Raw genomic sequence first — 110645 nt, forward strand, 5'->3', positions numbered from 1 at the left:
CCAGCAGATGGCACATGGAATTTCTTTAACAACACCAGCACCTAAAGTCACTAACAAAATATCTACATATATAGACGTGTGTATGTTTATTTACACATGGCCCAGGCCAGCCCCACTGGTGTGAGCAAGAAAAAATGCAAAGGAACATCCCTAGCTTGCAAGCAAGTGTATTCTCTAAGCTTCTTGAGCAAATATTCAAAGGGGATACTCATCAGATAGTGAGTAAGATACATAAGATGTTAATAATAATGAGATGTAACATAATTCCTGCCTCAAAGTTAAGTAAATATACATATAGTAAAGTAGACAAGAATGTTGACAGGGAGTTGGACAGAAGATAGCACAAAAAAAGGTAAAGTTTACTGCTCTGTTCTTGTTGTGTGGGATGTCAGCAGGTTTACATTTTAGGATGATCAGAATGGGCACCAAGAAATTATCTGCTCTCTATTCCCCTCAAAGCAGATATATTCATCTGAGAATCTTGATAAGTGTTTGTTATCAAAGGCTCTCATCATTGAGATCCTGTACTTCTCCCTGTAATCTGTTCTAGTGCTTCCTTATCCTTTATGATTCAAATGCCTTGCTGCCATCTGAATGGCTAAACTGCCGCCTCTCTTGCGATTTTGGACCATTAAATCTTTCTTGCTGGAATAAACTGACAGACATAAGGGTTCTGGGCAGAGTAAGTGGAAATGAGGAGGCGTAGATGGCCTAGCCTCTAGTAATGTGTGCAGGGACAGAAGGATCTTCTAACACCATCTGCAAATTGATGGTGTTGCAGCACAGAAGGACAGCTCCAGCCTCTCAGAGCCTGCAGCTTGTGTCCTCTCCAGCTCTCCCGTCTAGTGGCCTTCAGCTGCTCTGCCACAATAGCTGCTCCAGGATAATCCTTGGAGCCTTCCATGGGGACAGTTGAGGGCTGGGCAGGGTCTGACAGCTCCTCTCTCTTGTGACTGAGTGTGCATCCTTAGGAATCCCAGCTCTGGGGAGTCACCCGGACAGGGAGAGGGTGCCCGTGTGCTGCTCACAGGAGAGGGCACAGAGGTGTGCATTTCAGCTCTTACTGGCCTTTTGTAGCCAGGTCGTAGGTTTTGAAGAAAACCAAGCCTATGAATGAGACGTGGAATTCTGTAAGATGAGAGTCCAGGTAGGGTTCAACATGCTTGCCATAGGTTCTGTCGAGGACAAGGTACATAATAATGTTTATTACTGTGTTGGAGCTTCAAGGGCAGCATTATGGCAGCAAAAAGCACATTGCTGTAGCAGAACCAGCAGCTGAGCAGAGGGGCTCGGTATGGGATTTGAGCTGCTTCAGTCCACTACTGTCCACAACAAAAACGTGTTTTGTCTAGGCCAGGCTTAAATGCTGGTGAAGCTTTGGGTTTCAAATCTGGACTTTAACATCACGCTGGGTTTAATTTGAACTTCTAATCAGAATTAGAAGACCAAGAGACTTTCTCAGTTGCTGCCTTTGCTAAATTAAGTAGGTCCCAAGTGGCAGCAGGTAAATACGAGGCAATAAGGAAAGGACAGTGGGTCTTTGTGGAGCTGTAACAGCGCAGGCACGGATTCCCATCGCGGTTAGGAAACAGGCTCCGCTCCGCTGCCCTTGTCGCGGATGCGCGGTGGCCCACGGAGCAGGGAACGCAGGGAGGAAGGTGGGCAGCCCCTTGCCGAGCGGCCACCAGCGCCCCGAGCCCCGCCGGCCCCGCTGTCCCTGAGGGTCCCCGCCGGCCCTGAGGGGCTCCGCTGTCTCTGAGGGTCCCCGCTGTCTCTGAGGGTCCCCGCGGGCCCTGAGGGTCCCCGCCGGCCCTGAGGGTCCCCGCTGTCCCTGAGGGTCCCCGCCGGCCCTAAGGGGCTCCGCTGTCTCTGAGGGTCCCCGCTGTCCCTGAGGGTCCCTGCTGTCTCTGAGGGTCCCCGCTGTCCCTGAGGGTCCCCGCGGGCCCTGAGGGTCCCTGCTGTCTCTGAGGGTCCCCGCTGTCCCTGAGGGTCCCCGCCGGCCCTGAGGGGCCCCGCCGGCCCTGAGGGGCCCCGCCGGCCCTGAGGGTCCCCGCTCTCCCCGCCGGCCCTGAGGGGTCCCACCGTCTCTGAGGGTCCCCGCCAGCCCTGAGGGTCCCCGCCGGCCCTGAGGGTCCCCGCTGTCTCTGAGGGTCCCCGCCAGCCCTGAGGGTCCCCGCTGTCTCTGAGGGTCCCCGCCGGCCCTGAGGGTCTCTGCTGTCCCTGAGGGTCCCCGCCGGCCCTGAGGGTCCCCGCTGTCCCTGAGGGTCCCCGCCGGCCCTGAGGGGCCCCGCCGGCCCTGAGGGTCCCCGCCGGCCCTGAGGGTCCCCGCTGTCTCTGAGGGTCTCCACTGTCTCTGAGGGCCCCCGCCGGCCCCGCCCCTCACGCCCCGCCCCGCCCCTCCCGGCGGGGGCGAGCCGCGGCCGCGCTCTCCCATTGGCCACGGCTCGTGCGGGGCCGCAGACGGCGGCGCTGATTGGCTGCGCGGCAGGGCGGGGCCGGGGGCGGCGGGGCCGGCGGGAGCGCGGCCGGCGCAGCCCAGCCCAGCCCGGCGCAGCCCGGCGCGGCCGCCGCAGGACGCGCAGCCCCACAGGACGCGCCGCCCGCACCTCCCGGTGAGCGCCCCGACCGCGCGGGGCCGCGCACGGCCCGCTGCCTTCACCGCCCGTCGCTCCCGCCCGGCAGCGGGACTCCCCGGGAGGCCCCCGTCTCTCGCCGCCTCCATCCCCGCAGGCGGCGGTGCCCGCGTTGCCGGGCCAGCCCCGCGTCCCCCGCCGCTCGCTGATGCCCTTCGGCCGGCTCCCCGGCCCGGCGCACTCTGCGGGGAGCGGGGCGGCGCCGGGCCGTGATCGCGGGCTTTCCGCTGGCGGGCGGGGGTGGCGGGGGCCGGTGCCGTGCTGCCCGCTCGGGGGCCCTGCCCTGCCCTGCCCTGCCCTGCACCCCGGCCCGTCCCCGCGGACCCTGCGCACCGCGGGGCGCAGGACGGCGCGTTGTTCCCCGCGTTCGGCCGCGCCGGAGGCGGCTTTGGGATGCTCCGTGCCTCGGCAGCTGGGCCCCGGCACGGACCTGCGGCCAGGAAAGGGCGGAAAAGGGAACGCGAGGGCACAAAACCCGTGAGAAAAGAGCTGCGTGCCGTGGGGACAGCGACACTGGCTGTGCGTGGAGGGCGCCCCTGCTTGAGGTGTTGCAGGCAGCTGAGTAATGGTGTCAGCGGAGGCCTGGTGCTGCACTTCAGCCGAGGTTCCGCTGGCCTTTTCAGCGTCCTGTTCTCCAGCTGGTGCCGGTGATGCACAACCCAAGCCAATACTTCATGCTTTGGTTTGATACATCTTTAGCATCACTTCCCTTACAGCGCTTAAAGTGGCACGGGGCTCTTCAGCCAGAGCTTTACCTCTGCCTCGCCTCTTGGCTTTTACCTCTGTGATTCTCCATCTCTGTTTATGAAATAAACAGAGAAGGAAATGGTATGTAAAGAAACTGAACTACTGTGGGAGATTTCCAAGTAATTTTGTAATCAGTAATGAATGTTCAGACTCGCAAATATTGGATTTTGCCCTGCAGTTCAAAGGCACAGTTGATGGGTATGGACTCTTAAAAGGGTCTTTGCTCTTACAGTTTGAAGCAAGGAATTTGGTAAAGGTTAAAAGCCAACTAGTATAGAAGGAAGGTAATAGTAGGATTACCTTCTGGAAACTCTGCAGTAAGGAAATTACCTATTGAAGCCTGTTATAATCTGGTTATTGTATTATAAATTGAATGGCAGTTTTGCAGTGCTTATTACATTGGTTTATTGTTGTAATTGTCTTTTCTGTAGTGTGAGTATTGGGCAAATTCTGTTTGGGAGGCAGTTTGTCTTCTCTGCCTGGAGTTACAAATGGAGACGTGGAGGTCAGTGGTTCAAATGCTGGATCTCAGCTCACCATACTGAAGCCCAGCATATGCAAAGAAGGATAATACCTGGATTTTATAGTGTTCTCATCCTCAGTGTTTAAAGCACTCCTCAAACATCACTGGTCTGACTGTACAGATACGGAAGCTGACAGAGATACAGGGAGAACAAGCTGTTATTGCAGGTTACATGCTGGGTAGCCCTGTGAGCTGGGAATCAGTGTTCAGGTTTTCTGTGCCTGCAGTCTGTGTGTGGCTCCTGCTGGACAATCCTGAGTGCAGAGGACAGTGATTCAGAGATCTGCAGATAAATGGAGACCTGAGTCAGTGCGTGTGCGGTGTGATTAGATGAGCTGACCTCTTGTAAAATACGTGTGGGGAAATGCAATAAAACTGTTCTATTAGTCTTTCATTAGGCCTTTAGTCTTCTGAAGGATGGTGGCCTCGGAGGCATACTGTACAGTGAGGTGTCTTGTGCATCCAGACACAAAGTAAACTCAAATAAGTGGATAAAATTGGATATTTATGCCCAGAGGCAGTAAGCAAGCACAGCATGCAAATAAACACCAAGCAAATCTGTAGGTGTCCTGCTGGCAGCTGGGCTGTCATTGGGCAAGGAGAACATCCTGATCTGGATTTTTTCAGAAGCAGGGAGGAATTCAGATTCTTGCCTGCCATGTGTATGTTCATTCAAACCAGCTCTTGCTGCCCCTGCCAGCAGCTTGGGGGGTCTCCAGGTGGTTCCCCTTGTCCTGTCTGTGTGGTGTGGTGCTTAACAGCCAAGTTTGAGAGCAGTTTATCCAATGCCTCGTGTCCTGTAGCTGCCTATGTGTGCAGGTGCAGCTGCACAGGCACCACTCCTGCCCTGGGAGTGCAGAGTCTTCCTCTGGGTTTGTGCTCTGGGTGTTGGGCCTGAATTAAAACAGCTCAGGTGATGTCATGATGTACCTCTGCCACTGCTCAGCCTCATAAATTCAGGGATTATTAGAGTACACGGCTGCCCTGTGGCCAGCTGGATCTGTTTCTTGGCTTCTGAGCTTTGTTTCATGAACTCTAGGATTGAGAGTCCATTCCAGAAACACTGTTAAAATTTTTTGTCTGTTTCAATTACAAATTAAATTCCCTTTCTTTCTTACCAGCGTGAAAACAGCTTGTGGAAGTGTGTCAGGAAAGAAGGCTGTTGAGTGGCAGTATGTGTCTGTGCTGTATGAACAGGGTAGCACTCACTGTTGTATCTCTGTTGTAAAGATACACCCCAGTTGTATCTTTAAATCTTGCTGGACTGGCTGTGTACCAGAAACTTTAAATCAAATGGGGACTCTTGGAACTTGGATGAATCTCCTTTGCTCTTGGCTTTGCCTTTGTCAGAAGGAGCAGGGAGGAGAAAGGAATAGATCTTGAGTAATTCTCAGATTTCACGTAAAACCTTTCTCATCATTGTTTTCAAATGCGTTTTTGTTCCTCCTTGTATGTTGCACCTTGTCTGTCTCTGTGCACAACTTTTGTTCAAGCAGGCTTTTCCAGCAGGGCCTGTTCTTCTTCTGCAGTTCTTTTTAAGCTCTTAAGAGTTTTTCAGGCATAGTGATAAGTCTGAATCAAATAGTGAGGTGTCTTATCCCATTTGAAAGAATAAGTGACATAAAAGAGCTGGGTTCTTTCAGAAGGAAGGCAGCTGGTGCTGATGTGTAGGGAGCTGTGAAAGTACAGGCAAGTAATGCAAAAAATGACACATCAGGAGCAGTGAAGCCTAAAGACCAAGAATCCACCACACAGATAATTATTACAGTGGGCTCATTGCCTGTGGAAGGATGGATATGCTTTAAAAGTTATGTAACAGATTTATCTTTCCAGAGGCTGAAAACACCCTATTCTTTTTACAGATGGATCTGCTTTCAAATTTCTCTTCTTTATGTACAGAAGAGGTTGCCTTAGGGGTCAGAGCTGCTACCAACCAAAAGGAGATAATTCTTCCAGCTACTGTTCTGTGGCTTGAAAACCACCTCAGTCCTCTCTTGGTTTTCTGAATGTTGTTGTTGGTTTTATCAGATCGTGGTCCTTTTGCCTGAAATGACAGCTGTGGTCCAGGAAAACGGAGAAAGTGATATTTTCTTAGCCATATGGTGTTTGTGCAAAAATAACAGTATTCTGGGGGTTTTCCAAAGCACGCAAAGTGTCTAAAACAGAGAATATTGTTGTAAACTATTTCTGTGGCTTTCAGGCTCTCTTTGGATCTGTGGGAGTCAGGTTCTGTACTGTATCCTTTTATTAGATTGCTTGTCTTTCCTTTCACAAAATATTTTGCTTTTCATTTTCCATATTTAGCCACTACTAGAAATCCAGCAGAAGAGTGAGGTAGGAATCTTGCTTGTGTGTTGCAGCTCTTGGCTGTGTGGAAGAAGCAGCTTGTCTCTCTTGCTGTCCAGTGGAGATACATCTACTTGCACCAAGGAGAATATTTTCGAAGGGTATGATGTTCTTTTTGAAAAGAACTCTCACTTTTTGAAGCATGAAATTTAGGTTCTCTTTTCCTATTTTTTTTTTCATTTGGAGTATTTTGAATTTTGTGTGTGACAGCTTCTACTGCCATAAGTTCTGTTGTGGAAATGAATGCATATCCTAGCAAGGCTGGACAGTCATGGAATTATTTTATGGCATCAGCAAGGAACTGGTCTCATTAAGTGCCTTTGTGAAGGGTTAGGGTTGGGCACCTGCAGTGTCCAGGACACAGGTCTGCCCTAGTGAAGAACTCCACTTCTATAAAATTATAAAGCTGTGCTGTCCTGTTTGATGTGAGAAAGCACCAAAGTCACTCAACTAAAAGTACTGCCTTTAGTAAGTGAATGCTGTCAGCTTGAGGAAATGTGAACTTAGTTTTCCACACTTAATTCCCCTTTGTAATGTCCTCTGCCATTATTTCAGCGAATTTCTCTCAGTTTTTATGCAGGAGATAAAGTATTTGTGTAGTGAGTGCTTGTATTGTATCAAACTCCTCCTTGGGGCTCTGGCTGAAGGGCAGTGCACGATGGAACTTCTCTGGCAAGGTGCAAGGCACTTTGAAGACAATAAAGCTTCAGACTTGGTGACTTTCCCTTTTAAGATATTGTGATTTTCCTGAAATGCAACTTGGCGTTGGCAGGGAGTGTTTACCTTCTTGTGACTCTTGGGAAACTTGGCAGTTTAAACACTAACATCTAGTTCAGCTGGTGTTTCTGGGAGATGTTCTGCAGCTTGCTGAAGAATTCCTGTAAAAAGTCAGTGTGTCTCAAATACACTCCAGGTGACAGGATGAAGTGCCAAATTTACCAGTTTAGCTGTGTAGCTGTAATGCTGAGTGTAGAAAAAACTTCTAAACCTATCTCCAGCTTTCCCTTATCTCAAACACTGGAAAATATTTCTAATTCCAGCAGGGATTTCCCTTACTGTCTCCAAACAAAGTTCAGTTTTAATTTTACAAATGAAATGACATTGCTTTGCAGCTGTTGTGCCCATATATAATTCTGTTTTGCTTAGGAATTTTTTAGCAATGGCCTCAGAATGCCTGAAGTGTGAAACCTGGTGAGTTAAAATACCTTGAAAATTGGCTAGATAATAGCAAAGGAATTGGGCAATCCTTACCTGGTACCTGCTGGAATACACTAATCCAATTTGACCTTGGCCAGCTTGGCTTGTGCCAGTGTGCCTTTTCCAAGGTGTGGGCAGCTGCTGGAACCCGTAAGAGGATGCCTGTTGTGGGAGTGCCCCCCTGAGATGTCTTCCCAAGCAGAAAGCTGTTCCTTTGCCTCAGGAGGGGGCTGCTGTTGTGGGAGAAACCTGGATGTGCTTCCTTTGGTTTATAGTGAATTTATATTCGGCACTGACTCCCTTGGGGTGCCTTTTGCTGGGTCAGTGGAGGGGTTTGGGTTCAGGTTCTCGTGTCAGTCTGCTCTCTGTTCCCCCCCTAGCTGTGTGGGCTGGGTTTGGGAGCATGGATGATCCTGGAATCAGGATCAGAGCTTCTCTCCTGCATTTCCTTTCATCTCTTATGCCATCTGCATGTCACTCATGTCACATGAGCACCAGATTTCTACTCCTGGAGCCTTTCAGCCTGCCCTCAGTGTCAGTGTGATGTGCTCTCCACTTCCACTGCTCTTCCCACACACCTTTGCAGCCCTTGTGTTTATGGTGTATCAGATCTGTTTTAAGAGCTCTTTGTCCTACCTGTCAGCTCTAGAAAGAGATGCTTGTGCCTAGAAGACCATTATATCCCTGCAGGAGGCACAGCAGAACATCCACTGTCCTGCTGGTGTGGAAAGAGAAGCTGGCAGGGGGAGAGGTGCTGCTCTGCCCATGGTGGCAGTGGACAGCCCAGCCTGGACTACACAGCTACCTGTGGGTGGAATGTTTACAGGAAACCTGGAAAAGTGTTACCCAAGAGTGTGGATTGCCAGCATGAGGTTTTCTTTCTAGTTGTTTGTTGGAGTATTGGGGTTTATTCAGGGCTTTTTTTTTTTCCACTCCCCTTGTAACCTTGGTTTCATCACTGGTTTCTCACAGAACAGAATAGTGAGTGTTGGGAAAACACATAAATTAGTGATGATGTTTTTGTGGTGTCCTATTTTTGATGTTTGGCTCAATTTTAAAGCATCCAGGTTCCATCAGTAAGCGTTGCACTGGGCAAAGCACAGGCCAGAGAGTTCCTCATGGAAGTTTCTTCCCCACTGCTGGCTGATTTCATGCTGCCTTTGTTGCCTGTAATCTTTATATAAAACCACCTCTTCTTCTTCTTTTTTCCTCCCAGCAAATGAACAATCCTACAGATTTATTTTTTTTTTCACAAGAGATAACCACCTTTTGCCCTTCCAGGTCTTTTCCTTTCTGAATGAGGCAGTGCAATAATACAGGCTTCAGAAGCCACTGAGGAAAACAGGAAAAGAAAATTAGTTTGCAGGGAAAGGAAAGAATAATATCCCTCATTGGTATTTGTAACTCATCAAGCTCAATTTTGATTAAAGACTCTGAACATCACCACAGCATGCCAATTTTGGCTTCCCCTTTTAGTGAAAGATGAAGTGTGAGGAAGTTCTTGGCAGCATCTCTTGACAACAAACACAACTGAAATCAACTCATATGTTCTAATTGGTCTGGCAGTACTGCAGAAATGTGCATAAGTAACATAAATATCGTGAAAATTAAGTATTTTAAACAAACTTGGTGTAACGTAATAGCAGTAATAGTTTCTGTTTGTGTTATGTTTTCTCCCAATTTGTCTGCCAGGTTCTTTCTGAAATAATGGGAACCAGCCATCTTGTTCTTCTCTGTTAACTCACTTCCACATCTGTCATGAATACACTTTTTTGCAAGGTTCTTGCTTCATATTGATGTTGTGATGTTCACAAAAAAAAAAAAAAATTAAGACACTGAGAGCAGGATGGAGGCAGTAAGTTTGTATTGAAGCATTTTTAAGAGCTCTCACTGTATTTATCTGATCATATAAATGATTGCCTCAGTGGGAATTGGAGAACATGACAGGTCAAAAAGCTGTTAGAAACCAAACCAAACTGCTCTGGACAGATTTCAGGCATAAGATGCTTTATGGCAACAGGCCAGAGGGTAATCCTGCCACGGGGTGCTGTGGCCATGCAAGCCATGACTTCTCCATCCTTAACAGCTTCATCACTTCAGCCAAAGCTGAGCACACACACACTGATGAGCCCCTGTGGCAGGTGTGAGGGATGGGATTTACCTGTATGGACCATGCTGCAGGTGTGAGGGATGGGATTTACCTGTATGGACTGAGCTGCAAGTGTGAGGGATGGGATTTACCTGTATGGACCATGCTGCAGGTGTGAGGGATGGGATTTACCTGTATGGACCATGCTGCAGGTGTGAGGGATGGGATTTACCTGTATGGACCATGCTGCAGGTGTGAGGGATGGGATTTACCTGTATGGACAGAGCTGCAGGTTTGAGGGATGGGATTTACCCTGTAAGGATCATACTGCAGGTGTGAGGGATGGGATTTACCTGTATGGACCATGCTGCAGGTGTGAGGGATGGGATTTACCTGTATGGACAGAGCTGCAAGTGTGAGGGATGGGATTTACCCTGTATGGACCATGCTGCAGGTGTGAGGGATGAGATTTACCTGTATGGATTGAGCTGCAGGTGTGAGGAATGGGATTTACCTGTATGGACCATGCTGCAGGTGTGAGGGATGAGATTTACCTGTATGGATTGAGCTGCAGGTGTGAGGGATGGGATTTACCTGTATGGACCATCCTGCAGGTGTGAGGGATGGGATTTACCTGTATGGACCATGCTGCAGGTGTGAGGGATGGGATTTACCTGTATGGACAGAGCTGCAGGTGTGAGGGATGGGATTTACCTGGTGTGAGCTGCCATTCACTGTCGTGTTCTCCCCTCTCAGCTCCAGTATAAAGCCAGCCTTGTTTTTTGCTCCACAGCTATTGCTGCAATGCAGCTTCCTGGGGAGAGAAATAGGATTACACAATCAGAGTGTGCTGCTGGAGGTAGGAAAGCAGAGGATGAGCTGGGCTCGGATGAACACCACATTCCTTGTTTGCAGGGTGGTTTTACCAGGTAATGGATCTACAGGGGAACAAATCTTTGTTCTGTGGTTTGGGCACTGGGTATTGGAAGGGGCTGCTGGAACATGATGCTTCTGCCTTGGCTGTTGTGAAAAGCAGCTGAAGCACAACACAGAAGGAGCTGGTTTAGTGTTACAAAGGGAGGGAGCAGAAGCAAGTGCAGATGATGACAATCAATGCTGGGGGCTGCATTCATGTTACAGGGCCTTTGACTGGGAAGGACTTTACTGACTGCAGCAGCAGTCTGTGCATTGCAGTAACTATCACTGAAAAAATCCTGTGCTTTTCTTCTTTCAATAATGAAATTCAAATGCCATTTCCATTTCCTCGTAGCTGTAACAGGAGACTGCTTGCCTAATTTCTTACCAGTAATTTATTTTTTCCTTTGTCCAAGAAAGTGATTGTAAAACACCTCTTGTTTCTGATGCAGGCTGTAGGGTTCCTGCTGTTTATTTATTCCTAAAATTGGACCAATACCTGATTGTGTATCAGTTTAGAATTCATTGTTTTGCTTCTCTGTAGGTTTTGGTGTAGTGGGACTTGCTCCAGTCAAAATAGGCAAAGGCCATGGGTTCCATGGGTAGGTGATGGTTCAACAAGAGTCAACCGTGGTGGCTCCTCAGGGTGGACTTCTTGTTTCTCACACTGCTTGGTTGTTTCCTTTCACTGGTGTGCTCTGAGCTGCACTTGTGACTCCACTGGACACTGAGAAGGGTTTGGTAATTTTTCTTCCCCAAATTAGGAATCACTCTGGTCTGGATGGGAACAGGCGGCAGGAAAGCTAGCTCAAAGTGAGGTTGTTCAGAAAAGAAGCTCAGAAGGTGCTACTGCCCTTCAAACCCAAGGCTGGTTGCATCATTTTGGGATGCAGCACTTGGCATAAAGTATCTTTTTTCCCTCAGAAAATATGCAGAGAGAACGAGTTTCCAGAGTGATCTGATAAGTGCTAGGAAATGGCTCACAGCTTCAGTTTTGTTGTTCCAAACGGAAAAGAGAGGAGAAAGAAGCTGTTTGTTATATCTGGTGGAAATCCACATGCAGCCTTGCATAACTGATCCCCTGCTCTGGCTGGGGAGCAGGATTAGCAGGCTTGCAGCCACGTTCCTCTCTTCTCTTGCGAAACTCCAACCTCTGAATATCTTTTATTTATTGTCACTAGTTAACAGCAAAGAGGGAAAAGGGGCAGCTTAAGGTGATACTGACACTGCCAAATCACATGATGTATATCTTCTGTGAAGAATTACAGGATTACTGGTAAATCCTGCAATTGCATCCTTTTGGTGAAACCCTGATTTTATGGAGGAGAAGGGAAAATTGCTGATTTTCATTGCCTGAAGTTCTGTGACAGTGCCCTCTTGAGAGAGGGTAAGTACCAGTAAGGGCAGGACTCTGAACCACTCCCTGTCCCATTGTGCTAATGCTGATTACTTTTATAAGCTACCCTTAGGACAATAAACATCTCCCATAAAAAGTTTTTGTTAAATAAATAAACCAGCTGTTTAATCTAACTACTGGCCATACTGGGGTAGTTATCCTGGGTTTGCTTGCCTCTGTTTAAGCAGCCTCTCTTAACATCACAGTTATACAAGGCATCCTTCATCAGTTTCTTGATTCCAGGCCCCTCTTCTCTTACCGCAGCGAGTAACCTGGACTTAAATTAGAACTTCTGTAAAGATTTGTCTTAAAGATTTGTCTTAAAGAACTTCTGTAAAGATTTGTCCAAATCCTTATGGAAGTTTTCTCAATACTGGTTAAGACTTCTTAACTGCCTAAACTGCATAAAATTTCCACTTGGATGTGCCAGACTGAAAAGCAGAGCCCAGTTTCTTGTGGCTGTCAGTGTTACCGTGAGAGCTGAGGATGTAGTAGAGATGCACCTCCATGAGCCTTCAGCAGTGAGTTCAGCCATTAGCACACTTAGTAAGGTCCAATTTATCTCCCCAAATTTGTGTTCAGGTATTTAATGCCTGTCTGATAATGCACCAGATTCATTAGCTTGGTTAAACAGGCAATGTATAAGGAGTAAATAAGCACAGTTCATGCAGCAGCCTTGTGGATTTTTCCCTAGTGGGTAACTTTCAGGTTTTGATCACAAGAGAGTCTTCCAGTTCCCCGTTTTTCTACCTTGCCTTTAATTCAGCAGAGTTCTTTGGCTCATTCCCAACTCTAGTTTTGTGAATGGGCCCAGTGAATTAAAAGGGACCACTCGAGAAACATATATCTTGCTGATTCAGATTGGCACTAGTTTCTTTCTCCATCTGGAGGCCAAAAATAATGTTCTAAACATAAGGGAACTTGATAACAGAGTCTTTTTAACATTGTGTACATATCTGTTTCCTGAACTGATTTGAAAACTCCCCAACTGCTGTTAAAGGAAATGGAAAACTCCTTTTCACCTATTGCCTGAATAAACAGGAAAGAACAGGACTTTGGAGTTGTAGAATTTCATAGTAATTTTGCTTAATTCCTATATCCCTTTCCTTTGGAATGTGAAGTTCTCATGTTTAATGGGAATTAAAGCAGTTGCCAGCTGAAGAACAGAAGGAGGTGATCCCCCTGTCCCTGGGTCAGTGTGAGTTCCAGCAGTTACTCATTAGTGAGTAGTGCAGGTGCAGTTCAGGTGTGCCCAGCACATGTACAACCTCTGACTTTTTCAAGCTCAACATCTGCCCTCCAAATGAAATCCCTGCAGTTGGTGGTATTGATTGTGCTGAATTCCACTCTGTTCATGAGCCTTTTAACTTTTTCATGAAAGAAAAACTGTCTCCATCCATGGAGTGTAAAATTATTGGATGTGCTAGGGTAGGAAGCAGCACTCTTTCCCACAAAGCTAAGCAATCCAAGTTGTCCCTTTTATTTTGTTTTGCCCTTCATAGTAATCCTCTTTGGCCAAATAAAATCCATATCCTACTGTCTGCAAATGGTTTGCTCAGATTTTTGTCATTACCTTGGGGTCAACATTTATATAGTCTTACTTTGTTTCCTTCCAACTGCATTGAAATACTTTTTAATATGTTTTAAGGTAAACCTAGTGATTACTGCTCACAGCACCTAAAAGTTGATATGATGCTCCAGTTTGTGCTATATTTCTAATCCAAATACAAACCCTTAAGAGAGGCATTGATTTCACACTTCATGCAGGTTTGGGGTCCTGAGATCCTGCTGTTGAGTCTTGTGGCCCCTCTGTTTTTTGAAGGAGGATTAAGATTTGGTGCTGAGTATCCTTCATGCTTTGCTCTCTGCTTTGTGATACTGATGGGTTTTGTTCCCGTTTCTTGCAGACGTGTATGACATTTAGGATTTTGACATCTTGTCTCTACCCTGGAGCTGCTATTTCTGAAAACTGAATTCTTCTCAAGTATTGTAGCTGTGTTTTTTTAAATGTTTTGTTTTTCTTTAAAAATGTGTAGTGGATACTTTCTAGGATGTGAGGCAGGGGTTAAGGAAGGTTGTAGAGTTGCTGCTGGAATTTGCCATCATTTGCAGTGAAATGCATTGGTAACACAGTAAACCTTCCAATATTTTCCATAAAAACAAAATATCTTTGTTTTTATGGAATATCCATGTGCTTCTACTTGGTGTTGTGGACCAGCCTGGCCAGAATCTGCTCCTCATTTTGCCTCATATCATCATCCTGTATTTCAGAAGGACTTTTGTACCATTGATACAGAGAAATATACTAACAGTTGGTTCTACTGGAGCTGGAGATTACTTTTTAACAGTGGAGGATTGTGTAATGAGTGAGTCTTCCCTTGACAACTGCAAATCAGAGCAGAATGTGAACTTAGTGCAGGTAGTTGGCCACATCCTTTCCAATGACAGACTGTTCAAATAGAATTCATTACCACTGTTCTCTTGATTAAATCAAATGCAAGTCCATGGGGTTTTTGTTACAGCTCCCACTTTAGTGAACTGCACATTTTTAACACATCTTAGATAATTTAGAACAGCAAGGATTTAGGCTGTACCCAGGAAGTGGCAGTTTGCTGTTAAGCCATTTGATGCAAGGGTTAAAGCCAAAGAAATCCACTACAAATAAAAGTCTACAACAGAACTGTTGTCTCTCTGCAGGGTGGGTTTCCAAGCAGTTGGACACGACATGGCTCAGCACCATGGGGCACAGTGGTGGCTGGAGTCTCTAGGTGATGTTGCCATATAACTTGTTAGCACTTTGCAGCACAAATTACTCCTCAATCCAGCATCATTTTGTTTAATGAGTTCTGCCTCACATCATCCACGGCAACACTCACCAGAGGCACAAGAGCCTCAGTCTTCCTTAGGAGCTGTAATCCTGATTGTTACTACGCTGAATAAGTGCAGTAATAAATCACTGCCACAATGAATTGGTCTTGGTTTCAGTGGTTTATACATGGTATGTCTAAGCACCTATAGCTTTTCTCTGTCCTTCCCCCTCTGCTTTGTGATGTGTACCTGCATTAACAATCTGTCTGAATAGGATTGTGGCACTTTCTCTGGTGGATTATCTGGCTAACAGGTTCAGTTTACAGCCACCAGTTTGTTCTGACGAGTGGTAACCAATACAGGCCAGTTTAAATGTGTTGTTTACAGTCTGTGTATGTAATTAAAAACAGATTTTAAATTATGAAGGTGAGAGATGAGGTCCAGTTCTTATTTTGGATCAAATCAGCTGCTCGTTATGGGATCTGTCTTACAAATAACTGCAGTCCGGGCCCATTTCTTGAGAGTTGCTCCCAGTACTCATCTGAGATCCCACGCTACAGTCTCCAGCAAAGGAGAAGGGAACTAGAACAGGATTAACCACATTGGATTCTCTTTCTTGTTGGTGTTAGTGCCATTTGGATTGGCAGTTTGTCTGGACACTGATCAAATTGTCCATTTTGTGTAGAAAAGCTCTGGAAAACAACATGATGACTTTAAACCTTGGATGTAAATGGGTTGTGTGGATGCTGGTGTGGCATCTGTTGGTGTGTAAATGACCTGGCCCAGGTAGTGTTACAAGGGAGACAGTGCAGAGTGTGTCTGCTCTATCTGGGTGACTTTGTCCCTCCCTGTTCCCGTGTTGGCACAGTGACCATCACAGGGACATTATCTGCTTCCTGTAAGCATTGCATCTTCCGTCTTTGTCCCTTGCTGCTGCTGTCTGTCCTTGTCTCTGCCTGCCTCAGGCCCTTCCTTGTGCCCCACTCTGCTCGTGCTGAGCCAGCAGCACAAGTCTGGGGCTCACTCTGGCTGCTCCCTCCTCTCCCCCCTTGCAGACAGGCTGGGACATCTCAGTCCAAACCCAGAGCTGAGGAGACATCCTGCCCGAGTGTTGCTGCCCACAGCTGGATCCTACAGAGGCTGAAGCAGGAGCCCAGCTCGGATCTGGTGCAGTGCAGCCCTGCCTGTTGGGGGTACAGCTCCCCCTCCTCTGCTCGAGCCCTTTTAATGCCCTGATTACCGAAGTGGGTAAATCACCACCTCGCTTGTAATAATTACAGATTTCCTCCGTGATTTTTCACTCGTCGGTTGCCACAGCAACCGTGCAGTGGCTGGGCCGAAACGCTGTCACAGGGATTTAAATCTGAAGCGGCTCAGCCTCTCCTCGTTCTGGCGCATCTTCCCTTTTGCCCCCCGGCACCATGGCAACCTGGTGATGGTAGCCCAGCCTCGGCCGTGGCACCCTGTGCTGCTTTTCCCTGCATCCCCGTGCCTGGAGGGGTGATGCTGGTGTTGTGTGGGTGTCCGCATCCCCCCATTCCTGTCAGGAGCGGTGTGCAGCGGGCGGTGCTGCTGGGATGCGTGCTGCCCGCCGTGCTGCCCGCACACCACCTGAAGGGAATGGACCAAACCAAGGTTATCTGGTGACAGTCACCCTCAGGATATTTGCAAACCAGAGTAAAAATAAGGGGTTTAGGCACAAAACCTGTTCTTCAACTTCCACAGTTGTTGGAAACTAAGGAGCCATTTCAAACCTTAACGCAGTCTGGCTCTGCGTCTCAGAATTTGTTTTCAGAGAGCTGCTGAGGAGGCTTTCGGATGAACTGGGACACCCACATTCCAGAGCCAGATGCTCTCAGGTTTGAGGCGACTCGGGTGTTCCTCTCTGCTGGCTTTGGCTGAGCACAGGCTGTAGCTGCCAGGAGCTTGTTCCATTAACCTTCATTAACTGGGGCATCCCCCCCTGGCTGGGCTGCGGGGCTGCAGCTCAGGGCTTCCTCTGGGTGATGCCTGTCCCCGCTGCGCCGCTGCTGCAAGGAGCTGGCAGCAATGGCATTCCTCAGCAGCAGCAGCCTGCACTGAAGGGAAGCAAGCAGTGAAGCAGGGAGCAGCACTTCCAACCCAGGAGCTGGCTGTGAGGAGCTTGGGAGCAGCACTTCCAACGGGAGTTTGCATCCGAGTCCTGTAAGTGCCTTTGCCGTGTGCCCGCGGGCGGTGGGGTGGGCACAGAGCCTGGCCACACTCCGTGTCCAAAGGGGAATTTGGGCATCCGTCTTTGAGCAGGTCTGTGTGTTGTTACATGCCGTGGATATACCAGGCTAGCTGCTCCTGGTTTGTTTTCTGGACCTCTTGTGCAGGAAATCTCCTGCGTGGCTCTGCTTTTCCGTGTCCTCAGCTGGAATGGGGGTCACCTTGAGAAACCACAGCTCTCACCCCGCTGAAGATGTTCTCCTTGGTTTGGTGCAGGCTGTCTCCAAATGAGCTATTTTATGCCTTATGGCACAGAAAAATAAACTGGGTTTTTATTTGATGCTGTTTATCTAGGTATTTTCCTGATCTCTGAGGAGGCAGCAGTAAGATGCTAGGAATACAATCTTACAAGGAATATAACTGAATTTCCTTAGAAATACCACTTGGTATTTTGCAATATTTTCATTTTTTCAAAACTACAAAATGCTTGTGGAGCAACAAATCTGAAATGCATGGCTGTGCCATAATTTGTTTAATCCATTGTGAGCTGGACTGTTTTGGTGTGGGAAATGTGTGGAAATGAACAGGCATGGTTTGGGTATGTTGTTGCCATCTGCATTTAAAATAATGGATTTAAAATATGCTTGAGAAGATGTTTAATATAGGCTTGAAGAGATGTTTTTATATGTACCTCACTGGTAAAGTTCACTGAAATATCAATGTGCAGGATTTTTCAGGGGGAACTACAAAGAAATTCCTAAAAAAATTTAGAATTTTTTAGCTAATGTAAGTTTAGTAGTGCATGTTTTTAATCAGCATTTATGTACCATTTTGCCATTTATGTAGGTATTGTTGGCTTTGCATCTGGAGCCTGCCCAATTTCTAGCAGATGCTTTTTCAATTCCATTTTTTCTTTTCTTGAAACAATGTACTTCTTTCACACAGAAGGTAGAGGCACATCTCATCCTACCTTAGCTGTGCCAATAGTTCTTGGATCAAAAAGGAGCTGCTCAGAAGTTTAGTGGGTCACCTGGATCTTAGTGAGCCACAATCACAGCATTCCTTATTCACTGGAATAGGGACCAGGAGTCTTTCCTTAGCCCAGTATTTTTTGGGAGAGGGTAAACAGAGACAAGGGCAGAAAGATTTTATTTTAAGAAGAAAGTAAATTATATATTCATATCCCACCACCAAACCTTGCGTAGAGGGCACCTGAGGAGAAGAACCTGGACACAAGAGTGTGGTGGGACTTTAGACTATAAATGAGTTTTAAAACTTGATGGAAGTTTTCGATGCGCCTGTTCTGGCTTCGCTGCTGGTTCAGCCCTGAGCTGAGTGCAGGTGCCATGAAGTAGGTAGGGATTGTTGTCCTGATGGATACTGGACACTGATTCCAAGCTGTAGGTGTGAGGTTTTCATCTTGTGCAGTGCAGCTTGGTTTGTGCTTTTGCTGCAGTGCTCACAGCAGACTGACTTGAATGCCAGCTGCATGTGGAGAGACGGAAGGGAGCTGTGCAAAAAAAAAAGCAGTTTATTATGCTTTTGTGTGCAGTATTTATTGTTATGTCAAGACTTGAAGGACAAAACCAGTCTCTCCATTTCTGTTCTTCTGAAGACTCACGGGACTGTCCAATGCTGTTGGTGTCAATAAATAAACAGGCAACCCTGAATAACCAGCACTTGAGCTTTACTTGTAACTATGACAACTGTGTCCTTGACAACTTAAGTACAATCATGGAGTTTTCAATTACATCTTGTTCTATACAAAGCCATTAAGATTATTAGAGGCATAAACAGCCTGTCAGCTTGTGAAGTAGTTTTTGACAAAATCCATGTAGGTGGCAGATCCACGTTTCCATGGGCAGGTCTGTTCCTGGAGTTCCTGGTGGGAATTGCCTTGGGGAGCTCTGCAGGCACAGGCTCACCAGAGAGACACACTTGGCTCTTTCTCAGCTGCTGCCCATGAGACTGGGCCAGATAAGTGCTGATCTTCAAATTGCTCAGGGCTGTGTTTTGGCTGTGTCCTGCAGACCCAGCATGTGTCTTTCGGAGTGTCCATGTCTGTCCTGACCCTGTGTGTGGGCTCCACGTTGTGGGGTGCTTGTAGCCACCTTCACTTCTGGAGTACAAGGCCTTGGCCTTGGGTTGGCCAGGTGGGGGATGAGAGTTTCCTTTTCTTTGCTGTGCCCTCTCATGACGATGCTGCCAGGTGCTGTTCTCCTCCAAGTGGAGGGTTCCAGCTCTGTTTTGTGCTGAGTTTGTAAAGACACTTAAAAAGTCTAATGCCAGCCTTTTATGAACACTAGATGTAAATTTTCTTGCAACTTCCTCTTAACAGGACTTTTCAATTCTATTCTACTTAATTTGAGATAACTTTAGCCTAGCTCTGACTGAATTTCTAAATTCTTGGCGTTACTCTTACAGACTTCTCCTGCAAATGCTGTTGTAAGCTAATTCAAATTTATTTCAAAACTACAGTCTGAGATAAAACCTCAGCTGAAGTAAAAGGACCTGTTGTGGTTCATTGTGTGAAACACACAAACAGGTTTTTATAAATGCATAATCTATACTAGACTCTTAACTCTGCACCTGGGACCAAGTGAACTGCAGTTAAATACATCAACATGCTGCCAGGCCTTTTTATTTGCATTGTTCTTTACTACATTTAAGTGCCTAAAGCAGCAAGTCAGGATTTCTAACATCACCCTGTGCTCTGGTAAACTCATTCAGATGTTCCCTGCTTTGATCTGCTGCATGTTGACCCCCCAAAGGAGAGTGAATTTGTGCATTTTCAAACAGTAAGTGCTGTGCTCCTTGGATCTTTTTATGCAGACACCATGATGACATTACATTTCCTGATTCTTCCTCAAATGCAGACTAAGGAAGGACATGATTATGTTGAACAGATGATAGCCTTGACTGTCTTCTACCTTGCCCATGCTTATATTTCTTTGTGAAATTGTGGGGTTGTTCCAGACTCTGGGACCTCCTTGAGCTGTTCATAAAATTAAAAACCTGAGCTAAATCACCTATGTCATTAAAGATGCTTGTTCATGAACACTACAAGCCAGGAGTAGTAGACTTTAACGAGTCCAGGATGGACCTGGGTCCTGCCTTACTTTTCAATATTGTCCTTTTTAGTCTCAGAAACCAGAGCTGACTTGGCTCCTCACTTTGCATTCTTTCTGCTGTTAAAAGGCAGTTGCAGAAAGAGCAGTGTTAAAGCATGCTGAGCTGTGAAACAGAGCCTTGGAGGGACTCCCCCTTGCAGCCTGTCTGTGCCAGCTCACCTGGGAGGTGCCAGGGCAGGCTGACTGTGGGAGAGAGGGTTGGCATTTGGGCACAGTGCTGCTGCTGTCAGCTCTGAGAGAGGGACAGGGCTCTGCAGCCTCTGCACCCACCAACAGCCCCTGTGCAGCTCAGCGTGTGAGCCTAGTGCTGGGTTCACATCCAAGCAAACGGGGCTAAGACATAGTTAGAGATGCTTGAAATTTCACAATTAGCACTTAGCATGACTATACCCTTGCTGTGCAGCCTAGAAAAGTCAAGCAAAGGAAAACAGTAAAAGGAGGAATGAATTTGCCTTTAGCTCCCTCCCTGCTCCCCAGCTCCCCAAATCACTTTTTGGAAGCCTTGTGAAATAATTGCCCAATGCAGCTTGTGCTGCTATTTTCTAAACTACTTTATTGTTCCTGGTTAAATGGGTTTGGAGCAGCTGAGGGACAGATGAATGTGCCCCCATGAATTTCAAGCAGGTTTCTGTGCCTTTGGCAGAGTTGCAAGAAAGAGATGCAAAATTGCAGTGCTGACTTCTCCTCCCATCCTTCTGGGTCTGAGTTTTCCCTTTACCTTTGCACCTCCCCAGGGGATGATTTCCAGGGCAGGTGAGCTGCAGCCTGGCACACGATGTCCTGCTGCATTAGCTTCTCTGCTAGGGAGTGAGATTGCTGCACAGACTCCTAGTTTTCCTACTTTCACTCGTTTATCTAGACCAAGCCTCCTCTCTCTAAAACTTTTTCCAGGTTTTCCCCCCAGAAATACAATTTTGTTTGCTCCTAGAAATAATACTTCTCTCTGTTCCCAGTAGGCTGCTGCTGCTGAATGACTTTTGTTGTTCCTAGTAACTAGTATAATCTGTCAGAAATTATCTCTTGGTACAGAAATTTAGCAGCTGCTGTTTTTTTAAAAATACTTCCAGTTTCACAGCATGCATTTTGAAAATCCACATATCTTTAAGTTTCATGTGTGATAAACTGGAGTGAGCATCCTCTTTGAAAATAAAAATAATTTTTCTTACTAGAAGAATGTGACTGTGACTTAAACACATGCAGTGACAAACACAGTTTATGTAATGCAGAATTACAGAGAAAATTATGCAGATGCCTTTGGAAAATTAAGGTACTGAGATTGACTTCAGAATAGCAGTTCTGTGGAGTCATCTGCATCCGTGGCCTGCTCCAGCTCAGACAGTTGCCCATATAGGAAAAATGTTTAGGGAAGATTTATGACTTTTTCTGGAAGGGTGTCACATCTTTGTGATCTGATGGTCCTTGCCATCCCCTTGCCTGTCAGATCTCTGTAATTAGTGGCTGTATTTTGCCTGGGTTTGGGGACTCTGTGTGTCCGCAGTGGCTCCGGAGCAGCAGCGGTGCTGGAGTGTGGCATCGCTGCAGCTCTGGCATGTGCAGGAGAGCTGATTTCTGCTGGATTGCAAACTCAGCTGCTGCTTGCAGTGCTGGATCAGGCTGGGCCCGTGGGAATCGATCAGGAGATGGGTTATGGAGGCAAAATTCAATTGGTTATTGTGATAACCGAATAATGCGTGCTTAGACCGAGATACCAATCCCATCAGCTATCTCCTGTGAGAGCCTCTGTGCATAATGGAGGTGGAAAGACGCTGGCTTTAGTTATACTCACATGTGATATTACATGATTTATTCTGACTCTGGTCTAGAAAATGGTGAAACTTTTTATATAAGAACTGTCAAGGAAAATTAGGGCTAAGCTACTTTATTTTTAAGCCTCATGCAGTAATTTTTTTTCTATGAGTAGCTCAGAAAGCCACTATCATTTCCAATTATGTTTTTCAGCCTCTAATGAATACTGTAGTTTAGCTATTAAAGGACTTGAGATAAACAGTAAATATAATTAGAACTAAATAACATTCTGGAAGCAGGCATAGGTGTGGTTCACCTTGGGAAGGAAGAAGAAGAGAAACCTGCACACTGGTGGTTAAAGCTGTGGAATGTGTGTGGAGACTGGAAGGTGTGTTTGATTTGTATGTGAAGAGGCATTTCATCCTTGTGGAGAAGGGAAGTTGGGCAGCTGGCAGCAAAACCCCCATGAGGGATGACTGAAGGGCGTGAGAGCAAGGAGTGAACCTTGGTTGGTTGTTAAGTATGTTTGTACTGCTCCTTTTATGAGTTCCTGCAAAGCTGTCTTCACCTTTTAACAGCTTCCTAAAGGCTCTGAAAAAGTAATACTTTGCAGAGCAAACTTATGGAGGGAATTGGAGATTGGAGAAGTGTAGGCCAGATAAACATCTCTGAGCAGAGGACATCAGTCGAGGGGCTAGGCATTTTCCTGCTGACTTAGACTGACATTTGGGTTTTGTTAAAGGGTGGTCATGAGATGAGAAATCCGTGGTGTTGAGATATTTTTTTCACACATTGATTATGCAAAAGTTCACACAAGCAGAGAAAAAAACTGAGCGAGAAAACATAATGAATGAAGTAAACTAATTTTGTGTTACAAGTGAAGTTCCTCTTTTCTGGAAACAAAAGTTAACTAGTTCCCTCTGCACTTGTGACCCAAAGCCTTAGGAAGCTAATCTTGCTTTCCCAGCGTGTGCACAAGTGTTGTGCAAGTGTTTGCTCATCTTGGCACATTGCAAATTACCTTGAATTTTAGCTTGAACTAAGTGAAACCAAGTGCTATGTCAACTGTCTGGGGAGGCACAGGGAATTGATTTTGTTCCTGAGTCTTAATAGCTCTATGAATTTATAAATCTCTGTAGACAAGAAGCTTTTTGTTTTCTTTTATGTATTTTGAAAAAGCTCAAATGTGAAGGAGAACAGATAGTATTTTGCAAAAAGACAATACAGAGCTAAATATCTGATGTTTTAGTTCTGGGTAAGAGTTACTTGCTATCATGGTAGCAATAGTTCAGCTACTTCCCTGCATCTGGTCATGAACATCTGCTGGCATGTTTTATTGATGGCATAGGACCGATGGAAGCTGTAAACTGTGGTCTCTTTCTGCTGGAAGATCAGCTCTGCTCTTGAGTGTCTTTGTTAAATTGATTTTTTCCCCAGGTTTATGGATAATAGTGACATTTTGTCACTTGGACTGCAAGCCTTGGTCCACTGCTGCTCCATGGTCTGCAAGGTGCAAATGCCAGGCAAAGGGCTCCAGTGTCCTCCACAGAACACAGGGGCCATGCTGATAAGTGTGAAGTTTGAATTTAACCTGTGTCCTGGATAATAATTCAGTGACATGTTTTATCTGTTCCTGACTTCCAGCCAGGCTTTCTGCACAAGTGATCCAGAGTGAAAAGGCAGAATGTTATCTTTCATGCTACTTGACTTTCCAAGGTCATTTATATGTGACCGGCTGAGGTAGAACCATGGAATGGCTGAGGTTGGGAGGGAGCTGAGGGGTGTCTGCTCCAGCCCTCTGCTCAAGCACTGACACCTAAAGCAATCTGCTCTGCACTGTTTGGGTTGTGGATATGTCCAGGCATGATGATTCCATGCCCTGTCTGGGCAATCTGCCTGGGGTTTTCCTGTGTTTAGGTGGAGCTCAGAGTATTTCACTTGTGCCCATTGCCTCTTACCCCATCACTGGACACTTCTGAGAAGCCCCTGCCTCCTTCTTTACTCCCTCCTGTCAAGTATTTATTACACATTGATGGGATGGAACCTGAGCCCTCTTCAGGCTGGACAATCTCAGCTCTCACATTCTCTCTTCACAGAGTTATGATTAATGGGTAAAAACTGGTTTTTCAAGGGATTGGTTTTCTTTTATTTCCTAGTGCTTGTCCTGCTGTCTTTTGTATTAGATTAGATTTTTCTCCTAAACTTAGGTCAAATAAAAAACAACAGCTTTGGGTTGAGAGACTGATTGAAAACAATTTTTAAAAGTTCAACATATAGTTTACATACAGAGAAAGCAGAGAAGAAGAGCAAGTGAAAATAGGTACTGACCTTTACCCCTGGCCCTGCTGAAGTTGGGACATACAGCTTTATCCTGGAAGTCATTTGCATTAGCAAGACCAAGCCAAGAATCAGATGTGGGGCTCAATCCTGAGCCTGCTCTGAAGATCAGCATTAATCCATCAAACCATGCCCTCGGTGTCTTTGGATGGAAATTAATCAAAGGAGGAGTTGAAACAAACAGCACAGTAATAGTGGCTGCATCTATAGGGATATGAATAAGTGTTTTCTTTTTTTTTTTTTTTTCTTTTCTTTTTTCCAGAATATCAGCCAGAAAGAAATCTCTCAAGATTCAGTCTTTTGCAGTAAAGAGCAGATAAAATGGCGTCAATGTTGCTTAGTCGACAGCTGACCTGTTGCCTGCAGCAAAACTCCAGACTGCTGGTATTTGGTGAGTGTTTCCTTGCATTTTCTTGCTGAGTATTTGGTGTCTCTTTGCATTTTCCTTCTTCATATATTTGGTATTAACTTTACACTGGTGGACAGAATTCCACCAGACAGAATTGCTGGGGTTTGAGGGGTATTGAGTCTTTCAAAACCTGAGGAATATGATGTTCTCCATCTTAGATACTGATGCAGTTGTAGTCCAAAGTATACCTGATTTTTTTTTTCATTCTTCAAACAAGAATGTATCGAGTTAATAATTTGCCCTGTAAACATGCTAACTGACTAAAGCTCTTCAGCCCTTGGAACTCTGCTTTTATTCTCTGGCACTACATGGGGCAGAGATGAGGCAATCATCCATCAAAATGAGCTGGGTTTTCTCTTTGTGCTGTGTAGCACAACCTTACCTGTCTTCTCTTGTGAAGAGATTTTGTGGGACTGACATGAAGATGTGACCCTCATTGGGGTTGTGTGTTTCTGCCTCAAGTGAGCTCTAATGTGAAATAAAACCTGCCACATGACATCAAACTACTTTCTCCTAAGTGAATAGCAAGTTTTGGCTTGGCCCTGGCTTGAAATTTAGCATGTGAATGTGTATATTAAACCTGCAGTCTCTGTGAAATATAAAAACTAAATTCCTGTTGGCTGTGTTGGACAAAGTGGTGTGGAGTCTTAAGATCACCTACTCCATGTACTGTTACACTGAGTACAGTATGGCTGAATGGCTTTTTTTGGGACTGAGTAAATCGTAGTGTTTCTCCTGTCCTTCCACCCTCCTCCTGCAATGCCAGGATAATCCACTGCTGGGATAAACCAAGCACACCCTTCCATTTGCTCAGAAACTTGAACATCATTGATTTCCTTTTAAGTAATACACTTCAGGAAGCAACTGACCTTTGACTAAAGAACACCAAGTCTGGTCTTATAACTCTGAGGAAATATTAGGTCAGTGTTTTAGTGCAGGATGCGCTTCTATTTCTGGGAGTGACGCACTGGTTATCCACCCTGGGCAGGAGCAGGATCAATCAGGGGCAATGGAAAGTGCTTGCAGCAAGCAGGCCTCGTTAGCTGTCAGTCCTTTGAGCTCATCTGTCACCTCAGCATCACTTGATGCTCCCTGTCCCTCCCAGTGTCTTGCACAATTCCGTGCTGCTTCCCAAGCACTGCAGGTGGGCAGTGGAGGGCAGGTGCACACACTCCTCTTCCTTTCTCACTGTTACTGAGGGAGTGTTGATCCTCATAAGAAAGGAAAGCAGCTCTGGACTCCATTAATCCATCCTTGCTCCCAGGAAACTTCCAAGCCTGCTAAAATACTGAAGCAAATGATAGAGAGCCTTGGCTGCAGGTTGTGTAAGAGACCGTGGCATTGGGGTCTGATCACTTTGTGTGAGTGAGCAGAGATCAGGAAAGATGGAACAAGAGCAGAGCCCCTCAGCTGGAGGAACTGTGTCCTGTGACACTGCCACCTCACAGAGCAGGCAGGACACTGCTGGCTGTAGCCAAAGCTGGAGCTCCAGGCCTTTTTCCTGAGCCCCAGCTCAGGTTGCAGTGCTGAGCTCTGTGGCTTTTAGGGGAGTGCTGAGGGTGATGTCCAGGAGCTCCCTGCTCCAGAGTACTCCAAGGTATTTTTGAGCACTCAAGTTCAGAGCTTTACAGGCTAAAAAAGAGACTTGTACCTTACTCCCACAGAAATCCTGCGGTGCCATTTGGGCTGATGCTTTTTATTTTTTTGTGGATAATGAAACGACAGGGTTGCCAAGGGGAGGATGGAGGTGGAGAGGAGGGATTAGATTGCCTCTTGGTGGGTCTTTGTGTCTGCAGGCTCTCATGTTTCAGCTGTATGTGTGCATTAAGCAAATCATCATGTTCATCTTGAATCTATGATAAATTTATTTGCACAAAGAGTGTGCAATTTTTCATCCTCAACTATTTCTCTAGCTGGAAAATCTTTATTACTTAACCATTGCATGCTGCTCTCCTTACTCACACAATGCTAAACCCTGGCAAGCAAACTAGAAACAGAAAATGGAAATCATTTGAGTTGAACAAAATGCAAAAGCTAGAAGTAAGTAATGAAAGTAGTGCACAACTTAAACCTTACCCAAAAATGTGAAGCCTGTGAGTGTCACGCCCTTCTTGTAAATAAGCCCTTCATCAGATATGCTTTTGTTTCCTTCTCTGTTTGATCTGCTTGATAGCTTGCCCTCAAAGATAAAGTTCACTAGAATTTGAAGGGTGGCAGAATGACAATGGAGTGAGTAACTCACCTAATCTTCCTTTTACAAAGCCTCCTGCACTGTGCTGTCCCTGGGTATCAGCCAGGCAGGGCCAGGAGAGGCAGAGATGGTGCAGAAATGAGGGTGTATCTTGGTGTTACATCTCACCTGAACTGGATTCTGTTGCTCCTGTCAGCCTGGTGTGCTGCAAGTCCATCACAACTGGTAGTGTGCATGTGAGTGTTTATTCCCTTTGTGCCAGCTCTGGTTTTGTCAGCTGGGCACTGCAGCAGGAAAGCTGTTGTGGCTCCATGCTTTGGAGGCAGTTGGTTGTTGGCTGGTAGGGCAGTACCACAGCTATGAGGACAGGCTGCCACTCCAGAGATGCAGTTCAGTTTCCTGCTGATTACCCAAAGGGGTTCAATTTGCCTTTGAATCCTGCACTGAAAGCATGGCAGAAGGTCAGGCTGCTGCCTGAAGGTAGCATCAGTTTGCATTAGTGCACGCCCATGCCCTTCTGGGATGCTGATGTGTTCTGCAACTTCTGCAGCCTCCCCAGGCAATTTGCTTATTGCTGAACTGACCTTACCTTTAAAACCTTTTTTCTAATATTTCAAAATATTTCTAAGTTTCAAAACAGGAAAAATAATCAAGTCCTTACTATTTGTCCTGCCCTCAATGGACCTGGAGGCTGGAATGTTGATTTTTTTTCTTCGCAGCAGCCTTTTTACATGTTTGATAATTGTTGTCTCCCCCAATCCTCATACTTTTCTCTCTGCCAAATACTGTTTGAGTCTCTCCTTGTAGGTCCAATTTTTCTCCTCCAGAGTCTGTGCCCTTCCATTGCACTGCACTAAGTAGACTAGCACTTGTTGAGGCTGTACCTCACCTAACTCAGCCGGTTTGCTGTCTCTAGAGAGGATAATAATGTTTGGCACCCGGGTGTGCTGCAGTAAAGTCTGAGAGATGTTCATACTCATTATTGACTTGTCCCCATCACAGTTACCACAGAGAGGCTGGAAAGCCATGAGAATGATTTATTCTCAGTCACACTTTTGTCTCCAGTATTGATCCTTGCTAAGGCTTTTTACTTTTTTTTGTTTGGTTTGTACATTAAGAGCCTCCCTAAGGAAATCAGAGAGAACAGCCTGGATTTGTGTGAGGATGTGTGACAGAAGCAGAGAACAATCTCCTTCTTGGGATTGCGGAGTTCAGCTCGAGGTCAGCTTCAACTGAAACCCTGGAAACTGGAGTGTAACCTCTCCTGCTGGACTGAGGAGCCTTTACTTTTCTGTCTGATCAAAGTCTTTCACAAAAAGCTGAGCTATATTAAAAAAAAAAAAAAACAAAAACACATAAAACCTGTTGTAAGCAGGCTCTGGTACAAAGCAGAGTCCAAGCTGGGACTGCTCTTCTCAGTTCCTTGAGTGAATGTGATGTTCCTATCCAGTTTTCTTGTTCCATCTGTGCCACAAATGCTGGCTGTTTTCCCACCTGGGTGTTCCTTGTGGTTGGTTGTTCACCTCCAGAGGTGTCCTTGTGAGCTCTGTAGCTGTTGAACTGTTGAAAGAGGGAGGATGTTATGACTGGTTCATATCACAGGAACTACAAGACCAGTGGTTGGATGCTCCTGTAACTCTCCTGAGGAGCTGATTTGGGATTGTGCTGGGACAGCGAAAGGGAACTTCTATTTTTCTTTCTTACAGGAGTTTCCACTTCCTTATGGTTTGTGTGGCATTAGATTTTTTTTTTTCTTCATCTTTGGAGAATCCAAAATGTGTATGTGGGAGTGCTGAAACACAGACAATCTCATGTGGAAGAGCTTCTGATCTTGCAGCATAAGCACTCTGTAAATAGCAATCTCAGTTTTCACAATGTTATGCAATAGTGATGTTCATTTCCCAAACATCTCTAGCTAGCCTGGCCTTTTGCCATTCCCTTTCAGGATCTGTTAGTAACAGATTCTACTTGTAACACATAAAAGAGGACTCAGAGGAAATCACAGTCCTCCTACTTTTGGCTGTCAGGGCCCCCATGCTCTAAAAATTCTGTCTGGAAGGTGGTTTGGTTGACACTGTGGAAGGGAAGTTAAAGGCAAGCCAGGGGGTTTGTCTGTCTGCACCTGCACAGGGCAGCAGTGATGTGGCACGTGGCCTGTGCCTCCCTGGCCACTGTGGAGCTTTCCCTCTGCACCCCTTCACAGCCAGACACTAGAGTTTGAGAGCTCTGGTTGTGCCAACATGGACTTTCATTGCTCTCCTTTTCCTTGGGATTGTTCCTCCTGTGCATTACACAGATGTCCTTTCAATGCCCCCACTGGAGTTTGTCCCAGGTAATACCCAGCTGTACGCTCAGGAACTGTGCTAACATGAGTGTTATTTTTGGTCAAACACGGGAGAGGTTCAGGCTTTTTCTAGCCCTGCCTTGATTGTAGGTCTGCTATCAGAGATCAGCACTCAGCACAGACCTGCCAGCAGTGGAGCTCTTTGTGACTACAGCATCACCAAATTAGCAGGGTGCACTTATATTAATTATGTTGCTATAGCAATGTGGTACTTTGTTAAAATTGCTGACTGGGACTCCTGGTGAGCAACGGGGGCAGCACAGGGAAGCAAAGTTGGGAAATGAGCTTTTCTGCCTGCTAGCAAGTGATGACATCCTGTTGGGTGAAAAGGAAGGATGTGATAATTTTCTGATGTTATTCAAGTGTTCAGAAAGCTGATGTGTGATGAGAGCTTTGAGAAGTGTGCAAGAAAAATAGAATTTAACTTACTATGCCCAGCTTCTTCAAATGGGATGGGTAGAAAATTCTGTGGAAATTGTTCAGCCTGTGTGCTCTCTGAAATGATGTTTATTAACAGTACCCATGCTTGTGTTTTGACTTTTGCCATGATAAAGAGAGACAGCTTTGTTTACCAGGGGAAAAACGTGCTGTTCTTGGTCATGTTAGCTAAATGTAATTAAAGAGCTTTGGTAATGCTTTTTTAGAGAAGGACACTTGATTGGACCCCATTAGCTCTGCACACTTTTAAGATGAGAGCTGAGGTTATGTCATTTGCTCCTGTTCTTAGGATAATATAACACAAAATCCCCCTTTTCTAAGGCAATTTGTTCCAATGTCAACCGAAAATCAAAGGATTCACTTTTATTACAAATGTAATGCTGTTAGTTCACTGAAGGACCAGCCACCAGGGATTCTCAATTCTTGAAAATACCTTCCTTGGTCTTAGTGAGATTCTCAGTTTTTACCTGTCCCATCTCTGCTGTCTTTTTGGGAGGCAAAAACCCAGACCTGGCCTGCAAATGTTCAAAACTCCTAAATATCAAGTTGGAGTAGCCTGAATTACGTTGTATCTTGTATCTTCAGGGTTTCTATTGCAGGATAAGTTGATACTAAAAAGTCAAACAGGGAAAAATTGGGCTGAGTTGCAAAGCTCATGGATTGAGTACCTTCAGGACAGTAATGCCAGCTGAGCAGAGCCTGCTGCAGTTTGCCAGGGGGATGAAGCACTACAGTGAGTGACCTGATTTATTTGGATTTTCTTACACCATTAGGAGACTGTGGTGCTGATGCTGGGGGGAAGCAAGGCAGACAGAGCATGGCCTGAAATCCTCCTCCAGGCTAAACAAAGCAGGTATTGAAGCAGCCAACCATCACCATGTCCAAGTGCCTGGAAAAGCCTTTGCAGGAGAGCAGCCACGTCCTGGAGCTGTGCTGTGAGCAGGAGGCAGCACCCGTGTCCTGCTGCTCTTTGGGGCCTGCAGAACAAAGCCTTGCAGGGGGTATGGAGAGAGGGGTGCCAGAAAGCCAGGAGTGCTCAGGCTGGGGTGTCCAGGCTGCCTTTGGCAGGGCTCTGATGTCCTCTGTGCCTTTGGAGAGTGGCCTGAGCTCCTGTTGGGCCTGCAGAGCAAGGGCAGTGGTGAGGCTGGGAGGAGATGGGCTGTGTGAAGGGGAGCAGTGCTGGGGCCATACCTGTGCTCAGAAAACTGCTGCCTGCAGCTGAGCTGGAGTTCTCTGCTACTCCAAACTTGCCTTTGTCACCACAAGGCTTTGGACAGGTCCCTGAGCACCAGGAGAGCACTGGGCTGCAAAAGTCTTCGGGTGTGTGGCAGTAAAAGAGTTTATGTGCTGTTCAGGTGCCCTTAGCCAGGAGAGCTCCTTGTGTGTCAGTGCTGTGGCTGGCACAGCCTGGCTGTGCCCACAGTGTCCCCTGGCTGTGCCCACAGTGTCCCCTGGCTGTGCCAGTAGAGTCACATAGAGACAGAGCTCAGCAGGAGCCACCACTTTCACTGTCACTACAATTTCTGAGCGGAGTCCCAATTTACTTGAGTAAGAGTAGGGGAAGAAAAAAAGAATTAAGATGGGGGAAGCAGAGAAACTTCTGTGTTCTTAAAGTTTGGCTTGTTTTGTTTATTTTTAATCAGCCCTGTGAACAAATATGCCTATCTGATGAGTAGTGAGTGGGGTATTTGGAATAAATCCACTGACCTTGCTAGAAATTGTGTGAGTTTATGCCAATCATTTATTGTGCTCTCACAGGGAGAAGAGCGTCACTAAAAGGTAAAGTTTGAGGATTTACTCCACTTTGATTTAGCTTTTACTATCAAAGATTTTGTTAGTATGTTGTTGGTTTTTGAGGGTTTTATTCTAGCCTATTTTATTCACCCTGTACCTAAGGAAAGAAGAAACCAATCACTTTTCAAAATCCTTTGATCTGGTGCCACAAGGCATTTTTGTTTTGTTAATGGCAAGGTGTTCCTTCAGATGCCAGCCACAGTATTTGCCTGAGTCAGGAGGTGGAACAATGCTTTGGCAAGTGTAAGATCAATAAATTGGTACAGTGCCATTATACTGGAGTTAATAAAATGAGACATTCTGTGGGCTCCTGAAAACAAGTATGTGAAATAAAATTTGTATCAGTGAATCAGTCTAGAAATCACTTGCCTGTAGAGCTTGATGGCCTGTAGTGTGCTTTAGGAGAAAACAAGCAAGAGCAGAGAAGCCTGTTCACCTCTGTTGCTAAGTTTTTAACTGGCTCTGGTTCACAGACTTATTGAAAATGATTGTGGTTTGGATAAGCTGCTCTGGTTCAATGTACCTGTGCAAAAGAGACTGTGGCATAAAGAGTAGCAAAAAGATGATGATGATTAAAAATTTACAAAGCAGACTGACCCCCTTGGGTCTTTGTTACACAGCCTGGCTGAAGGAGGCAACCTCCTCTTGACTTGTGCTGTTAAATAAGTTAGGGCAAGATTAAAATATTCTCCAATTCAAGTCCCTGTTATACAGCTCTGTAAATATTAGTTTATTCCCAGGGGAGGTCATGCCGTTTGCAGTATCCATAACAAAACTTGCTTAGAGAATTCATTGAACTTGTGTTAAATTAGCATCCTTATCTGTTACAATATTTCCCAGATCATCCTTCAGGGAAGCAGAAGAGGGGGAATGTCATCCACCCCTCCCAGGTGGTGGCCAGGACTGTTGCTCTGGGTTTTCAAGGACCTTGCAGGAATGGCTTGGGTGTTTGCAGAAGAGGAAATATTCAATCATGGTCCAAACAAGTGCATTTTTGTGAGAACTCAGTTAAAAAGAGTAAGGAAGGAGGTGTTCTCCAGATGAGAGGGTCCTGGGAGATGAGCAGAGGGGATGTGGTGGCACAGGGTCTCTGGCAGCAGGGCACCAGGCTGGGGAGGAGGAAGGTGAGGGCTGTGCATGCAGGTTACACCTCACCTATCTTAAATCTGTAGCTGTGTCAAACAATTCCAAGTCTGATGCTGGATTTCCATATATTTCCTGTTAGTGCTGACTCCCAAAATGTCCTGTGCCCTCTGTGCCTCTGGGTGCTTTCCCCTTTGTCATAAGAAATAGCATCCAGAGCCTGGGAGGAGGGAGAGAAGGAAATATAGGAGAAGCAGAAATATTTGCAGCTGGTTTGGTGAGATCTCCATTGGGGAAGGAGTGGGTGCACAAAAGGGTAAGTTTGGTCTCTTCTCCTTTTAGACTTGAGAGTGTGTCCACTAAACTTGCAGCCTTATTGCCTATGAACTGTGGAGATTTTGATTTTTTATATGCAGTAGCTTTTTCCCCCTCAGTGGAGCAGTTGCCATGCAGTCTCCAATTTACATGAATGCTAAAGAGAACGACACAAAAATGGTGTTGCTGTAACAAAACCTATTAATAGCTTTGCAGAGAGGCACTGACGCATCTGAATTAAAGCCTGGGAGAATAATCATCTTTGCAGGCTAAGTTCTCCCAGGATGAGCACTGACTTTAAGTGCTCAGAGATGCTTTCAAAGGACGGTGATTTTCCAGATAGTTTCTTGAAATCAAGCTTCCTTGAGACATCCCAGCTTGGGCTGACACCAGCTGAGGCAAATGTCTCGAGTCACTGTTGGAAATTTCGGCTGAATGGCTGTGCTCGGAGCACTGCTGAGCAGTACCACAGGATCCCTTCTGTTTTCCTGGATAAATATTTGGTTTGTTGAACAACTGTTACTTGCAAACACAGAACATTTTCAGTACATTGCTGGAACAGGGCTCTGGCAGTGAGAGGTGGGTGTGGATGGAAGTGCAGAGGTGCTGCCGGGGTTTCTGGTGGCAGTGCTGCACTCCAGGGATTTCCATGTGTTGGACTGCCCAGGCATCTCCCTCCCTGCACCTCTGCCAAACTGGGATGCAGTTTATTGGTTTAGCACCTGGCAGCATGGCCCTGGCACAGCAGGATGTGGTCAATGCTCTGGGTGCCCCAGACAAGAGCTGCTGTTGCCTGACTTCCCATGCTGAGCCTGAAGCTGGTGACAAGGAGAGCAAAGGACCTTCATTTTGGGCCATCCAAATTGCTCCGGCTTAAAAATGCCTATCACAGATATTAAAAAAAGTTAAAGATCTCTTTTTTTCAGCTCCAAGTGTGATACCCCCAAGTGAAGAGCATTAAGATCAGTTTGTTGCTGATACCATGCTGGGTAGAGGCTTGCAGATGCTCCGTGACAAAAATATAATTGCCAAGAATGTTGGTTTAGTTCAACCACAGCATGCAGAGCAAGCTCATAGTCTCTTGCTGGTCACTTTGGTGGAGCTTTGGTGTCTGTACTTCCTGTTTTTGCAAATGTACAACCCCCATAATATCCCATAACCCCCTTAATGGAATATGTACATATTTGGAATACATGCTTACCAGAACTGTCCCTGTCATATGAAGTTTGCCTAAACCCTGGGTTTCAAAACTGTTATTTCAGAAAGGGAAGCAGAGCCTGTTATTGGTGAAGCACAGGAGATTTTTGCCTTTTTGTTTTCATTAAGGTGTCAAGTTTGTTATGATTCCCTGCACAAGTGGATAAAACCAGCAAGATCAGAAGGGAATTTAGCACTGATTGGGACTCAGATTTCAGAGCTGCACTGCAGGATGCTGCTTTCATGTGAGACAAGCCATTTACCTTTCTGAGACAAATCTTTCCCAAAGAGCGTTCTTTGAGCTATTGAAAAACAAAATACTGGATTTTTCCTGTGGGCTCCATCAGGCTTTTTGGTTATTTCTGGTGGTTAACTAAACCATCTCTGTGTAGGAGTGGGGAATTTATGGCAAAGGCTTGCACAGGGCATAATGGACAGACTCAACAAAAGAGATGGAAATAGATGTGCTCTCAATCCTCCTATGCATTACAGGAGGATTTGCCTCTGTTTCTCTAAGGTTGCCTTGTCATTTCCCTTGGAATTTTTTGCTTTTATTTTTTTTAAGTCACCTCACTGGTATTGGTTTTAAGACTGGTCAAAGATGAGATACATGGATAATTTCAAACAGTTCAATGTAATTGGTCTCATCTGTCAAGTGTTCTCAGTCAGATAAGATATGGATGTATCTCCTGAGAGGAGAGCACAGAAAATATGGTCTGTATTTGGTTTTCATTATTTCTTACAGGACACAGGTATATCAGTCAAGCTGCAGCTAAAATTGATGTGGATTTTGATTATGATGGACCTCTGATGAAGACAGAAGTTCCTGGACCACGATCTAGAGTAAGTTTCCAGAGTATAGTGACTTGGTTTTTTGTATCTTTAGGCGTGTCTAACTTGCTAGAAAACAGATTTCATTTCAAACCTTAAATCTGATATGAACAAACATGATTCCATAAGTCCATGCCCACTTTTATTGGGAGGTTGAGAATGAAAATCTCATGAATGGAATGCTCCTGTCCGAGAGGCAGATCTGAATCTCAACTGCCAAGTTCTCATATGGAATAATTCAGAGCAAAAGAGCATCATTTTCATAAAACATCTCATCAGGCTTGGTCCCTTGTGCTCCTCCTGAAGTAGAAACTTTTTATGATGTGAAATAATGCTTTGGTTCTGAAATGCAGCAAGAGTTTTAATTTTCTGGATGTTGGTTGGCAGAGTCAGCATTTGTGCTTGTGACAGGTTTTGGGCTTTGTGAGGGTTTTTTTTGTTGTTGTTTTTAATAAAAAGGGGCAGTCTTTCTAGAACCAATGTATCCCTTCTGTGTGACTCTGGCATCTCTTACTTTCTGATTCCTCTCTTGTTCTCTCAGTTCAGTTGGTCAATATAGAAGAGGCAGCTTTCCCTTTTTGGAGATGTACAGTTAAACTGTGTTTGCAGCCCCTCTGCATGCCACAGGTCATAATTTTGACTGTAATATTTGCAAGATGCACCATGAAAGTTCCTGTGGCAGGTAGAGTTGCCTGGACTACAGGACTACAAAGTTTGCATGTGATTTATGGGGTCATCAAAAAGAAACATATATTCTCCATCAGTATCTGCTAATTACACACCTGAGACTCTGACATTTGCTTTTCTGCAGGAATTAATGAAGAAGCTGAATGGCATTCAGGTAATTTGTCAAGTTTTCTGTGTTTTGGGGAGTGTTAATACTTCGATTTCAGCACTTGTTTTAAAATCCTGGCTTGTATGTTTGTGCCACCAAGAAAGGTGAAACACTGACTCTGGGTTTCCACACTGAAAACACATTATGTGTGGTTTATATATGCATTTGAATAAAATCTTTTTGTAGTATATTTTCAATGCTGCAGGATCATTTTGCTAGCGTCAGCGTTTGTTTTTTCTTTTAACATATGCACTTAAACTATGTGTGTTTAAATTAAAACCTTGGAGTTGTTACAGAGTGGCCAGTGAAAACAAGGTTTATTAGGGCTTGAGTTTAAAAGTATGTCAGCCTGAGTACATAGTGCCTTCCTGAGATGAGCAATTTCTCCAGGTCTGTGCTTCATTTCTGTAGAAAAAGCAAAGACTTGCCCTTTTAACAGTCGTTACAAAAATAGCTGCGCAGTTATTCCCATGCAGTGAATATAATGGGTCTTTTTATCCTAGCATTAGGTATTTTTATCAGATTTTGCTGTATAACCGTTAGTTGCACCTTCCTACATACTGCCACTTTTTACAGCACTAATTGTTTGGGTTTTTTTTCCCTGAAGAATGCAGAAGCTGTGCACTTCTTTTGCAATTATGAGGAGAGCCGAGGGAACTACCTCGTAGATGTAGATGGCAATCGTATGTTGGATCTCTACTCTCAGATTTCTTCCATCCCAATAGGTAGGAGACTGTTGTACCAAAATGTTTTGTTTTGTCCTCAACCTGTCATTTTGTTATCTCAGGCACTACCAGGGAAGTTGGTTGATTAATTTAAAGAAACAGAGGTGACATAATGAACACCTTGTTGTGATCAGGGACAGCTCACTGCTGTGTATTGTGTAGTGGTGGGTTTGAAGACCCAAAGAAACTACAAATTCAATACTTAAGGCTCATTTAAACTGAACAGTGGTGACAGGAAGAAGCTACTAATATTAATCTCAGTTTGAATGTGCAAATTCCACAGTTCAGGTTGTCTTTGTTGGCTTGGATTCGTGGACTCGGTGATTCTGTAACAGTATGTTACTGTTTTAAACATTAACAACCATAATGTAGACATTTTAACATGAAATTATATGCTTCAGTTAACATTTCTATCTCAAAATAAATGGGAAAAAAAAGGAGTGGGCCGTGTGGACTGCAGCAGGATGAAACAAGCCCAGCACTGAGCTGTGGTGCTGACTGAAAGCAAAGGTGGCAGCTCATTTGTCTGGGGGAGCAGACACAGGGTAAGAGAGTCAGCTGATTGCTTTGTGAAGCCTTTCAAGCAGAAATGTGAGCCCCAACTGCAAGGCATCCAGGTTTCAGTAGGAGCTCAGTTCAGTCCAGTTTGTTTGTTCCTCTCAGCTGCTTAAAAATCCACTTCTGCAGAAGCAAAAAGAGTAGAAGCACTGGGGTAATTTCGAAGGTAGATCTTGTGCTATGTTTAGAAACTGTGATGACTCAAAATCATCCCTACAGGCCTCTTTTCCTGGGAAACAGAATTTGATGATGTTCAGGTTGTTACCAAACTTTTGGCATCTAAGACCTTGTGACTGTGATGGGTGTTCACTTATCCCAGTCTTCTTTGCAGCCAATGTTTTTGCTGTTCCATCAGTGTAATCATTCCAGAGCCCCACAGTGTCTGTAGCTTATTTCCCCCGACACAAGTTCTCACTGCTTTGTGTCTTTCAGGCTGCCCTGAGGTAACTTGGCCACTGCTCATGTGGAAATAGGGGTGAGACACAGGAGCACAATGCTTGCATGCCAATGAGCTTGGATTTTAGGTTTCTAGGAAAGGAGATGCATTTAGTGTTCATGGCTTCCCATTCTTCACACAAAAAATCGATTTGGAGAAACAAGTCATGTAGTTAAATGCACACTCCACAGTGTGAAAGTCAGTGCATACTCCAAAAGAATGAGATAGTACAGGCAGTGCACTGAGCCTTTCTGACCTTCTGGTGCTGGAGGGTGCAAGCTTACCTCCTTGAATATAGTTTTGTGTGTAAAATATTGAAGTATTATGGAGGAAAGATCTTCTTAATGGGCAGGGGCTCTGCAGTTTACTTTCTCTGGAAAGTAGGACAAGGCTCCAGGGCTGTGACTGGCCCTCCTAAACCATGTAGCTTCTCCTTCACACGAGGCAATGCCTTCCTGAGGACAGGTTTTTATCCTAGGGAACACATTCCTCAAAGGAACTACAGTACAGTGCTCCTTGCACCTTCTCAGGTAATGGCTCTGGGATGTGCAGCAACAAAAACTAAATGGAAATTTCATACGTACAGGCTGACCTAAGTCAAACACACAACATTGATTTATATGTTTCACTTGTGCTGAATGACAAGATTATCTGAAGCTGCCCAGGTTACTAATAATGTCCCTCTTGGTGGCAGAGGTAGAGCCTGGACTGGGAGAGCAAAACAAGATCACAAGGTGCTTGTTAGTCATCTGTGCTTATCTCTCTGCAAGAAAATCCAATAAAACCTTGCATGAATCTGTCAGGACTCCCCAAGATTTAATAATGATCTGTTACACTAGAATATATTTATCAGCAGAGGTTGAGAGGTAATAAGTGCCTGTGTGGAGAGATAAGAAATAAAGTATAAAAAAACTCCAGGCAAAGATGCTCTGGGCTGTCTCTTGCTGAAAAAAAAAAAAAAATTAAAATAGTTTTTTACCACACTTTTATGGGCAGTTTGTAGCACAGCTTATTCCTTTCACCCTGCATCTATTTTGTCTAATAGAGTTAGAAACCCCATGGAGCCAAGTGCAAGGGGACGTTATTGACATGTTTGCCAGCAAACATCCTGGAATCGCAAATGAAACAATGTGTTTGTCAGTGCTGGGAAGGTCAGTTTTGTTTGGGGAGATGCAGAGAGGTGTCGTTTGGTGTTATTGACAGCAGCCCTGCTGCTCACTTCAAACGATTCCTTGGGCTTTCTCCATCTCATTAATTTAGCAGCTCTGGTTGTTTTTCCTTTAGCAGACAGGCACATTCATGAGCCTGGAGGACATGTACGTTCCTGTCACGCTGCTCCAGACACACAGCAAGAGTGATGGAGCAGGTGCCCTTCCTTAGAGCCAGCCCAGTCACCTCTGAGAGCAGATCTGGGACTCTGCAAACCCTCAGTTCAGTGCTGGTCATGGCACTGAAACGAGTTGGTGCCTGTTTGCCATGCCAGCCTGGAGCTGTTTGACTTGTCTACCCCAGTTGTATAATGGTTATTCAAGCATTTAGCCCCTCCTGGTGTGAGCTCCTGCCTGTGAACCCACATGCCAGCCCAGCTCCTGTCACACTGCCTGCCTCTTTGACAGCAGCTGGCCTTTGAGGGTCCTCCCTGCCTTCACTGAGCCCCTCTGAGGAGGCACAGGGATGGGAGAGTTTAGGAGGAACACCAGGAACACTTGGCCTGAAGTGGAGAATGGGAGAGAGTCTGTGTGTGAAAAGGGTAAATCGGGGATAATAGAAGTTGGTGGAATAATAAGATACAAAGATGGTTACACTAGCCAACAGCATTACAAGTCCTCACTAGCAACACCAGAGTTAATCCTTGAGCTTCCTGAACAATGGTGCCTGTTTATGACAAACTTCAGTGCACTCTGGAGATTTCTAAAACACTTGATTTACTCTCAGAGGGGCTCTCAGGGGCAGCCCCAGGTGCAGCTCTCAAGCACACAGCTCTCAGTGTGTCATTCCCTCTAGCTGAACAACAGCTCTTCCCATGACAGCAGATGACATGCAGATTTAGTTGATCTGTGTCCCAAATAGCCACTGTTATTATCTTCACAATCATTTTAACAGATTTATCAGCATGACATGCTGCTAAAACAATATGGATATTCTCTTGTTTTCAGCTAAAATATTCCAAACTGAATTTATAATGGATTTGTTAACACAGTCACCTAATGCTCCATTGCTCAAACAGGATAATCAGGGCTGTTGTCATTCCACTGAAATGGGGATTCAGAAGCACATTAAGCTTTTGTAACAAAATTACCGTGGTCTGACTTCTTGAGCAGTAAGGAAGATGAGGTTTCCAACTGTTTCTACAAGGAAATGTAAAAGATGATATTAATCTCTGGTGTTGGCATTTCATACATTAGAGATCAGGCTTCAAATTAAATTTCTGGTCTCCTTCAAAGATTTTTTTTTTTTTTTACAGCAGATAAATTGGTTTTGCCTGTAAGCAAGCAAATTATCCTGTAGACTACAGAATAGGTATAAATTAAGCACCTTCATTGTGTTAAAACTGAAGCTATCTTAGTTTCTTAGTAAGAAGGATAGATGGTTGCATCTTTTTCCAAGCAAAACTTTGTCAAAGTAAGGAGCTGGATGTCCCAGCAGCAGTCCTGTGCTGTGCCCTGCACCTGAGGGACAAAGAACCCAGACCTTTGTCCTATTTCAAAAGAAGTCCCATTATTAATAGTTAAAAATATACAAGTTACACATAAACAGTCAAGCATTAAATTGTGGTTATTCTCTGGATTATGCTTTGCATTGCTTCATTGAAACCAGATAAAAAACTGTTTTCTTTCTTTGTTCTTTTTAATTAGGTTACAGCCATCCCTCTCTGATAAAGCTTTTACAGCAGCCACAGAACCTGGTGAGTGAAGTAGAACATGAAGTTCTTTCTCTCTCCTTGTTGTGGGCTTGCTTTTTTTTTGTCTTAGGCTGATAGTGAATGCTAGTGATTCCATTTAATGTATGATAAGATCTGCTTGCTTTACTTCTCACTAGATGAAAAGAGCTTTGTAGTGTTAAAGAAGACACCAAAACCTTTTTTGGTGGGAATTTTACAAAAAATAAACATTTGGGTGGTGCAGGCACTTGATATATTTGCAGCCACATTTAAATCATAGTTCAAACATACTGTCCCAAATTAACCATTTTAATTATGTTTTCTGAAGATTTTTGAGCCTGAAAGCAAGCCCAAAACATTGAGAGAGAAAAGGGTATCTTGGACATGGTGCCCTGCATCTGGAATGCTGTGGGAAGTTTAGGGGGTTTTTTGAAGTTGGGGATAGTGACTGATTCCCATCTCCTAAGTGCACTCCAGCAGGGCAAAGAAATGCAGACATTTGAGTTCCCTGAGCTGATTTCCTTTATGGAGTAATCATGTCTTCAGGTGAGAAATTCTGCCTTTCCCAGGACTAAAATACTTCAAGAAAAAAAACAAAACAAAAAACAAAAACCCCAACAAAACAAAATACCAGGACTAGAAATGCTGGAGTTATCAAAGGTGTCAAAGCAGATCTGGATATTTTGGAAGGTCTAATATTTATGAATACTTATATTAACTCATAAAGATGATTTCTGAGGATAATATCTTCGCTATAATAGAGCAGTAGGCAAAGTCAGATTTAAAAAACAAAGAAAAAAAACAAACAAAAATCCCAAAACGAATTAAAAAATAAAAAAAACCCTGTTGCTGGTGGCACTTGTTGATTTGCCCACTGGGTGACACTGCCTGCAGTGAAGAAACTCCTCCAAAATCCCACACGAGTGGCACAACTTCAATCAGTGTTAGCAAAGGGATTGTGGTGTTTTCCTGGAGGGAGTTTTTATCTGGTTTGTCTGTAATGCTCCACATCCCCTCTCTAAAACAGCTGTAAACACAGAATATGCGTCTGTTTGTTTGAGCCTGTGGCAGCTTGATGTCAGTGTTCTATTTTTCTCAGTTCTGGGTATCTCATTAACTACAAAAGAAAAGAACACTTTTCTGCTTAATGGCAAGTGTTGGCAATTGACTGTGACAACCCATAATCAAATTCACAACAAACGTGTGGTCTTCTCTTTTTTACTTGATACAAAAGTTTACTTCTGAACTGAGATAAAAAGTCAAGTAACATTTCTCATAGCCACTAAACAAAAGTTCTGTGTTAACCTGTCATTAACATCCTTGCTTAGGTTTTCTTTTAAGCTTGAGTCTGTTGAAACGGTGTTTTAGAGGTAAGACACTTAATTTGGACAGTGTTCTGTCTGGTGTGATACTTGGTTTTCCCTAAGAATCCTGATGAAATGGATAAAATCCTGTGACCACTTACACCTCTTGCTGTGCCTCACATGTCTTGGAATGAATATTTGTGCTGAGGAGGAGGACTGAAGGATGCTGATAAATGTGCAAGCTTGAGCTGCACTGAATTATGAGTGTTTTGGGAGAGGCTGTGTGTCCCCTCTGGAAACCCACTGAGACTTCACTTATCAAAGCTCAGCCTTTAATTTCAGCCATTACTTGTTCAACAAGAAAGACAACAAACAAAAGAAAAGGGCAAATAAAGCTCCTTAGCAGCTGGCAAATTTATTGAGCTTGTCCTTCGCTGAGAAAATTTAATTTAAAATAAAGAGTAGCACGGTATGAATCAAATGAGATTACCCACAAAAACGAAGAGCAGCAATGGATCAATTTTAATCCATGACACAATTTAAATTAATTACATAAATGTGACATTCATCTCCATTAGTGGACTTGGGAGGCTGAGGGGCTTTTTCCAGAGCTACTCCTTAGAAACCCCTGTGTGAACTGCAGGCTGCTGCTCCCTGACACCAGAATTACCTTTCCCAAAGGTGTGAATCCTGATGTGGCCAGCTCATAGCACCACAGAAGCTGGAAGGAACCCCAGGTGGTCTCTTGGCCAACCTCCTGCTCCAAGATGGTTGGCTGTGAGATGAGACCAGGGTGCCCAGGGCTTTATCTGGGACCTTGAAGACCTCCAGAAGAGCAGCCTGTTTCACTGCTTCACTGTTGTCTTCCTGCAAAACCTTTTCCCTGTACCCAAATCTGTACTAATCATGCTTTGATTCATGCCCATGGCTTCTCACCTTCCACTGAAGAGCCTGGAGCCTTGCTCCACCTTCCCAGTGTTCCAAAATGGTCTGTCTGGAAGCTCAGCAAGGATGAAAATGCTGCTGTCCTAACTGAATTTAGCTACTCAAAGTGAAAGCAAGTAATAACCATTTCAAAGCATATTTCCTGTGTATAAGGAAAATGGAGATTGAGCAGCTAAAATTACAATATTGAAGAAGGAATGTCAGTGTGAAACAGCATGCACCTTTCCTAAGGTGTCATGCAAGAATAAAGTAGTAAAGATTAGACAGAAAAAGATATGCTAAGGCAGGAATAATAATCCCTAGCTTAAAATTACTTGTGCCATGATACAGGTTTCTGCTTAGTATTTATAATCTGCTTTGATATCAACATATTTTCCATGTGATAGTAAGACCTAACAATTCCTCTTCCTTTGTCTTTTTTAGAGCACTTTTATCAACAGACCTGCCCTAGGGATTTTACCTCCAGAAAACTTTACAGAAAAACTGAAGGAGTCTTTGCTATCAGTAAGTTTGAGATAACTCAGTGGGCTGATCACTATTAGTATCATCACTGTTATTATCATTTTGCACTCTACTTGTGTTCAGTATTTCAGGAGTAATTTTCTGTCTTTTCTGACAGGTGGCTCCTAAGGGTTTGTCACAGGTTATAACCATGTCATGTGGATCCTGCTCTAATGAAAATGCCTTTAAAACAATATTCATGTGGTACAGAGTAAGTAAAACATTAAGATATTTTTGTAGGTTTAGATGTAGAAATGAGTACTAATAATCAGAACTGTTACTGCAAAACAAAGTGAGGCTTGGAGGTCGTTTTGCTCATGATGTTCTTTATATTCAGTCTAGTATAAAATCTTTATTAAAATGTCTTTGTCTAATTTACTTTATATTGACACAACTTTCGAAGTTATAAAGGAAAGGAAATAAAATGCAGATTGTAGTCAGCCTGTGAAAGCCACAGTCAGGGTCTTCCTAGACTGCAGTCTTGAATACCAGCATTACTGGTTTGTGTTCAGCCATAAATGCACTGGGTACAACTACAGGAGCACTCAGGTTGGGTTGTTTGGGTTTTCTGCAGAACAAGGAGAGGGGCCATAATAGTGTCACGAAAGAAGAACTGGAATCTTGCATGATTAACCAGGTAAGATTTGTTCTTTACCACACCTACAGATGTTCCAGTGGTTTGGGCTTGGAAGGGAAGATTGAGAGGAAACGTTTGGTTTGCTCTGTGTGAAGAGGAATCTGGGCTTTGTACATTTAGGAAATGGTGAAATACAGACTGCTCCCAACAAATACCAGGGAGTCCTCAGGAGTGTGTGGGGGTGCAGCACAGGGGAGCCCCAGCCTCTCCTCACTGAGCTCCTGATGTGTGCACAAAGGGGTGACTGTGCTGCAGGCTCAGCCTGGTCTGAGCTCAGCTGTGCAGAGATGTCAACACAACAAACCACCCAGGTTCCATCAGTGTTACTGCCAGGGTCTGGGGTGGGTTTGGGGGTGACCAATGTGCTTGTTGAAGGGGAAGCTGTAACAGTTTGTGGTGCCTGATGGCAGAGGAGCTCAGGGGGCAGTGAGGGGGATGTGAGCCCCTCTCTGACCCCACTGTGTGCTCTGCTTGCAGCCCCCTGGCTGCCCTGACTACGCCATGCTCTCCTTCATGGGCGGCTTCCACGGCAGGACCCTGGGTAAGCTGTCCCTTTGTCCCTCCCTCACCCCTCAGCTCTCGGGGCTTGTCCTCAGACACACAGCACCAGGGGAGAAGCTGTAGGCTCATTAAGGTTTGCCTTGGAGGCCTCACCAGCACTGGAATGTTTTGAGTGACAGTAGGAATTGATTTTGTGGTTTTGGAAAAATTCTTTTCAGACAGGCTCTTATTTTCATTCTGAATCTGCAGTTTCCTGTCTGTACTCATGAAAATCTAACTCCTGGGGTAAGATCACCACAAACATGCTGTCACTACTTCTATTGTAGCAGCTTTGTAGCAGCTCAGTCCCTGTTCTAAGCATGTTCTACCTGGGAGTGCTGTAACTGTGAGCTTTGTGAGCAGTTGTCTTTGGAGGGATGAGCCCACCTTGTCTGAGCAACCTGTTCAGACTGACAGAGGTTCTCCTGCTCTTCTGGAACAGTGCATGTGCAAACTGGTGCTTAAAATCTGGAGCAATCCATTTAAGCCTGACTAAATCCAATTACCCAGTATTTCAGAAAACATTGAAACACACAGTGCAGTTAAGAGAATTCTACAGTCCAGCCATTTTTTACCTCTTGGTAGCTTTTTTCTTGTATTGTTCCTAGATAGGTATTATTTTAATTTTTCTCTCTCTGGGCTTAGGTTGCTTAGCTACAACTCACTCTAAAGCAATTCACAAACTGGACATTCCCTCACTGGACTGGCCTATTGCTCCATTTCCAAGGCTCAAGTATCCCCTGGAAGACTTTGTGAAAGAGAATCAACAGGAAGAAGCCCGTTGTTTAGAGGAGGTAAAAAATTTCCTGGCAGCTTTCTGTTGTTTTTGATTTGAAATAATGAATAGCGTTGGTAGGATTAGTGCTTTTCACTAAAAGAATGTTTTCAGGGATTGGAACAGCCTGTGATTGGACCAGCATTCACTGTTGTTTGCAGTCAGACCCTTCTCCCTGCCAGCTTACTGGGAATACAGGGCTGCATGAGTGATACCAAAGTGAAATTTCACCCCCAGAACTTCGTTGTATCACAGTGAACTCGTCTGCCAGTTCAAAGGGCCATGGGCTGAGAGAGCAGAGTGTGGATAACCCACTCTGCAGAGAGAACCTCTAACAGTATTTCAGCCTTCCCAGCTTTTCCATGGCAGCTTCTGGCATAAAGCTCTGATTGTGCAGGGCTGGACCTGTGAGTCCACTTAGCCAAACCTGCCTCACTCCAGAGAACACAGAGAGCACTGCAAATGCCTCCCCTGGGGCTGCTCCAGCGTGGCTTTGGTGGGAGAAGTGCAGTGCTGGAAACCATTATTTTAAAAACAAACAAATAAACAAACCAAAAAGCCAGAGTTTTCTTAACAAGTCTGTGCTTGGCTTCCTGGCCCCCTTTGGAAACCCACATTGCTTTGCACAGCCTGCAGGGGCTGTGGCCTTGAGGGCTGTGAGGGGGATTTCAAGCACAAACACACCATTAATTGCAGTAACTGGCACTAAGAGGTTAATGAGAATTATCTATCAGCCCCTTACAACAGGACTTCTGCACTATTTCATCTGATTAATTTTAATGTATCTGAAGTGGGTGACTGGAAAATGTGAATCTTCCAGATTACCTTTTCTAATACATTAGCAGAGTTTTGGTTTCTGACACAGAATCTATCCCCTTCCATATCACTTAGCAGTGGCACAGTGAGCTGCAGTGGTGCTCAGCACACTGCCAGCTGAACCTGGCTAGAGCTTTCCCAACTCTGTAGATAAATGTGCAGCTAGTCACAGTGTGATCAGGGCATGATTTAAACCCATTCAGGAGCAAGAAAGCAGTGTTAAATGCTGGAGGAACCACATGTTCATCCTTTGTGCCTTCTGGTGCCTTTATAGCCAGGAATGTCCATGCAAAGCTGAAGTTCTAATGATTTATATTTAATCGAGCTGGGAGGAAATGTACAACTGTTCTGCAAGGAGAATGTACCATAAGTGTTTGATTTCCAGGTGGAAGACCTGATTGTAAAGTACAGGAAAAAGAAGAAGATTGTGGCTGGGATCATTGTGGAGCCAATACAGTCAGAGGGAGGGGACAATCATGCTTCAGATGACTTCTTCCGAAAGCTACGAGACATTGCCAGAAAGGTAATAAACCATTTCTCTGGGCACTCAGTGGTAGCTGAACATGCACCCACTCATTGTGGGTGTCTCCAGAGGCTTTGCCCTGCCCCAGGCTCTGGGAGGCCTCCTTGGCAGCAGTCAGGGTAGTTATGTACCACATACAGGCAATCCCTGCTCTCCTCCATTTGATTCACACCTAAGGGTTTCCTCACTCCAATAAATTACCCTCGAATTTCAAAGTGAGAGATAAATTACTCTGATTCATTAGCTACGAATTTTGCAGGTGTGTTCTTTCAATGATCACGTTAGTTGGTTGAGGAGGTTACGTTTCTGAAGAAGCAGGTTGTGAAAAGTATAAATTTTAATGACATGTTTTTAATTGCAAAAAAAAATAAAGCTGAAACACAACTTGACTCCAGCCATTGTGCTGATGTTCCAACAAAACAATGAAAAGGACAGATGTCTTGGTACTTGGAATATAGTTACCTATGTAGAAGCTATGACCCTCAGTAATACTTACTCCATGCTTTTTTTTACCCTCAAAACTGTGTGCTGCCCAAAGTACTTACCCATTGTTTTTAAATACAATATTATGATATAGTTGCTGTCTCTGTCACAAAGTTTGGACAAAATAGTCCTTCACATAAAGACCCCACATTGTCAGCTCACATGAATAGCTCTTTCAGCAGAGTTGGCTGAAAAGGCAGCTTTTCATGCCCCCTAAACTGACCAGCTGATGCTGCTGGTATTGCCTCTGTGCCACGTAATGCCCAACTCCGACTGGGGGCAGACACTTCATATTTCAAACAAAGCCCCTAGAAATGACACTCTGCTTCCCTCAAGGGCTTTGAAAATGCCACCTCTGCTCCTCCCAGATGTTTTCAAGGTATCCTCTAGAAATGCTCAAGACTATATAAAACCATGTACTTGGTGAGTGGGTAGAAAACATGTTTCTAGTACCTTCCTGAAAAAACAGGTGAATTTTTAACTGTGAAATCTGACACGAGTGGCCTTGGTGGAGGGGTTGGGGCAGTGAAGGGAGAGGAAGGAGAGGTGTTGCCTGTGACTGTGTTGATGTGTTCTCTAAGGGAGGTGTTTGTGCTTTGGGAAGGAGGGCTGACATTCCCTGCTCCTCACTGTGTCTCTGCAGCATGGCTGTGCTTTCCTGGTGGACGAGGTGCAGACAGGAGGTGGCTGCACAGGGAAGTTCTGGGCACACGAGCACTGGGGCCTGGATGACCCAGCTGATGTGGTAACGTTCAGTAAGAAGATGATGACAGGAGGATTTTTCCACAAAGAGGAGTTCAGGCCAAACGCTGTAAGATTTTTGATGAAACTTGAACTCTGTGCTAGTTGGTGACCCCCTGAGGAGTGACTGGATCCATGGAAGGGACAATGTTTCCTCCAGCAGCGTGGCTTCAGCTGGATGGAGCTGCTGTTTTACAGAAACTTGCTGTGTGCTCACACAACTATTATCATCACCTCTTCACTTTTATTCCAGTTGTTGTCAGTCACCAAGGTCATAAAGCTGGTGGGGGGGAGAGGAGAACTGGGTTAAGCCTAATGGAATAAACCTTCAGTACAAAATCCAGCCACAAACTGACACCTTCTCCTGTAGGGCAACTCGGGAATTTCAGAGCTTGTATGTGAGCATTACAGATTCTGTCAGCAAGATTTCTGCTTTGCACTAATGACATTTTAGATGTAATAAATTAAAAAAAGAGTCAAATTTTAAGGGGAAGAACATAAAGCTTGATGTAAAAGCCTGTATAGATGATGCTGATTTTCTGTCATCTAATACTGTGGTTCAATGACATGTCAGAGCAGCAAGGCAGAGTGCACTAAATGAGATGAATGAAGTAATCACCCTGTGCCTCAGCTCAGCAATGGGATTTTGCTTTACAGCATAGAAAAAGGGGGGGTTGGTGAGATTAGTGCATGCCTTTTCATACACCACATTTGCACTGCCTTGCTTTTCTTAATTTATAGTGATTTGCCTGTTAACATGTTCCACAACTCTCTTTCCACCCTTTCCCCAGCCCTACCGGATTTTTAACACCTGGCTTGGAGATCCGTCCAAGAACCTGATGCTTGCTGAAGTCATTAAGGTTATTAAAACAGAAGACCTTCTAAACAATGCAACCCACGCTGGGAAAGCACTACTGACTGGGCTGCTGGATTTGCAGGTAAACATCTGGAAGGATTGTAGGTAAGAAGGAGAAATTTGCTGCTGAAGTAGGATCTGACCTCATCCAGTTTAAACACTTGGACTGAGGAATTCCAGCTGGGGTCTAGATCATAATAGTAACTTCAACACAGGCCTGAATAACTGTGTCCCATTTGGAATTGAAGTAAACTTTCTTTTGATGACTTAAAAATGCTGGGTTTGTATAGCTTAATCCAATGTAAAGGGTGATCCCCAAAATATCTGAAGGTATGTACTGAAGCTAATTAAATTACTTTGCTAGAAGGTTTTGTTACAGTAAGCAGCTGGTATTTCCTTGTCCTAAAGTTCTTTTTAAAGGAAGATACTTTCATATTTTGTTCCAATTCTGCTAGGCTGTTGAAATAAGAAAATTGTATCTTCCCCTCCCTTGTTTAAGGGAAATTCTTTACAGCTTCTACTTTGGAGCTGTACAGACAGGCATTTAAGAACAGGCTTGCAGGTGCTCACCTCCCAAAGACATTTGGATGGAATAACCCCAAACACAGTCTCTGCTCTCTCCACACCTTTAAGACACAGCAGGCAGAAGAACAGAAAATATTATGATCTCATACTGTGGAGGGCCAGAATACAACTAGCCCTATCCAAAAGATTGCTCTTCCAAAAGATGGGGATTGTGATTAAGTGATGCAGATGCTACTGGCAAGTGTCTTAGTGCAGGGTATGAATGAGCTGGTTTCTAGCTCATGTGCAGATGGTTTATGCTCAGGTTTTCCATTGTAGATATAAATAAGGTGTGCTATGCTTGTTCCAAAGAATATTTTACCTGGCCCAGCTCACGGGTCAGCTTCATTGTCCCTCCCTGCCTTGTGCTGGGCTCTGCAGGCTGAGCAGGACACGAGGCCATGTGAGCCACACTCCACTCCAGCAGAGCGAGGAGGCAGCAGGTTCCACCTGGCACAGCCAGCCTTGCCATCAGGTGCCCTCTGTTGCTGCACCTGCCATGTGCTTGTCTCTCCTGTCTCTGCAGGCTCGTTACCCCCATCTCATCAGCAGAGTGAGAGGAAGAGGAACATTCTGTTCGTTTGACACTCCAAATGATGCAACTAGGAACAAGTTAATTACAATAGCCAGAAACAAAGGTAAGAAACTTGGTGTGTGGATGAGCTTCACGTGACAAAACAGTGGCATTCACATGTGCAGGTAATTGTTATAATGCTTCACATTTTCCTTTCCATATTGTATATGAGTATTTCAGTATGAGAGGACAGTGGTGAAATGCCAAAGCTGGATTTAGACTTTTCTGGAGATACTTGTTGTCAGAGACCTCAGAGCAGTCTGTTGCATGGTGTGTACATTTACCAGTCTCTGCAGGTCTGAGGTTACTGGAAGAGATCTGTGTAGGACATGAGTTTTTGTGACATCAGGTTCAGAGTCCTCTGCAGTGACTTTAGGTGCCCATGGGCATGGCTTACTTCTAGAAACAGGAAAGTTAGAAGAACGTTAATGTCACTCAGGAAAACATAGGGAGAAGAATGATGAGTTTTATAGATACATAATTCCTATACCTAGAAATTCCTAAAGATGAAATACGAGTGTCTAAAATGGGCACAGTGACATTCCTCTTTTCCCACAGAATTGTTAAAAGCTGCAGACAGGCACAGGTATCAAGAGGTGCACCTTGGATCCACACCTAATATTCCCTTTGAATTTAACTGTGTGAGCCATGTGTTTGCTGCTGTCTGGTTTTGCTGTTACTCCTGTCTCTTGAAAGAAGTAGGCAGGGTGCACCTAAGCTGTGCTGAAACCAAAATTTTAGAGTGTAAAAGACACCATTTTTTGTTCTTGGAAACTAAGCCAGCAGGGAGAGAAGGCAACTGGTTTGTTTCATGGCAAACCAAGGCTCTGCTTGGAGGCAGGGTAAGCTCAGCTTAGTAATAGGAGTTCTCATTGCTCAAACATTTCTAAATTGATTTTGGGCTAAAAAGTGCATTTAAAGCCCTGCAGGGAGAGGTTTAAAAGCACTGAGACATTTTAACTTCTTGTCATTAAAAACTAATTAGTTTAAAAACCAATGCAAAGAAACCTCCTGTGTCTTGTTGTGGCACCAAGATACTTGACCAGGAGAGTACTGCAGCTCTGAAATCTCAGATGCTGTTTGAGCTCTGTGCTGGATGGATTCTATATGTTGCTGTTAGGATCAGTCCCAATACTCTCAAGTGTTTTATAGAACAGCTCCAGGCACCCACAGTGTTTTTCTAAGCTGCTGTGAAGCTTGAGGCCATTCACACCACAACGTGCTGTATCATGGTGTGACTGGCAGGACATGGGGAGCTTCTGTTGGCCCTCCACAGTGGGGCTATCCTCATTCAGAGACCTGGATTTTTCTGGATGTTTGGCCAAGATGGAAATGACCAGAGGACCTCTTCTGTTCTCATTTCAGGTGTTGTTCTGGGAGGCTGTGGAGACAGATCCATCCGTTTCCGTCCAACGCTGATCTTCAAGGATCACCACGCGCACCTCTTCCTGAACATTTTCAGTGACATCTTAGCAAACTTCAAGTAAAAAGCAGTTCCCTCGCACTGACCAGCTGATTATGAAATTAGTTTGCATTAATTCATGTCTTCTCTACTTACAAGATAAGTGTAAAGTCATAAACCGAGGTTTGTGTTCTGTCTGTAATCCTGCCCAAGGCAAGTTGCTCATGCACACGTGCCCCAGGCAGAGCATTGGCACTGGTCACCAGCAGGTACATGCAGCTGTCCCTCACTGTGCATCCCCTAGAAAATGTGGCCTGGTGCATTCCCTAGAGCTTCCCTCTTCTGGCCTGGGCCGTGTGAACTGCAGAGTCCTCCCTACAGACATGTCCCTGGCTGTCCCCTGCCTGAGCAGGACCTGGTCAGTCTGTCTCCACAGGTGACCCTGGTAGATCTGTGTCCAGGAGCAGCAACAAGCGTGGCCAAACACTCAGAGCCACACACCTGCCACACAGAGTGCCGTTCTCCAATGGCAGCTGGAATAAAATCAGTGTTCCGAGGAAAGCTCTGCTTTCCACCACTGCCAAGCACAGTATTTTACAGAATAATTTCCAGCTTTGTTCCCTCGAGTACAGGCATCTGCCACGCCAACTGCATCAGGGCACTGTCAGCTCTGCCCAGCCTGCACTCACTGCTTCACTGGTGCCCTCAGCCACACCCACAGCGCTGCAAGTGGCACTGAAACCCTTTTGTCCTCATCATGGATGGGTTTGAAAACTTTTGACTTCTCTTACAAGCAGACTTGTACAGAGAAAACTCTACCCTGAACTATGTGATTTGACAAAGCTTAGAAAACCATGCAAAGCACATTCTTCCACTTCTGCCAGCAGTCTAGAATGATTCCAGATTATTTTACCACTTGCCCAGAACACACAGTAGCCATTAATTTATCTATTATAACTTCTACACAAATACTTGAGGTATTTTGTAAAACTAAAGCAGAAATGCCATTATCTGGTATCAGAGCCACTACAGTGAAGGCCTAGTCCTGACTGCACATTTATAATGCAAAGTAATTCTATTTTTGTTCTAATAGTATATTCTAAGTCATCGATACTTCAGAGATCTTCTAGAAAGCCACAGGATCAAAAAATGTGTCAACAGTTCATTAATTTGTTTCTCTTCAGAGAATTGTTTTGGATGTCTCTTTACTGTTTGCTGAAGGCTGACTTGAACTAGATCTGGTGCCTTTCTTTTTCTTGGTGAGCATCTGGATTTTGTTTACTAAGTTTAACTTTTTGTTGTGCACCAAAAAACAGGGACCACAATGGACTTTTACAGTTGCCCTTTCAGGACCTGACCACAATTTTTAAGTACATAATAAGAGACAGAGAAGTTAAAAGATTTACATGTTTAATACAGCTACCAAAATGTGAAAAGGTTCCTTACCTGCTTTGAGAAGTGTTAATCATGGTTTTCCCATTTTAAAGTTCTGGTATTGGGAAACTCAAGCACAGTCACTTCTGCCAGCTCAAACCCAGCGGGATTTCTGTAAACCTCTGCAGAAAGCAGAATTCTGGGGCCAGCTGGGCAGAACCTGAGCAGGTTTTTGAACAGAGGTTGTAGAGATCTGGGGGAAGGACCGGTAAAAATTGGTGTTCAACAAAACTTCATTGTCATTGCTGTCCTCGTAAGCGTATTATCAGCAAAAGGAAAGTCAGACCAAGAACTGGATTTGACAGCATTTTGGGAATTAGTCTGTTCAACATATCAGTGCAGTAGTTTTAGTGAATGTCTCTAGCAAGTCTTGTACTTTTACAGAAGCAAAGGTCCAGTAATTTGAAGTCTTACCACATCTTCACTTTTATTATGACTACTCTAGGTGTTTTTATAATTTTTACTGACACTCAGTAACTGTATAATTGTGTACAACATGTTGATGAAATCATTAGAGAATACATAGAAAGCACTGCAGCTGAAGCATATAAAGTTAATATTGTTTACAGCATACTGTGGACAGTGCCAAATAAATGTTTAAACAAATACTTAAGTACACTTCATGGTGTAACTAGTAACTGTACACAGATTCATAACAAATGACATCAATCATGTGTAATCAATATTCTTAAATAAAATATTTATAATTGAACTTCTCCAAGGCTTTTCATTTTACACCCAGTACGTGCCTAAAATGAATCATTAGTGCATATTAAATACATTCTGATGAAGACAAATCTCCAAAAAACACAGTGTACCTGTACAGCCCACAGTATTTTGCTGCCATGGTGTTTATGCCAAGGAACATTTGGATTTGTTTTGATATTGGTGTGCTACACACTGTCAGCCAAAATTTAAACTCACAGAACCCCATTAGGGAAAGTTCAACCTGAGAAATAGTAATTGAGGGTTACCCTGTGCACTTGAATGGCAATTTTACTTAACTGCCTTTGCTGATCTGCCAAGAAACAGAGATTTCACTTCACAAGAGGGAGAAATACAGAAAGGACACTCCACATTATTGGTGAGAGTCAGTTTATTCACCAGTTTCAAATGAAGTTAGAAGAGGGGCATAAGGAATTATCTTGCTTCTGACAATTCAGAAAACATGTTACATGTTATAGGTGATAGGTTTAGTTCTTTCTTGGGCGTAAATTCCTCGTTTCTCCATTTTGGAAAAGGAGAAATCATTCCATGGTACTGCTATCAGACCACAATCCTTCATGGAGACTTCAGGAGCTGCTTTTCCCATTCCAATGAAGAATGGCAATTTCTGTAAGAGGCTCCTGAAATATTGTCCCAGCCTTTAACTTAACAGCTGAGCTGCCAGTGTCTCCTGCAGCACACACACCCTGTTTTGCCCAGTTCCACTCCCATCCTACAGGACCCTCCTGAGGCCAGGACACCTTCCCAGCTCCCTCAGTTGCATCTCTGCAATTGTGTCCATCTCTGACAGAAATGAACATGGAACATGAGCTGCTGTGTCACACAAGTTCTCCAAATATTTGAGTGAATTTCTGTCTGTCTACAATCTGGCCGTACTTAATTGTAAAATACAAAATATCTGAACTGTCAGACCGTTTGAACTGGTGAAGTATCTCGTCCTTGCTATCTCCGACTTCATCCAAAGTCACCACTGTCTCAGTGGGACAGTAAATATCATTACGTCTTCCCCAAAATGTCAGGTGGGCCACTCTGACAGTTTGTCCGTTTTCACTTAAGTAGATTAATCCAATAATTCTTCTGAAAAAGTAGCTCATACCATACAACATTGCCCCAGCAAAGACAGCGATGCCAGCCGTGTAGAAGAGGACATTCTGAGACACCTGGCCCTGCAGGTAGAGGTAGCAGATGGGAGGCAGCACCATCATGGAGGTGGCAGTCTGCAACAGCTTCAGTCTCGACAGGACCCTGCAGTATTTTATCCCTGGGAACCTGTAGACCAGTTTGAACTCTTCTGTCCTCCCATCCACGGCCTTCTGCTGGACCACAGCAGCAGGGGCCGAGTGGGACAGACACACAGAGGGCTCTCGTGGTCTCCTGAGGTAATTACTGACACCAGGAACTCCCCGGGGCTGTGATTGCAAACGCTCCCATGAACCAAAAACCCAGGGCAGGCGAGCATCTTCCCTTCTCCAGGACCTTGTCCAGAGCTCCTTCTGCAGACATCTCCCAAAAGCTGGTGCAGGGCAGACTTTAGTCCTAACCGTGCAGAGCCAAGCCTGTAAGGTAGGAATCCCACCGGTCATCATTTGAGTCGTCTATAGAACCCAATAATCAGTGAGCTCAGAGTTGGTCCCTACAGACAGTGAAGCACAAGCCCCAGCCCACGGTAACCTTAACGCAATATCGCAGCGAAGCCTGCTTCTACCTGGTGAAATCGGCGACTCTTTAAATAACCACGCAAACAGCAATTTTAGAGAAAGGGGAAGGGGAGTGAGCGGGGTAAAGGGGAGCAGAGCTCGAGCAGGCCGAAGGGGGGAGCAGAAGAGAAAAGGCAGAAGGGAAGTTCCGCGCTGCCCCCGCCACGCTGCATGGTCCGTGCAAGGAGCCGGCACCGAGCGGCCCGCGACGGGACGGCGGCAGGGATGGAGACAGGGATGGAGACAGGGACGGAGACAGCGAAAGGTAAAGAGTCGGGAAAGGGGAGAAGGAGGGGAACGGCGCACAGCCCGCCCCGCCAGCCCTGACAGCCCTGACAGCCCCGCCAGCCCTGACAGCCCCCACAGCCCCGGCAGCCCCCAGAGCCCCGGCGCTCACCGCCGCCATGGCCCCGCCGCCTCAGCGCGGCTGCGCCCGGCCCGCGCGCGGCCCGCCGGGAGGCCCGGCCCCGCCCGCCGCAGCCATGGCGCCGGCGCCCTCAGTGCTCTGCCTCTTCGACGTGGATGGCACCCTCACGGCCCCGCGCCAGGCGAGTGCGGGACGGGCTGCGGGGAGCGGGGACAGGGCACACGCGTCCTGCCTTCCTAGCCCTCGGGGAACGGGCGGGAGGGCACACGCGTCCTGCCCTGTGAGCCCGCGGGGAGCGGGGCCATGGCACACCGTGTCCTGCCTGTGAGCCCGCGGGGAGCGGGGTGGATGGCACACCGCGTCCTGCCCGCGGGGAGCGGGGCCATGGCACACCGCGTCCTGCCCGCGGGGAGCGGGGACAGGGCACACCGCGTCCTGCCCGCGGGGCCCGGCGTGTGCCGCGGGCTCCGTGGGCACACTCAGCACAGTAACGCTGCTTTTAAAGACCGGCACGATGCTGCGGGTTCGTGCCGATGGTTGCGGCACGGAGGCGCTGACCTCCGGCAAATCTGACGGCTGTGTTTTGGAGCGCAGAAAATCTCGGCGGAGATGGCGGCGTTCCTGCAGCGGCTGCGGCAGAAGGTGAAGGTGGGAGTGGTGGGCGGCTCGGACTTCGCCAAGATCCGCGAGCAGCTGGGCGAGGACGGTGAGGCCGGGCTGATGCAATCCGCGCTCAGGGGCCCGGGGCAGCCGTGAAGGTTAAGGGCAGGTTGAACCCCGTTCATCCCTCCCTTCCCTTCTAGTTGTCTTCCTGGTGGTGTGTTGCACGCAGGCTGTTAACCGGCATTTGGAAATCACAGCCTGTTTGCACTGTACAGGTCTATCTCTGTATCAAATTAAGAGATTGTTACTAATGGTGACATCCTGCCTCGGTGACAGAACCTTGGGAGGGCTTTTCCACGCCGCTGTGTACAGTGCAGTGGTGTATGTGACCGTCACGTCATGTGTGGGCTGCTCAGCTGTCGAGGACATCCCTCGAGGATCCGGTTTTGTTCACTGTGGGGTTAGGATGCAGCGATGGACTCCTGCCTTTGTCCTTTACTCTTAATGGTCTTTACTTAATTGATGCCACTGATAGTGCCCAGACAGCTCAGAGTTTGTTTGCCTTCTCAGTGATCTCCAGTAAACCATATTGTCTTGTGTTGTGCTAAGACTCACAACTCCCAGACATTTGCTGAAGATTAAGGACACTGAGGAAACAAACCTAAAAGGGCAGTATTTGACTTGCTCTCTAGCCAGGCCATGTGCCAGGTGTTTGCAGTATTTGAGGTGCTTGGTTATTTCTTTACACTTAATGCAGAGTCATATGCCTCTAAGTAAAATCACAGGTAAGTCAAACAAATGACTTCATGTGATTTAAGGTGTGTGTTAATCATAGTGAGAAATGGGACTAGCATTAATCTTGTGCTTGATGCAATGCTGCTGAAACTTTCATGCTTTAGGAGCTATTGTTTGCTGTATTTTTAACCTGTTTAACATTTAAGACAATTCTGCATTAAGCATATAGGGGAAATGATGAATTACTGTCATTTTGCTTGTTTGCAGTGATTGAAAAATACGACTACGTGTTCCCAGAAAATGGCCTGGTAGCATACAAAGATGGGAAATTCTTGAGCAAGCAGGTAAGTGTGAAATTTCCAATAGTGAGAAAAAGAAATTTTCTAAATAAGATTTTGATTTATTTGTACAGTGTAGTCCTCTGTAATCACCCTTCCAAAGATGAAAATTACTGCTGCTTCTGTATGTTAGTTCTGTTAATGGATGATTCATTTGGCATGGAGGGTTTAACATAAGTAATGGAGAGTAAACATTTAAGAGAGATCCTTGCTGAATTTACTGCCTTGACCATTGGTTCCAGTTTACTGCAGGAACAGGCTCCATTTCTTCATGTTTGTCTGTAGCAGACATTAAATGCAGCTTTTTGTTGAGGGTTGCTGCCTGTGGCACACAGTTTCCTTTTGAAGCAGGTACAAGTAGGAATCATATTAAAGGACAGTTTGGTGTTATGAAGTGAACAAAAAGACAAAGGAGAGCCTGTAGTTAGTACCATGTGAGCATCAGCTGATGTTAACTCATTGAAGGCTTGTTTGTTTCTCTGTGCTATTAACCATCCCTGATTACCCAATGTCTGTGTTTTCCATGTGACTTGCTTTTAGAATCTCAGATTCTGGACGCTTGCTTGAATGGTGTTTGTTTTGTTAGAGCATTCAGGGCCACCTGGGCGAGGACGTGCTTCAAGATGTCATCAACTACTGCCTGAGTTACATGGCAAAGATTAAACTTCCAAAGAAGAGGTATGTGCACACACAGACATCTCAGTGTGGCCCATTCTCCATGGGGGAGAGAAAGCTCAGCTCAGGGTGCTCAGCAGAAAAACGAGCAATTTCTGCTTAGAGAACAGCTTTGTGTGTGTGAAACACAGCTCCATCCATGCATACAAAGACAAGTTCCCAGCTGGTGCACAGGGTTTGGAATTCTGATTCAGCTCTTCTGTGTCAGAGGGAAGGAGATTCAGTTTTGAAGTAGGAGTGTTCCCTTGCCATGTCTGGAATTCAGCAGCATTGGTGTTTTCCAGAGATGAGAAGTGCAGCCAGACCAGCTCTGTGTGATGTGTGAGGTGCAGCTGCTCCAGGCACTGAAATGCACCGTGTGAGGCAGTGCAGAACACTGCCCACATTGCTGTGAACATTGCAGCTTCACCCCAAAACTGACAGCCTGGCCTCTCAGGCTCTGAGGTTGGTGGGATGCTCCAGTCACACTCATTAAACCAAATCATACTTTAAAAGTCACTAAGGATGACGCTGAGGTTGCCAGATTCAAGGTCTAGTACCAGACATATCTGTATGTTTGGGGTTTATGCATACAATGAGACAGCTGATTCCCACTGCCTTTAGATGACATGGGAATTGGTTGTGGTATTTTGTGTTTGGAGCAGTTGAATCAATTCCCTTGCAGGGGCACTTTCATTGAGTTCCGGAACGGGATGTTGAACGTGTCCCCCATCGGCAGAAGCTGCAGCCAGGAAGAACGACTTGAGTTCTATGAACTCGATAAAGTGAGTTACAACCCTGAAAGATGCCCAGCTCTCCTGCAGGAGGCAGATATGGCCAGGTTATGATTCTTAAAAATCTTTCAGAATTTGTGCAGGTTTTTTTTTTTTTTTTTCATTTTAATCCTTTCCATGTGGTTTGACTAGTTTCCTCATTCAGACCTCAGGCAATAGACAAATTTTTTGTTGGAATAGCAAAGATTACTTGCAGAAGGGTGGGTTTGGCTCATGTTTTTAATCCAATATCCAGGGTACTGAACATCCTGCTTCTATACATGGGGTTTCTGAAAAACCCAGTCCTAGGTAAAACCATTCTTTCTTTGTAACCTGGGTCTATTCAAGTCAATAAAAGCATTCTTTTTAGAGGTGTTTTTGGGTTATCTTTTCATTGGTAAATCAGCACAGCATGTAACTGATGTTTGGTTTTGTTCTCTTTTTTCTTAACAGAAGGAGCATATAAGAGAGAAATTTGTAGCTGATCTACAAAGAGAATTTGCAGGCAAAGGCCTCACATTTTCTATAGGTAATGCTTTAAAAGAATGTCATTTAAAACATCAATTAGTTTAAATTTCATTTAAGTCATACTCTCTTATGGCTGTGACATTCCATCTCACTTGTGTGACAGCTTTCTCTGGGGGTGGTTGCAGGCAAGACTGAGCCTCTTTTTCCTCTCAGGCTTTTATTGGGACATTTTAATTGAAATCCATCAACAGAGAGAGCTTCATTTCTTGTCATCAGTTCATTGTCCTTTAATGTCAGTTGTGTGACTGATTCTGCTCATTTTGGAGCATATTAGATGCTTCAGATTAGTCAGAGTTGTTTCTGTGAATCAGTTTTGATCAGAACTACTCCCTCAGTGCTGTTCCAGTTGCCCTTGGTTCTGCAGCTGTACCTGCATTGTGTGGGAGGAAGGAAAGAGTCCAAAAGCAAGTGCAAGCTTAAGGAAAATAATACAATAAGGGGGAATTAATTCTTGTTGCATTTTTTGTTTTTTTACCCTCTTTCCTTAAATATTACCACACTCCTGCCTTTTATTGTTTTTCAGAATTGCAAAGTGTGGTTGGCATTAGTGCCAAAGCACTAAGGCAAAAGTGAACTGCAGTGTAGTTCTTTCCTCTATGTTGTAAACACCTTTTGGACATCTCCTTCAGCTGGGAATCGTGCTCTTAGGTATTGGTGAAGGCCAAGGGCTCAGAACTGGAACAGCTCTGGTCCTGTTAGGGTGTGCTGAAAGGGCTCATTTCTTCCCTTTCCTACTCTGAAAGCCTTAGAAAGTCTTTGCCTGTGATTTTATGACTGTACATACATCAGTGGCTGTGATCATTTCTGTCCTTTCTTTCTAAAAGTAAATAGATTGAATGTAATTCTTTTTAAAAGGTTCCTTTGGATAGCAGTGAGTATTTGGGAACATGCTCAGACCTTGTGGAATGGATACATAATCTCTGAATCACAGCTCTAATAACTGATACCCTATAAAACACTTTCTGTACTTGCAGGACCTAACTCCAGGGCCTCACACCACTTCTGTGTCTTCTGCAAAGCTCCCTGTGCTTAAAGTCTTACCCAGTTTAGGCTTTTCTCACTTCCTCTCCCTTCAGGAAAACGTTCTGAAACTGACCCAAGTGTTGGTTCCTCTCTCCCCTAGGAGGGCAGATCAGCTTTGATGTGTTCCCAGATGGATGGGATAAAAGGTACTGCTTAGGAATCATTGCCAAGGATGGATTCAAGACTGTTCATTTCTTCGGAGACAGGACCATGCCAGTGAGTACATTAGTTTGATGTATTAATTTGAGAGCTGCTGCAATTAAACCTCAAGGACTATAGGTTCTAACCCTATAACCTTAGTCCTGACAAGAGCTGAAGTCAGGATATAAATGTGTTCCTGTTTAGCTGGCTGCAGCTGGGAAGTTTCCTTCTGTTTCCTGAAGTGAACACAGTTCTTGCCTTAACAGAGGTTGTTTTAAAATTGAACTTCTGTAATTCTGTTAAACACCTGGGTGACATCACTGTGAAACTGACTGTCCTGCTTGGTCAATGTGGATTGATTCTTCCTGTTGGCTGGTGTTTATGAAACATATTTATTTCCTGTCCTATTTCACACTGTGCCTTTGCTCACAACTCTGTCTGTCTCCACCCTGGGGAACTGAACAGAGTCCTTTGTCCCTCACCACGGGGCAGAGCTCTGCAGGGCAATTCAGAGGCTTTTAAAAATCCTGAACAGAGACTTGACCAGAGCTTGTGAGGGCACTGGCAAGCACAAGCTTGAAATTAAAACTGTCTGAATATTGGCCAAGGGACAGTGTCAGGCTTAGTTTTGTAAGAACTCACAGTTATAAAACTCTTAAGTTATACAGGACTTTATAAATTTTTAAAAGTGAACTTTTATAAGAAAAAGACAAGCTTGAAATTCAAGGGTTTTTTTCCCCCAACATCAGCTGCAAAAGTCATCATCTGTCCCTCTGGCACAGAGCTTACACACAGTTCATTTTAAACCCTCTAAGTGGCAGTGCAGCATTTCAGGAGAGTTGAAGTACTAATAGCTGATGCTGACCCCGTGAAGGCAGTGTGGCAAACAGAAATTTGGGAATGAAGCCATGGATTTTTGGGTCCTGTGCTCATACAGGGGCAGTGCTGTTGAGACTAATCACTGCAGGCCCTTGGTAAAAGTCCATTCTTTCCCTGTGTCCCTTCATCCGTCCCTTTTGGTGACTATGCTTTATGTTAAATAAAAGTAAATCCTCTCCTTCTTCCAGGGAGGGAATGACTATGAAATTTTCACAGACTCCAGAACAGAAGGCCACAGTGTCACATCCCCACAGGATACAAGAAGAATCTGTGAAGAGCTGTTCTTTAAATAAAAGACTTTCAGAATTCACACTTCCAAGACGGTTAAAACAGCAAAATAACTTGAAACATCATCTTCATTCTGTATTGGTTTTTTGTAATTGGTCATGAATAGCAGGAGCTTTGCAGGTCAGTCATTATTGCAGGGAAATGTTTTAATTGAAGACCCCTTGCTGACTGGGGGAACACAGCAGAGCTCATTTAGCACCATCCTTTCAGTTTCCAATCACACAAATTGTTTTCTTCTTGCTTGGTTGTGGGGTTTGGGTTGGGTTATATTTTGGGTTGGTTTTTAAGATACCTGTAAACTTTCTTACATAATTAATTACAATTTAGGGTTGATTGATGGTCTCAAAATTGGCCTGCAAGGCTTAATCCCTAAGGATTTTTTATGTTGAGGCTGTTTTTTAAAAGATGCAGGTTGTCTTTTTTTTAAATACTTACCTTATTCTATATGAATTAACATGAATTATAAGACAGTTGGGATTTTCTTGTCTTAAACTGGAAGATGAGCAGAAGGGAAAGGTTTTATTTCTTCCTGGGGTTGGGTAGATGGCACTGAGCAAGAAGTTCAGAACCCTGACTGCCATCCCAGGAAATGCTGGACCAGCCAAAGTTCCCTCCTTGGGATGGATGTGGTGCCAAGACACAAGTCAGGTCATGGTACCTACACTCTTAGCAGACCAAATCTAAAAAAATTATTGTAAGAATCAATTAAAATAACTTCAGCACATTAGCAAAATATATTTCTGTCACTTTCTGATCATTTTTTGAGATTCCTGGTTAAGGCATTAAGAGTAGGTGAGATTTTTCATACTACAAAAATGACCTAAAATATGTTTCTATTAAAATTCAAGTCAATGCCTGACATTCTGTGTGACTGTTAATATTACTTTTCTCATTAGGAAAGTAGGCTTGAGTATGAATGGTTTGATTTAGTAAAGGAGAATAAAATCTGATTTTATCGTTAAAAAAAGAGCATTTCTTTGTTATTTTGGTAAATAAAATACTTAAAGCAGACCTTTTGCTTGCTGCCTGTCTGTACAAAGAACTGAGTAATTTGAATCTTTCCAGTTCCAGGTTCATGGGATACCTGCAGTAAAAAAGCAGAGAACAGAATCTTTGTGTACCACCTGAAACCCCCAAAACAGCTTCCAAAAAAAGGAGAGGGAGCTGCAGTGCACCTCATGCACCAAAACTGTTTTGTCTTCTAGCACACCTCTTCCCTGGCTAATTCCTGTTTCAATGGAGCTGACAGGACCAGAACCATCCCCAGTGCAGGAATGCTGTTCAGGGACTGACATTTTAAGAGCTGCTGTGCTGTGTGTGCTCCATGTCCTGTAGCTGATGGTTTGGTTATTTTACTGCAGGGCTGGTTGGTGTATTGGCACAAAGTTACCAGTGTAAAATACCCTGTGCAGGACCAAAAGCAGGTTTGTTTTCAGCCCCAAACACAACATTTCTTGCTGCTCTGGCTTGGGAGCCTCCTCTGACATGCCCTGGCCTTACTCTTTCCTAATTGTTCTGGTAACTGCAGTCATGGACGTGAAAACATTTCCTTAAATCAAAACTGAAATGTCTCCACACAGGGGTCCTTGTGCAGGCACCTGCATTCTCCTCTTCTTTAAGGCTGATCCTCTTCAGCCCAGCTACCCAGGGAGCAGACTGGAAACATGTTAAAGCACTGAAATGATTGCATTTATTGTAAAGAAAGCAGAGGGTGATATTTCAACAAGCTGCACAGTGATGAACCCACCACTACCAAGGCTTATGGGTGATAAAAACCAAACCCCAACCCAAAGGCCACTACACCATGGTGTAACACAGGTACAGCTAAGGGAAAACAAGCCAGCAGAGCAGTTCTGACCCCACAGCCCTGTGCTGTCACCACACCACACCTGGGAACTGAGCAGCTGCTGTGAAAGGCTCAGGACATGTCCTGAAAACAAGCACCTCTTGGTGAAGCTCCAAATACACAACTGAAGCTACACTGTTTTATACAGCTAACAAGAGCTGAGCCTTTTTTAATTTTTTATTTGCAAAGTCAATAAAAATCCACTGTTAGGAACATAACAGAGAAAAATAATTAAAAAAAAAAGATGTAGAAGGCAAACAGGAACAAAACCAGTTTAGTAGCACTACAACTACATGAGGAATGTGGGGAAGGGTGGCCCTACCACATCCTACCAAGCCAGTTTGCCAGGGAAACATATGCAGAATCTCCTTCACCAAGACAGCTGAGCCTGTTGAGTAACTCACACAGTATCCAGACACAGGCAGCTGGGCAGCACACACCTGCTGTGCTGCCTGCCCAGTGGCACACCACGGCAGCCAGCTGTATGCAGTCTACAAGGCAAATCTTCAGCCTTGTCAAAACTCAGACACAGAGGCTATGAAGTATCCACTACTCTAGAGCTTTCTACCACTTACCTCGAAGCAAATTTAAATTTGGGATGGATTTTTTTTTTTTTTTGTAATACTGGCCTATAAAATCTGTTGCTAATCAACCATCAAGGCACCTAAATAAATTCACCAACAATCCCAGCTTTAGCAGTACAACACAGTTTCCACACCTGTGCAGCCACACTGTTTGCAGTGGTGCACCTGATGGGCACTGGAGCATAACCACCTGGTGGAGATTTTCCACCCTGTGGCAGCTGCTCTGTCTGTGAACTTCCTTCCATGAGGAAAACAAATCAGCAATGAACACCTCTGTCTGTCAAGCCAAGGCATTCAGGCACTGTTATCAGCAATAAAGGTACTGCAGCCCCAGAAGAGCAGCCCAGGGCTCATACAACACCCAGGGCTCAGAGCTGTGCTTGACCATCTGCACTAGAAGAGCTCTCCTGGAAACCTCTCCCCCCTTCCCCCGGGCATTTCCTGCAATCAGTTCACAAGACAAAAAGAAAACCCAAACCTCCCCTCCTCCACCAAGCACACAAACTAGGTCTCTTTAAATACATTTCTTGTAAACACATTACGCTAGATTTTTTTCATTAGCATTTGAATTGCCTTTTTTTTGTTGTTGGGTTTTTTGTTTTTTTAAATCAGGCCAGCTGTAAAAAAAATGGTAATTTTGGCCTGCTTCTGCTTTATTGACAATGCAGTATTTCCTCACGCACAGTACCCTTCAGCCAGGTCCTGCAGCCATGTTCCAGGGGACGCCTCAGGAGCTGATGACATGGCCAGACCACGTCTCGTGCTTGGTGCCAGGAGCCAGGTGAGTGATCACCACCTCCACTGCCTGCAGCTTCTCATTCTTGGGAGGGATGGTGCACATCTTGTAGGTGACCTCGTCGCCTGCCACGGGAACGTACTCGCCTTCGATGCTGTGGAGGGAAGCTCCAGTTAGTCGTGGATCACACAAAGGCTCCTTCTTTTCTGCAGCTGACTGGTATTTTTATCACATTTGTTATCTTAGGTGCTCAGGATACCTCAGGGATTTTATAGAGCTAGCCATCTATCAAAGTCTGAGGTTGATTTTGGTTGTGTTGCAGTGAAATCCTATGAAAATACTATAAACACCAGCATAGCCCTAAAAAAATCAACCAGCCACAAGAAGTACAAAGCAAAACCCAGTAAAACCCACAAAATTCCCCACCCTAATCTGCCTTGAATACTCGGGTGAACCCAGGCTTGCACTGAGAACTGTGCACCAGCACCTCACTTGTAGCAGCACTAGAGGGCAGGGCTGTCACTGGATGCCACTTACTTTGGGGATACGGTTTTGAAACTAAACAAAGTTGATCTCTTTTTGGTTGTTTTTTTCCCCCTTCTCACTTAAGCTTTTGAAGTTTCAGTTCGTGGATTTTTTTCGTGTAATGGCAAGATTTTACCTTTAGGTTACTCCACCATAACATAGTCTGTGGTATGAAACAAAAAAGGAGCCCGAGTGAGATATGGTATCAAATATTTCAAAATAATTGCTGTGTGAAAAAAAGAGTTCGGCCATCCTGATGTGTTAGCCTGCAGAAACACTCACCCAGCACTCAGGAGATTTCCAGGAGACTCCTCTGGCCTCCCCCAGAGTGATGCCAGAATGCTGGAAGGCCTGCACTCTGCTACTGCACCTGAGTCTGTGTTTGGAATCAGTGGGAGATGCAAAAAGGGCTTCACCCTCTGTTCAGAACAAGGTGCTGATGAAACAGAGAACTGCAAAGTGTAAGAGCTGTCCTCACCTCCTGCCCTGGGTTTGAGATCAGAGCTCTGTAATAAAAATCCCAGCATGTGCTGGGCAGAGATTCCTCCCTCCTGCATTGCCATGAGGCTCTGACAGTACAGAAAATGCCACTTCACCTTTCTTTGAATATACCTGCACCAGCCCGTGCTCATCTTCCCCTGCCCTGACAGCCTTGGCTCTACATTTCTCATTGAAGGTCTTCAGTGTTTCTCAGCAGTATCTGTATTTGGGAACAGATCAACACTGATAACAAATTCTACTGGATGCCACATTGGTGTGACTTGCTTGTGATCGCCTGTTACACTGGAGCTAAGATTTGGGTCCAGGAAAGGAAAAAAGTGGTCTAGGTCAGAAATTTACAGTGCAGCACTGAATTTGGTATCTGCCTTCTCTGGGAGCACACTGGGAGCATGCTCACCCCACCCAGGAATTTTACCCCATGTTTCTGTTAATAGCAAGGATGTCAGATTTTACCACAGCCCTTTATATCCACTCCCACCCACATCCATTGTGACCCATTATCCTTAGGGCTTTTCTATTGCAGGAAAGGCTGGCAGGGCTGATAGGAGATAAACACACTGGTCCCTACTGCCACTTCTAACCTCACATCAGAGTTTGCTTCTCCTCACAGTTCTAAAAAACTTCTCCAGCTTCATGTCCAGCACTGCCTCTCCCCAGCCCTTCCCCCTTTGAGGGCTCCTGTGTGACTGCTGCTCTGCAAGAGCTGCTCAGGGAGGTGCTGCCAGGCTCTGGAGAAGCAGAAGCAGCCCACACTCAGGGACAGGACAAGGTAACCAGGCATGTGCAAGGGAAGCTAAAAATGACCCCTAAATCAAGACTTCTCCCACGGGAAATTCAAAAGGAAAGTCATTGTTTGCTAACTGATTGTATCAACATGATATTGAAAATGCTCCTGTATCTAAATATGAATCTAAAACCTGCTCTGAGGAGTTAAAGGTTTTCCCAAGGCCTGTGGCTTGAAATGCATGTCCTTCAAATTTTATTTCCCTGGCAACACCTCTACTCCAGAGCTGCCTGTGACTGTGGCCATCAGACCCACGAGGGCACGGCCTAAGCTGAACCCTTCAGAGCAGTGCCTGGGAAAACGGGAGCAAATTGAAAGCAGAAGAAATATCTACAGCAAAATCAAGATAAAGGCTCCTTCATCAGACCTGACAGCCCTTTCCAACCCACGCAGGCTGATCCAACTGACCTTTTATTTACTTCCAAAGTCTCCAGGCCATCCTGTCAGCCCAGCCCAGCATCACACTGGACAGGCTCTGTTCAAGCTCCCACATCTGACCTTTGTTGTGGCTTTCCTCTCCAGTTACTGCCTCCATTTATGCCTCACTTCCCCCTGTTCCAACAGGTTTAAGATCCTTTCAGGTGTGAAGGGATTGGACACCAAACCCTTACTGTCCTTCCAGGAGCAGAAACTGATTTATCTTTCCTAGTGCCAAAGGAATCTGCCACCAAAGACCCAGAAGTTTGCCCTGACTTTGAAACAGCAGATTTGCAGCAAGGATGTACTGGAACCTGATGAGGAAACATAAAGCCCCAAGAAGAGACACAGGAAAGGGTTGAAAGGGTCAAACCACAAGTGAAAGTAGGAATGGCATATAAAAAAAATTACGTCACCTTTCCTACTTAAACCTCTTGAGTCTTGAGGAACCTTTGTTGCAAAAAAAGAGAAAAAAACGTTGCTATAGAGCTAAAACCACTAAAACTGAAGCAGCATCTCCTCTTGGTGCTCCAGCCACCCACTGCACAGCCCCAGGCCCCTGCAGGGAGCAGGGACACGTCAGCACTGCACAGCCACCAAAGCAAACGGATGCCCCGCCCAGGAAGGGATCTCAGGTTTGGCTGAAACATCTTCTCTTTTTTTAACAAACAGGAACCTCACAGGTTTTTTTTTTAACCTCCTGTAAAACAGGATAAGCCACAGTTAGTAAAGCACAAGCTTGAAATCTGCAAAAGTAGGTAAATATGTTTAATGCAAAAGGAAAGTGGATTTGCAGTCTCCTGTACAACCAATAGAAAGAAGTTTTAAGCTCTTGAAAAATGGAGATAAATTAGGTGTTACTTAAATATTCAAAAGCAAGTGAGGAAGAAATACTGCTCGAGCATTAAAAAAGATGAGTTTTTGCTGTTTTGTTAGGGGTATGTTTTGTTTAAAGCTGAAACATGAATATGTCCCTGGACAGGTTCTGGTAAGATGTGTGTTGCAAGTACACTGGTAAAAAAGTGATTCTGGTTTTCCAGGAATTAAGACCAAGTGAATGAGCACACACAGAGAGAGAACATGCCTAATATACAACACACTGCAGCCAGGGAGAGGAGAAGCAAAGGCCCAGACTGCAGGACACACTCAGCTGTCCCTGAAAGCCACCACATCCCTCAGCCCTTGGCAGGTGACTGTTTAGGGCACTGCCTGTGTAGCCCCTGGCCTGCCAAGGAAAAAGAAAAAACTCAAAATATTTGTTGACCCACATTTCTTATGCTGAATCATGAGGTTAAATACTCATGTTCCTTCTACCGAACAGATCAGATTATCCTCTGAATCTGCAGAGCCCTAAGCAATACCCAGACCAGACAGGTGCACTTTTCTCTGCTAGAGAGCATTTCTTGCAGGGCTGAGCATTATGCTGACAGCCTCAGATCTTTCTTGGTTTCATCACTTATCTAAGCTGACACTACAAGCAACTGAAGCCTGTGATAAAACCTCATTCAACCCCAGCAGGGCTTCATCTGATCCTGATTTTGTTGTCTTTTCTCACTTGCTGAGGTGACCTTACCCCACCAAGCACAGCTGTGTATAAAGGTTGTGGCCACACAAACATCTCCAATTTCATTTTCTGCTTTTGGCCTTTAAACTTTCCTCCCACAGATCAGATATTCTTTTGTCTCCTGCAGATTTGTGGTCACTAGTTATTCCTGGTGCATAACAAACATGAGATCATTAGCTCACTGCCCCCAGTGCACACGAAAAGCAAGAGGACAGTCTGAACAGACCTGTGAGTGAACAGTGTCCCCTGGGTGTCTGCCACCAAAAACTGCTTCTGGGACAGACACAGACTTCCTCCAGCCCTACATGTGATGCCTGGAAGCAGAAACAAACAGTACCCAGACTGTGCAGTGCTCCTGGTGGCATCCAGAAAGTACAACATGATGGCACTCAGGAGGCGATGAGATGGTGACACTGGAGCCCTACACGGAGCTGGGGGAAGATCCTCCAGCAGGAAGCAACTGCACTAAGCACTGAGCAGGAAATGAACTGGAAAAGATCAGAGAGAGTAAACAGAGTTGTTGGAACAGATTCAGCCTACAAGAGACATTCTGCAAACAATGTAAGTTACCTGGAAAAAATTGGTAAAGGAAGTTCAACATAGATTTTTTTGATGTTACATATTGATTAAATAATTTTAGATCTGTATTTTTTTTATTTTCACCTTACATATATATTAAATGTTTACCTAGAAGAACATAGAGGTTTCCACTGCTATTTGAGATATTGGAGTGCACTTTCAATTCAAAATAACGAGTATCTACATACCCAGGAATCTTAAGACACTTCAAGCTAAAAATAGGAAATGTTTCCCTGATGTTAGAGTCAGGGAGAGACACAATAGAGAGAGTTTTAGATTACCCAGCAACTCCCATTTCCCAGCTCAGCGCCAGTCTAGCATGGTGGAGCATTTTATCCTGCACTATTTTTAGGGAACTGGGAGGTTATTAGGAAATTACCTAAATAAGGAATGTTCTAGTTCTTCCTTCTCACAGCTGCTATTCATATTCCAGGGCTCCAGTTAAACCTCTTGGGACAAAGCCAAAGTCACATGGAAACATTTTGGAACGAGAGTTTTCAGTGAATTCTGAGCCTTGCTGGTCACTGAGCCTGCCATGGATGACACCATGGAGCACTTCCATGGCTCAGTGGGCTTCTTAAAGTTCATTTAACACCTCAACATCTGTCTCAAGAAACCTGAGTGGTTCTAACAGCAAGATACAACAGAATAATGAACCACTGTGAGTTACTAATCCCAAATGCTCTCCCATGCAATCCCTGTGCAAGCCAGCAGCCCCAGCACCACCAGCAAAGCCAGCAGTGACCTTATGGAGCTGCCTGGCAGGAGCAGGGCTGTCTCTCCTCACCAACCACACTCCTGGCTGGGACAGACCAGTGTAAAGAGGCTCAGACACTGAAGAATCCCAGCAGTTAAAATCCAAAGACTGCCCTGGTCCCTGTGCACCTGGAAACTAAAGCCCAGGGCAGCTCCATGCTGTGCTCACCAAGAACCCCCATCCTGGAGTAGCCACTGCCTGCAGTGCCCAGTCCTGCCTGAGAGAGTGCCAGCCTTGGCCCTCACCTATTACAGCCACATCATTCAGGGGAAGATTCTGGGAAGACTTAGCTGCAATAATGACCACAGCAACCTGACCCTCCTGCGTGCACCACTGCAAAGTGAGTTTTCTGAGCCAGCTTAGGGGGAGGGTAGAGAACCCTTAAGAAAAAAATTATCCATGTTCTATTCATTTCCAAACTCCTCTCAAGAAAGAGCTGGAATTCTGCTGACTCTCCTTCCTGCCCTAGATAATGTACTTATTTCAGACACTTCACCTTGCAGCAAAGCATCAAAAAGGGAGCACATCAGGAAGGATGTGTGCTGTCCAAAGCACATAAGTAATCCAGTATTTTGAAGGCCATCAGAAAGCTGAGATTTGGCTTCCCAGCACCCCCAGAGCAGCTGGCTGCAGTCAGTAGAAACTGTTTTGCTGGTAGGTTACAGAAAAGCCAGAGAGACTGGAGAAGTTCATCCTCTCAGCTCAGATTCTGCTCTCAGATCACTTAGAATTATCAGGTAATTTCCAGCCCATATTACTCCACTCCACCAGAGGAACAGCACCAGGGAGAAGCCAGGAGATGTGGCACTAATGCTTTGCAGCAAACAGTGATCTGGCAGAAAATCAGAGGAAAGGAAGGAGCATGAAAAAGGATCTCTCCATGGACACAAACAGCTCGGTGCAGCAGGGGCACAGCTGGGTTCTCCCTGCAGGAAAGTGCAGCTGACAGAACATCTCCAGCAGCTGGAATGCCACAGCAGAGTGGGACCATCCCCAGCTGGGAGCCCAGCCAGAGCCCTCAAGAGTTACAGACACTGGAGGCATTACCTGAGGTCACAGCACACTGCACAAGTGAAGCACAGCACATCTCCCCAGGGACCCAGGGGTGCTGTGTGTCAGTGTCCCTGTGGGAAGCACAGCATCAATTCTCCAGAGCCATCATTGCCCACAGGGTCAGGAATCCATCCTGAAGGACAGCCTGAAGGCCTCTCTGCAATGCAGCATTTTCCCCTTCAGAGCCAAGTGCTGGCAAACTGCGGAAAACCCACAAGCACTGCACGTTTTTTCTCTTTCATTAAATATGCTGCTTTTGCAAAATAAAATCTTTAAAAAAAAACCCCAAGAGTGTGGTCATTCATCCATCACTGCTCTCTGGTAAACCACCTCCTTGCCTTGCCCTTGCAGGTACACAGGCTTCAGACCAAATCCCAAACAAATGCAAAAGCCTGGAGCACAAACCAGGCTCCATGGTGTGCCCACTCCCAAATGCACTGGGGAGAAGAGTGGGTGCAGTGCTCTAATGCACAACACCTGACCTGCTGCTACAGGTTCCCCACCTCCCCCATCCCTCAGCTGGGAAGGGAAGCTGATGTGAAGCTGTCTGTACAGGCACTGCAGGGAGTCCCTGTCTGTTCCCTGGGGACATCCCACAGCTACAGGTGGAACAGCAAGAGAGTGACAGGGAGGCCACCAAAGCCACTGCGTGTGACAGTGACAACCACACCAGGGAACGTCTGTGAGAGCTGACTGACTCCTAGGATGGAACACGAGCCAAGGAGGTGACACACAGAAGGATAAAGCTCTCACACTGATGCTGTAATGCCACCATCAATTTGGTGACAGTGGATCATCTTACAGGCTGGTGGAAATGAAAGCATTAACAGTACATGTTGCTAATAAAAATGTAATTATGGGCTTTTTAAAAATTTCACTCCAGGCAAATGAATTTGCCTGTGCTTCCTGCTTTCCAGAGATATTATCTGGAATTACTATCTCATCAACTCCTCTGCCTCCATGCTTGCCAGCCAGGGGTTTATACTCACTACAGCAAGCACATTTCATGTTTGTTCTAGGGAGAGGTGAAATATGAATCTGAGAAAAACAAAACCCCATCACACCAAAGAGCCATGACATTTCCCTAGCACAACTATTTATACCAAGTTGAGAGCTGTCTGCAGAAAGCAAAGGAAGCAGGACTCACTTGTACCCAATCAGTTAAAGAGAAGTGGCTCCACACAAGTGTAATCAATCACCAAAACAAATCATCTCTGCAGCTTTCAGAGCCACTCATTAAAACAAAGCCAGGAGGACAAAAAACACCTTTCAAAACCTGTGCTGCCATTCAGCCAGACCCTGACAGGCTGGAGAACTGGGCAGAGCAGCCTCCTGAGGTTCAGCAAAGGCCCCTGTAGGGTCCTGCAGCTGGGGAGGGATAACCCCAAGCACAGGCTGGGGCTGACCCACTGGAGAGCAGCTCTGCAGAGAAGGACCTCAGGGCACTGGTGGGTGACAAGCTGACCATGAGCCAGCAGTGTGTCCTGGGGACCAGGAGGGCCAGTGGCACCCTGGGATGCACTGGGAAGAGTGTGGCCAGCAGGTCAGGGAGGTGCCCTCTGCTCAGTCCTGCTGAGGCACACCTACAGTGCTGTGTCCAGCTCTGGGCTCCTCAGGACAAGAATGACAAGGAGCTACCAGAAAGGGCCCAGCAGAGGCCACAAGGATGGTGAGGGGTCTGCAGCATCTCTCTGCAGGAGCTGTGCCCGTTTAGTTTGGAGACTGAGAGGGGATCTCATTAGATTAAATTATCTCAGAGGAAGATGCCAAGAGGATGGTGCCAGACTCGTTTCAGTGGTGCCCAGCAACAGGACAAGGAGCAATGGCCATGAACTAAAACATGAGAAGTTCCACTCATCATGAGGAAGGAATTCTTTATGTCACAGGTGACTGGAACTGCCCTGGGAGGGGGTGAACTCACCCTTCCTGGAGACATTCCAAACCCACCTGGATGCATTCCATTCCTGCTCTAGGTGACCCTGCCTTGGCAGGGGTGTTGGATTGTGTAATCTCCAGAGGCTCCTTCCAACCCTAAGAATTCTGTGATCCCATATTTCTACCCACATCTCACAAGTCCAACAGAATAAAGCAGCTTTGGTGCAAGTACCACTCAAAACACATCCACGTTCATGCACAGATACACTTAAAATTTTACAGACACCAAGTGAAGCTTTTGAATGCCACCTACATTGGACTTTACTTTTGGGCCAATGCTCACTTATAAGAAAGGAAATGCCAACCTCAGTGTTCTTATTGTCTTACACAAAGTAAAGAAACTTACAGGAAACAGACATCCCATCCGATGGAAGGTACTTTCACTAAAGTGTAATTTCACAGCTCCTCAAAGCTTAGAGAAGAAAATAATTTAGTTCCTCAAATTAAATGTTTATGTTGAAAATCATAATAATCCACAAGATAGACACCTGGTCCCAATGCTTAAAACCTTCTCTAATCATCACAGCTTCATGATGAACACAGAGGAACAGTCTATCTTGGCAAATCCAAACTGACATAACCATTTTATCCAAGCTCCTGAAATCCCAGCTTTTGGGAAGAAATCAGGAGAAACAATCCGCTTTCACTTCATGATTAGATGCCTACAGCACACTGAGACAGTGAACAGACTAACACCTCTCTCACATTGAGATTTAACTGAATAAATAGGTAGAAAAGAACCACTTGATAAACATAAGGAGGATGTCAAAACCCACACTGTGCAAACCAGTCACTGGAGTCCCCTGAGCCACAGGCCTGGTTACAGAATGCTGCCACAAAAAGCAATTCCAGTTAATAAAGAGCCATCTATCAAATTCACTGTGAAATAAACTGAAATGAAAGGCATTACTAATTTGTCCTTCCAGTGCTGCCTTGCATCAGAATGAAGACGGTGATACCATCACCCTCCAGCACTAAAAGCTGTTTCCAACAACTCAAATATACTCCGAGTAATTAAAGAACACAATGTGCTGCAACCTTCAGAACTTCAATAATAGCACTTTTCACTAACAGGTTGAGGCAGAAACATCAGCTATTTTTGAACTGAAGCTCTGAGACAGTACCTACATGTGAAGCATTTTAAACAGTGGCCCATTCCTGGTACAATAGAAAAACTGCTGTTGACTTCAAGAGAGCAGAATTGGCCTAGAGAAGCTGTAAAAACACAAAACACTTCAGCCCTACAAAATCCATATGAACTAACCTTGCTAAGGAAAGTGCTGAAAGAGCAAGGAAAAGAGCCTTTGAACACACGATTTCTACAAGAAGGAGGGCATGGTTTGCCTGCTGTGGAGATGGGAGGAGAAGGGAAGGTCCATATTGAAAGCCAAGTCAGTTAAACACTAGAAAGGGCTCAGGTCTGTTTGTGGCAAGAAGAGATGGTCCAGGGAGGCAGGGGACCCTCAGCACTGGAACTGCCAACTAAGAGGTTGGAATTGCCAACCACGAGGTTGGAATTGCCAAGCCATTAGGTTTCAAAGAGGCAAAGCCTCTTTGAAAGGCACAGGTGCCTCCCAGCAGTGGCCAGGGCTCAGGAGGTCCCCTCCAACCTCCTCCTGCTGCACTGCAGGGATGCCACAGCACTCTGCAGCACAGCACGTGGAGCTGCCCCTGCTGTGAGCACTGGACTGAAACTGGCTGAGAGCAAAGAGCCAGGCTGGTCCCGTGGGTGGGCACTGGGCTGGGAGCTGGGGCTCAGCCTGAGGGCTGTGTCTGAGCCTCTCCCCCCTGCCCCTCTCAGCCCTCACCTGCTCCAGCTTCCCAGACAAGGGTGGAGAAGGCAGGGCTGGGCGAGGCTGGCAGAGAGCAGAGAACCTCCTGTGGCAGCAGAACAAACACATTGAAAACACCCCAAGAACTGTAAACTTTTACAGCCCTGGTGACTCGTTCAGTGGTGCTTTAGGGTGGAGGGAGTGGGTGGTAGGAAGGGGAGGGCACAGTTACTGAAATACAGCTTATTGATGGCTCCCAGTCAAAGCAGTGTGAGAGCAGATGGGATCAATACACCCAGAGCACAGCCCACGAGAGGGGACTCCTGTCAGAGGGGCCTCACACAGAGCACCCGAAAATCACAGCACACAAAGTTATTTTCGTAATGGCATTTGGGACTTCAGCATAGGAGGCATATGGCAGTCTTAAACAGGGAAACAGAAAAGCCATCCCTGGAGTTTCTACTGACTGGAGGGGAAATGAGGGCAGGAACACCTTGTTTATCAAGCCCTGGGTTTGGGCCAAGACAGAAGGATGTTTTGGGCCAAAGGATAGGAACCTGGAAGAGCAGTTCACGTTTTGTACAAACAAGATAGCAACCCCAATAAAAAAGTAATCTCCAGGGTCTTAAAAGGATTCATTTCACATAACTGAAGAAAATTTTACTGAACTAATTGGAAAAGAAAATGTACAGGGGAAAAAAATAGGACCTAAAATAGACAGTTCTTTAAAAGGAATTCATTAGAAGACTGAAAATTCATGTTTCTGCAAGAAGGCTGTTGTAACTAAACCCCTGCTGATCAGTAACTGTATAGGTCAGACTAGATGTTCACAGTTAAATTTTTTTAATTGTGACAGAGGAAATGCTATTTTTAAGTTATTCAGGAAATGAGGAAAAACAGTGCATTTGAATTAGACAAAAGAGAAAGGAGACATTAAATGACACTTCCTTGGGTTGAACTCAAGTCAGACCACTGAGCCTATTTACACCCATGAGCCCAACAAAGCTTTGGGCTGTCAATGCCCCTGGTGCAGTAACATTCCAGAAACCTGGAGGAAAGCCAAGTGCTCCTTCTCCAAGGACATGTGCTGCACACACAACCAGGAAAGACAGCTGGGGCAGTGTGAGTAGGTTTGGTAAGGCTTTTGTTGACTTACCACTGAATAACCACTGTGCACAACAAAGACAGATTACAGAGCTTCAATACTGGGAATAATAGGTGAAATAAAACTGGCAATAGATCTAGAAGAGATTACAGGAGAATAAACATCGAGCAGTCTTAAAACACACCACCTCAGAGACCAACAGCCCCAGCACTGGTCAACATCTCAACCCAGGAAAAAACATTTAAACTGCCCATTAAACCTTGCAGATCAGCCAAGCCATAAACACCAAGGGCAGTGCAGGCATGGGATGTGCTGGGGATTCCTGTCCCAGTGGGATGTGCTGCTCTAAAACCAAACCAGGAGTCTCACAGCCAGGAGTCAGGAATGCCAGGCTGGATCTGGGACTGCACCAAACTTTGACACTGCAGAGGATGCTGAGGTCACAGGAGGTAAGTAACTCTGCAAAGACTGGGGATAAAGGGCTAATGTGATTATGGGATGTACAGAGAGAGAAACAGAGCAGAACTGGAGGAGATTTTATCTCCTTACACTGAAAGCATGTGTACAGTGTATAGTCTTAAAATTATGCTTAAATTCTTCAGTCTCTTTTCTAAGTATGCTGCAAAGACTGGCCTAGACTGGAGAAAAATTCTCAGCAAGGGATTTAAACAGCTTTATCTGCTTAGTTTATCAAAAGATAAATTCAGAGGGGGTGGTTCTCAGTGTGTTCAGGACAAAAAGAAACTCTTTAACAGAGACAGCTTTAACTATAAACTGCTCACAACCTAAGCTAGATAAATTCAAGGAAGTAATAAAGTGAGACTTTTCTCAACAGTAAAGGCAATTAACCTTTAGTTTAATAATGGTACAAGCAGTGCAAAGTAAAAGTAATGAATTTTCAGTGTTATAAATCTTTACATTAAAACTAGACACTGCATGGAATATTTGCTTCAGGTGAATACAAGTTTCTGTTTCCGGGCAAAACTCATCATAGCTTCTTCTAAGAGATTTAAGGATCATCTTTGAGTTTTCAACTTAACAGGTTAATAATAACACAGGAAAAGAACTGCATAATCTATTGCTGCCAGTAACATCTGCATAACCCTTCTTTGGTGGGGTGTAGGTGACAGATTATAAACCAGTCTTGTGTCTGAGACTTCAGAAGCTTGAGTGCACCCAGAGGAGGCCACGAGGCTGGTGAGGGGCTGGGAACACAAACCCTGTGAGGAACAGCTGAGGGAGCTGAGGCTGTTTATCCTGGAGAAAAGGAAAACTGACCTTATCACTCTCTACAACTCCCTGAAAGGTGGCTGGGCTCAGGTGGGGTTGGGCTCTTTCTCCAGGCAGCACTGACAGAATGAGAGGACACAGCCTCAAGCTGTGCCAAGAGAAATATAGGTTGGGTATAAGGAAAAAGTTTTCTACGGAAAGGGTGACAAAGTACTGGAATTATCTGCCTGGGGAGGTGGTGCAGTTACCATCCCTGGATGTGTTTAAACAAAGCCTAGGTGTGGCACTCAGTGCCAGGGTTTAGCTGAGGTGTTGGGGCTGGGTAGGACTCGATGATCTTGGAGGTCTCTTCCAGCCCAGTGATTCTGTGACTATTCAGTGAAAGCGCTGGGTAATGAAGGCACAGCAGAGCTGCAGCCCCGCCTGGCCACTGACAGAACTCACTCTGAGATGTGCACGAAGATGTCAGGCCCTCCATCCGCGGGGGTGATGAAGCCGTGGCCCTTGGAGCGGCAGAAGCACTTGCAGACCCCTTTGTAGACCGGCCCCTCGGAGGCTCTCACCGTGCTGCAGGGGGAAGCACAGAGAGAGGTCAGGGCTGAGACAGTCCCCTTGTCACCATGGCACACACAGAAAAGGGCCAAGCCCTCCCTGCCAGCGAGCACTCTGCTCTGCAGGAGCTGCTCAGCACTCCCTTTCACACACTGCACGTGTTCTGCCTGGCGCCTTTGGAAGGGACACGGAGATGAAGATGATGTTTGAGAGCACTGCAGTGCATCACTTGCCATCTTGAACTCAGCTGCTGTGCCAAATTTTCCTCCAGACACCATCCTGAATGTGAGAATCTTCTACCCTTGATGAGTTTGGGAGTAGCAGTGTGTACCTAAGTGTTGTGCCTTCACGGATTTCACAGGAAGCGTGTAGTGCATAAGAGCAAGACTCATGTCTGAACTCTTCCTTCACTGCCATGGCACCTGTATTTCAAAATGAGACACATCTGCAGAACCACCTTTAGGGTGACTTACTGCCATCCAAAAAATATGACTTGTCCTGAAAATTGTGTGCTTAAATCCTTTTCTCCATCAAATATACTGAGTGCAACTTCCAGGGATCCAAACTCACTCAAGCACTTCCACTAATGAAAACCAACTGGTTCAGACATATTATGGGGTTTCTCTTAGCATTGCTATATCAAAACCTTCTTCATGCCAGGAGTATCCAGTAGGTTTCCATGCTAGAAGAGGTTTTTGGTGCAATTCTTCAAACACAATGACTGTGCTGCCATTTGGTTACATGCATCATGGCAACTTGGACATCACTGTCCCAAATGTTTAAATTTTACTGAAGTCTAAATAAAATTGTTTAAAAAAAAAACTGTAACAGCTTTGTTCCTTAAATCAAACTAACACAGAAATGCAGTTGAATGTGCTAAAGAAAGAAATCTCCATTAAATCACTCCATTTCCAGCTCCATAAAGCTGTCAACACACCTGACCCCACAAGTGCTTGTTACACTGAAAAGCACTCACTGTCCTAAACAATTATTAAAGTTCAATTGCATCTTTCAAAGAGATAAGGCACTGTGGGGGATGAGGCCCCCTACTTCCAGAGAACCAAAATTAAATAATCCCACTGAATAATAAGCCACTGCCTGTCACATTCATCTCTTTATACAACTGCTCACCTAGAGCTCCTCTTGTTTAAAGAGAACACACACATAAAAAAAATTCAGAGCTATTTTGGTTTTCAGGGCAAGCAAATACAGCGAGATTCCTACACTAATTAATGATTAAAGAACTGTGGAAGCCAAATAAAAAATGCTTTCTTTTTGTAAGAACCAGACTAAGATTAACAGCTGAAAAGATTTACAAAGACTTCATTATTAACACAGCACTGAAGCAAGCTAGCTTGGACTTGCTTTTCAAGGGCAACCCCAATTATTAAGTCAATTATGTTCCTTTTAGCAATCTACTTCCATCAGGAAGTTCAGGGTATTTGAAGGCTTTTGGAACTGACAACGTATCAACTTTTCTTCTGCTCCTCTTCTTTTTTGCCTCATTTTGAATTCAGAAGTAATAATATGAAGCATCAGTGAGACTGTTATTATTTAAATCCTCATGGATAACTCTGGAAGAAAAGAGCTGGATAACACTGCAAGAGGCAAAAGGGAAAAAGCACACCAAGCAGACCAAGTGGCCCCAAACAGGCTGTGGGGCTGAGATCTTACTGCCACAGCATTCATTCAGCGCTGCCAGACTTTCCTCATAGAGAAATAAAAGGCTGTGGCAGAAGCTTCACATTATACCCTGATTCAAAGGCTCTGAGATGAACAAAGAAGCCCACATTGCCTTCTTCAGGTCAGCCCCTCACTGGGAGGCCACAGGCAGGCTCTGGGGAGTCTCTGCAATGGCCAAACCTGGCCACACCATCCTCTGCTGCTGCACTGGGGATGCTGTTCCCAGAAAGCAACAAATATTACCTCATTTCATGGAAAACCTTATATAAAAAAAACTTAGAGAAAGAGATCAGGGGTCACACCCTGATAACCAGCATGTTCTTTAACAGGTCTATTTAAGCAATCTTAAGATGAAGATATGAAAGCTGAATAAGAAAACGAAACAAGGAGTCACTTTCCTCTGAAAAGTGATGGAGTATCCCTAAAGAGTAACCTTGATGACGTTAACACAGGTGTCATGAGTAAAAAACCAAAAACTTCCAGCGAGGTTTGGTCCAGTGCTTCAGGGGCAGTGAGAAGAAAGACCATGCTAAAACAAAAATCTGGATCTGAGAAGGAAACACCAACAGGAACTGGTCCTAGAAACCAAAACCCAATATCCGAAGTGAAGCAGAGCTCCAGACAAGCCACTCTGTTGTGAAAAATCTTGGTGTATTTTCCCCTCCCTGTAAAACTCTTGCCTTAAAGAGGCTTTGAACACTCTTTGCTAAAACACAGCATTTAAAAAAAAAAAAAAAAAAAAAAAAAACACACAAAAAAAAACTCTAGGGCATTTGGATAAAAGTCTGAAGGCATCAGAACTTCAAGGAGAAGAGTAACACACCACAGCATCTCTGGACAGCAGCACCCCTCACTCCTCTCTCCCTTTGGCAGCGGCTGGTGGCTCCCGCTGTGGGAACCCTAAAAACCCCCTCAGGGAAACTTCCTTTGCCCTGGGAAGATTTACCACAGAGCTCCCAGCCTAGGCTGAAAGAGACGACTTCCTTCATGGCAATTGGCAGAATTGCTGCCAATCTACCTTGGATTGCTTCCTCCATCGGGGCAGGCGATGGCTCAGCCCTGCCCTCCGCAGCCGTTCACCTCTCTAGAGGCCTTTGTACTGCCCCTGTGCCCTCAGATCATTGCCCGCTGATCCCTTACACACTCGGGGTCTTCTTCCCCGATCCCTTCAGCACGCTGAAATAAACCTTGCTGGAAAACATCCCACATGAGGCATGTCCTTCCTGTCCATCCTCCCCTGAGGCGTGTGTGTGTGTACGGCCTCGAAATGGCTGCTCCCGCGGCCTGCCCTCAGCGGGCTGCTGAAGGAGCCGCTCCGGGAGGGCGGCAGCGTTTCCTCCCGCCCGGCGGCTACAGGCGGCGGCGTGCGGGCAGCGCTGTGGCCGTACTCACGCTGAGAAGGTCCTGGTGCGGCGGGTGGGCAGCGGGCTGGGGATCAGATAGCCCCGCATGGGGGACGGCGAGCGCTCCCGAGGCCGCCGGCTCTCGGGCAGGTGCAGGGAGCCGGGGGCCGGCGGAGAGGCGGAGCACTGCTGCGAGGAGGACGGAGCGGGCTCCGAAGACATTCCCGAGGCCTGAGGGGGGAGAGCCTGCGGAAAAGGGAGAGAGATGTGATTTAGGCCGGGGTGGGAATTGTCATAAAAGCCGCGAATACTCGCAAGTGTTGATTTTGTAAGAACGTGAGTCACTTCCTGCAGACGTACGCGCGGACACGGTTCCACCACAAAGCTCCTGCTCCGTATCACTGAGTTCATGTTTGGTAAGGTTTGTTTATTTTTAAATGTCACAGCTTGTGTCAGCTGTAGTAGGAAGCTCCGCCGCGAACCGATTACTCCATAAGTAATGTATTATTTGCTCACTCCTGTCTCATTCACAGGCTCTTGAGGCACAGCTGAGCCCCAGCTCTTGGTCCTGGTGTGCCCCAGCTATTGGTCTTGTGAAAAACGAGTTCCTCTCTCTTTTTAAACATTTATAAGTGTAATTAAAAAATTAAGAAAATAGACAAATTAGGAGACAGAATAAGCAAAGCCAAGGGGGCTTCACAAGGTCTGCCCATAGCCCACCTCACCCTTTTAGGACTTCTGTCTTTAAGGAGCCCTGTGCTGAACATTCAATAGATGTTAATCAAACATTCTTCTTTTGCTCTAAGTATTCCCGATCATTTTATCTAATAGATTTATTTTGTGGGTGGCTCCATGCAGTCTGGTTACATGGGTGTAAATTTTCTTCTGAGGTTTTCTGGTTTTTTTCATTTGGATGAGCAAACAGAAAGTTAACAGGGTTTTTTTATGAAGGGTCACAGGGTGACCGTCCCTCCCACAACTTCTGGCTTGGTGGTTTAGACGTTACAAAGAAGAGATTAAAAAGACCAAACAAGCCCCAGTCTTAACCCTGTGGTTATAATAATTATCAGAATATAGACATTCATTACCCTTCTAAACTTCTATTAATAAAACATAATACAGTATAATTATACGTATAGTGGTCATGTTAATATTTGCGAAAAGCCAACTATATAATACGCATTTATAACAGTCTTGGTGTGCCCCACACACCTCTCAGACTGATGAGCTTTGACCACAGGCAGCACAGAGGAGCTCCTGCATCTGCACACAAACACACGATACAAGAAAGAAACCCTCGGAGAAGAAATGCTGAGACAAAGCTGCACCTCCACTGCTGCAGGTTGGTTTTGCTGTGTGATCACCATGATGACTTCATTGCTGCTGCTGCTCGCTTATTAACACGGCTCTGTCAGCTCCTAACACCTTCAGCTCGACTGTGAGAAGAGAATCAGAGGAGTGCTCCTTAATTCCCTTCAGACTGAGCCAGCCAGGCAGCTGATTTACCCTGCCTGGGACAGGAGCTCAAAGCTGGGAGGCAGTGGCCAGCCCTAAGGAGGTGACCCCTCCTGCCTGGGGAGATCTGGCAGACCCAGCAATCCCCTTTGGGAGGTCTGAGTTTGCCACGATCTCCCAGCAGCTAGGACATCTTCATTCAGAGCCCCAGCAGCCTCAGGTTTGCTCTTGTTCAGGTCCTACAGCAGAGGAGGGAGAAGATGCCCTTCTCAGCGCGCCAGCAGCAATACATATCTTACTACACAGAATCCATGCAAAGAACAGGATCAGAAACAGCAGCACTGCCCCACACACAAATGCATGGCTTATAGCAGCAGTGGCAGAAATAAGAGGAAATAATCAGCACTGCTCTGATTTTAATATGCAAGTCCCCATCCACACTGAAAGGGGAAGATGATGTGCAAAAATAACCAATAACCCACTAGAGTTTTACTTAAGAAGACTAAAAATATCTGGTTATCTGGATGAGTTAGCAAAAATTGTGGCGATCTGAATCAAGAGAATATCATGAAGGCAAGAAAAGCTGCCTTTAAGACCAATAGTTTAATTGAACTGAAATCTCTTATATCCATGATGCACCCTCCCCTTGACACCCACACTCCCCAGTCCATGAATTATGGAGTGGATCCTTCACATGACATTTGAGAGATGCAGCCTTCTTGTCAATGACAAATCCATATTATTTCTTCCTGAAAATAAAGACTAAAATTAAAAAGGCTTCTTAACAATGAAGTCACCAGGGAACAAAGGCTTTTGTCTCTAATTGCTCAGGGTGCTCAGAAGATAGAAGTGAATAGTCAGTCATACTCCCTCATCTACCAGCTTGAGCTTTCCTCACTGTTCTCAAGAACAACTCAGCTGAGAACAAAATGCCAGCTTTAGGGATGGCATTTCAAATATGGATGGCATCTGACACCCATGAGCTAATGCCCTGCCCAGTGTCACAGCACAGTGATCAGCTCAGAACAGGATGATAACACCAAAGGGTCGGGATTTTCCAAACTTCCTCCTCTTCAAAACAGACCTGCTGTACAGTGGAAGTCTCAATTTTCTAAAGACCTCTCCTTTGGACACCTTGCTTTCAAGGAATGCATTTGACACAGCAGGACCATAGCCCTAGTAAGTTACAGGAAAAAGAGCAAACAATTAAAACCTAATTCTGATAACTCAGCACACATGGGCTGGCCTCTGCACAAGTGAAAATGCAGCTTTCAGAATCACACGCTTTCTCTCCTCATCTAAATAGAAACCAGCTTGTCAGGTGACAAGCAAAATGCAGAGTATTCACCCATCTCCTGCAATACAACCACAGGGTGCTGCCTGTCCCCTTCCTCAAACAAGGCTCGAGAGCCAGGAGAATTTCCCCTCCTTTCTTTAAAACGCAGAGAAACCACAAAAATATTTACAAATAAAGAAGACTAAATGGAATTAGAAATGTGCTACCGTATGTTATTGTTCCCATTTATATTATTTTGGTGCCCTCTGCTCCTTAAACATGAAATAAAACAGCAATGTAGAACATTCAGTGCTGTTTTGCTGTGCAAATACCCTTTTTGTTCTCTGCCCACGGCAAAGGTAGGTGAATAGCCTCGACTCTCATCACTTCTATTACACGAGCCCTGTGTTGTGCTCAGAGCTGGGTGAGAGCTGACCCAAACACATACAGAACTCGGTGAGAGCTGACACAAACACACACAGCTGGAGGCAGCCAGCAGCACCTACACTTGACTCACCCCCAGCACAGGCAGAGGGGACAGCACAGCACAGGGGATGCAGGCCAGCAGGCAGGGGCAGCCTGTGCTGCAGCTCAGTCTGTCTGGGCAGCATGTTTCATCTCTGCACAGGAGAGTGCACCGACTCGTCCCTCTGCCTCTTGGGCTTCCCTGACAATTGTAAAACTCAGGTGCAGTGAGAAGGCTGGGAGCCTGAACCACCAAGTTTTACTGTGTGTGTCAGCAGCTCCCGCCTGCTGCGACCCTCAGCAGAGGATCAGTTCCTCTGGACCTTTACAAAGACAAAGGTGCAGCTTGGCCATTTCAGTTTGTGCTGTTGTGGCCACTTGTTGACCTTGTTCATGCAGGGATTAGCTCATTTCCCTTGGCAGCCCTCCTGCAGGAGCAGAGACACTCTCTCCTCTTGCAGGCACAGCCAGAGGCACTCGGGGACCGGGCAGTGTTGACATAGGAAGCCTACAGCAAAAACTGAAAACAAAACAAAACCCACGCCCCAGCCCTTCCAGCCGCCTCCTCACAAATGCTTTGCCTTCCTAAGGCAGTTACCAGCAGTCTTCAGAGATGTTTTCCAGATGTTATGCTGGGTGCTGAGCTGACTCCCTGTGTATCAAGAATCATCCCTGGCATGGCTGCCTACCAGCCCTTCCTCAGCACCCACAGATCCCTCCTTCTCTTTTTGGCTCTGTGGCTAGCTGAACAAACCCACTTTCCTACATCTCTCAGAAGCCCCCTAAATCTCCCAACCCACTTCCATCAGGTTTTCCCCTGATCCTCCAGCCCAGGCACAACTCTGCCCTTGGCCATGGCAAGGACAGCAGCCCCTGTGCCCTGGGGCTGCCAGGAGCATCCATCCCCCTGTGCCCCATGAGGGCAGCCAGCAGTTCCCAGCAGCAAAGCAGCCCTGCAGAAAGCCCAGCAGAGTGAGATCCCAGCCAGGCCAGGGAGCTGGGACTGCACAGACAGCATCTCTCTGCTGCTTGAGCCAGCAAAACATGTGCCCGAGGGGATTTACAGAATGAATGTAATGTGACGTAAGGGGGTGATGTTTTCAGGCTCTTTAGGAAACTCCAGCCACGTGCCACATTACCCTGAAATCTCCCCATAATTCAACATGCATCATTTCTCTTTCTTATTTTATGTTATGCATTTGCAATGCACCGAACTGGAATATAAATAAAATAAATTACAATAGCATCATGGCAACAATAGACTAACATTTCAGAGCAAAAAATCTGGGGTTTTTTTTAACATACCTTTTTTTAGGAAAGTTGGCCAACATGTGCAGAAAGAGACCCCAAAATGTCATCTGTAACAAGTGAACTACAAAGAGTACAATACATGCAGGAGAAATTTCTGAAATTCTCCATGAAAAAATAACTTTAGAAAGCTATTGAAGTGATAAGGTCGGGGGTATATAAATGTCGTCATAATTTCTCTGTATATATTTACATCCTATTTCTCTTAAAGTCTGCCCCATACCTCTAGGAATACCCTAAAAATAGCAACTTTGGGGAAGTCATCCATTCTGACCAGCACAACACTAGTACAGAAATCTCATCTCACTTTCAATTAATGTAAATGCCTGGGAATAGTCCAAACAGATGTGGCAGGGTGACAGACTCCATGAAATCTCTGTGTCTATGAATGGTTTCTTTTTCACATCACAGACTGCAACACCTCCAGTGAACAGGCACAGAGCTCATCCCCAGGGAATGTTGCTCTGCATCCTTCAGTGCTCCAGCATGGAGAAAATGCTCTTTCTGGCCTCCTTGCTCTGGCAATGACCCTGTCTGGAGGAGCTGCTTTCAGATGATACCACAATGCTCCATGAACTGCAGCACTGGCTATGTTGGCCTGGAAAATGAGGGGTTTTCTCAGAGACAGAACAAAGCTCCCCAAGATCAGCTCTTGGGGGGAAAATTCTCTTTCATTTCAATCTCTGAAAGGAATCTGAAAAATATATGAAAGACATCTGAAAATCTGATTGTTTTCTGGGCTTTTCCTAGGTTTAGAAACAACACCAGAAACTCTTCTTACTTTTTTTTAAATTTTCACTTTCAAACGTCCTGGTTTCCAAATTTATTCCATGCAGCTGCATTTCTTTCCTTCTCCAAGGAAGCTGTGCAGATGAACCACTCAGCCTCACCGGCTCTTCTGCTGACACCTAGAAAACCTCTTCTCAGCCAGAAAATCCACAGCCCCTTGCTCCCATCTACTCAGAGAGTGAAGGCTCCCTGCCCTGATAAAGGTGAGGGACTGAGGGTGTCCCCAGTCCTAGAGCAGCTCCCTGAGCACCAGCCACAGCACTGCTCCTACCTGGAGCAATTCCCAAAACCCTTTCTGGCACTGTGACCCCAGAGCACACAAGGATCCCAGCAGTGTGAGTGTCCCAGCCCTGCACCAGAGTGAAGCACCGACAAAACACAAACAGTTACGAAACAGCGGCTTCCCAGAGCTTCCCCTTCCAGCTTCATTTGCATGACTAACTTTCCACAATTAATACTGGTATTTCAATTAGCACTGAAACTCCGAGGAGTTGCAACACGTGTGAGACGTGTCACAGAGGATTATGGTATAAACATGACGCTCTTGGGGGCTGCAGAGGGGTGCCCACAGACTGGAGGGGTTTGTCACTTGATGGAGACCAGGACATTGCCCAACCACGTCCAGGAAAAGCCTGGTTTTAAGGTGATCAAAACTCAACAAGGAAAATTCCTATAGCTTGTTTGGGAGTACAAATTAATTTGGATTAAAACAGAGTTTCGTTTACAAACAGCAGCAGCTATTTCTAAGCAATCTCAGCACTGAACACTTTGTCCCTAAATGCTGGGTGTGCCCTTCTGCTCCTGCAGTGAGCAGTGTCTTGTGTCTGAAGGAAATGCTGCCCGGGCAGCACGATCCCACCCTGCACAGCAGAGACCACAGAAAGGGATGGAGAGGAATTCAGTCAGCAGCAGCCTATACAGCACATTGATAGAGATCAGGACTTCCTGCAGTCCCATATTGTCCACTGTTCATGAAAGTTGATATGTGCACTTCAAAAAAAAAGAAAAGTTTAGGTGAAGGAGCTGAGTGGTTAGTCAGATCAAGTACATGTTTCAACTGGTTTAGGATAATACTGAAGGATATACGGTGATACCCTATGGCTTAGTTTATCAAAACCACAAAGGAATCAGGATCCCCTCTTCCTGCATATCCAGTATTTGCCATGACTGATGATGCACAAACTTGTTGCTCCAAACTGCCTGGAACGGAGCTAGCCAGGGTCCTCCTCTGGTGTGTGAGCACAGGGGGCTGTAACCAGATATGCTGCCAGCTGCCACGGGGACAGCATTCACCTGGCTTTGCTCAGAGTGTGCACAATCACATGGGAAGGACCAGGTTCCATCCTGCCTTCAGTGGGAGCAGAACACAGCAGCAGCAGCCAGTGGTAAGGTAATTTCCTCAGGATAGTGCTGGGAATGGCGTAGAGCTGTCCCAAGACCAACACTCCTTCCCTCACACTCTCTCACAGGGGAAGTCCAAGCCTTCAGTTTGCTTATAAAATCTCACTTATCCAACTCCTTTGGTTTAAAGAACAGATTGCAAGTGGTGGAAAACTCTCCTCAGGGCAAGCCTGGACAAGCTGGGATAGACAAGCATCCTCCTCTAGGAGCTCTTCCCAGGCAAGGATTAAGATGATGGTGCAAGTGTTGCCCAGTAACTTAAGTCTCTCTGCAGCTCTACTACTGGCTAATGTCATCAAATATTTAAATGACAGCAGGAAAAGGGCAGGGGGGTCTCACCTGGGCAGGACAGGACAGCCTGTCACCAACCAAACAGGTGGGAGTGAACCGTGGGATGGGACTGACCCATGGGATGGGGGTGTCCCGTGGGATTGGGGGTGTCACACCCATCCCTGAGCAGCTGATCCCGCAGCACATCCAGAGGCACTGAGCCAGCACCAGGCTGAGATGAGATGCCCAGCACCTTGCCTTGCTTTTGGTCTGCCAACTGCTTTCTGAGTGAGCTGCCAGGCTGGCTCTTTCTGTGGCAGCAGGGACACTGTGTCACAGCACTGCCCAGCTGCCCCCAAAGCCACTGCCAGTCTCCCCCATGGGGCCAGAACCCAGAGCAGAAACACAGACACCAACTCCCAAAACCCAGCTCCAATCCAAGGGCTCCTTCCCAGGGGCCATGGACACAGCAAGTCACCCCCAGGAGCAAGCATTGATGTCCCCAGGCTTCACAGATAGAGGTCACAAAGGACCCTTGAAGTAAAACTGGGGAACATCAGGATGACTTTACTCGGTCCAACACTGGCAGCCAGGTGTGGTTGCCTAGGTCAGGGTTAAATATAAGGTGAGTGCACAGTGGTGCTTACTCCCAACACCTTTCCCTCATCCTCATTTAAAGAAACAGCAAACTAAAGGTTGCATAGTGGTATTTAGTAACATAGTGGGATTTAGTGAAGCCTGTGGGATTTTTCAGGCCCTTCCTGAGCTCATATAATCTTTTAACCTCTGCAGTATCCTGTGGTAAGGAGTCCCACAGCTTAACTGTCTGTGAAAAAGAGCCTCCACTCCTTTTAGTGGACAGAGAGGAGAGGCCCCTTTTACAGGGAAATTAAGAAAGTGAGACCAAAAGACAACAGCAAAGTAGAAAAGGAGAGGGAAGGGAAAAGGAGTATGTAGAGAAACAAATGGGAAAAAAAAACATTAGCTTAGAGGAGCACACAAGAAAGTGTACAGACTTATTCATAATTCAAACCTTAAACTTTCTAACAGAAGTGACATAAATAGGCTAGAGAGCAAGAAGAGTTACAAGCTGTTTCTGTGTTCTTGCCCTCCCCCCTTTAAATTTCCAAGTACAAATGAAAAACCTTTTTATAACAAAGCACTCCCCAGTTTGTCACTTGAATGGTTCCCATGACTCTTTCTTAGACAATAAACCCTACTAGAGTCAAATATTTCTGAAGATCTGGCTTTGTCAACAAGTTAACTGGTTTGGGCTAGAAAGCAGATATCATCTATTCAATGTTTTATGGTCCCCAGCACAGAACCATTGTGCTGGTCATATCCAAGTTCCTGCTGCCTTCATCACTCCTCCATTAGCCAGGGCTGGGAACTCTATTCTGGGATAGCAGAGGCAACACTTCATGTATCTCATCCTAAACTTGTTAACATGCTCAGTCACAGTGAGCTGATGTATTTCCCAGATAAAATACAATGTATGACTGAAAAGGGAACTTTCTGTCCCTTACAGTGCTTGCTTTCAGGCTTTGGAACCCAGCTCCTGTTTCAGTGCTTTTGAAGCTTTCCCTCTGCCATTGCTTCCATGCTGGAGCATCCCCTGTGAATTTATTCCGGAATTTATTTCATATTGGCAGAAAATATTTATACCAAAACCATGAAAATCTCTCATGTGTCTTGTGTCTAAGCATCTTAAGGCTCATCTACAAGGCAAATGGGTTATACAGTGTCATGCTATTATAAAGAAGTTATACATATGTAAATCCCTAGGCACTTTTGAAAAGTTCTCCCCTTTTCAGCCTCCTCTCACATCACAAAACTCCAGGCACAACTGTGGTTAAGTTTGTTCATGTGCAACTTTGAGCCTTTTAAGGCTACTGAAATCCCCTGAAATATTTATGTGGCTCAAGTGTTACTCAGAACAATTATTCACTGTGTTTCCTCCCTAATCAACATTTTCAATAGGGAAAAACAGTTCGCATTACAGAGATCTATAACCATGGAAATTTATGAGGTATACGTGTACTGGCAAAGAAAATAATAAATCCTCTGAGGGTATTTCATCTGCCAGCATTCCAGCAAGATGCAGTTGGCAGGGTACAGAGTCAGAAACCCTCAAAAATAACTTGATCCTCACACCAGTTCTGTGAGGCACCCAGAGACCCCAGATGCCCTTTTGGACAGACAAGGCTCCACTTTCTGGTTATCCCAAACCACAGACCACGTCCCAGTCTCACTGCCTGACACTTTCTGTTCATGTTTTTTAGCATCCCAGGCTAATACTTGAGTCTATTTCAAATGGATCACTCAGAAATAAATGAAACAAAAGGTTTGTGACTGAGACAGAATCATGAACCTACATCAATATCAATTAATGACCAAAAGATACAAAATTGACTGAAATAATTTAAGAAACAGAAAATGCTCTGCATCTGATGGGATGACAGACCTACATTTTAATGGAGAAACTTCTATATATAAAACTATATATATATTTAAAGATTACTGGCCCACTTACCAATTGCATTTCTGTGGGGTTTTCTTTTCCCTCAACACAATTTCCAGTATATCCCACTATGCTGTGCACAAGTCTGTGCTTGTGACCCCGAGTCCCCTCTCAGTGTCCTCATGCGCCAGCAGGAGCTAAGTTCTCCATTAACACTGTAAAACTAATGGTTACCTCCTAACTCTCCAGCTGAAATTGCCTTAATTTAACTGAGGTCTACAGGATAAGAACTACATAAATACACATGTTCCACACATCTGTTTTTTCTTATGTAACCAAACAACTCACGGAGCAGAGAATATGTAAGCAAACATAGATAACCAAACTCCTTGTCCGAACAGAAAATGTTGCATTTTGCCTCACGGACCTGCTCAATCCTGACAGCACAGCTATCCCCACTGCCAGCTGCTGCTTTACAGAGCTCTGTGTGATGTGCTGCAGTGACGGGCAGTTCCTACAGTGCAGTCACTCCTGTGATGCCTCCAGAGCACATCCCACAGCTCACAGCCTGCAGAGCTGCTCCAGGGACACCAATAACACACCAAGAAACACCCCAAATCCTCTGGTAACTGCGTGTGGTACAAACCCTCCATCACATCCTCTCACATGGCAGCTTGGAAAACACCACCAAGGATGCACTTGAGGCTTCTGGGACAAAAAAGTTCCTTTTAAGTGTCATCGGTGCATACAGCACCCCTCTACAGCCAGCCTGCTGCAGGGAACACATGGTTCAGGGCCAGCTAATGAGCAAATGGACCTGTGGGGAGTGTGGCTGCCCTCCCTGATTATCCCGGGTGCACAGACCAGTCTTTCTGGCTCAGCACATCCACCCTGTGCTCGCAGGCAGCCCAATGGCAAAGGGAGTCAGTCCTATTGTGCTGTGGTGCCTGCAAAACCGCAGCGCCAGCACGGGCACGCGTGCGGGCTCCATTTCGTGTCCTCTTACACATCAACAAAACTATTTACTGAGCTGTGATTTCCAGAGCCACGGCCCCAGGGCTGTGCTGAACAGGACAGAGCTGTCCAGAACCACGGGCACTGTTGCTGTTATTTGTGGCTGCTGTGTCAGAGCTCAAAAGCCAACACAGACTACAGCAACAAGGGAATGGGCAGCTCAAGCTTTTCAGGCAAGGCAAAAATCAAGTGTTGGAGTTGAAAATAAGCAGGCAAACCTTGAGGCACATCCATTCTTCAGGTATAAAACTAAGCCTCCATATAGAAGCACATGTTTAATAGAAAACTGTACTGTTGTGTTAGAGCAATCACTACCCCAAAAACCTGCATCTGCTTCATCTGCAATCACAGAGGGAACAGGACACGCAAACAGAGCAAACATTGCACACAGGAACAGCAGTGAATGCCTTTATGAAAGATTGTTTTGATTCAATTTACTTGTTTAGCCACCTGCTATTAGCCCCATGACCTTACAAAGCTGGGCCAGACCCACTACCAAGAGAGATGTGAGATCAGTGAAAAAACAAAGACAGGAATATATTTAACAGCACCCTTGTTATTTTCATCTAGAGCAATGTTTTGTGTGAGCCCTGGTGTTACACAGCTAAGAATCCTCAGGGTCTGCCTGCCTCAGGAGCAGCCCCAAGGCCAGAACAAGTCATGTCATGCACACACATCTCGTGGGTTCAGCCTGGTGCTGGTGGCCAGGAGATCCCAGACTGCACAGCTCCACATCACAGGCACCAGAGAGAGTTCCTCCCCAGCATCCCTGCCAGGGAAGAGGCAATGCAGCCACACTAAAATGTTTAAGAACAGATTGGATTAGAATCCCAGACCCCAACGGTACCAGTCTAGTGAGTGTCCAGCAAAACCACTTTTGTCCCCATGGGGCTGTGAGAAGTGCTGAGACAGCTCTGCACTACCTTTGCTCCTTAGTTAATTCTCTGGGATGTTTTTTAGGTGAGGTTTGTCTACCTGAAAAGCCTGAGGGATGGAAGGGAAGGTGAGCATGTGAAAAAAGGATGGTGGAGACAGCAGCATGGTGACATCATGATGCTGGGATGCTGCTGGCAGTGCCTGGGCAGCAGCTCTGCCAGACTCAGCCTGGACTGGGCTCCAGCAGTGAGTTTCTGTCCTGAAGTCCCTGCTGCTGTGGGTAAAAGACACTACAGTGTATCACACATCCCCAGGGACAGAGATCATTTTTGTCTAAGCCTGGTACAGGGAGAAAAGTAAAAATCAATGTAAAAAAATAATGTATGAGAAAACTGTGAGACTGCACAAATACTTATTAAGGTACTCTTTCTACTCCTGGTGTCTTAAACATTGTTGAGAATAATTTCTAGGACTGACACAGTTCTCAGGATAGAGAAAAAACACCCTTCTGCATAGGAAAAAAAAAAGAAAGAACATGCTTATTCAGAAACTGAGACCTGTGTAAGATTCAAACACTTTCTGGAACACCATATAACAGAAAATCAATATTCACTCTATTTACTGTTTCCCCTACCAGTAAAACGAAAACCTCACAGCTTTAAATAGTTTGAAATAACTTTAAGAACTCCTCCTACCAGTCTCCATTATAAAGAGGCTCCATGAAAAGGCTATCACGAATTTTCATAATTCTCATAATTCTCATGGCTAGATTTTCTTATTCTAAATATTGGAGAAAATAAAGTCACAGTCTTCACAGTTGAGTAAATTTTGCCTTTCCTGGCTGCGGTCAGCAGAGCTCCTGTTCTGGACCTGCCACTGCACAGACAGGCACTGCCTTGATGAGCTGGCTGAGAAGATCCAAATCGTGTATTTAATGTGTATTTAAACTCCAGTTACAGGTAGAAATTTTGTAAACAGGAAATTCATTGACGTTGCTTTCTGGCAGTTTCATTTACCCTTTTAAGTAATTGTCAAGAAGTTGCAATCACAACCATAACTTACTTTTATAAAGTAACTGATGTAGCTGAAAACAAGCAAATGCCTTTGACAGCCTCCTGAAATCATATCATGAGGGGAAAGCCAGCAGACAATAAGCACTGAGAAGGCAGGAGCTCAGAAAACAATATATTCCATTTCGCCAGAGGGCCTCCATCAGCGTGACTGGCTGTGCAATGTAAACAAACCAGACATTAAACCAGGACTGACATAAAAAAATTCCTCCCCCACTGGACAGGCAAGATTAGATGTTTATTTCCTGGACACAGTCTACTCTTAGTCTGGGCATTCTCTTAAATACCAAGTGGCAAAGAATTTGAAACCTCATGAAGAGCAGTGCTTCTGGAAAACTTTGAAGATGCAGAGTTTGTGCCTGGAGGAACTCAGTGGGATTCATGGCAGAGAATTCACCATCCCTCCCACCCTGCCCAAAACCAGCACTGGGAAGACAAGGTGAACACCAGCTGCTGAATGGGCTGCAAACCTCCTTATCCCAACAGCCAACTGCTAAACAGTCTTTTGGAAGCAGAGGCTCCCATTCCAATTCCCAGCAATTTTATATTTTGGTTTATTGTCAGTCACCCAGAGCTGCAATTGCAGCAGTGAGTTTGCACTGGCAGCCTGTCCTCCACCATGGGACAAGTCCACCACGGCTGATGTGACAAGTGGCTGAGCAGGACAGACCCTTTGCCAGAGGCTCTGGCAGGGTGGTGTGGGAGCTCTGGCCACCCTCCTCTGAGGCCTCATGGCTGCAGCACCATCAGTGCCCCATCCAGCCTGGCTTCCCACCCAGCTCTCCAAAAACACTGGCACTCCCCAGTTTTGGCCCATGAGCTCCCACTTGGAGCAACACCAGCACACACTTTGCTTCTATGCTCAGGACCAGCCTTAATGCTCTTAATGCTCCGCCACTTCCCCAGTCATGTGCTGCTCATGAGGCATGGCAAAGGACCAGCAAGGTTTAATATTCCAGAGAAACCACCAGGTCAAGGTTCTCCGTTTTCCTCGGTCCCGCACAAAGCACTCTGTGATCGGATCAGGCACGGAGCCATGGGGCTGAGGAGCACATGGGGCACACAGGCCCCACTTGCTTTTTCCAGAGAGAGGTAATAGAGCCCTCCCTTGCAGTTCACAACCCCCCAGGGATTTAACTGCAGGTTGTTTTGTTCTCTCTGTGCCTTCACCCCTCTGCTGTCTGATCGCAGGGAGGCTGCAGCTCAAACCCAGGTTTGCCTTCCCAGACCCCAGTGCTGGGCAAGAAGTGTTGTCGCAGGCCACCAATTACTGCCTGAACAGCTGGGCAAGCACCCAAAAGTCAAACTCATAATTGCTGTCCTTGAAACACCCTAGTATTTAAACATCACTTGAGACCTTGACCCTATCACCAGCTCCTTCCTGCAGAAATACACAACTCAAGGTGAGCAGAGCCTAACACTCACATCCACAGGGTCAAAAATTTAATGTTCATTTTCTTTAGACTTCTATTCCATTTCCAAATTGCATTAATAATGCAAGAACCTCAATGGGCACGTCATTACGCCCAAGACAATCGTTATTTTTTTAAAGATTTGATAGGTTACTTTGTTTTATATATATATCTATCTATATTTTAAATCAACCCAATTAAAAAAAAAAAAAGGCCATCGCAGTGAGGTCAGGCTCCCGGGCAGCACCACGCTGCCCCCGGGCACTACAGCCAAGCCGGGGCAGATGCGATTTGACTCACATGGTATTTTACAGCTTCCCTCGAGGGGGGGCAAACAACAGAAACGCCACTTTAGTGCGCTCCACATGCCCCAAAAATGACAGAAACGAAAGCTAAGTGTCTTCCTGCACGATGCAGAGACAAAAGAAAGCGGCGGTTCGGTTCCTCTCCCGGCTGCCGCCGAGGCGGGGACAAGCGCTCCGAGGTGTCACCTCCTGTCACAGGGGATCCCATCTCTGCATCTCCTGCACCTCAGCCTTTTCCTTAGCCACTAGCTGAGGAGGGGGAAAAAAGCAAGATCTCGGTAGAGAGCGATCTCGCTTCTCCTGCTCGTTTACAGGAGCCGAGAGGCGTGTGTTTGTTCCGGAGAAGGGGAGGCAGCGAGGAGCGATGGCGAGCAGGGCACAGCGCCCAGGGCTCATCCATCGGGCTCCTTCACGGCAGCCACGGACACGGGAGAAGGAGAAGGAGAGCAGGCACACAGAGTGATCCCTACAGCCCTGCCCGGCGCTGGGGCTGCCTCAGAGGAGCACACTGCGGCGCTGGGAGCAGCGGGAGAGGCGAGGCTGGCCCCGGGCTGAGGTGCCCCCGCAGCGGGAACCAGCCGCAATCAGTGCGGGAGGGAGCAAACAGAGCTCACTGCTCTGCCCTGGGAACTGCCTCAAAACCACGAGGAAAAGACACAGAGAGAGAAGGAAGCGGAACAATTGTCTCTGCCCCGCTCTGAGCAGTCAGTCAGATGAACACTTTGTGTTTTTCATTTTATCTGCGCTGTGCTGGGAAATAACGCATCATGCAAACCCAAATCACCTCTCTGCATCTCTCCTTTCTTTACAGTGTTTCAGCTGGTTGTTTTTGTTTTTTTTTTTTTTTTTTTTTTTTTTTGTTTTCCACATCAACCTGTTGCAAAAAAGCAGGATTTGAGGTGTTTGGTTTGTTTTTTTTTTCTCTTCAAAGACTGCCACCCCTCTGCTGTGCACGATGCTGTTCCCAGCCTGCTGGCCCCCAGGAGATGGCAGATGCCAGCCCCAGGGAAGGGATGTGATCTCCACTCATCCTTTCCCCTGATGTTGATGGGGTTTACACTTTCCAAGCTGAATTCCTCTCCTTAGTCTCTGCCAGAAACCTTCCAGATGAGGGGCAGATTAACCAACAATTCTCATCACCAACATCCAGAATATTTATCAACGTAGACTTGAACAGTTACAATAGTAATACATTTTGCTAATGCTGATCCCCATCAGTCTTTTCCCAAGTTTCAAGCAGTTACTATCAATCCTTGCCAAGTCTACTCCATGCCCAGTGATTCAAAAATGGCTCCTTAGAGAAACTTGAGACAAAAACAGACAAAAAGGTCCCATAAGTAACTTCAGCTTCCACCCTGAAGACACCCCAGCCACAATAAAAGAGATCCCAACTCCTTCTGCACCCCACAGCCCACTCACGGTGAAATGGAAGCAAGGGAAGGATTTATTTACTTCTGTCACTGTCAGGCTTGACACCAAGAACAACCTTGGCACAGCCTGCTGGTCCTATCACCCAGGAGGAACCCCACACACCACATTTCCTCCTAGGAACCACATTTGATGTGGTGAACGAACAGGGTCTATCAGTTTGTTGTAAGGGAGCTCTACTGGCAGCAGACACCTTCATGTTCATGGTGGGTTTCATTCTTTAACTGAATACAAAACCTGGATTCACCCAAAGGACAGCACTACCCAGAAAGCCACAGCAGCAAGGGAAGACAGAAGGCAGCAAGCATTACCTGGCCTCATCTGGCTAATTTCAAATTACTTGCAGATCAACATTTCTGTGCTTACATGCACGTAAGTAAAAGGAGGGGATGGTGCTGGTCAGAATATTTACAACCCTGGGCAAAGCTCAGTGGCAGAAGCTGGGGGCAGTGCAGGAGTAGCAGCAGCCAGCAGCAGGTGCCCAGAGCAGCAGCACAACCACACACTGGGTATGTCACTTGTGGGTGTCCCCGCACACACGGTCACTCGTGGGTGTCACAGCACACACGGTCACTCGTGGGTGTCACAGCACACATGGTCACACGTGGGTGTCACAGCACACATGGTCACTCGTGGGTGTCACACACACACGGCGCCGTGGGATGAGCTCTTGCCTCAGCTCTGCCCCTGCAAAGGGCCACTTGGAAGAAATGTGTTTTCTCTCCTTTACACCCCCACGAAGGATGTGAAAATAAATCCATTGTCAGAGAATAGGCTCATCTTTCCTACAGTTTTTCTTTGGCACACACAACTTCTTTCCTGTAAACACCCAAAGCCTTTGTATGAGTTTGGGCTTTTTTTAACTTTTTTTGCTATATGTTAGTCATGCCTCTTTAGATTTAATGAAATACTAAGGTATATTTGTGAAAGCCCAAGCCCTCTGCACCTACGGTCCCAGGCCTTGGTATCTTCCATTATTAATAATCAACAGAGGGAAAGAAATTATGTTTGCCAAACATAAGATAATAGTCAGAAAGTAAAGGTTAAGAGCAGCAGTCAAAAAAACCCTTTCAACCTCGCAAAAATTACGACTAGGAGAGTCATGTCAAAGCAGCCTGAAAGTTTTCTGAGACTCTCTAAGAAATCAAATCTAGCACCACAAAAGGTTTTGCAAACATTTCTCAGAAGTAGCTCGACAGAGCCAGCAAAAACAGCATCAAAAAAAGAACTCCAGATCCCCTCCTCCTAAGCCAAATTCAGAGGCACAGATCCAAAAATCAGCCTCGGAGGCTTCTTTACAAGAGCAAGAAGTGACACGCACACACATCCGTCATGCCAAGGGAACACGGAAAAAGGGTTGCTTCCCTCGGTTTTTGTTTTTTTTTTTTTTTGTTTTTTTTTTTGCTTTCCCTGTTTTCCTGAGCAGAAGTGCTGACTGTAGGAGCGGGCAGTTCACGCTGCCGCAACAGAGCCTTTACGAGGCTCCCAGTTCTGCAGTGCCCCTCTGAGCAACCAGTGCCGACTCCTTTATCTTCCCTTTATCTTCCCAGAGCCGGAGACACTCTTTGTCTCGCTCGTCGTTTCTAAACCCAGCCATTCTCAGAGTAACCATGTCACACCCCCGGCTCCAAAGCGCAACAAAAAGGCGAAAGTGTTTAAAAACGAAACAAACAAACAAAAACAAAAAAAAATCCGAAGCAAACTAGCCCTAATCTCTGAAGGGAAACAAAGCGAAATAAAGGAGGAGAAATAAAGGAGGAGAAGGAAAGGAGGAGAAGGAAAGGAGGAGAAATAAAGGAGGAGAAATAAAGAGAAGTAAAGGGGGAGAAGTAAAGGAGGAGAAATAAAGGAAGATAAATAAAGGAGGAGAAATAAAGGAGAAGTAAAGGAGGAGAAGCAAAGGGGGAGAAGGCGGCCCCGCACAGCTCTCCCAGCCCGCTCACCCAGCCTCCCAAGGGATGCTCCGCGCTGACCCCGGGTAGACCCGGCTCACCTGGGCAGGGCAGGGCAGGGCAGGACGGGCTGGCGGCCCCGCTCCCCGGGCTGCAGTGGGGCTGAACCCGGCTCTGAGGCGGCCAGGGCCGGGCAGGGCCGGGCAGGGCAGCCCCGCTCCGCCCCGCTCCGCCCCGCTCCGCCCGGGGACACCCACAGCGCTCGGCGACAGCGCCGCGACCCGCCCGGCCCGGAGCGCAGCCGGCACGGGCGAGTGGGAACGTGCTCGGGAAAGGATGGCACGGCCAAAAAAAAAAAAAAAAAAAAACACCAAAAAAAACCAGTCGAAGTTAGAGATGAATAATCCCGGGAAATCGTCCTCAGTGTCGCAGTGAGGACGAGGAACGGGGGGGTGATGTGCGCTGCCCGGAGAGCACACGCGTGTGCTCTGTGCTGTCACCTTTTGGATGTGTTTGGCATCTCCTGTCACACAGAGCCTGGGCTGGCAGGTGTAGGACACCTGAGGGCACAGTCCAGGGCAGCAGTGACAACAGGCTCCCAGCTCACGGTCACGGACTTTGCTGGGAGCCCAAAAATCACTGAGAGACCGTGGGATAAAGCGTGCTGTCTGTATGCAGCACCCAGGTTTAGCAAGGCTTTCATCTGTCTGCAATTTTCCTTGCTGATAATAACCCACGGTATTTTAAAAGATGGTTTTACAAAGAGAACTTAGAAAGTGAATCCATTCTAGCTCTTTTTCACTTGTAGATACCAGACAGAGCATGGCCTCACATCATTGCAAGGGTAAAACTCAGGAGACAGAAGTATACATCCTTTTAGCCAGCCATAATCACAGAAGAAACAGCACTGAACCATTTGTGATAAAACTGCCACGCACAGATATTAGCTGGCATTTTTTTTTTTTTCATGAGGAAAAGCAAACAGAAGACCCATAACAGAGTGTGTTTGATCACAAACAGTCTCACAACACACAGCAACCAGCTTCCCGTGTCAACCACATGGTTGCCTTCCAAAGTACTTTACCTCTCCATCCCATTCTCTTCCACACAAGATCTCACCTCTTTCTAAGATACAGTTACAGGACTGATGACTTCTTTTGCTTAAAATATTAATTAAAGCTACAATTAAATATTTATTCCTGGAAATCTTTTCTCCTTTGTTTTGTGTGCCAAAACTGCTTTTTCCAAGGTGGAGGAGGATGAAGGCACGACATAAGCAAGCACTGTTCAGAGCAGTCCCCCCAGCCAAACAATCTGGGATTACAGCTGTGCTTTCCTCAAAGGTTTGGCACTCCTGAGCCATCCCTCTGCTTCCCAGGCAGGAATGTACAGCCCATGGGAGATCCATGGCATTCAAAAACACATGGGGAGTTTGAGGGACCCTCCCGTGAGTGTGGGTGTGGGTGTGTACCCCCACCTACCACAGTTAGGAAAGGGCATTTTGCCTTCCTCCTTTTTTTCAACAGCTGCTGGAGACAGGAGACATTCCAGCTTCTCCCAGAGTCCAGCTTGTCTCCTTCCCCTTCTCCTTTCTCTCGGTGCAATTACAGACCATCAGTTACTCATTTCCAGCCCACGTGCCTACCTTGCTCCTTCTGTCCCTGGTGTGGGGTGGCCGGCAGCAGGGCAGCTCCTTCCTGGGTGCAGGCAGGGCTGAGGATCTTTCCTAAAGCCAGGGAAGGGCTGGGCCAGCGAGGAGCACCTCACAGCTGGGAGGAGGGCAGGAGGAGGTCCAGAGCTGCAGGACTCACCTGCCTCTCTCCTTTCCTGCTGGATGATCCCCTGCTTACTCAGACACAGCTCTGGGCTGTTACAGGGACTGAGCACTTCCCTCAACAGGCCTGACAGGGAAAAAAAAAAAAAAAACCCCAAAAAAAACAACCAAGAAACCAGAAGGATTTCTTGATAGCACAGCATCATTATACCCCTTTTCATTCATTTAAAGTATTCAAAGTGCAATTACTTACACAATTTGAGTCAAGGAAATGAGTGTGTAGGGGGAAAATGTATCAGGTAATGTGATTCATTAGTAATGGTGGGTGATACGTGTCTCTGTGCAGCAGGAAGGATGAGGTGGCTTGAACAACTTTTAAAGGATTAGATGGGTGCTGCTTGTCAACATGGGGCAAATACTGCCCACCTCTATTAAAAAGGCATGAAATGGACTAGGATTACTCCACACATCACAAAGGCAATCCTGATTTCCTGTTCCAGGCTGGGCTTCAGAACTGTTTAATCTAAAAGCTACGGTTGGCACAAGCACAGAGTGTAGGCTGGACATGAATGAGCTGTGCCTGGAAATTAGGAACAGGCTCTTAAAGATTAGAGCAGTGAGATCTGTAATAGAGAATAATGGGAGGAAAAATACCCTTAACTCCTTGAATATGTGGCAAATAGCCACTCAGACCAGAGTGCTCACTTGCACTTCATGTTCTCCTGTCCAGTCCCAGTGCTGCTGGAACCCACTGTTGTGCCAGCCCCAAAGAGTGGGATCTGCCTTTCACTCAAGGCTGTTTACTATATAATGGGATACACTCATTCTGTTTTACCAGATCAATTTTTTCCTACCAGGCATCTGACAAGTTATTGTGTGCTCTCACTATCTTAATCATCTGTAATTTTGAATCATGCTTCAGATGAGCTCTTTTCGGTTTGCGAAGCGTAGGAACTGAGGACGTCTTTGCTGTTCTCAGATAAATCATAGCGGCAAGACCCAGGGAAAAAAATGCTCATAAAGAAACAAACCTGCCTCTGTGGTTAGGATTAAAATTCAATTCATGTTAACTAAAGGTACAAATAACCTTGCAAATTGTTTACAGGGATTCAAAGCAATAAAAACTACGCCCCAAATTGCCATATAGTCATCAATAACACAGTGTGCTAAAAGTAGCACTAACACAAACCTTCTCAACAAGAATTTAACAAACATCTTTCCACCTTTCCCTCAGGGGAGGATTTAGCCCCTAAACTTAGTTATCAGATTCAGAGCACTCGTAATAGCAGGGTGAGAAATTAGTTCCTGAGCCCCACAGCCAAGACTGGGACACAATGTCATGGACAAGAAGTAGGTCAGCTCCAAGTTGTAATCACCTCCCATTTTGTCATCCTGGAAGGTGTAGCAAAACCCTACCAAACAGGTATTGCTTCACTCCTGGTCTGGCCAGCTGGCTATTTCATTTGGCTAGTGAAATAGTGAGAGCTGGCACAAGCTTGCTTTTTTGTATCTTGTGTTCTCTCTTCCTTTTCTTACAGTAAAACAGTTCCAGGTTTTTTATTAGGAAAAAAGGACCTCCATACCAGTGCAGAAGTTATTAGTGAGCAGCTTGGCAGGAGGCACAATCCATTCAGTTGCTGCAGATTATTTTTTCTCTTTGCTAGCTTTTTTTCAGGTTCCACTCTTTTTGAAGAAGAATTTTGTTTATCATGAGCAGAGGAATCTTTTGATGCATGAAATCAGTGAGAAGCCACACAGCTACCAAAGATTTTAAGGTCAGTCAGGGGTCTCTCTGTTGGTCCTGATACAGTCACCTAATATTCAGCTCTGAAACCTGATTTTTCAGATCGTTTGTCTTCACAGTCTAAAGGATAAATTTTTTAGTTCGGTGAAAATAACATCTATGGATTGTGCTGAAGTAGAAACACAGAAAGGATGAGCTTTTCAGCAAGGTATGCTCCAGGGAAACTGGGGTGTTTAGAGACCCTGTGTCTTGTCTTTCATGTATTTTTACTTCACATGCAATGGGCTTCCTTAAAATAACCCAAACCCATTCTAGTAGAAAAACATGGCCTTAAAGAAGAACTGTTTCTCCATCCTTTGCTTTTTATCTTGTAAATATTAGCTGCCTGTTAAAAGTATAATACTGTCCCCTGCTCTTCAGCTGCCACCTTCTACCCCTTCCTCCTGTTGTTTGCATTTACTCTCAGTCCTTATCACCAGTTGCCTGACTCTGCTTGTCCTGTGGAGACTGACACCCCTGAGCCTCTGCCCTTCCTGACAGCTTCTCCTGTGCTTCCAGCCAGCCCTGGCACCCACCACCAGACCTGTTTGCTAGGAACTCAACATCAGATGCCAAGAGCTTGCTTTCCATTCTTCACTGAGATCTGCAGGTTTGCATTATGCATGCTGGAAGGCCAGGCCAGAAGCTGATAAGCAAAGGGTATTAACATTTGAAGACAAGACTCAGCATCACAGCTGAAGTTTCCTTTCCAGGCACAGAGTGTTACCAAGGGCTCATCTACAAGTGCAGTGCCAAGTAAGCACAAGCACTGAGGAGTGGAGAACCTCTGAGCATACACACTGTGCCTTGCCAGTGCACAGCACTGGATCAGGCAGCTGCTTCTTGGAATACAAAATATAAAAGCAGCTACTCAACAAACGCATTGCTGTGGCCTTCGCACAATTTCCAGCTTTGAAATGGAGCAAAGATCAAACTGACTCATATTTTACTAGTTCTGACAGATGTCATGATCCAAAGATGGCAGCAAGTCAGACTGCTGAGCCACTCTTGGACAAAAGTACGTACACATCAGGTTGTGTTATCTGTAAGCATTTAAATACGTTTGTTTTACCACCCACTGGATGATAATATTCATAATTCACAGTGATGAAGAATGATGATAATGATCACATAATCTGTAATGATGATATGCTGATAGCAAATGATAATTTAAAAAGAAGAAAAAAAAAAAAAAAAGGCAGCTATGGTCTGTCCAAATGAACACACAGGAAAATCTTTGTGGTGAAAAAGAGCCTACAAAACAATCCTCTCCCACACGTGGGTTGGGATGTTGTTGTGATCTGCCGTGAGAGATGGCAACTGCCTGGGGGGAAACCACCAACACTGAGCATGTAACCAGCAGCACCCCTTGAGGCTGTGACAGCTGCAGCTGCCAGCAGCTCCATAGAAAGGCTGGACATTTCCACATTTCCTCTTCCCTCACTACCTGTCCTTCCTCAGATTATCCACTGTTCTCCTCTTTTCCCAGTCTGTCTATTCTGTTTAGATCCCCAACTGCACACAGAGGTCACATCTGCACTTAAACTTTACATCATGCAAAGACCTCTTTTTATTATCAATTGATACCCTGTCATAACTGTGATTAAACTGATCCAAATACCTTTTTATCCCTTTTGGTGAAAGACTGGCTCTTATTAGCAATAGGAATTGACTGGACAAATAGATTCTTCCAAAACACTTCTCACACTACACAGCAAGAAAAAAAAAGATCAACAACTGGAATTTTCTTTCTTGAAAAAAGCCTTAGGTGAAAATTCTAATGGTTCTAGAACTATAAAGTGAATGAAAACAGAGGTGGAAAATAATACGATGGAGAGAGATCAGCACCAGGCTCCCATGTCCCAGCATCCAGAAGGTTCTGTGCTCTTGTTTCCTGAAGTTTGGAGCAGGAACTGCAGTCACAGTCCATGTAACAAGATGCTATTTCCTGTGTTAGTGATCCGTGTGATTTATGGGTTAGAATATTTGTGTTTGCTTAATTTTGGGCAATGATCCCATCAGCATTTTCACTCCCACACCAGGGAAAGGGAAATGCTTTCTCCCAGCTACATTTCTTAGTGTATGGTTACTTGTATCAATCTACAAGAGATAATTAAAGAATCTGTCCTTTTTTTCCCTTAAAAAACTCTGGATATTAAATCTCACAAACACATTACCTCAAGCCTTCTGAAAACTGACAACAGCAAGTTAGATCTGGCAAAACAAGGGTGTTTTCAGAGGCTGGCAAGCCTGCCCCTCTTGAAAGCCTACCAGGTTTAAATATTTAATGATCAGACACAGCATTCATTGTCCTAATCAATTCTTTTTTTAGATCCCAGTCTCAGAAAGTGCAATCAGGCTGTGCTGGAGACTTGTAGATGCTTCTCACATCAAACAGTCAATGGCTACACTTGGTAGAAAAAGAGTAGGGGAGGCAGAGTTCTCTGCCCTCTTCTGTTAGAGGCACACTGAAGCCATAAAAAGGGCAGATTGCCTTGAGATGAATTGGCTTTTACAAAGCCTTTTCTTTACATCCTTCGCGTTGGTGGCATTTTTTTTTTACTTAGAATTAAATTAAATGGAAACTTTTACAAGGCTGAAGTAAGGAAAATTCTGTCTTGGAAGGCAGTGGACAGATGAAAGCCCCTCACATGCAGAGGAGCCGTGCAGCGGGTGAACACAGCCCTGGGTTGGATTCAGCCAGGCAGGGGGGCACCATGGTTGTTTTAAAACCCCATGGAGTAGAGGAGCTGATGGAATATAAAAAATAAAACTGGTGAATAAACAGAAAACAGTGTCTGAAGTCATCTTTTGAAAAGAACTGAGGTATTTTCAGCCAAATGCTCCTTCTTCTCTCATTGGGGTTCCCAACCTTCCCTCCCTTCAGGACACAAATATTTTCCCCATTCCTTTCTGCAGAACAATAGCCAGAGGGGGATTGGTTCTTCCCTCCTTGTTTAGTGTCCTGACCCATCCCAGTGAATGTGGGAACCTCCAGCAAGGGCAGTTTCCAGGGAAGAGAATAATTCTCCAGAGTCTCTCAGCTGGTGTCTTTTAGCCCAAATGTACAAGTCATCTGAGGGGGAGCTTGAGCACTGGACTCTTCTCATCATTAGATGATGCTATAATTCCTTCACCATTGGATTAATAAACTTTGGACTGTTCTTAGCAAAAAGAGCTGCATTGACTGAGAGCTTCAGGACTGAAGACCACATACATCCCCAAGAGATACTCATTCCAGATGTAGACCCAGATCGATTCAGCCAGAAGAACAGACTAAACCCCACTCCCTCCATAACTTTGGTGAAGTGCTGAGGTTAATTTTGCATTGCAGAGAATAGTTTCTAGGAAATTATTTTTGCCCTAACTGAAGCAAAAGAAGCAAACTGAGTATTTTGCTCCCTACCCTGGCATTTCCCTTGCAGCCCCATGGGCAGAAGCTGAACTGTGGGAGTTCATTAGCACAGCCTTCCTTTGGGCTCTGGGTTTCACACCCTGCGTTTGATGCTTAAGGATGATGAAGCACCATGAATATCATGTCTAAATCACAGAAATCAATATTGGTTTGAAAGAGATTGAGTGAGAATTCTGGGCTGCAGGAAGAGGGAAATGATGACTGTGAGGATGTAAACCTCTCCTTACAGAGCAACAGGATTGATCTGGCTTATTAAACTCCCCCCATAAACAGTAGTGCTCTTGTTTTTTTAGCTGCAGCTTGTCCTTATGAAAGAAGCTTGTTTATGCTTTCCACAATGTTCATAGGTTCTTTTAATGGCACTTCATATTTCTCTATTGGACAGCTGAATAGAGATTAGGGAAAAATGTAACTGTGCTGTATTTCAAAGGGCTGTACAATAATGACAATTGTACAGTCCTTTGGGTTAAGTCCAGGACAGCCACAACTGATGGCATATTGCAAACAGATCAATAGGATGAGCTGATAAAGGTAAACATGTTTAAATGTGATAGCAGCATTCTCAGAGAGTGCTTTTCTAGATGAGATGAGTGGTAAGAAAAGAGTCATTCGTGTATTGGGATGGAAAATGGTGGGAATATTTTCACTCATTCTCTTGCAGATCTGCACACTTCTCCATTTAAACTGCTGCTGCATTCTACCTTGGAGGAAATCTCTCCAAACCTATAAAGGGGGTCCCAATAAAAAAAAAACAAAACAACCAAACATTTAATCCTGTAAGTCAATATTTAGTTGAATGCACAGGAACTGCATGGAGTGGGTAGAGATGTTGCTCACTCTCTATTTTATATGGACAGAAACATTCACATGTGGCACAGGCAAACATAAACAATCCTTGATGCAAGGAATTCAATGTACTTTCTGCAAGTCTGAATGCAAGATAAGACCAAATGCTGACAAAGAACCTGCCAATTAATAAACTGAATAGAAATTGTTCATGTAATTTTGAATCTTCATCAGGAGCTCAAAACCAGAAAAAAAACTGCTCAGAAATGTGTTCATGTGGAGGGAGTCAAGGACAGGTCAAATCCTCTGCACAGATTTGATGGAGTAAGGGAGTAAATGTATTAATTAACAAGTAAATAAGATTTAAAATCTCCAGGCAGTGCCATGTCCATTAGATGGATGTGTCTTGAGTCATTCTGGGGAAGGATTTAACAAGGGTGAGGGTGCTGCAGCTCCTGCAGGAACCTCTCAGCCTCTTGCACTGCTGCCTGCAAAGGTCACTAAATTCCACTGTGTCACTGTGACCTTGTCTGTGCAGCAGCAATGAGCCTCCAGAACATTCTGCAGCAGAGAGGGCTAGTCAGTTATCCTCAGCTCTGGCTGCCCATGGCAGTGGAGATGTTACACCTCATTTCCCAGCACTGACCCTGCTCCCATCACCAACAGGAAAAGCTTCCCAGCCCTTTTGTTTCAGATAAAGCAAACAGGAAAATATTCAGCTACCTTGCTCCCAGGCTTTTGCCACCCATTGCACTGCTTCCTGCCTCTGCCTGTTTGGTGGGAGAAGTGTTTAGGAAAATTGCTTCTCCCACAGTTCAGGTTTCACTTGCTGAGGCAGATTCAGTCTCTCGCTGGGTTCTCCCTCCTCCTGCCCTTGGAGCAAAAGGAGGATGGAACCAGGAGGGCTCACAACATCTGCCTCTTTGAGCTTTAGCCTTTCCTTCCTTTCAGCTGAGGGCTGTTTCTCACAGTACAGAGAAATTGTTCATGGATATTCTCTGTGCAGTGATAGGCTGGGATCCTTTGGCAGTGGGAACTGCCCATGCAAGGGAGGGCATCACAGTATTTTATTTTTTTAACTCTTTAAACTGACAGTTTCAGGTGTTTGATTTCATTAGTTATCTGAGCAGAGTCCACCATGGCCTCTGTATTTTTGAAAACAAAACGAAACAAAACCAACCAAAGAATTTAATGCAGTCCAACAGTTTTTTTGTTTCTTTCAGAAAATTTTGAGGCATTAATGGAACACTAATTTGGAGGCATTAGTGGAACATTGATTCATGCAAATGAATTCCTCTTTGTATGGTAAATGCAAGGATAGAAGGATTTTATGTTTGTACCACACTAGTGTGGGAAACAGGGGAAGATTGGAAACATAAGAGAGGTCTTTGCACAAAGATGACAGCTTAAAGTGGTTGTCCTTCCTGCTTATGATGAGCCTCAGTGGTGCAAAATGTCACATCTTCGTTGGTTTTTTAGGGAATATTGAAAATAATTTTATGCCAACCCCATGGCAGTGATAAGGACAAAGCCATAATGAGAGTAGTCTGATCAGGGAATTTTCTTTACCTACTCTCATTCCAATAGCCATATTTCCTCAAGATGAAACAAGTCATTGGAAAATACTAAAATTCCCAGAGACACTGTTTGAATTAAATGGTATTTTTAAAAAAGAAATCAATATAACACTTCCTATTAGTTCATCAGGTCAATTTGCACCTCATCCTTCCCTCCAGATTTGCAGCTGTGTGTGTTTAATTCCTTTCTGCTGATCTCTAATTGTCTTTTGACCCTGGAAAAGATTTCAGAGCCAGCCAGTAGAAAGTCATTCCTGTGCAGTGATGTTCAAGAGCAACAACCCCAATACATGCTCAGTTCTGTATGTGCTAGTGACAGCTTTGGGATGTGTCTCACATCCTCAAGCCAGGGGAAAAACAAAGAGACTGCACACGAGGCAGAAGCACCTAACAGCTCTGAGTTTTTCAGAATGACGTTGAAGTCATTATTTGGTTCAATTAAACATTAAGATGATCCCACAACTACCTCCAGTTTCTGCTGAAGTCAAGAGGAGTGAATAGGAATAAATAAGAATCAACATCCCAGATCACAAACACTAAAGCAAGAAGAGGCCTCCTGTTCTTTAGGGTTTCTCCAGGTATGAGCTGTATCCAGGTGACAACAGTATTGCAGCACTGGGTTTTGTTTCTTTTTACAATTTTCTCCTGTAACCTTGTGCTTTTCCATTAACCCTCCACCTGCAGCCTCACATTCCAGACTGATGGACTAGAATTTGCTGCATCAAGGATGATTTTATTAATCATATAAATTTTTGTATGTGGTGCAATATTTTAACCTAGACACATTAATGTTTCAGTGGACATGAGAGGAATAAAATCTCTGGGCTGGCTTGGGCAGAAGTGCTCACTAAATGAATTCCCTGAGCAATGAGGTGATTCCCCATTCTGATGTTAAATCTGCTGCAATTCCACCAATGCTATCACTCTACAGCCTCTGGCAGTACCACCTCAGGAACAGGTTTAGATGATTATTATTATCATTATTATTATTGCTATTATTACTAATATTACTAATACTACTATTATTATTATTATTAGTTTGTATATGTCTTAAATGCTGCATCATGGCAGGGGTGCTTTATGCCAAATGCAATGTTCCACTTGGTGCAATTTTCCAATTCAGTCCATGTTTTGTTTTGAGCTGACTCAGAGTGGAATTACTCTCAATTTTTCACTTCAGCCAGGCAATCAAAGAAGCAGCCCTGCAGCCTCACCACTGTGCTGCCACCAGGTACCGAATTGTTCAGGGATGACTTGCAGACTCGCTTTTCTTTTGAAGAGATTGGTGAGTCTCAGATCTCCCTTTTGTCTGAGGCATTCACCATTTACACATGTGAAAAAGAAAACAAAACCCCCCAACCAAACAATAGAAAACCAAACTAGGTGTTATTTATATTTTCAAGTTCCTACTGATGTACCCAAGTGCTTTCATAACAAAGGAAAATGTGCTGACAGAACAGACTTGAAAATAAAGAGATTTATTCTTGTTGAAGTTCAAATACCCCAGCAACCCCTGGTCTTTCTAACCAGGAGGCAGCAGAAGCACTCCCTGCTCTGGGTTGCAGCATTCACTCTCCTCATTTTCCTTAATTGGGCAAAGATAAGCAGTCTGCATCCCAGCTTTGGAGAGCATCAGGAGGGAGAAGTGAGGAGGAGGATCTGAGCAGCAGCCTGCTGCACACACAAGACTCTCTCCCCTCCCATCCCAGGCCACTGCCTGCTGCAGTTTTTCCATCTTCTCAAGCCACGCACATTTCTCAGCTCTTTAAACACTGTGCTGTCTCTCAACCATAAAATCTGAGGGCAGCCACTTGTTTGGCAGAGAAAGTAAAAGTGTCAGAGGGAAAAGACAGCGAAGAAGCAATGGCCCTTTGACAAAGCAGCTTCACAGCTTCGATGTTTCCTCTCTCTCCTTTTCCCTAATTAACTCCATGGCTACTCTCTGCACAGAAACAAAAAAATGCTCTTGCATTGGAGCAATCTTGGTATTCTTTTGGGGCTTCTCATTTTGGCATGTGTGTCTAAATAATGTTTTACAATATAAATAACATGGACTATGTCTTAATTCGGGGTGGTGGAATAGGGACAATTTGAGATACTATGGATTGTTTCTTATGGTAACACAGAAAAGTACACTATTGGCAGTTATTCCAAATTCACTGTCCCAGGGCCAAAAACTCAGTTATTTCCCAGCCACAAGAACCAGGAAGCTGCCAAGGATGTCCCCATTTCTGCCAATGCTGACACAATTGTCAGGTCTTTGTATCACCCAAACAGGCAAATATTTACTCTGCAATTATTGTCCCACCTTCCAAAAGATTTAAAACTCACTAGCAGGCAGCAGGCAGGGGGTTTTATTTTAAACAATGTGCCTGTCTTGTGGCTCCATTCTTGACTGAGAAACTGCTTATATTGGTTTTCCCTCAAGGGCCTCACTTACAGTAAACACAATTAGGGCTAAAGACATTATCTATCATAAATCATCATTAGAAACTGCCTGTTGCTTTTAGCTTTGCTTTGGGTGTAGTCTGCTCTAGACACAAGCCATCCCTCAGTGATTAGGATGCTACAGCTCCACATATTAAAACCCTTCTTGACTTTAAGGGCTGGGCAGCATTAGATGCTGCAGACTCTAAGTCACAGCATTATGATTTTACTCAAAAATGCTGCAGAAGATTTTTTAAATCTGGTGATAAATTTAAGCTGGATAGGCTGTGCTACTGCTGGCTGGAACACCAAGGTGGCTAAAAAGGGAGACAGGGTGGTGGTACAGGGTCCCCAGGAATGTGGAAATTTCATCTTTGCATTATCCTGCATCAGCTTTGGGTCTATGGTGAGTGACTTTGTCAGGAGAAAGAGCCTTCAATCAACATTTCCTGGCTTTGCCCTGGAAATGACTTCATTCCCAGAGGATGCCAGCTGGACAGGGTACTGCTAAGCAATCCTTCCAGATCCGCTGGGAGGGATAGAAATTGTCACACTTTCTGTGTGTTTGAGTGCCTGCAGCTTCAGTTTCAGTTCAGTTTTCAGATTTCCTCTGCAAAAAGCACATCAGAGCCAGGGAGAAACCAGGGACACTCCTGCCAGCAGATGCTGTTACTGCCCCTCTCTGTGAGACACTGGGGACCCAAAGCTGAGCTCAGACTCTGCCCAGGGAACACCCAGAGGTGCTTCAGGGCAGAGCAGGACGTGACTGATCAGCCTTGACAAAAGCATTGATGAGGCAGCTCTGGGTCTTTCTCTGCTGTCACTCATTGGGGTTTTGTCAACTCTGCTGATTAATGTTGTTACAACAATCCAGAGACGGCTTGTGAAGGCAGATAGGAAAATGTCACAGCTGACAGACAAAAAAAGGGGAAAAAATAGTATTTCTCAGCTTCTTAATGCACTGGTGTGTCTGACTGCTCCAGGAAACACTGAGCCCTTTTACCATGAGCCACTGAGAGCAGCACACAAGCAACAGCAGAGCAAGAGAAATACTTTCGTTTGCTCTGCAGAAAAATTTCTGTATTTCACAGCAGTGTCACTGGCTGATCAATAAATCAGTGATCTGACCATTTTCTGAGAAATAAAATTAAATATGTGCCAGGAGAAAAGAGGTCAAAGTCTAAGTTCATCCATGAAAGGTTTTATCATCTTTTAATTTCTTGCATAACGTCATTGTTGCTAATTGATAGAGGTACAATGAAACAGATGAGATATAATATATTTCTCTGACCAGTAATTTTGCAAAAGTCAGTGAAAGACAGAGCAGTGCAAAGCATATCCAGAGGTACATAATCTAACTCACTCTTGTTTAATTATTATTTTTTGAGAAGAAACACTTCCCCTCCAAACAGGGCTTGAGAGAAGCACGTTGTGTTCAAATTAATCTGCTCTCTGACCTGTCACTTGCACGAGTTCCTTCTGCTCTGGAAGTGAAATCATTTGGTTAGGAGCACCAGTGTGTCTCCTGATCTTTCAGCACATAACCCCTGGGC

General features: G+C 45.3%; 4 protein-coding genes across 7 annotated transcripts; 2 read left to right on the forward strand and 2 right to left on the reverse strand.

Moving 5' to 3' along the window:
• The first annotated feature begins 2542 nt into the window (after positions 1 to 2542).
• ABAT (4-aminobutyrate aminotransferase) lies at positions 2543 to 52902 on the forward strand. 4 transcript variants are annotated; one of them, XM_066330233.1, is made up of 16 exons: positions 2543 to 2612; positions 24321 to 24449; positions 34575 to 34672; positions 35472 to 35501; positions 36103 to 36220; positions 40070 to 40119; positions 42768 to 42848; positions 42964 to 43056; positions 43420 to 43482; positions 43960 to 44023; positions 44668 to 44816; positions 45999 to 46136; positions 47263 to 47430; positions 48152 to 48298; positions 49307 to 49418; positions 50720 to 52902. In XM_066330233.1, the coding sequence occupies exons 2-16, from the start codon at positions 24380 to 24382 to the stop codon at positions 50839 to 50841; spliced, it is 1503 nt and encodes a 500-aa protein (XP_066186330.1). In that variant the 5' UTR covers positions 2543 to 2612; positions 24321 to 24379; the 3' UTR covers positions 50842 to 52902. The 4 variants fall into 4 exon arrangements, with proteins under 4 accessions (XP_066186330.1, XP_066186331.1, XP_066186332.1 ...); XM_066330234.1 differs by lacking the exon at positions 2543 to 2612 and adding an exon at positions 10370 to 10464; XM_066330235.1 differs by lacking the exon at positions 2543 to 2612 and adding an exon at positions 16774 to 16838.
• Positions 52903 to 53268: 366 nt separating this feature from the next.
• TMEM186 (transmembrane protein 186) lies at positions 53269 to 55069 on the reverse strand. Its single transcript, XM_066330236.1, has 2 exons — positions 55011 to 55069; positions 53269 to 54472 (listed from the first exon to the last, which is right to left on the reverse strand). The coding sequence occupies exons 1-2, from the start codon at positions 55017 to 55019 to the stop codon at positions 53735 to 53737; spliced, it is 747 nt and encodes a 248-aa protein (XP_066186333.1). The 5' UTR covers positions 55020 to 55069; the 3' UTR covers positions 53269 to 53734.
• PMM2 (phosphomannomutase 2) lies at positions 55065 to 61953 on the forward strand. Its single transcript, XM_066330237.1, has 8 exons — positions 55065 to 55161; positions 55575 to 55686; positions 56586 to 56662; positions 57243 to 57334; positions 57996 to 58095; positions 58537 to 58612; positions 59735 to 59850; positions 60843 to 61953. The coding sequence occupies exons 1-8, from the start codon at positions 55096 to 55098 to the stop codon at positions 60945 to 60947; spliced, it is 744 nt and encodes a 247-aa protein (XP_066186334.1). The 5' UTR covers positions 55065 to 55095; the 3' UTR covers positions 60948 to 61953.
• A 656-nt stretch (positions 61954 to 62609) lies between these two features.
• Positions 62610 to 80166, reverse strand: CARHSP1 (calcium regulated heat stable protein 1). The gene is made up of 3 exons (XM_066330239.1): positions 79958 to 80166; positions 76775 to 76897; positions 62610 to 64262 (listed from the first exon to the last, which is right to left on the reverse strand). The coding sequence occupies exons 1-3, from the start codon at positions 80128 to 80130 to the stop codon at positions 64100 to 64102; spliced, it is 459 nt and encodes a 152-aa protein (XP_066186336.1). The 5' UTR covers positions 80131 to 80166; the 3' UTR covers positions 62610 to 64099.
• Between the last annotated feature and the right edge of the window lie 30479 nt (positions 80167 to 110645).

The sequence above is a fragment of the Sylvia atricapilla genome, chromosome 15 (genome assembly GCF_009819655.1).
Source record: "Sylvia atricapilla isolate bSylAtr1 chromosome 15, bSylAtr1.pri, whole genome shotgun sequence".
NCBI classification, from domain to species: Eukaryota; Metazoa; Chordata; class Aves; order Passeriformes; family Sylviidae; genus Sylvia; species Sylvia atricapilla.

Bases quoted from the DNA above. Each gene is read 5' to 3' on its own strand.
- CARHSP1 (XM_066330239.1), bottom strand. From the start codon at position 80,130: ATGTCTTCGGAGCCCGCTCCGTCCTCCTCGCAGCAGTGCTCCGCCTCT. The intron at 76,898-79,957 runs GTGAGTACGGCC...TTCCCCCTGCAG, and splicing joins CGCACCAGGACCTTCTCAGC to CACGGTGAGAGCCTCCGAGG. The intron at 64,263-76,774 runs GTGAGTTCTGTC...TTCCCTCCACAG, and splicing joins ATCTTCGTGCACATCTCAGA to CATCGAAGGCGAGTACGTTC.
- PMM2 (XM_066330237.1), top strand. From the start codon at position 55,096: ATGGCGCCGGCGCCCTCAGTGCTCTGCCTCTTCGACGTGGATGGCACC. The intron at 55,162-55,574 runs GCGAGTGCGGGA...TTTGGAGCGCAG, and splicing joins CCCTCACGGCCCCGCGCCAG to AAAATCTCGGCGGAGATGGC. The intron at 58,613-59,734 runs GTAATGCTTTAA...TCTCTCCCCTAG, and splicing joins AGGCCTCACATTTTCTATAG to GAGGGCAGATCAGCTTTGAT.
- ABAT (XM_066330233.1), top strand. From the start codon at position 24,380: ATGGCGTCAATGTTGCTTAGTCGACAGCTGACCTGTTGCCTGCAGCAA. The intron at 36,221-40,069 runs GTAGGAGACTGT...CTTTTTAATTAG, and splicing joins GATTTCTTCCATCCCAATAG to GTTACAGCCATCCCTCTCTG. The intron at 49,419-50,719 runs GTAAGAAACTTG...TTCTCATTTCAG, and splicing joins TACAATAGCCAGAAACAAAG to GTGTTGTTCTGGGAGGCTGT.